The sequence below is a fragment of the Medicago sativa genome, chromosome 2 (genome assembly GCF_051527215.1).
Source record: "Medicago sativa cultivar Bolivia chromosome 2, Bolivia_mono, whole genome shotgun sequence".
NCBI lineage: Eukaryota > Viridiplantae > Streptophyta > Magnoliopsida > Fabales > Fabaceae > Medicago > Medicago sativa.
The window spans coordinates 68,106,746-68,210,000 of NC_140750.1; the positions used below are offsets into that span (position 1 = coordinate 68,106,746).

Consider the following 103,255-nt stretch of genomic DNA (forward strand, 5'->3'; position numbering starts at 1 on the left):
ACTTTTTCTTTTCTCTCTCTCTTTCATTCAGATCAAAACCGTAAAAAACCTTCAAGAACAAGATGAAGATTCATCTTCATCTTCAACCCTAACCGAACCAAAATCACCACAAAATCCTCCAAATTTCATATCAATTTTCATCAATTCAACCATAACAGATTCATTTCAGCAAGCATTTCATCGAAGCAGATTCCAAATTCGACAAATTTTAACAAAATTCGATTGAAAATTACGAAGGTTCCACAAAATTTGCAGAGGCTCTCAGAAGCATCATCATCATCGAGCAAGAATCGCACCAATTCTGCAATTCAAAGTGCGAATTCGTCACGAAGTGTGACAAACTCCAGCACCGATCACAGAGGCGCGTGTAGATCAGAGAAGAAGAGGGATCGAAGCTGGATCGAACCAGAGAAGAAGGAGAGTGAAGCTACGCGCGCGTAATACCTCAGAATCGCAGCAGAAACCAAGAACGGAGAGGGACGAACAACAACAACAACTGTTCGTAGCATCTCCAGATCGTAATTGATCCAGAGAAGGTACGAATTTCATTTCTCAAAATTTGCCTCTGCCGTGTTCCTCTCCTTTCCTCATGAATAATCGTTTTCGAAAATATGTGTAAAGGATGCAAAGAAATCCCTCCTATTCGTCTTAAATTCGAACCAGTCCTTGTTCCTCTCAAGAAAATATTTTCGAAATTCAAAGTTAGATCTAGACTTTTCCGTAACTTTTCTGTGAAAAATAGCTTCGGATTTGAGACGAGGAAGGAAAAGGATGTTAGAAAACGTAGGTTTCTTTTGAAACGGAGGAGTTTGGAACTCCGACGCGGTGGCGCCACCACCGGCCACCACGCCGGAGTGAGCCACTTCGTCGGAGAAGATGAAGCTGCTTGCAGAGCTTCTCTCTCTCCTTTCACATGTTAGAGAGAGAAAGATTGGGAGGAAGTGAGGGTTGAACCGGTTCAAACCCTTATATACTGTTAACAAACCGGTTCAACCCGCTCCATGTCCAAACCGACCCATTCCCTGCATTCTTAGGCCCAATTACCTGCCTGCACACGTTTTTGCTATGCGCCCCCCCCCATTCCTGCATGTTTTTGCAATTTTCTTGCTATATACACCCCTGTTTGTCCAAATTTGTTTACAAAAAATCCTAAAAAAAATTTCTATGTGTTCTTGATATTTTTCTTAACATTTTGGTGACATTTTTTGTGCTAAGACTTGAGAAAAGTATTTGAAGCATTTTTTTTTTCTTATTTTTGTTAGAATTAGTAATTTTCTTGCACTTTTTAGTCCAAAAAACCTTTAAAAAAAATTCCTAAAAATTCATGAGTGTTTCTTGATGATTTTGTGACCTTTTAGTGTTAATTTTACATAATAAAAATTGGTAAAAGATAATGTGGTGGTTCTCTTACTATTTTTGTGATATTTTGTGCTAAAAATGAATGAAAATTTGCTTGATTCCAATTCCACTTTCTTGATGAACATTTGTGACCTATGCCATTTGATTTGAGGAAGTTTTAGCCACTGTTTGTGTTTGATATTGCTGCATAATTGTGAATCTTGATAGATTACTTAGTTTACAAGTCACTTGTGTAAATAAATAATGCAAATATGCTTAGGTTTGCTTCCAAAATGGCAAGTTAACCATGTTGCCTTAATTCCCATTCCAAAATTTGATTCCAAACATTTAAAAATGTGTTGGAGTGTGAGAATTATAGGTCATATGGCTCTTGCATTCTATGAGCAAATTTTAGCCATGTTTTGCACTCATTTTGCCTTTATTTTGTGTTGATTTCTATGCTTTATGTTATAGTGTCTCCTTGCTTTATTTCTTTTGATATTACCATGTGTTACTAACCATTTCATTTCATGTCTCATATATTTCATAAGCATTCCCACTTCACCCCATATTCATCTTATTTCTTATACTTTAGGATTCATGCAAGAATTAGAATGTAAAGACTTAGGAGTTCTTGTAATATTTTACTTTTATGCTTTTAAATTCTTGCAAGACCATAGAATGTATCTAGGGCATGATGTAATAAGGACAATGGACTCTAATAATGTACACCGACACAAGCACCGACACATGCACACACATCACTTTAGGTATATAGCTAGAATATGCATGTTTAGATGTATGTTTAGGATTGTATGTTTAGATGAATGTTTAGGCTCTATACTTAGAAAAATCATTTTCCAAAAAAGATATGAACAAACTTCACTCAAATCATTTTCAAAATAAACCTTGGGATCAAAATCCCATTGCATTTTCTCTTTTATTTTCTTAATCAAAAATTCAATGAAAATAATCATATTTGACTTCTTTTGCAAATGACTAATTCAACCCCACTTTTTACAATCTCATGCCCTTGAGGCCTCTTTCTATTCTTCAAACTCCAATTTTCAAACTTAAAATCAACCAACAAAAACAAAAACATTTTTGGAAGAGAACTACGGTGGATTTGATCCCTTAAACGGGTACGTAGGCAAGGAACAAAATTCCTTTAATTCAACTAAAATAAAAATCCAAAAACATTCTTCTCCCTCCAATTCTTCACTTAGAAACTCTTAGGCTTAACATTTTCTTTCAAAATAGCATTTTAAAAATAAAGCGCGCGCGTAGAAATTAAAGACGGTTCCTATAGGATACTATAGTCGTTATGGGTGCCTAACACCTTCCCGTAGCGAAAACAACTCCCGGACCTCGATTCTCAAGGGTTTTGCTTACTTTTTCCCTTCCCAAGAAAAAATAAGATATCACCGGTTTAAAAGGTTCAAACGTAATCAATGTTTGACACCCGAAAACCAAGATCAAACAGCTGGCGACTTCACTGGGGAGATTCGAGAGTTACGCCTAGTCTTTATTTCCACGTTTGCGCTTGTATTTTTACTTGCTTCTTTTACTTGCTTTCCTATGTGAATAAATGTTTAATTTCTTGCAAACGTGTGGGGTGAGAATATCAAAAGTCCTGCACCCGGGCTGAGTGAACTTAGGATTTAGGAGGGATATAATCGACAATTCATTCCGGGGGTTGCCTCGTGTATTGGATTATGCGATCAATCCCACATAGCTGAGGCATTTTAGGGGTGATGTTGTCGGCGCGTGTTGTCGCGTTTAGGCACTTTACTTCTAATTGTTCTATGACGTTATGAACCGTAGATAACCAAACCCATCCATGGCCATTTTCTAGGACGTAGTGCGGAGGCTAAACCGAGTGTTGTCTCGAGTTTTAGTCGTCACGCGATACTACACTCAAGTTAGACCTTCCACGGATAATCATGGAGCGAGTGTTGTCTCGTGACACCGTGATATACGTCGGAGAGGTTGCAACTTGGGAACCTTTTTAGAACCCGGTTACTATTTCCTAAAACCCTAGATTCACCGGACACCGTGTCCACCCGTGACTCCTCGACTTTGAACCTCAACCCACCATGTTTTCTCCGAACTTGAACATAATCATGCATTCATGCATACATGCATACATGCATAAACTTTTTCCATGCATTGTTATCGAAGGGCTTAGACAAGTTGAATTTGTAAACATTATAGGAATGAAGAGGACTAATTCCTACAAGTTCAAGGAAGTGGATCTGGCTGGTTTGAGAGATTTGGCACTCAAGATTGAGGATCCGACTGGTTTCCGACGTCGTTACGGGGCTTTACTTACTATTCTCCAGACTAATGTGGATGAGAAGCTTGTGCACACTCTAGTGCAATTCTATGATCGGGACTATCGGTGCTTCACTTTTCCAGACTTTCAGCTAGTGCCTACTCTAGAGGCTTATTCTCATTTGATGGGTCTATCTATTGCTAAGGGGGTACCTTTCTCAGGACCTGAAAATCCTCCTACTCCATTGGTTATTGCTAAAGATCTCTATCTCAAGACCACCGATGTCTCCAAGAATCTTGTCACTAAGGCACGCATCCGAGGGTTCACTTCAGAATATCTTCTTGGGAAAGCCAATCTCAATACCACTTGTCAGGACACTCTTGAGGCTATTCTTGCACTTCTCATCTATGGGCTTATCCTCTTTCCGAATCTTGATGACTTCGTGGACATGAATGCTATTATGATCTTCCACTCCAAGAATCCGGTTCCTACTTTGCTAGCTGACACATACCATGCTATTCATGATCGTTCCGGCAAGGGTCGTGGATACATTCTTTGTTGTGTGCCTCTCCTCTATAGGTGGTTTATTTCGCACCTTCCGGAGTCTTTCCACGACAATCCGGAGAATTGGTCTATTTCACAGAGGATTATGGCTCTCACTCCTAATGAAGTGGTTTGGCTTACTCCAGCTTCTAGAGTTAAAGAAATTATCTTCGGTGGTGGGAAGTTTCTTAATGTACCTCTTCTTGGTACCCGGGGTGGAATCAACTATAACCCGGAGCTCGCCTTGCGACAATTTGGTTTCCCGATGAAAGAAAAGCCCATCAATCTTGCTACAGCTCCTTACTTCTTTCACTACTCCAATGCTCCCACGGGAATAAAAGAGGATTTCATAGAAGCTTGGTCCAAACTTCGAAAGAAAGAGGTGAAGCATATGGGTGTAAGGTCCGGTGTTGCTCATGAGGCCTACACACAGTGGGTGATAAACCAAGCTGTGGAGATTGGCATGCCTTACCCCTCTATGAGATATGTGTCTGCATCTGTTCCTACCATGCCTTTGCCTCTACTCCCACCTACCCAGGAGATGTATCAGGAGCATCTAGCTATGGAGAGTCGGGAGAAGCATCAGTGGAGAGCTAGATACTATGAGGCTGAGAACTTGATCATGACTTTGGATGGAAAGGATGAGCAGAAGACTCATGAGGTCTTGACACTGAAGAAAGAGTTAGCTAAGGCTAAGAGAGAGATTGAAGAGAAAGATAGGTTGCTTATGAGAGACTCTAAGAGGGCTAGGGGTGCCCGTGACTTCTATGCACGATACTGCAGCTATGAGTCTGAGTCTGAGGATGATGCTTCCACTTCCTATGCTTGAGGATTTCTTTTTCCTGTTGTTATTTCCAGATGCTTATGTTGTTTTACATTTCAAAGTCTATCCCTTGGCTTAGCATTTCAAAGGGAATCGTCTTGTAAAACTATATGTTGGTTGTTCATTTCCCGTTTATGTTCATTGTTGTTTAGTAATGTTTACAAGTTTCTAGTTTGTCTAAAACCCTTCGATAACACATAAAAAGAATCTTTTTGCATATGCATTTACACATTTCATGCATCATATGCATTCATTTGTCACAAAAAACTTCTCTCGTGCTCATTGCCTCCTGGTTTTGTCCGCCGCAGTCTGAAAAGTGGCTCGTGGTCGCAAGATTTACCAACCAGATAGAGTGCATCAAACAAGATTTCACAAGAGAAGGATCATGGCTAACTTTGAAGAAGAAAATGCTCAGCTCCGTGCCGAATTGGCTGCTATGAAAGAAGACTTGGCTAAGGCTCATGACGTTATGTCCTCTATGATGGCTGCACAAGAACAACCAGCCACATCTGTTCCAGCTGCTACTGAAGCAATTCCATCTATCCCACTGTCTACTGTGGCTACCGATGCTCGGTTTGTTATGCCCAATGGCCGTCCTTATGGCCTCTCAGCTTACTATTCTCCTAATACTGCTGCTGGTGTCTCTGGTTTTGCTGGTCAAGGACAGATTCCTGTATCCACTGCTATGCCTCAAGTAACCACTGTCGTTACCGACCCTATTGTCCACACTGTGCAACAAGTGATTGATGTCGATACTCCGCGTGGACAAGATCCCGTAATGGAAGCTATGAAAAGACAGTTAAGGGAGTTGGCTGGAGAACTCCGTGAAGTCAAGGCTAGCCGGGGAAACAACGGTGTTCCTGCTAAAGCTCGTGATCTATGCTTGGTATCCCGATTTGAGGTTCCTAAGAAATTCAAAGAGCCAGAATTTGACAAGTACAATGGAACTTCTTGTCCACACAACCATGTCATCCGGTACGTCCGAAAGATGGCTAACTACGCAGATAATGATGCACTAATGATGCACTGCTTCTAGAGTAGCTTGACAGATGATGCAGCAGATTGGTACACTAGTTTGAGCAAAGATAACATCCATACTTTTGAGGAACTCGCTGCTGCTTTTGAAAGTCATTATGAATTCAATACCCGTCTGAAGCCGAATAGGGACTCTCTTAAGGCTCTGTCTCAGAAATCAGATGAAACCTTCCGTGAATATGATCAGAGGTGGAGAGGGGCAGCTGCCCGTGTTTCTCCTCGACTAGATGAGGAAGAATTAACACAGACATTCCTGAAGACTCTGAAGAAGGAATATAAAGAAAGGATGATAGTCTCTGCTCCAAAAAACTTCTCCGACATGGTCACTTTGGGAACTCGTCTAGAGGAGGCTGTCAGAGAAGGCATCATTGTTCTTGAGAAAGGTGAATCCTCAGCCAGTGCACCAAAGAAGTACGGTAATGGCCACCATAAGAGGAAAGAATCTGAAGTAGGGATGGTATCTGGTAACCCATCTGCAGCTGCTACTCAAATGCCTTTGCCTAACCAATACATGCAATACTCTCAACATCCTTTCTTCCCACCATTCTACCAGCAATATCCTCTGCCACCGGGTCAACCACCAGTGCCCGTCAATGCCATCGCTCAGCAAGTACAACAACAGCCTCCTGCTCAACAGCAACAACAGGGTCCCCGACCCAGACCTTCTTTCCCACCAATACCTATGCGGTATGCTGAGCTGCTCCCAACTTTACTTGCTAAGGGACACTGTGTCACGAGACCAGGCAAACCTCCGCCTAATCCGTTGCCTCCCAGGTTCCGGCATGATCTTACATGTGAATTCCATCAGGTCGCTCAAGGACATGATACTGAAGGTTGCTATGCTTTGAAATATATTGTGAAAGATCTGATAGAAAAGGGACGGTTGACTTTTGAAAATAGTGTTCCTTATGTTCTTGACAATCCACTTCCAAACCATGCTGCTGTCAATATGATCGAAGCTTTTGAAAGAGTCCCCGCTCTTCAAGAGGATCCCATGTTGGATGTCCGCAATGTTGTTACTCCCTTGGTACCGTTACATGTCAAGCTCTGCCAGGCTTCTTTGTTTGATCACGATCATGCTTCCTGTTCAGAATGTCTCCAAAATCCTATGGGCTGTCGTTTGATGCAAGATGATATCCAGAGTCTGATGGATGACAAACACTTGATTGTCAGTGATGTATGTGTGATCGTGCCAGTGTTTCATGATTTTCCTACCAGAAGTGCATCCCAAACAAGGAATGTTGAACCTTTGGTGATCAGGTTACCTGGTCCTGTACCTTACGCTTCTACAAAAGCAATTCCTTACAAGTACAATGCAACCATGATTGAGAATGGAGTGGAGGTGCCTCTGGTATCCCCAGCTACAGTTGATAATGTTGCTAGTGAAATTACAACCCTGAGAAGCGGGAAAGTCCGTCCACCCTTGTTTCAAAAGAAGGTGGTCACACCTATTGCCACCATAACTCCACCAGTTGATCCTCCTATTGACAAGAACCCCGGCCCAACAGGCCAATCTATTGAAGAGTCTAATCTGGATGAAATTCTGAGACTTATTAAAAAGAGCGACTACAAGGTTGTTGACCAGCTGCTGCAAACTCCGTCCAAGATATCCATCCTGTCTCTGCTTATGAGCTCAGAAGCTCACAGGAAAGTGTTGATGAAGATACTTGAGCAAGCGTATGTTGATCATGAAGTCTCTGTGGATCAATTTGATGGGATAGTGAGTAATATTACTGCCTGCAACAACTTGGGGTTTGGTGACGATGAACTCCCCGAGGCAGGGAAACACCACAACTTGGCTCTGCATATCTCAGTACATTGTAGATCTGACATGATATCCAACGTGCTGGTAGACACTGGATCATCCCTGAATGTAATGCCTGAGTCTACACTAAGGCAATTGAGCCATCACAGAATCACATTGAGGGGAAACAGCTACTTGGTTAAAGCGTTTGATGGATCTCGCAAAGATGTTCTTGGGGAAGTAGACTTGCCAATTACCATTGGTCCGGAGACATTCCAAATCACTTTCCAAGTCATGGACATCAATTCTTCTTACAGCTGTCTCCTCGGAAGACCGTGGATTCACGACGCTGGGGCAGTTACTTCTACTTTGCATCAGAAACTCAAGTTCATAAGGAACGGTAAGGTTGTCACTGTGCATGGTGAAGAAGCATATCTGGTTAGCCAAGTGTCATCTTTCTCTTGTGTTGAAGCAGGGTCCGCTGAAGGGACATCATTTCAAGGATTGACTGTTGAAGGTGCAGAGCCCCGGAGGGCTGGTACTGCTATGGCTTCACTGAAAGACGCCCAGAAGGCTGTTCAAGAAGGACAAGCTGCTGGCTGGGGCAAAGTGATTCAGATTTTGGAAAACAAGCGTAAAGAGGGCCTTGGATTCTCCTCAACCTCTGGTGTTTCAAAAGGAACTTTCTACAGTGCTGGGTTTATCAACGCTATTACCGAAGATGCTGCTGAAAGTAGTCACGTGCCTACATTTGTTGTACCAGGAGGCACTGTGAGAAATTGGGAGGCCGTTAATGTTCCTTTAGTCATGCATGCTTCCATGTAATGTGTCTTGTTGCTCATGTTTTCTTTGTTTTCAAAATAACAATCCTTTCGTTCTGCCCAAGGCGAAAGTGATATCATTGTAAGGGCGTGTTTGTTTCGGCATTGCCGTTATCAATAAAAGTTGTCGTCTTTCTCACGACTCTTTGTTTTTTACTTTTTTTAGTGCCTTTTTCTTGGAAATAATGGTAATGCCAGAAAAAACCAAAACATCTGTATTTTCTTATTAATTTTAAAAATCTGCATGAAAAAACATTTTTCTAAAATCATCCCAATCATATTATGCAGATTGAACCATAATAAACCCGTTGAACACAGTGACCCTACGGTTCCTCCAAATTTTGAATTCCCTGTATATGAAGCTGAAGATGAGGAGGATGATGAAGAGATACCGTATGAGATCACTCGACTGCTTGAGCAAGAAAGAAGAGCCATTCAGCCTCACCAGGAAGAGATTGAGCTTATCAACTTGGTACTGCAGAAAACAAGCGAGAGATCAAGATCGGTGCTGCACTTGAGCCAGAAGTGAAAAAGAAGATCACTCAGCTTCTCCATGATTATCCAGATGTCTTTGCATGGTCTTATGAAGATATGCCGGGTCTAGATCCCAAGATTGTGGAACATCGGATACCGACAAGGCCTGAATGTCCTCCTGTCAAACAGAAATTGAGAAGGTCTCGTCCAGACATGGCTCTTAAGATCAAGGCTGAAGTGCAAAAGCAAATTGATGCGGGTTTCCTCATGACAGCTGAATATCCTGAGTGGATTGCCAACATCGTACCAGTACCAAAGAAAGATGGGAAAGTTCGAATGTGTGTTGATTACAGAGACCTGAACAAAACCAGTCCAAAAGATAACTTCCCGTTGCCTCATATTGATGTGCTTGTTGACAGTACTGCTCAATCCAAAGTGTTCTCCTTCATGGATGGTTTCTCTGGCTATAACCAGATACGGATGTCACCTGAAGATAGAGAAAAGATGTCCTTCATTACTCCGTGGGGAACGTTCTGTTATAAAGTGATGTCGTTCGGCTTGATAAATGCTGGTGCTACCTATCAAAGAGGTATGACAACTCTGTTTCATGATATGATTCACAAAGAGATTGAAGTATATGTTGATGATATGATTGTGAAGTCAAGCGATGAAGAGCAGCATGTTGTGTACTTGAAAAAGATGTTTGAAAGATTGAGAAAGTACAAGCTGCGGTTGAATCCTAACAAGTGCACATTTGGTGTAAGATCTGGAAAGTTGCTAGGCTTCATTGTCAGTCAAAGAGGCATTGAAGTTGATCCTGACAAAGTCCGAGCCATCAGAGAGATGCCGGCCCCTCAAACTGAGAAGCAAGTCAGAGGTTTCCTCGGACGTCTGAACTATATTTCAAGATTCATATCTCACATGACTACTACCTGTGGACCAATTTTTAAATTACTCAGAAAGAATCAGCCTGTTGTATGGAATGATGAATGCCAGGAAGCTTTTGATAGCATTAAAGAATACCTGTTGGAGCCACCTATCCTTGTCCCACCAGTGGAAGGAAGGCCTTTGATTATGTATCTCTCAGTGTTAGATGATTCTGTGGGTTGTGTCCTCGGTCAACAAGACGAGACTGGAAAGAAAGAGCACGCTATCTACTATCTGAGCAAGAAGTTCACCGACTGTGAGACTCGGTATACGATGCTTGAGAAGACTTGTTGTGCTTTAGCCTGGGCTGCCAAACGCCTGCGTCATTATATGGTGAATCATACAACTTGGTTGATATCCCGAATGGATCCAATCAAGTATATCTTTGAGAAGCCTGCTGTTACTGGAAAGATTGCACGTTGGCAAATGTTGTTGTCTGAATATGATATTGTGTACAAAGCTCAGAAAGCAATCAAAGGAAGCGTCCTTGCTGAGCATCTCGCTTGTCAACCTCTTGATGATTACCAGCCAATTAAGTTTGATTTCCCTGATGAAGAGATTATGTATCTGAAAGCGAAAGACTGTGAAGAACCACTGATCAATGAAGGGCCGGACCCCAATAGCAAGTGGGGATTAGTGTTTGATGGTGCTGTTAATGCTTATGGTAAAGGAATTGGAGCCATCATTGTAACTCCACAGGGGCACCACATTCCTTTCATCGCTCGAATAACTTTTGAATGCACAAACAACATAGCTGAATATGAAGCATGCATCTTGGGCATTGAAGAAGCCCTTGATCTAAGAATTAAGCACCTTGACATCTATGGAGATTCTGCACTTGTTATTAATCAGATAAAGGGTGAATGGGAGACTCATCATGAGAAGCTGATCCCATACCGTGACTATGCAAGACGTCTGTTGACGTACTTTACAAAGGTCGAGCTGCACCACATCCCTCGGGATGAAAATCAGATGGCTGATGCTCTTGCTACTTTATCTTCCATGTTTCGTGTCAATCACTGGAATGACGTGCCCGTAATCAAAGTGCAGCGTCTCGATAGACCCGCACATGTGTTTACTATTGAAAATATGCCAGATCAAGCTGATGAGGTTGTGAATGATAAAAAGCCTTGGTATTACAACATCAAGCAATTCTTGCAGAATCATGAATATCCACCTAGTGCTTCCAATAGGGATAAGAAGACTTTGAGACGATGGGCTAGCAAATTCCTTCTGGACGGAGAAATCCTATACAAGAGGAACTATGACATGGTCTTATTGAGATGTATTGACAAGCAAGAAGCTGAGAAATTGATGCATGATGTACATGATGGCACTTTTGGGACCCATGCTTCGGGCCACACTATGTCGAGAAAACTGTTAAGAGCCGGCTATTACTGGATAACCATGGAACGTGACTGCCACAAACATGCCAAAAGATGCCACAAATGTCAAATTTATGCTGATAAGATTCATTTACCTCCACATGCCCTCAATGTTATCTCTTCCCCATGGCCTTTCTCTATGTGGGGCATTGACATGATCGGAAGAATTGAACCAAAGGCTTCCAATGGACATCGTTTCATTCTAGTGGCAATTGATTATTTCACCAAGTGGGTTGAAGCTGCCTCCTATGCAAATGTGACCAAACAAGTAGTTGTCAAGTTTATCAAGAATAACATCATCTGTCGATATGGTGTTCCTAACAAGATCATCACTGACAATGGTTCCAATCTGAACTATAGTATGATGCAAGCTTTATGTGAAGAATTCAAAACTGAACATCACAACTCTTCTCCTTACAGACCTCAGATGAATGGTGCAGTTGAGGCCGCTAACAAGAACATCAAGAAGATTGTTCAGAAGATGGTCACTACTTACAAAGACTGGCATGAAATGCTACCGTTTGCCTTGCATGGTTACCGCACTACAGTGCGCAGTTCAACCGGGGCAACTCCTTTCTCTCTTGTATATGGCATGGAAGCAGTTCTCCCTCTGGAAGTGGAGATTCCCTCTCTTCGAGTAATCATGGAAGCAAAATTAACTGAGGCTGAATGGTGTCAAAGTCGTTATGATCAATTGAATTTGATTGAAGAGAAACGTATGGATGCCATGACTCATGGACAGTTGTATCAAGTGCGAATGAAGAATGCTTTTGACAAGAAAGTCCGACCTCGAGAATTCAAGGAAGGCGAACTTGTATTGAAAAGGAGGATAAGTCAGCAACCCGACCCAAGGGGCAAGTGGACACCTAACTATGAAGGTCCTTATGTTGTCAAGAAGGCTTTCTCTGGTGGTGCTTTGATTCTTACACACATGGATGGTGTTGAACTCCCAAATCCTGTTAATGCCGATATAGTCAAGAAATACTTTGTCTAGAAAGAAAAGAACAGCGTGGTAGGTCGAAAACCCGAAAGGGCGGCCTAGGCAAGAATGCGCTTCCCGGTGGATCGAAAACCCGAAAGGGCGATCCAGGCAAAAGTCAGGGGCAAAAAATGAATATGAAAAAGCTCGCTGAGATTGTACGCAACTCAGGCAGGAATGAGCGCCTCGATGAGCCGAAAACCCGAAAGGGCGGTTCATGCAAAAATGAGGTTGACAATAAAAGACAGGTAACTATATCTGGCAAATCACCATCACCCCTTTGGGCATCTGCAACTGTCAATGGTCATCTTCGTCAGAAGCTTCTGTACTTGTGAATTCAAAATTTCTATGAAATGTAGCGGTCATCGTGTTCGATGTATCACCAACCAATAAAATTACCATTTTCCAAGCTTTGTAAATCCGTGAAGTCATGCCTTTGGCTGACCCTCACTCTTCTACATCAATTTGAGCCTGTGCTATTGCTTGAAACTCTATTTTTCTTTCTACTTTCAATGTTATATACAAAATATTTTCTTTCCATTTTGATAGTGTCAATGTCTGAAACGAACATTTTTGAAAATTGAAAAATCTTTTCCTGTCTATTTTGAAAGCAAACCTGAGCAATAAGGTACATTTCAATGAAACATGCATGAATAAATGAATGTCAATGTCCATTTCAATACATGTTACAAGCAGGTTACTCCCCCAGGATGATCTGTGGTCAATGGCAAGAATGAAAAAACAGAATGAAAATGAAAAAAATTGAAAAAAATGCAAATGAAAGGCTCGCTAAGTTGAAAACCCGGAAGGGCGGCTTACGCAAAAATGAGCACCCCGCTGATTGACAACCTATGAAGGCAATTCAGGCAAAAATGGGGCAATAAAAAGAATCTTACTCCCCGGTGAATCGAAAACCCGAAAGGGCGGTTCAGGCAAAAATGGAGTTTGAAAATGAAAAAGGAAATAAAAGCATTGACCACAGATGCGAACATCCAATGTTTACCCAGCACTGACATGCCTAGCAACGGCGACCTGTATCCAAGAATCTTCCAAGGTTCCCTCCTTTACAAGTTTTATTGCCCTCAGCCATGGTTTCGATATGTCTCTCAACGACGGTCTCTCCAGAGAGGTTTTCCCCTGTGAATATGCTGCAGCACGAGCCACTACGTGCCCAATCTTCCAATGTTTTGTTTGCCTTTGTGAAACTCTTCTGTCAAACTGCAAACTAATCATGCATCTCAAGCATTCATACATGCATAGTCATGCATTTTACGTGCTCATACATTCAATAATCTTGTTATACCATGCATACATGTTGCATATCCAAATCTCAACTGTCAAGTTCAATTCAATTTCCAATTTCAATCCATTCCAATGTCAATTCCAATCCAAATTGCAACTGTCAAATTCAATTTCAATTTCAACTTCAATTCCAACTGTCAAATTCGATGCAATCTCCAATCTCAATTCCAATCCCGACTGTCAAATTCGAAGCAATCTCAATTTCAATTTAATGTCAATGCGAAGCAATCTCAATTTCAATTTCAAATCAATCTCCAATTTCAATCCAATCTCAATGTCAATGTCAATTTTTTCAATTCAATTCCAATCCAATCTCAATGTCAATTGCAACTCTCCAATTCAATGTTAATGTCTATGTCTCAATCCAATTTCAATTTCCAATATCTCTTTCAATTTCAACTCTCCAATCGAATGTCTATGTCTATGTCTCTGCTCAATCTCAATCCTCAATCTCTCTTTCAATTTCAAACTTTCAATTCAATGTCAATTCACTCTCAATTTGCTTTTGGGCCAACAAAATGGTCATGTCTACCTTCAAATCAAGTCAATGACAATTTACCCTCAATTGGTATCTTGTTAAATCAGACTTCCAATCTATATCTTGTTACTGGTCAAGTGGCTAGTTCGATCAAAAGAACAGCTTGTACCTACTTATATACCCATGCTTCCGGACAAACGACAAGTTCGATACGAAGAACAGTTTGTACCCAGCTTATGCTTTGTTATCGGTCAAACGGCAAGTTCGATCTAAAAGAACAGTTTGCACCTACCCACATGATGTGGTGATAATCCAACGGCAAGTTCGATCCAAAGAACAGTTTCTATCTACCCTTTTGTCTATATCTCCAGCCAAACAGCCAGTTCGATCCAAAGAACAGTTTGTGTCTGCCTATCTGTTTGTATTTTCAGTCAAGTGTCAAGTTCGATCCAAAGAACAGCTTGTATCTGCCTATATGTCTATGTTTCCGGTCAAGTGCCAAGTTCGATCCCAAGAGCAGCTTGTACCTATCTCTTGTTTTGTATTCCTTGGTCAAGTGACTAGTTCGATCCAAAGAACAACTTGTACCCCTTTTTCCATCCCCTGGTTTGTCCACCCTGTCAATGTCCGTCTGAATCCCCAGTGACATGACATGTTCCATGGACCCCAGTCATTTGTCTTGCATTCATAATCAAAGTATTGCATGGCATTCATGTTTTTGAAAATCTGAAAGCGTATTTTTATGTCCAAAAGCAGTGCAAATGTTAATATTTAAGTATCTTCGTCCCGTCAACTCTAAGACTTCGTCTCTTGACTCTCCGGACAAAGAAACTTAAATAGGGGCAGCTGTTATACCCTAATTTTGGACCTAAAAATACTAACTCAATTCTTCTTTTCTTGCATCTCAAGCCATTTGATATGTCTCTGATCAATTACATCTTTCTCTGCATTTTATTTCTATGTTATTTGCAAAATTCATGAAAAAGGGCATTTTAGTCATTTCCTATGTTAAAATTTCTTTCAGTCTTTTAAAAATTGGGTTGAGTCCTTTCAAGTAGTTTGAATAAGTCTTCATTTCATTCTATGTCAAAATCCATCTCAAAAATTGCATTTGAAGTCATCTTGAGTCAGTTTTGCCCCTAGGGGCATTTTAGTCTTTTCAAGTGTCAAAACTCTGTTCAAATCTTAAAAATTGCCTCTGAGTCTTTCAAGTTGGTTTAAATAAACTTTTGTTTCAATTCCCTGTTAAAAATCCATTTTAAAATTTGTATCTGAGTCACTTTTAGTCGTTTTAGCCCCAGGGGCATTTTGGTCATTTCACACGAAATTTCGGCAGAGAGAGGTTACTTTAAAGTACCTCATTTAAGCCATTGGTTCGTTTTAGTCCGTTTTGTCAATTTTAATCGTTTCACTTTACGTTATTTTCCGGTTACCAATTTTAATTCATTTTATTTTTAATTTTCATTTTAAGTCATTTTTGTTAAAAATTGCAGTTTAATCCCTTTAGTTTAGTTAATTGCATTTTAGTCCATTTTTGTCCAAGTCATAGTCCAGTGCCACGTGTCAGGTCCCAATTGGTCCAAGAGTTAGTTATACCACATGTCAAGAGTCTATTGGTCCAGTCCATACAAGTGTCAGCTATAAAGCAGGCCAACTCATAACAGATCCATTCATCACATTACAACTCAGCACTAACAACTTTTTCTTTTCTCTCTCTCTCTTTCATTCAGATCAAAACCGTAAAAAACCTTCAAGAACAAGATGAAGATTCATCTTCATCTTCAACCCTAACCGAACCAAAATCACCACAAAATCCTCCAAATTTCATATCAATTTTCATCAATTCAACCATAACAGATTCATTTCAGCAAGCATTTCATCGAAGCAGATTCCAAATTCGACAAATTTTAACAAAATTCGATTGAAAATTACGAAGGTTCCACAAAATTTGCAGAGGCTCTCAGAAGCATCATCATCATCGAGCAAGAATCGCACCAATTCTGCAATTCAAAGTGCGAATTCGTCACGAAGTGTGACAAACTCCAGCACCGATCACAGAGGCGCGTGTAGATCAGAGAAGAAGAGGGATCGAAGCTGGATCGAACCAGAGAAGAAGGAGAGTGAAGCTACGCGCGCGTAATACCTCAGAATCGCAGCAGAAACCAAGAACGGAGAGGGACGAACAACAACAACAACTGTTCGTAGCATCTCCAGATCGTAATTGATCCAGAGAAGGTACGAATTTCATTTCTCAAAATTTGCCTCTGCCGTGTTCCTCTCCTTTCCTCATGAATAATCGTTTTCGAAAATATGTGTAAAGGATGCAAAGAAATCCCTCCTATTCGTCTTAAATCCGAACCTGTCCTTGTTCCTCTCAAGAAAATATTTTCGAAATTCAAAGTTAGATCTAGACTTTTCCGTAACTTTTCTGTGAAAAATAGCTTCGGATTTGAGACGAGGAAGGAAAAGGATGTTAGAAAACGTAGGTTTCTTTTGAAACGGAGGAGTTTGGAACTCCGACGCGGTGGCGCCACCACCGGCCACCACGCCGGAGTGAGCCACTTCGTCGGAGAAGATGAAGCTGCTTGCAGAGCTTCTCTCTCTCCTTTCACATGTTAGAGAGAGAAAGATTGGGAGGAAGTGAGGGTTGAACCGGTTCAAACCCTTATATACTGTTAACAAACCGGTTCAACCCGCTCCATGTCCAAACCGACCCATTCCCTGCATTCTTAGGCCCAATTACCTGCCTGCACACGTTTTTGCTATGCGCCCCCCCCATTCCTGCATGTTTTTGCAATTTTCTTGCTATATACACCCCTGTTTGTCCAAATTTGTTTACAAAAAATCCTAAAAAAATTTTCTATGTGTTCTTGATATTTTTCTTAACATTTTGGTGACATTTTTTGTGCTAAGACTTGAGAAAAGTATTTGAAGCATTTTTTTTCTTATTTTTGTTAGAATTAGTAATTTTCTTGCACTTTTTAGTCCAAAAAACCTTTAAAAAAAAATTCCTAAAAATTCATGAGTGTTTCTTGATGATTTTGTGACCTTTTAGTGTTAATTTTACATAATAAAAATTGGTAAAAGATAATGTGGTGGTTCTCTTACTATTTTTGTGATATTTTGTGCTAAAAATGAATGAAAATTTGCTTGATTCCAATTCCACTTTCTTGATGAACATTTGTGACCTATGCCATTTGATTTGAGGGAGTTTTAGCCACTGTTTGTGTTTGATATTGCTGCATAATTGTGAATCTTGATAGATTACTTAGTTTACAAGTCACTTGTGTAAATAAATAATGCAAATATGCTTAGGTTTGCTTCCAAAATGGCAAGTTAACCATGTTGCCTTAATTCCCATTCCAAAATTTGATTCCAAACCTTTAAAAATGTGTTGGAGTGTGAGAATTATAGGTCATATGGCTCTTGCATTCTATGAGCAAATTTTAGCCATGTTTTGCACTCATTTTGCCTTTATTTTGTGTTGATTTCTATGCTTTATGTTATAGTGTCTCCTTGCTTTATTTCTTTTGATATTACCATGTGTTACTAACCATTTCATTTCATGTCTCATATATTTCATAAGCATTCCCACTTCACCCCATATTCATCTTATTTCTTATACTTTAGGATTCATGCAAGAATTAGAATGTAAAGACTTAGGAGTTCTTGTAATATTTTACTTTTATGCTTTTAAATTCTTGCAAGACCATAGAATGTATCTAGGGCATGATGTAATAAGGACAATGGACTCTAATAATGTACACCGACACAAGCACCGACACATGCACACACATCACTTTAGGTATATAGCTAGAATATGCATGTTTAGATTATGTTTAGGATTGTATGTTTAGATGAATGTTTAGGCTCTATACTTAGAAAAATCATTTTCCAAAAAAGATATGAACAAACTTCACTCAAATCATTTTCAAAATAAACCTTGGGATCAAAATCCCATTGCATTTTCTCTTTTATTTTCTTAATCAAAAATTCAATGAAAATAATCATATTTGACTTCTTTTGCAAATGACTAATTCAACCCCACTTTTTACAATCTCATGCCCTTGAGGCCTCTTTCTATTCTTCAAACTCCAATTTTCAAACTTAAAATCAACCAACAAAAACAAAAACATTTTTGGAAGAGAACTACGGTGGATTTGATCCCTTAAACGGGTACGTAGGCAAGGAACAAAATTCCTTCAATTCAACTAAAATAAAAATCCAAAAACATTCTTATCCCTCCAATTCTTCACTTAGAAACTCTTAGGCTTAACATTTTCTTTCAAAATAGCATTTTAAAAATAAAGCGCGCGCGTAGAAATTAAAGACGGTTCCTATAGGATACTATAGTCGTTATGGGTGCCTAACACCTTCCCGTAGCGAAAACAACTCCCGGACCTCGATTCTCAAGGGTTTTGCTTACTTTTTCCCTTCCCAAGAAAAAATAAGATATCACCGGTTTAAAAGGTTCAAACGTAATCAATGTTTGACACCCGAAAACCAAGATCAAACATTGAGGAGCACCTGACAGTGGCTAGATGGATGGAGGACCCACAAATGAGGGAGGAGATGCTGGAGAGAGATAGGAGGAGGAGTTGGTGTGTGAAGAGTTTTCTTTTATATCTTGTCGGTAGTGCGCTGTTCACTAACAAAACGGACAGACCCATCGACTTGGTATATGTTGATTGTATGACGAACTTGAATGCTACTGGGAATTGGTCATGGGGAGGGATGACCTTAGCTTACATGTATGATTATCTCGATGATTTTGTCCATCTGCATAACAAGACGATGGCTGGATGTATGACCCTTCTTATGGTAATAATTTAATATTTATCTTCATTTATTTATGAATTTATTTTATAATTTTTATCAACATGTTAGATTATTTTTTTCCCTAATTTCGACTACATTTATTTAGGATTTTATTTCAAAATTTTTGTGAAGTTTTTATAATTTATTTATCATTTTGTTAGATTTATTTAATATTGAATTCGAATATTTATTTTTGTGTATTTTTTTTCCCAGGGATGGATTTTGGAGCGTTTGCCAGGTCCGTACCCAAGGAAGAAAAACAAAAGCTGGAAGCCGGAGAGACCATGTGCGGGGAGTTGGCTTACTACCAGAGGGCATACAGTTGTGCACCATTACTGCTCACGGCTGGATCGCTTAGAGGTGGATGATGTGAGATGGTCTACATATGATGGTCACAATGAGATGCGCCCTTTTCAGCTTATTGTCACTTACTCAGGATGGCTGATGTGCGGGAAGGAAAGGGTGTACTGTCATTTACCTGAGCGGGTTAAGATGCAGTTTGGCTTTATACAGTACATCCCCAGACATTCGTCAGATGTCCCTGAGATGCCTAAGGAGATACTAGCTACTGTGTTAATAGACCCCAGTTTGTGGTTCTACACTGATTGGGGACAGAGGTGTCAGAGAGTGTGTGAGCATCAGCCTGGCTACATGGCTTGGTATGCCAAAGTCTCTCACCCTCAGATTATCCCACCTGATGAAGGATCTCATCCCAGGCCGGTGAACCGGGAGCAGCTTATAGAGGATGAGCATGCGAGAGAGATGTCTGACACACTAACGATCATCAAGGATGTCGTGCAGATAGCTAAGAATGTTGTGGCCATGAGCGCCGACGTGAGTAAAGAGGAGCTTGTGCAGGAGATGATCCAGATTGGTAGCACTGGTCTCCATGCCCTTATGTATAGGATTGTCAAGCAGCGTAGGGGGCATAGGCACCGTAGGCAGCAGGGTTGATTATCATTAGGTTTTTTTATGTACAGTTTGACTATGATGATGGTGATTTATTATTATTATTACATTTTCGTACCTTGTGACATTTTCGTATTTCTATGACATTTTCGTACCTTTTATATTATTTCTTGCATTATATTTTTATCATGTTAAATATTATTTTCGTACCTTTTATATTGATGAATTTGCAATTGGATGAAAAAGAGTGAAAAAATTTGTTCAAAATGGTGTGTATAAAACATGGACAAATGTGGGGAAAAATGAAAGGAGAAAGCTGCTAAAAATTGAACCAGGAACACAACAGCAGTTAACTACGCTGGCTTTAGCGGTAGTTAACTACTGCTTACCTCAGCTGTAGTTAACTGCTGCCGGTTATGTGAACGGTAGTTTACTACCGCTGGGGGTAATTCAGTACTTTACTTGTGTTTTTAGGAAGTTTTTATGTCAAAAAAAGCAATTTTCAAAGTTAGTCAACCAATAAACACATCAATTACCCTTCATCCATGTAAGAAGAAATTGGACTCATCAATCCAAAGCCAAAATTGGACTCAGGCCAATCCATATTTATAATTTTAATAAAAATCAAACCAATTTTAGTTAAAATCAAAATTTTATAAAAACTATTGTTTATAATTTATACACATTAATAAAAAGAACAAACAATCTGCATGGAGTGTCCACACTGGTCCATATAAAAAAGATAAAAACAAAAGAATTGTTACTTCTCAAGCGGAAAAGAAAAAGGAATTATGAAAGTTAGGTAAAAATGGAGATAAAGTTATATAAAAAAATAAAAAATAAAGAGAGAGAGAGAGAGAGAGAGAGAGAGAGAGAGAGGGACAAGACAAGGATAAGATAAGATTTCAAGAGAAAAAAGTACATGAAAGTTATTACATGGAAAACGTGTGAGAAAGTAAGTAATAGAACAAACTTTGGAAGTAAACAGAGACATTGCAATAGGTTCAGTCATGGATTCACCATCTTCTTTGCACATAGCAATGTTTCCATGGTTTGCAATGGGACACTTAACTCCATATCTTCATCTCTCTAACAAATTAGCCAAAAGGGGACACAAAATCTCTTTCTTCATCCCCAAGAAAACACAAACCAAGTTAGAACAATTCAACCTTTTTCCAAATTTAATCACTTTTTACCCTCTCAATGTTCCTCACATTCATGGTCTTCCATTTGGTGCTGAAACCACTTCAGATGTTTCTTTCTCTTTAGGTCCACTCATCATGACAGCTATGGATCAAACACAGCCTCAAGTTGAACTTCTTCTCACTCAACTAAACCCGGATATTGTTTTCTTTGATTTCACCTTTTGGTTACCAAAAATTGCTCATAATTTAGGAATAAAGTCTTTGCAATACTGGATTGTTAGTCCAGCAACAGTTTCATATAATGCAGCTCCATCAAGAATGAGTGAAGGTACAAACTTGACTGAATTTGATATTATGAAACCCCCAAAAGGGTTCCCTATTTCATCCTTTAATCTTTATTCTCATGAAGCAAAGCACCTTGCTTTAAAAAGAAAATTGGAATTTGGAAGTGGGATTTTTTTCTATGATAGGATCTATAATGGTTTAAGCTTAAGTGATGCAATTGGGTTCAAAGGGTGTAGAGAAATTGAAGGGCCTTATGTTGATTACATAGAACAAGAATTTGGTAAGCCTGTTCTTCTTTCGGGACCTGTTTTACCTGAACCACCTAAAACTGTTTTAGATGAAAAATGGGGTTCTTGGCTTGGAGGATTCAAGGATGGTTCATTAGTTTATTGTGCACTTGGAAGTGAATCTAAATTATCACAAAAGCAGTTTCATGAATTGTTGTTAGGGCTTGAGTTAACAGGTTATCCATTTTTGGCAATTCTTAAACCTCCTGTTGGGTTTGAAACGGTCGAAGATGCTTTCCCAGAAGGGTTTAAAGAAAGGGTTAAGGAAAAAGGTATTGTTCATAGTGGATGGATACAGCAGCAATTAATTTTGGAACATTCGTCTGTTGGTTGTTTCGTGACACATTGCGGGGCAGGTTCATTGACAGAGGGGTTGATAAATAATTGTCAGATCGTGTTGATGCCACATTTAGATGGTGATCATATCACTAATACTAAGATTATGGGTAGGGAATTGAAGGTTGGAGTTGAAGTGAAGAAGGGTGAAGAAGATGGATTGTTCACTAAGGAAAGTGTTTCTGAAGCTGTGAGAATTGTGATGGATGATGAAAATGAGATTGGCAGAGAAGTTAGGAGTAATCATGATAAACTGAGAAACCTCTTATTAAACCAAGATTTGGAGTCATTCTATGTTGATGGTTTCTGTGAAAAGCTTCGAGAATTAGTAAGGTGATTTCCTAATTAATAGAAACTGTATTCAAATGTAATTAATCATTGTATGGTTCTGATAAAAAATAATGTTGAGTCCTAACCAAAAATTTAAAGTATGTGTATTTTGATCAATCTGATTGAATTCATATAAGACATTGAACTAATCTTCCTAGTTCGAAGTCCAATCTTTTTAACTGTAGCTCATATAGGTGAAAATTACTTGGTTACATTATAGTATAGTTGACCTAAATCAATTTTGACTCCAAATATTTTCGTATAGTTTCACAAGGTAAATAGTCTGCAACTATGCGATCATTCCAATGTGTATCTATAACTTAGGTTAGGAAATTCATTTCTAGTCTGCTACTTGAGTCGCATCAGACCTTGGCAGTTAATTTGACATTTAGTGTAGTCTCTCGTATAATGAATAGAAGGGAGAACCTTGGAGCAACGGTAAAGTTGTTTTCCTGAGACTGAAAACAGTCTTGTATAAAAAACAAGGATCCCTTCCCAGACTCTGTGTATGTAGGAGTTTTAATGCACCATGGTGCCCTTTTTTTTGTCGTATAATGAATAGGTTGGGACGCTGGAGGAGTACTAAGCAGAAGGTTCAACATTTTTTCTCTTTTCTAACAAAAAAAAAAAAAATTCCCCCTAACAAAGGAGTCACTAACATTTACCTGTAAAAATATTTTGACCTACCAAATGTGCATAGTTTCCAAACCATAACAGATTTTGAAATGGGGGTGGGGGTGGGGGGTTCTCTTTAAATTTACTTATCCGACTTGAAGTGCCTCCAAAATATCAAGTCAGATGGATCCCTATAACTAATTATGGATCCTAGAAGCAAATCCAGAACTTGAAAGGCTTTAACAAGTGGGCTATATGATATAATATCATATAGAAATGGCCTAAACATTTTTCCTCTGTTTATATAAGTTGAAACTAAACTTGTATAAAACTTTGGGATCAATCTTAGTAGTATAACTGAGATTTAATCCCTAGGTTCCAAAATTAAGCTATGTTAAGCCTAAAGTATTAATATGTTATATGTGTATTTTGATCAATCTGATGGGATTCATGTAAAAATCAAGAGTATTTCTAACTTGCCTGTTTTATTAAACTGCTTATAATGAGAGTGCAAAGATTCTTTACTCTCTACAGAAATTGATAGAGCATTCTTATTCTTAAACAAACTGAATTAGCAAGATTCATTATCATTGTAACTAAAAATACTAGAGCAAATGATAAAGTTTCTGACAGAAACTATCGACACATGATGATTCTAAATTGTTGCTAAGGAGGAAGTTTCTCATTTTTGCATGATTTGCTCTCACTTCTCTTCCAATCTCATTCTCATCATCCATCACAATTTTCACAGCTTTGCACACACTTTCTTTTGTAAACAACCCATCTTCATCACCTTTCTCAACTTCCACACCAACCTTAAATTTTGAACTCATCACTCTTGCATTCATGATATGGTCGGAACCAAGACGTGGCAACAGCACCAGCTGACACGTGTTAACAAGTCCCTCGGTTATAGAAGCAGCTCCACAGTGTGTTATGAAACATCCAACAGAAGGGTGTTCAAGAATCAACTGTTGTTGAATCCAACTTCCATAAACAATCCCTTTTCCTTTAATCCTTTCATTGAACCCTTCTGGTAAAGCTTCTTCAATTGTTTCAAATCCAATAGGTGGCTTAAGTGCTGCAAGAAATGGAAAACCTGTTAATTCAAGACCAAGTAACAACTCCTGAAATTGATTTTGTTCTAATGGACCTTCACTTCCATATGCACAAAAAACCACTGAACCATGTTTGAATCCCTTAAGCCATGTTAACCATTTCTCCTCTAAAGTAGCTTTCGGTGCCTCAGGTAATAAAGGACCTGAAAGCAGAACAGGTTTTCCAAAAACAGTTTGAAGATAATCAGCATATAAGCCATCAATTTCTCTGCAACCTTTGAAAGCAACTGCATCTGAAAACTTTGTGCCTATGTCAACGCGGTCATACAATAAAACACCACTGCCAAATTCTATTTTCCTGGTCGAAGCTAAGAAGCGAAGTTCATGTGAATAAAACTTGATGGATGAATCAGGGAACCCTGCAGGTGGTTTTTTGAGATCATCTTTAGTTAAATATGTTCCTTGACTTTTTCTTGGTATATTTCCAAGGTAAGCTGATGATATTGGATTCCATATCAAGTATTGAAGACTTTTGATACCAAGTTTTTTAGTCAAGTTTGGTAGCCAATATTGAAAATCAAAGAAAACTATTTGTGGCTTTAGTTCCCTTAGAAGAAGTTCAATATCCTTCTCTGTTTGGTCCATGGCTGTAGCAATGAGAGGGAATAAAGAAGAGGGTACATCTGAAGTAGTTTCAGCATCATGAGGAAGACCATTAACATGAGGAACTGTGATAGGAAAAAAGGTAATAAGATTTGGATGAAGGTTGAGATGTTGCAACTTGTTGAGTGTATTTTTAGGTATGAAGAATGATATTTTGTGACCTCTTAATGCTAATTTGTTTGAGAAGTGAAGATATGGAGTTAAGTGTCCCATAGCAAACCAAGGAAACATTGCTATGTGCAAAGGAGAAGGAGCATCCATTGTTGATATTGAAAGTAATGAAATAAACTATGGCAGAAATATCATATACCTATACATATGATACCACATATAATACATACATAGATATAGATATATAAGTGAGAGTTAATTAGGTTCTTTCATTGGTAAAATTTGGTGTATCATGAAAATTGTGGACCTGATGCATATCCCTATGAAAAGGACAGAGAATACTACAAAATATTATGCAACCTAGTTGGTTTCACCAACTTATTCAAAAATAAATAAAATAGTTAGTTCCATTTTGTTGTCAAGGAAAGTAATCACTAAATAGTACTAAATTTATTAACGGTGAGTAGAGCTAGGTTTGTATGTGTAGAACTTACGTATACATGGAAATTTTATTGGATTGTCCTTTTCTTTTGTTTAACCAAGTGTTAAGGGAAATTACCATGAGAAAATTTTCACACAAGCAGAAACACAGCCACAAAAGAAGTAAAAATACACAAAAACAGCTCATGAATTTTTTAATTACTTATTTGCAATTTTTGCAAGTACAAAATTGGAAATTCATAAAGTTTTTGACCTAACAAAATTACGAGCTCCGTGAACTATATTTTATGTATGAAAAAAATTGAGATACTTGTCATAACGCACAACTACCTAAGTCACTGATACACCGAAAAGACTAGTACTGTTAGGCTTTGCTTGCGAGTTTGGAGGGGAAGACTTGGGAAAAAAAGGAATGAGCGAATCGAAGAAACAGCCGCAAATGAAAGCGGAGGGCTTTGGGGGTTAACTTTACATCATAATACTAAACCCTCCTCATTTGGAAGAACTAAAAAATTGAAATACTTTTCTATAAAAGAGTTTGATCAAATTTAGACCTGATGTAAGTTAAGTCGTAGATATCTGTCGTAAAGTCTAACCTATTTCAATCCTACTATTAATTGATAAACCAGCTAAAATTAAAACATTTGAGAAATATAGACAAAAATGGAGCAATTTACTATATGGTGACGATAGTTAGTAGAATATCAAATGGGTATTAATAAAACATAAAATAACTAGAAAATCTTGGGTACAAGATTTGTTTGATTAACAAATTTGATTAGTTTGACTCATTTCATTGTCTTCTATCACTACGTGGCTTTCTCACCAAAAGAATACAATGATACAATTATACAATAAAAATTAATTTTCAGAACTTTTGCATGTCAGCCAATTGGTGTAAAAAGAGGCCATTAGGTAAGTGTGGCCCCTAATTTTGAAACTTTCCTTGTCTTTTTTGGATAGAGTCAACCAACGTACCAAACCATGAATGGGGAAAAAAATGTCATCATCTATACCTACTTACATGTGTAATACTAGTAAGTTCTAAGTGGATTATGAATCGGTGACGTTGATAAGTTTTGTAAAATGTTGGGTAATTTTCTTGAAGCTCTTTGGTGAATGGGGTTTGAATCTCGACTCTTGTATATATTTTATATTTTCCTAATCAACTCAGCTAAGTTTATGAGACAATTTCTTGAAGCTCTAATATAGTTTATACTCCATCCATCTCAATATGTTTATTTTAAATTACATATCATTTATAATATTAATAAAAATTGATCTTTTTATTGTCAAAAAAAAAATCTTTTTAACAAATAATCTAGTTGATAGAATTCACATTTAAGGTGAATAAATAAATGTTCCGTGTTCAAACTTTAATCACTGCATATTACAATATATTGTTCTTGTCAAAACTAAGTTTCCGGGGACAATTCTTCATTTTCTATTATGATTTTCATTATTTGTTATTTTTTTCATTTTTCAATTATTTTAATTTCGCTTTCTCATATGATGAAGGACACTTTTTGTATATATAACATATTTTTATATTTAATTACATTTCTTAACTATATATAAGATATATAGGTCGAGCTCAGCTTTACATAACTGACACCTGATAAATAAGTCTAGATCTAAGTCTTGTCTTTTTATCATAGGCTCATTTTTAAACCTATTATTAAAAAATTAAAAAAAACCAATGAATAATGGACTAACGCAGTATTTTATACTTATAAATAAATAACTATTCTTTTTTTGACAAAATATAAATAAATAAGTATTAAAGTATATATACATATGCACTTTGGTTCGGTTTGATTTCGAAAAAGGAATCCAAAGTCCAATTTGAGTTGTTTCATTATAGAAGATCCAAAGACGCCACAATTTGGTTGCTTTGGAAGGAAAGGAATGCTAGGATATTCAACAACAAGGAGAAGAATGTAGAGGAGATAGCGGATGAGATTAAAGCGGTTTCGTGGGTGTGGACGTTGAGTAGATTAAAGATAGCTTCCTTCCTCTTTTATGAGTGGACTTGGAATCCTAGAGAGTGCCTTATAAGAAGATGACGCAGGGGTATGCTTGGGCTCCGTCAATTGTATATTCTTGCGTCATTTTTCCTTGGGCTGTGCTTTTTGCTTTTGGATGGTTTTTAAAGGGGTTTTTGTTCGTGTCTGGTGATTGATTGACAACCGATTTCCCCTTATTTGTATTTTTTTCTCCACCCGAGCTTATTAGTGCTCCTCGCACGGGCTCGTCGGTTAATAATATTATGCCGTTTCAAAAAAAAAAGACGTTTCATAATATTTAATTTTGTGCAATTTTTGGTTTACTTTTTTTATCGGTTTACGATTTTTATTTTGACCGGTTTAGATTTTTTTTCTATTTAAAAAAAAATGGGTTAATTGTTGAAATAGTGCCTCTAATATATGTGAAGTTTGGAAATAGCCCCCCAAAAAAAAAAATCTACCCCGGTAATTTAATATTTTTTTATATTTTGGTCCTCTAGAAACCCAATCACACAAGAGGCGTTAATGTGACGGAGAATCTTACCACATGACTGCTTGGTAAGTCTTGACCTGACATAGGCTCAAATTTAGGCTCTTGTTATCTGCGTTAAATTTTAATTACCATACAAAAATTAAAACATCTAAAATAGACAGACCAAAATGGAAAATTTTATTGTATCTTGACCAAATTTGGTGGATTATCAAACATGTATTTTTGTATTTTTTTACTAAAGAAAATGATATTGGATTCATTCAAATTGAAATAATACATTGATATAATATAAAGTCAAAGTCACAGAAAATAAAAAAGACGAATCTGTGAATAAAATCACAACATCCATGTTAATACTATAAATAACAAAATACTTGTGCATCCATATATCTAACGTTGATGACACCAAAGTCAATGATTAGATATGCACTAAGTTGATAAACACTGCAGTAAGGTGGAAAACAAAAAATATCACACAAAGATGGATAATCAAAGCAAACATCGTCGTGCTAAGACAAGGAAATCATAAAAATATTTAAAAAGCAATTACACATATGTGGATATCTCTTATTTAACTAAAAGAGAAAGAAAAAAAATAAGTTGGAGAGATAATTTAGGGTCAAAATTGAGCCTAATCCATCATTCATAGATCAAGTAAAAGGGGAAAAAAAAAGTGTTAACGGCTAAAGTTTGAAGAAGAGATCAAACACTATTAATCTTTATTTTTTGACGTTAAGAAAAATTCATTAACGAAAGTTTGACAATAAATCAAAAGTCAAGACTATTGAAATACAAGGTGAAGTCTCTTCGATCCATATGCAATCTAAATTATGAAGAGCATGCTTAGCTAAATAATGAGCAGTCTGGTTCGGTTCACGCCTAACATGCAAAAAAATTAAGCTTCGAAAACAAACACTGAAACTAATACAATCTCCAATAATAGAGCCGCCATATGTCGAAGATTGTTGATGAGCATTCAGCATCAAGACCACCTTAGAAGCGTCAAATTATGCTATAAGACTCCTAAAAGACATGTCGTTTGTAAATTCCAAACCCTTCCGCATAGCTAAAACTTCTGCAACCTTTGAATCTGGTAATGAAAAGACTTGTCGGCAACAACTACAAAACATTCATTATCTCTTACCACAACACCAATACCCTACTTACGCCCGCTATCGGACCTGCTGCAACAACATTAAGCTTGTAGAAACCACTAAAAGGATGTGTCCAGTGAACATCACATATTGACAAAGTTAGACCTCCACTTAGTGTCTCCAACAACACCGTACTATAACACTCTTAAATTTAAAATGGATCTTTGTGTCTTTTGAACAGTGACACCTACATTAACACCATTCCCCCTCAAAACATTTCTTATTTCGAACATACTATATTTCATAACACAGCCAAAACATAAACTATAATACCATCAATAATATTTCTCTTCAATCACTCCGAAAATGTTTACATTTCTGAAATCATGCGGACAAATGCTATTAATCAATAGACATAAAATAAACTAGAAAATCTTGCACCTACAATTAAATTGATTATGAAATTTGATCAGTAAGACTTCTTTAATCGTCTTGTATCGATCAGTATGCTGCTTTCTCACCAAAAAAAGAAAACAATTATACAATAATCTCCACGAATCAGGCAAGGCGATATAATTAATTGTCAAGAACTATTATATGCCAATTAGTGACAAAAAGTGGCCCCTCAATTTTATAATATTTATTGTCTTTCTTCAATAGAGATTAGGCCAACCTGCCTACTTAGATGAAATTATATTTTTTAAATGCATGTTTAAATTGGAAATGCTATATGTTTAGCAAAATCACAATATGGTACTAGTATAATTTTGTTGAAGCTCTAATAAATAGCTTACATAGTGATTTTGCCAAGCTCATTATTGATCAAAACATACACTACAAAATTTTCATTTTACATCAATTTTTTTGCAATATAGTTGTATAGCTTTGTCCCTAGTTCATTCCATTCTTGTATCAACCATGGGATCTCTTCCTCCTCTTCACATAGCAATGTTTCCATGGTTTGCTATGGGACACTTAACCCCATATCTTCACCTCTCCAACAAATTAGCAAAAAGAGGTCACAAAATATCATTCTTCATCCCTAAAAAAACACAAACCAAGTTACAACATCTCAACCTTAACCCAAACCTCATCACCTTTGTCCCTCTCAATGTTCCTCATATTGATGGTCTTCCCTTTGGTGCTGAAACATCTTCAGATGTACCCTTTTCTTTAGTCCCTCTTATTGCTACAGCAATGGATCAAACAGAAAAACAAATTGAACTTCTTCTTAAGGAACTAAACCCACAAATAGTTTTCTTTGATTTTCAATATTGGCTACCAAACTTGACTCAAAAACTTGGTATCAAAAGTCTTCAATATTGGATAACTAGTCCATTTTCAATATCTTATTTTTGGAATGGACCAAGACATAGCCAAGGAAAAGGATTAACTGTAGATGATCTCAAGCACCCACCTTCAGGGTACCCTGATTCATCCATCAAGCTTTATCAACATGAACTTCAATTTCTATCTTCATCGAGGAAACTTGTCTTCGGAAGTGGTGTATTTTTATACGATCGTTTGCACATAGGTACAAGTTTAGCTGATGCAATTGGTTTCAAAGGCTGCAAAGAACTTGATGAACCATATGCTGAATTTCTTGGAAATTTTTATGGAAAACCTTATCTACTTTCAGGTCCCCTATTACCTGAAACACCAAAAACAACTTTAGATGAAAAATGGGAATCATGGCTTAAGGGATTCAAGCATGGTTCCGTGGTTTTTTGTGCATATGGAAGTGAAGGTCCATTAGAAAAAAATCAGTTTCAAGAGTTGTTGCTTGGTCTTGAGTTAACAGGTTTTCCATTTCTTGCAGCACTAAAGCCACCTAATGGATTTGAATCTATTGAAGAAGCTTTACCAGAAGGGTTCAATGAAAGGATTAAAGGAAAAGGGATTGTTTATGGAAGTTGGATTCAACAACAGTTGATTCTAGAACACCCTTCTGTTGGATGTTTCATAACACACTGTGGAGCTGCTTCCATAACCGAGGCACTCGTTAACACGTGTCAGTTGGTTTTGTTGCCACGTGTAGGTGTTGATCATATTATGAATGCAAGAATGATGAGTGAAAAGATGAAGGTTGGTGTAGAAGTTGAGAAAGGTGATGAAGATGGTTTGTTTACAAAAGAAAGTGTGTGTGAAGCTGTGAAAATTGTGATGGATGATGAGAATGAAGTTGGAAGAGAAGTGAGAAAAAATCATAATGAATTAAGGAAGTTTTTATTGAGTGAGAATTTAGAGTCTTCTTGTGTTGATAATTTTTGTGAAAAGCTTCAAGGTTTGATTTAAATTTCAACAGTTTGAATATTACAAACTTGTTGCTGAATGAGTCATTGCACATAATTGTACTATTATTGTTGTGTTTTATTATAAATTGTGAGTTTGTTGTATTATGAACTTTTTTCCAACAATGTGCTCTACTAAATTTGTTGGTCATGTACTCATGTTAACATAATAGATCATATATTTTACTTGCTAGATCGATTTGTATAATTGAGATCGTTCCCCACATTGGTTCTTCAGTTGCTAAGATAATCATCACACATTGTCAAAGAAAAAAAAAAGAATATATATTATCCTCTCTGAAAGTTTTTTATTTTTTATTGAGGGGGTCATCACCGAAAGTTAGTGGCATATATTCAGGTGATTAAAAAATAAAAAATGCATGTGAGCAGGAACGATCCCTTTTAATATTTGTCCTTATTATTTATTTTATTTTTGAAGAATATTTGTCCTTATTTTATTTATCTATATTTGGTGAAAATTTGTTCTTAATATTTTATACCTACTTAATATTTATATGTCAATGGACATCTTTGACCTTTAATATCTTAAATTATTTATTGGCAAAAATTATAAAAATTGATATTTTGAAAATATTCATCAAAACAAATCAAACAACATTTTATATGTTATAATTTGTCTTTATATAATAGTAGAAAATTTTGGTCAAACTTGACCAAAAATAAGGAAAATATGGTCAAAGTATATAGCACAAAATCAAATTTAATAATTTATTTTGAGACGAAGGGAATATATCTTTATTATAGACAACTAAACACATTAGAAAATCGGATAGAATGTCAATTTTGTTGTTAGTAACTATAAAGATACAAATTAAGTAATGCACGCTAATCACAGATTGGTGCAGTCATGCAGCCGACGATGGGGAAAATCCATTATAGTGTGGGAAAATCCGGTATAGGGTGAGGGTGTGTACATGTGTGTACATGCACACCATCAACTTTAAAAAATTCCACAAATATTTATATTCATTTGCATTTTGACCACTCTGATTTTTTTATTTTCCACCTTAAGCAAAAACATTTTGCCTTTTGGTGGATTACCTATATTTGGGCTGAGGACTTTCTCTCACTAAAACTTTCTCTTTGACCTCTCACTAAAAAAGCAACCAAACCGCCTTCCCCCTTTTATCCAAATTTTTGATTTGTCAAGATGTAGGTGTTGGTGATGGTGGTGTGACAGTGGGTTTACAATCCACACCGCCTTCTTCCTATTTTTTCTGGCGGTGGTTTGTCGGAAAAATGAGTTTCTCGGTATTTCCTGTGACTTTGTTCATGGAGTTCTGTTGTTGCGTTCACTGTTTCTTCAGTCGTGGGTCTTACTGTTGGCCTTCGATGGTTTCAGTGGTGTTTCTCAAATCCGGCGCCATTATGTTCATCTGTAGGTTTGTGGATTGTTGTAGTTTCGGCCTTCCTCAGTGTTCGATCAGATCGTTGCTGCTTTGTTCTTGAACTATTGCGGTGTTGCTGAGTTTTTTGTTGTTTCGGCGGCTGTTTTGTGCTCGTGGATGTATTGTGCAACCGGTATTGTGGTGTTTTTACGTTTCTGTTTGTTCCCAGGAAGATGAAGTTGGTGGTGGTTTGTGCTGGATCCTTGTTTGTTGTTAATCTTAAATGTGGATATTCTATGTTTAAGATCTGGTTCTATTATGTTCTGTTTCATTTGTGTGGACTTGATTCGCTAGATGTCGCTTGAAAGGGATTAGTGCGTAAACACTCTGTGTTGGTGGTAGGGCCGACCATAGGCATAGGCCAGGGGTGCGACGGCCTAGGGCCCTCGCCGGTAAGGGGCCCTAAAAAAATTACGATACGAGATGTATATAGAAATATTTGGTTTTTAGGGTGTGTGTATAGCAAACTTTACTAAAAGGCCCAAACATGTTGAAAGGATGTGCTGAAGCCTGTTAATGTTTAAGGCCCTTTTGTCTCAATTTGCTATGTATACCCCCTTATATACAAATATTTCTATATACACCCTCCCTATAAATTTTTTGGGTTTTCTTAATAATGTGCCAAAAAAATTATTATCAAATAAATTTGTAATAATTTTTTGGGCCCTTTATTTCTAATAATGTGCCTCACTAATATTAAATATATTGGTCATATTTATTATCCAAGAAATTGGGATAATTTTATAACAAAACAAATTATATTTTAGTTGAAAATAAGCCTACTAGAGAAATTAATCTTAATGTTGTCTTTCAAAGGTTCCAAAACCTTAAATTATATCATTATGCTAAATCATGTGAGACGAATTTAGGATCATGTGGCCCACTCTTTTTTTTTTTTGTTCTTTTTTTGGTAGTAAAAAGCAGGGAAAAAACGAAAACAAGACATGATAAAATCACAACAATGAGCTAAAAAAAATTATGATGTATTATGTAAGGGGCTCTTTTCTCATATTATGCCTAAGGCCTGTAAATATCTAGGAACGGCCCTGGTTAGCGGTAGTAGTCATTCATCACACCTTCAGAACTGTTTCATCCACCGCGGTTGTTTTGTGCGTCGTAGGTGGACTGAATACTGTCGTTTGTTCATCCCATGATCTGGACTTCGATCAGATTGTTTTAGCCCGAAAGGGCGTTATGGCTTGCTGATGATTAGGGAGCTGTTGGACGTTGGATCGTTTCTGTGTTGGCAGACGATTCATACGCCTACCTTGATACTTTAAACACTCATTATGCGTTTTTTTGCAGTTCGGTTTCGTATCCACACGTGGGTTCGCTGGACTGTCCGTAGTTGTGTTATTTAGAGTTGTTTTCTTTACCACTTGTGTACTGATTTGACGTATCACCCGTTAGGGTTTGATTCCGTAGTTTTTTGGGTCAGGTTTTTGTCCCCCCCAGCTTGTAATTCCTTTTCGTTTTTTAATTCATTTTCTACTTTGCTTAAAAAAAATTGCCTTTAAACCCAAAATTGTATTCTGGTCAGATCTCAATCTCACCTCAGCTATCAACTAACACGACCCAAGCTTAAAGTCAAACATATATAAATATTTGAGTACAAGAAATACTTAAGTTAAGCGATAACAAAATTAATGAATCTCTCAGATACAAACACTAGAGTGAAAGCTAAAACAACATCATAAAATAATATGATCTCTTATCAGGAACATCCAACCACAGCTGAACAAGAGGAAGATTTGGAACATAATCATTCACTCAACCAACCCCTAGACAAATCCGCCATAAGATACTCTCGGTTCCAGCACATAATGGTTTCATGATCTCACTCCAAGAAGGAACATGTGTGACCATAATGTTTTCAAAAAACCACTTTCAAGACGTGAATTTTGCCATATCCACCAACTGGGCAAATACGTCTTCATTCCCAAAAAGATGTGAACATTTCGGGATCTCTATAAGAACCACACAACAATTTTCTGAATTAATAAGAAACCTAACCACTCATTTTCTCCCACCTAATTCAAACATAACTAAGAAGATCGTTAAATCTGAAGGTAAACCAAATTCCTACTCCAACCACCTAAACATATGATACCACACCTGGCCTAAAAAAGGACATCTACAAAAGGTGACAAACAAACTCTATAGGCACATTACAGAAAACACAAGAAATACCTCCAGGATCGACTATAATTCTCGTTGAAAGAAGTTGCAAAATTTCTTTCAAAGGAGACCAAAACTCTCAAACCCTTGAAATAAGTTGCAAAATTTCTTCTGACCTCTCGTCTACCACACTAGCTCGCATATGAAGGAATTTATAAGCTAATCTCACTGAATAAATGCTCGAAGAATCATTGCTCCATACCCTAAAGTCTACACCTTAAGAGAAGATCAGACTCTTTTTAAGCCTGTAGCAACTCTCCTAACATCATTAGTTCTTTTGCAAGCTTCAACGACTCAAATCCATAGTAGAATCCCAAAAACAGGCAAAATCCTATCAAAATCGCATAAAATCGCACAAAATCGCGAAATCTGTTCAAAATCGCAGGATTTTGATGTATTTTGAAGGATTTTGTTAATTTTTTTTGATAAGGGTCAATTTTTGACCAGGTTCGTCAATTGACCCAATTTGAAATCATGACCTGGTTCTATAAATACCCAAAAGGCCAAAAAATTTCATTATTTCGCTTCCCCCACACTTTCTCATTGTCTAGGTTGTTTAGCATTATTATGACTACTAAAGAATATTTGCATCTAGGCTTTGAGTCATTTGTACATATGTATTTTGTGGACTTTTAAATTTAAGTCATTTATGACTATATGCAATTTAAAACATATATTTAGCATTATTTTTGTTTTGGTAAAATCCTCGATTTTGATTGCGATTTTACGAGTCCCGATTTTGCTATCCTATATCGATTCTACAAAAGTCCTTAAGTAAAATCCTTCGAATTTGATTGCGATTTTACGAGTCCCGATTTTGCTACTCCTTTTCGACTTGAAGTAAAGTCCCGATTTTAACAACTTTGATACCTACTGGCCTTTTCACTTGCCACATCAGCTGCCTAATCATAAATTTAACGTTAAGAACTAAATTGATTAACTGAGATACACATCCAGAGACAATTTTACATTTTATCCTCAGTCAAGGACTATTGTAACAAGAGGTGCAAAATCAGGATTAAAGTGGCTATTTTCCCCAAGAAAAAAATATCAGTAATATCAATCATAAATATAGTAACGAATGTCGTGCACGTTGGTACCGAACTTTAACCAATAATCAAATGATAGCATGTTTCTAAGCCACAAATTTCAGAAATTTATCTTGCCAACAGTGATAAGTGGAACGTACCAATACCATGTGTTACATTTTATATCATTCATTGCCTTCCTTATATGGACATGCATAAAGTACTATAATCATCTAAAACTTTCAATTATATTAGTTTATATGTTTCCCTAGTTTATTCCATTGCATTCAGTATCAACCATATGGATCTTCCTCCTCCTTTGCACATAGCAATGTTTCCATGGTTTGCTATGGGACACTTAACTCCATTTCTCCGTCTCTCTAACAAATTAGCTATAAGAGGTCACAAAATATCATTCTTCATCCCTAAAAACACACTCAACAAGTTACAACATCTCAACCTTCATCCAAATCTTATTACGTTTGTTCCTATCACAGTTCCTCATGTTAATGGCCTTCCTCATGATGCTGAAACTACTTCAGATGTGCCCTTTTCTTTATTCCCTCTTATTGCTACAGCCATGGATCAAACAGAGAAGGATATTGAACTTCTTCTAAAGGAACTAAAGCCAGAAATAGTTTTCTTTGATTTTCAATATTGGCTTCCAAACCTGACTCAAAAACTTGGCATCAAAAGTCTCCAATACTTGATATGGAATCCAATGTTAACAGCTTACCTTAGAAATTTTATGAAACCACCTTCAGGGTTGCCTGATCCATGCATCAAGTTTCATTCACACGAACTTCGGTTCCTTGCTTCAGCAAGGAAACTAGAGTTTGGCAGTGGTATTTTAGTGTACGATCGAGTCGACATAGGCACAAATTTTTCAGATGCAGTTGCTTTCAAAGGTTGCAGAGAAATTGATGGACTATATGCTGATTATCTTGAAAATCTTTTTGGAAAACCTGTTTTGCTTTCAGGTCCTCTTTTACCTGAGCCACCAAAAACTACTTTAGATGAAAAATGGGAATCATGGCTTAAGGGATTCAAGCATGGTTCTGTGGTTTATTGTGCATATGGAAGTGAAGGTCCATTAGAAAAAAATCAGTTTCAAGAGTTGTTACTTGGTCTTGAATTAACAGGTTTTCCATTTCTTGCAGCACTTAAGCCACCTATTGGATTTGAGTCAATTGAAGAAGCTTTGCCAGAAGGGTTCAATGAAAGGATAAAAGGAAAAGGGATTGTTTATGGAAGCTGGATTCAACAACAATTGATTCTAGAACACCCTTCTGTTGGATGTTTCATAACACATTGTGGAGCTGCTTCCATAACTGAGGGACTTGTTAGCACGTGCCAGTTAGTGTTCTTGCCACGTGTAAGTTCTGATCATATCATTAATGCAAGAATGATGAGCAAAAAGTTTAAAGTTGGAGTGGAAATTGAGAAAGGGGATGAAGATGGGTTGTTTACAAATGAAAATGTGTGCAAAGCTGTGAAGATTGTGATGGATGAAAGGAATGAGGTTGGAAGAGAAGTGAGGAAAAATCATAATGAATTAAGGAAGTTTTTATTGTGTGAGAATTTAGAGTCCTCTTGTGTTGATAGTTTCTGTGAAAAGCTTCAAGATTTGATTCATTGAGTCACAGTTAAAGCAGCTACAAAACTGAGTTATTGCATATAATTGTATTATTATTGTTATTGTGTTTATATATGTTTTTTGTAAGTTTGTATTATGAATTTCTATTATTTAGTGATCCATATATTTAAGGTGCTAAGTGCTAACCTTCAACTGGTATCATTCCAAACCGATTCTCCCATATTGCTCCTTTCAGCCTAGAATATAATTAAAGTGTTCATTTTTTGGTCGCATATATATCTTCCTTTTTACTATATTGAATGATGTATATTCTAAAATATTTGTTAGTTAATGTAATTTTTTTGAATCACCTATAGGTCTCGTTGAACCATGATTCAATTTTTTACCTCCTGTTTGCTTTCTGTACATCATGATTTGAATCACGGTAATGTAGCCCTGATAGACTGATTCGAATCATGCATGTCATATTTTTTTTTTTTTTTTTTTTTTTTTTTTTTTTTATAAAAACAAGATTGCAGGAACCGATCTAAATGTGTGGAAAATGTGAGGAGCGCAAAAGTGGATTAAAGTTTTCGTGTTCAGAGTGATTTGAGAGCGATTTTGGATTGGAATTCACATTGTGAACACTTTGGATAATTAGAAAATTAAGGAGAGAATTTGAGCTTCTGTATTGAATTCTAGATTGAAAATCATTAGGGTGGAGAGAAAAGAGAGAAATTAGGGATTGTCCATCTTAAAAAAATTGATTTCACGAGATCTTTTTGTATCTTATTTGTATTGTATAAATTCATTGATCGTTGATAGTAGATCAAAGCGACCGAGAGAACAGGTCCATAAGGGGCCTAAAAAATTTATAGGTGGGGGGTGTATTAGCAGAGATTATTTTATAGGTGGGGTGTATATATATTAAATCTTACAAATGAGCCTAAATCCAAATCCATCTCTTGGCCAATGATATCCATTCTTGCCTTTTTCCAAAAAAAAAAAAAAAAAAACTCTGGCATGTTATGCCTCCATGTTTAATCAAGATATTGAAAAATAATATAAAAAATTTGTGAGGAAAATGTTGTGACAGAGGGATAGAGAACATAACAATTATTGTGAGAAAAATATTGAGTGTTGGTCAATTTATATTGATTGGCACATGGAATCACATGGTTCATGAATTAAATATATGGTAACCAATCCAGAAGTCCTAACTCAACTGGCAAAATGCCGAAATTGTTAGTTAAATATATGGTAACAAATCCAGAAGTCCTAACTCAACTGGCAAAATGCCGAAATTGTTAGGTAGGATGCCATGACCGGGTTCGAACCCCGGTACTTTCACTTGTGTGTGTGAGTTTATAATGACTTTGTCATTTCGTCTATCTACAAAATATATATATATGCTAACCAAAATCGTGGATTATCAAAATGGTTTCAAAAGAAATAAATTAACTAGAAAATCTTGGGTCCAGGATTTGTTTGACTAACAAATTTTGTTATAGTGCACATTTAATTGTCTTGTATAAATGTCTCCCTTTCTTTTTTGTTACATCAATATGTTCCTTCTTAACCAAAAGAAAAAATAATACACTAATCTTCAATTATCAAGGAGACAACTAGGTGTGCCCTACTTCTATAACTTCTCTTGACTTTTCATTAATAGTTCAATTTTTGAAAGAACATTATCCCTCAAATTGATAAAATTGTTTAGGGTCTTGTTAACCAGTGCCCCCGAGACACTGGTTAAGGAAGCCAAAAGAGGAAATTTTAAATAAAAAAACATACTTTTTCAGCTTTTAATGCACTAATTACACATCTCTCAATGCAAATCCTACTATATTTGACCCTTAACCAATGCCCGGGGCACTGGTTAACATTTTCCAATTGTTTATATTAAGTATTTGTATAGATGTGTCCTTGGTCCATTCCATTTAGTATCAAATTAAACCATGGATGCTCCTTCTCCTTTACACATAGCAATGTTTCCATGGTTTGCTATGGGACACTTCACCCCATATCTTCACCTCTCCAACAAGTTAGCATTAAGAGGTCACAAAATATCATTCTTCATACCTAAAAATACACTCAACAAGTTACAACATCTCAATCTTCATCCAAATCTTATTACCTTTGTCCCTATCACAGTTCCTCATGTTAATGGCCTTCCACATGATGCAGAAACATCTTCTGATGTACCCTTTTCTTTAGTCCCTCTTATTGCTACAGCCATGGACCAAACAGAGAAGGATATTGAACTTCTTCTCAAGGAAATAAGGCCACAAATAGTTTTCTTTGATTTCCAATATTGGCTTCCAAAGTTGACTAAAAACCTTGGCATCAAAAGTCTCCAATACATTATATTGACTCCAGTATCCACAGCTTATCTTGGATGTTTACAAAAACTAAGTCTAGGGAAAGATTTAACTGAAGTTGATCTCATGAAACCGCCTGCAGGTTTTCCTGATTCTTGCATCAAGTTTTATAAACACGAACTTCGATTCCTAGCTTCAACAAGGAAATTTTTATTTGGAAGTGGTGTTTTTTTATTTGATCGTTTGCACATAGGTACAACCTCTGCAGATGCAATTGGTTTCAAAGGTTGCAATGAAATTGATGGACCGTATGCTGATTATATTGAAACAGTTTTTGGAAAACCTGTTCTGCTTTCAGGTCCTGTGTTACCTGAGCCAACAAATACAACACTAGAGGAAAAATGGATTTCATGGCTTAAGGGATTCAAAAATGGTTCTGTGGTTTTTTGTGCATATGGAAGTGAAGGTCCATTAGAACAAAATCAATTTCAAGAGTTGTTGCTTGGTCTTGAGTTAACAGGTTTTCCATTTCTTGCAGCACTTAAGCCACCTATTGGATTTGAAACAATTGAAGAAGCTTTACCAGAAGGGTTCAATGAAAGGATAAAAGGAAAAGGGATTGTGTATGGAAGTTGGATTCAACAACAGTTGATTCTAGAACACCCTTCTGTTGGATGTTTCATAACACACTGTGGAGCTGCTAGTATAACCGAGGGACTTGTTAATACGTGTCAGTTGGTGTTGTTGCCGCGTGTAGGTTCTGATCATATCATGAATGCAAGAGTGATGAGTTCAAAGTTCAAGGTTGGCGTAGAAGTTGAGAAAGGTGATGAAGATGGATTGTTTACAAGAGAAAGTGTGTGCAAAGCTGTGAAGATTTTGATGGATGATGAGAATGAGGTTGGAAAAGAAGCAAGGGAAAATCATGCCAAAATGAGAAACTTTTTATTGAGCAGCAATTTAGAATCTTCATGTGTTGATAGTTTCTGTCAAAAACTTTATGATTTGCTCTAGCAATTTTAGTTACAATGATAAATGATTCTTGCTTGTTCAGTTTGTTATAAATAAGAATGATCTTATGAATTCTAATTTATCAGCACTCATATATGCCTTGTATTTTGACACATCAAAATATTAAGTGTATTGTTATGATACTAATATTTCTCCCTGTTACCAGGTTTAAGTCTTTACTTTTTCTCCAAAAATAGGACATTTATGTGTCACATCATAACCCAACAATATTCATTCATTAGTTAGGATCATGTTACAGGTTAGCAATACACTTAATTTTTTATATGAATCCAATCAGATTGATCAAAATACAGACATTTTTTAAATTGAAACCAAAACTCATACAACATACAACAATATATTATAGTTGTTGCAGTCACATATCATAGGCTTGATGGTGAATCTTCTTAATCAATGCTTTGTTCAATAATAGACTGATTCCTTTTGCTGCTTGTTAATTGATATCTCAACTAGTACATGCTAAATCTGCAATTGGTTTCTAATAATCAAACTTATTTGATCATACACCGTGGATATCCATGACTTGCCATGCAAGTATTTTCCCTATTTTGGATTGATATTTCATGAATTCAACACTAGTGGAGTTTGTTTCTTCTTTTTAATACCAAATAATGTTCTGAGTTCTTTGATGGAAGTTAATATTTAGGTAGTTAATTGATGTTCACAATAGTAATTAAAAATGTGATTTTTTCTTTTCTAGGCTCTTCATAAATAAGATTGGTTAATCTGCAATATTATGTCTTGGGTTGCTTGCATTAGTACACGTTGCTACACTAGCTTAATTGATAATTTGTCTCTAAGCCAAAAATTTCAGAAATTTTGCATGCAAACTGCTGTGTAGTGGAACCAACGAGCTGACACATTTGGTTGCATTCTGTGTCTTTCTCATGTGACACATCATGTACAGCAAAAAAATTTATTCACATATCATGTATATACTTGCATGTCTATGTCCCTATAGTTCATTCCATTCAATAGCAGCAATGGATGCTCCTTCACCTTTGCACATAGCAATGTTTCCATGGTTTGCTATGGGACACTTGACACCATATCTTCACTTCTCCAACAAGTTAGCATTAAGAGGTCACAAAATATCATTCTTCATCCCTAAAAATACACTCAACAAGTTACAACATCTCAATCTTCATCCAAATCTTATTACCTTTTTCCCTATCACAGTTCCTCATGTTAATGGCCTTCCTCATAATGCTGAAACAACTTCAGATGTACCATTTTCTTTATTCCCTCTTATTGCTACAGCCATGGATCAAACAGAGAAAGATATTGAACTTCTTCTAAAGGAAATAAAGCCACAAATAGTTTTCTTTGATTTTCAATATTGGCTATCAAACTTGACTCAAAAACTTGGCATCAAAAGTCTCCAATACATGATATTCGGTCCAATATTACCAGCTTACTTTGGAAATATACAAAGACAAAACCAAGGTAGAGATTTAACTGAAGTTGATCTCAAGAAACATCCTTCAGAGTTCCCGGATGATTCATGCATCAAGTTTCATTCTCACGAACTTCGATTCCTAACTTCAGTAAGCAAACTAGAGTTTGGCAGTGGTCTTCTACTATACGATCGCATTGGAATAGGAACAAACTTGTCAGATGCAGTTGCTTTCAAAGGTTGTAGAGAAATTGATGGGATATATGCTGAATATCTTCAAACTGTTTATGGAAAACCTGTTCTGCTTTCAGGTCCTCTTTTACCTGAGCCACCAAATACAACTTTAGAGGAAAAATGGGTTGCATGGCTTAAGGGATTCAAACATGGTTATGTGGTTTATTGTGCATATGGAAGTGAAAGTCCATTACAGCATAATCAGTTTCTAGAGTTGTTGCTTGGTCTTGAATTAACAGGTTTTCCATTTCTTGCAGCACTTAAGCCACCTATTGGATTTGAGTCGATTGAAGATGCTTTACCTGAAGGGTTTAGTGAAAGGGTTAAAGGAAAAGGGATTGTTTATGGAAGTTGGATTCAACAACAATTGATTCTAGAACACCCTTCTGTTGGATGTTTCATAACACACTGTGGAGCTGCTTCTATAACTGAGGGACTTGTTAACACGTGTCAGCTGGTATTGTTGCCACGTCTTGGTTCCGATCATATCATGAATGCAAGAGTGATGAGTACAAAGTTCAAGATTGGTGTAGAAGTTGAGAAAGGTGAAGAAGATGGGTTGTTTACAAAAGAAAGTGTGTGCAAAGCTGTGAAGATAGTTATGGATGATGAGAATGAAGATGGAAAAGAAGTAAGAGATAATCATGCCAAAATGAGAAACTTTTTATTGAGCAGCAATTTAGAATCTTCATGTCTTGATAGTTTCTGAGAGAAACTTTATGATTTGCTCTAGCATTTTCTGTTACAATTATAATGAATCTTTCTAATTCAGTTTGATTATAAATAAGAATGCTTTATCAATTGTTCATGAAATCTTAGCTTAACGGTAAGAGGTTTGACCATGTAACCTTAAAGAACGAAGTTCAAATCTCTTTGAATAACTTTGCGAGCCATCTATACATATCTCTCCATATCATTTTTAAATATCAACACACATTTTTGCTTCGTTTGCCTTATTTCTTCTACTTAAATTCCAAATATAGGAGCAATTTCAATCATCTTCAGAAATGAGTCTATTCGAGTTCGATGAAACGTTTTGCTTTTATTGATGAAAAGTGTGTGTGTGTGTGTGTATGTGTGTGTGTGTGTGTGTGTGTGTGTGTGTAACTCTCCAATGTTCAAATTTTCCTTTATATAGTGTTGTGATACTAATATCATTCCCTGATGCAACACTTGTGTATCACATCATAACCCAACAAATTCATTCTCTAGTTAGGATCATATAACAATATATCAATAACAAAAAAAATTATGAATCCAATCAGATTGATCAAAATACACATATTTTATTGAAAACATATAATCATACAACAATATATAACAGTTTGATAGAGTTTCTACTAATTAGAAAATCACCTGACTAATTCTTGAAGCTTCTCACAGAAACCATCAACACAAGATGACTCCAAATCATGGCTTAATAAGAGGTTCCTCAATTTATCATGATTATTCCTAACTTCTCTGCCAATCTCATTTTCATCATCCATAACAATTTTCACAGCTTCACAAACACTTTCCTTAGTGAACAATCCATCTTCTTCACCCTTCTTCACTTCAACTCCAACCTTCAATTCCCTACCCATAATCTTTGCATTAATGATATGATCACCATCTAAATGTGGAATCAACACCATCTGACACCTATTTGTAAGCCCTTCTGTCAACGAACCGGCCCCACAATGTGTTACAAAACAACCAACAGACGAATGTTCCAAAATCAATTGTTGTTGTATCCATCCACTATGAACAATCCCTTTTTCCTTAACCCTTTCTTTGAACCCTTCTGGAAAAGCATCTTCGACCGTCTCAAACCCAGCAGGAGGTTTAAGAATAGCCAAAAATGGATAACCTGTTATCTCAAGTCCTAATAACAATTCATGAAACTGTTCTAGTGTTAATTTCCATTCACTCCCAAGTGCACAATAAACTAATGAACCATCCTCAAATCCATTAAGCCAAGAACCCCATTTTTCATCTAAAACAGTTTTAGGTGGTTCAGGTAAAACAGGTCCTGAAAGAAGAACAGGCTTACCAAATTCTTGTTCTAAGTAATCAACATAAGGTCCTTCAATTTCTCTACACCCTTTGAACCCAATTGCATCACTTAAGCTTAAACCATTATAGATCCTATCATAGAAAAAAATCCCACTACCAAATTCCAATTTTCTTTTTAAAGCAAGGTGCTTTGCTTCATGATAATAAAGATTAAACGATGAAATAGGGTACCCTTTTGGAGGTTTCATAAGATCAAATTCAGTCAAGTTTGTACCTTCACTCATTCTTGATGGAGCTGCATTATATGAAACTGTTGCTGGACTAACAATCCAGTATTGCAAAGACTTTATTCCTAAATTATGAGCAATTTTTGGTAACCAAAAGGTGAAATCAAAGAAAACAATTTCAGGATTTAGTTGAGTGAGAAGAAGTTCAACTTGAGGCTGTGTTTGATCCATAGCTGTCATGATGAGTGGACCTAAAGAGAAAGAAACATCTGAAGTGGTTTCAGCACCAAATGGAAGACCATGAACGTGAGGAACATTGAGAGGGTAAAAAGTGATTAAATTTGGAAAAAGGTTGAATTGTTCTAACTTGGTTTGTGTTTTCTTGGGAATGAAGAAAGAGATTTTGTGTCCCCTTTTGGCTAATTTGTTAGAGAGATGAAGATATGGAGTTAAGTGTCCCATTGCAAACCATGGAAACATTGCTATGTGCAATGAAGAAGGTGGATCCATGGTTGCTATGTCTGAACTACTTAGCAATATTTTCTCTCTGCTTCTGGATCTAGCATATTATACAAAACAATAAAAAAAATAAAGCATATAATAATCAAAACTATAAAAGGAGTGGGTGTGATATAATAATCACATTCACATATTCTTTAATTATCTATTGGACAAGAGTAGTAGTAGGTGTGATAGCCTGATTAAAAAAATGGCTCGTGTATTTCACTGAAATGATTCTCGTATAAAATATTAAACAACGTGTGCGTTCTCAGATAATTGAGCCAACACGACGTGGATAGCATTATTGGCTATATATAGTGTATAATATTTTACATGTTTTCCACATCATCAAATTTTATATTTGCCATATATTAGAGTATATTACTCCTATAAAAGTTTTGAGCACCTCTAAATTATTGGGTCTTGATAACAAGCATCCACAATGGTAATTCTTTAATAGAAACTTCTTAAATAGACCCCACGTTACACATCACTTATTTATAATATTTTAATAAAAAGTACAAATTAAGGATTCTATGACTCTAGTGGGAATACACTAATAAGGATTTCAATAAAAAGTACTTAAATATGTCTCCCTAACTTTACATCATTAAACAAAAATAATTTATTTATTAAATTATAAATTATCTCATAATATTTAATTATAATCCTTAGAAGAATTAAATTATAAAATATTTATTTATTCGTATGAACTTAAATTTCTGCCACATTTGCTAATAATTTGAAAATGGAAAAATTAACATTACAAATTTTACACTCCTTCGTTAAAAAATAATTATAATAATTTGCATGAATTATATTTTATTTAAAATGATGACAAATAGATAAAATAATATTTAAAACAACTATTAATTATTTTTTTAAATCAAAACAACTATTAATTATTAAAATATCACTTCTTTTGTAAGCGGAACCACATGGTCCATATTTTATTACTTCTTTTAAACGTGGGACCCGTTAGTTGCATAGGAGAGAGAGAGTTCTTATATAGTTAGTCGTTCCTTAATGGGGACTCATTTTAACTTCCTCCAATGGGGGATCCTTAACAGGGAGTGGTCCTTGTTAAGTAAGGACCTCCCATTGGAGATGCTCTAATGGGAGGTCCTTAATTAATTGTTTTGATTTACCCCCCTAATAGGCCAAACAAAAACGAAAATTTTTTGAAAAAAAAAATAAAATTGATTTTTGTTTGGCCTATTAGGAGGGTAAATCAAAACAATTTTTTTTTATAGGGAGGTAAATCAAAAAAAAAAAATATTACAGGGGAAAACCGAAAATGACCTATATTACAAGGGGTAAAGACCTATTAACCCTTTAAATTGTTCTAAAACTACCCATAGGAAAACGAAATGCACGAAAAGCAACTATGCAGAAGTTCCGAGACCACACAACAAATGTTAAAAGATGATCAACATCGGACCAAAGGTCTCGAACAACTGTCACCACTCCTCTCTGAAAGACAAACCTTAATAAAGGTTGAAACCTGGGGGTAAGGGCATGCACGATTCGAAGTCAACAAACCTCTGAGAGAGAGAGAGAGAGAGAGAGAGAGAGAGAGTCGACAAACCTTTCTACCAAGGTCCATCTACCTATGGGGACATAGTATCATCCACGGTGGACCATTAGACCCATGGAACGAGGAAAACGAAGGACCCCGAAGGGCCACCTAAGGCTCAATCAACAACAATTTCAAACATTCAAAGCTTAATCAACATGCCCCTCTTTAAAGGTTGGACTCACGAAAGCCACTATCAAGCTATTGCGACTCTCTCATCTTATATCTTCGGGGGGAAAATTGTTCTGGCAAGGTCAAGGCCCAAACCGGGTTAGACCTGAGTCCAATCGGGAACCGGAGCCAAGAAAGTCTATATCATGGACACGCTTTAAATCCCACTGGACAACGGTCTGGAGTATATATCTGAACCATCAATATGTATCCAATGTTGAAGTACCTCTCAAATGGTTACAAGTGTTCTCTAGGGGCACATGTCTAGGTGAAGGCTTGACTGCCAAAAACACTACTTAATGCATAATATTAGGTCAAGTATCTCACTCTTTATCATATTATTTGTTGCACTCTCTTAAACTCTCACTGACTTGAGTGTTGGAGCACGAGCAGGTACATGATCCCATTTGGTGGAGACAGACTCATGGCGGACCGCAATGGATGAACAACGAGCTCATCCTCTGGCGGATCTCGAACCACCAAACCATCTTCATATGCTTTGAAGGATTAGTGGCGACTTCACTACGAATCAAACTTTATAAACAATCTTTTTAAATATTGAAAGATGGTTAACTATGCTCAGTCCCAGAGCTCACGTGAAGAACCCTTGGACCAGTCGTCATGGCGGTGATTCCTAAATTATCACTAGGATGATGATGACAGTTCCTACAGTGAGTCGCATTTTGACAAAGGATCTGGGGACCGATACCACCATGCATGATGAATTTACCACCTCTAGTGAATCATGTACATGAACCACTGACTCACAACACGAATATCAAGAGGATTTCACAAGTGATCCATCTCAACATGGGGATCCAAGAGAACCCACTGGTTACAGATCTTAATGATGGAACCCAAGGACACCCACTAGATGGCAGAGCTACACAAAGAGACAACCTCCTCAGAGACCTAATTGCAGCAGTCCAACACCAATGCTAGATGATGACGAACTAAGTAGAATGTTTGGATCGTGTTGAAGCTGGTCAGATCCAGCCACGCATTGAAGTTCCAAACGTAAACCAAGGTTTCATCCCCTCCAAACCGTTCCTCTAAAGAGCACGATCAATCGGTGCCAAAACGCAGTCTAACCTTGTTCATCCCATGCGAAGGTTGTGAGAATCGAGGGTCCAACGCAGAAAAGAAGCAGAGAAGAAGGTTGCATCAATAACTCACCAGCCAAGAACCATTAAGGAGATTGGGGTGATGATGTGTCGCCCCCTCAGAACCGACATCACGAAAAATCTGTGGAGATCACACGATGATGATCCATACGTGAAGAACACTTTTACAAGAAAAATCAATGATTATCATGTCCCAAAGGAACTCCATCGAAACACAATGGTGGTACTAGAGACCTAGATGACCACATCGAAACTCTAGATACGCTCTTAAGTTTCCGGGGTGACTGTAGCCCGATGAAGTGTAAGTTATTAATTTTAACCCTGCAAGTAGGAGCCATGCCATGATTTAAAAACTTGAAGCCTCGGTTCGTAAGATCCTTGTGTGAACTATGCCAAAAGTACATATCCCACTTCACTACCTCAAGAAAGCTACCAAAGTTCGTTGCTAGCTTGGGGGCCATACAACAGAACCCATGAGAACCTCTATGGCTCTATATAGAAAGATTCAACAAGGAGGCCGTACAAATCCATGAAGAGGACGAGAAAATGAAGATGTACCTACTGAGGTAAGGGCTAGTACTTGACACAAAATTTGAAGGGCACGCCGGCCTAGAAAAACTCATAGACTTCAACCATTTGTTGGAGAAAGCAAAGAAGTACATACAATACGAAGAAATGCAAAAGGTCGATAAGGCAATGACGACTCAAAATGAGAAACAGAATGAAAAGCCCATGGATAAAAAGACAGAGAGAAAGCGAGAAGTCTGACAAAACCTTCGGGAGATATCACCAGTGGTATATTTGGAGTACACACCCGTCAATTCCTCATGTGATCGTATTTTACAAGAATGCGTAAACACTGAGTTCATGGCTGAAGGAGTGGTGCATCCCAAGAAAATATATTTTGCTCATACTTTTGATAGAAAATATTTTTCCATTTGAAAACAAAAACTTATTTAACTATTAATTTATCAATAATGCTATTTATCGCAAAAAAAAAATTCACGAGAACTTCACGAATACGAGTAAAATGACGAATAAATCTTAATTAGCATCCTCTTTTTATCTGCAATTTTTCTTAGAGTTGTATTCAATTGTATTTGACAATTCAATTCAAGATCATTACATTTAATCAAATAAAAAAAAATCCTAAACAAAAATCTTGTGTGAAACACGTGCATGGGAATGGACATGAAATGTGTAATTCATTCCCTTTGCAAACAGTATACACCATAATTGATTATATATTCACTTTGCAAATATTACACCATAATTGATCACATAATATAAATCACACACACGTAAACATTCAATATGTTAGAAACAAGAGGATGTATATAGGGCTGTGAATTTTGTTGGACACAAATTGCATAATATGTTGGCTGATTTTAGTCTCGTGATATACCTAAAGAAATTTAATCGTGATTAATAGCAGCACTTTTTTTTTTTTTTATCAAAGCAATGAAAATAAAATGCAAACCAGGATTAAGGTCTGTTTACACCAAAAAAGAACAACAAACCTCTAAAGAATTCTAATCAGACATAGTAGCATTTATGCGTAATATTTCAGTATCAACCCTTCCTAATCCACTAATCACAAATAGCAGCACTCTTAATTTATACAAGTAAAAATTGTCTTTTCATATAGATCAGGTGACAAAACGAAGAGCGTCTCCCATGGAATGATGGTGATGAGAACGTGTTCTTCACCTCTTTCTCAAACTCTCCTTTCAGATGCAATGAGAGTTCCCAGTATATAAGTTTGTAGTTTTGTCTTGGTTTATTTCTTTTTGTTGAAATATGATGCACATTTCTAGATATTTCTAGAATACATTAGAGAAAACTAGAATAACATAAAGTTGTTACGTGTTTCTAGATTGTTTTATTAATGTCTAGGTTAAGTTAAAGCCTAGACACATCTATAATATTCTTGTGTAGACAAGGCAAATAAATGCCTAGATTATTCTAGTTTTAGAAACATCTACAAGCACCTATAAATATAGACTTATATGGGTGCAATTGTATTCAAGCCTTTGTGATGCAATGACAATAATAGTGAAGGCTTCACCATATCATATTCTCTCCTCATACAATATTCTCATCACTAATGTGTGTCCTTTTGTCCAATGCTACTAACCACTCTACCACTAGCTCCTCCACTATATTTTCCAACGGTGGCATTAGAGCTGCGTTCGGTCATTAACTGAGCGTAGCAAAATATGACCTCATGTCACCAACATGAATTCTACTATCCAACTAAACTAGAAAATCCAATTTATGACTCAAAACAAAAGGAGTACATGTTCCCACAAGGCTCTACTCAGTTTGAATTCAAAGCCAAAACTAAGGCAATAGAGGAGTTCAGGTAGCCTAACAGCCTGATCCTCTTAAGTTCAAGCCCGACTAATGTCACAGACCTATGGCGAATAAGAGTCAAGTTAAATAGAGCACAAGTCCAGAAAATGAATAAAAATGGAGACCTGCGACCTCTGATGCTCAACTTGAGTACAAGCCTAGGAAGAAAAATGTAACTACTATAGCAAGAATGAGTCCTTGGCAAGGATCTACTACATGAGTGATCGGAGACTCACAAGCAACTATGAAGAAGGAATGCTCCCTGTTAGAAATCTTTAACAACGTCGACAAGGAGATTCACATGCAACTAAGCACAAAAGTTATCCTTATTAGATGTCTTTAACAAGACCAACAAGGAAAATTACTAGAGCAACTAAGGAGCAAGAATGGTTGATGTCAAAAGTCTTCAACAAGACCGGCAAGGAGACCAATAACAAATATTAAGGCAAGAGATGACACAAATTTACTATCATAGTGGAGGTAACACCTGTCAAATTGATCAACTATGAAGAGTATCAATGCAGGAGGAGATGGTAGCACAAATCTATGTGAGCAACTAAGTACTACATTTGGAGTTTTCGAAATATGCATCAAGGAGGAGTGTTGAAATATGATGCATATTTCTAGATATTTCTAGAATACATTAGAGAAAACTGGAATAACATAAAGTTGTTACATGTTTCTAGATTGTTCTATTAATGTCTAGGTTAAGTTAAAGCTTAGAAACATCTATAATAATCTTGTGTAGATAAGGCAAACAAATGCCTAGATTATTGTAGTTCTAGAAACATCTACAAGTACCTATAAATAGACTTATATGGGTGCAATTGTATTCAAGCCTTTGAGATACAATGACAATAATAGTGAATGCTTCACTATATCATATTATCTCCTCCTAGAATGAACTAATTCCTAATGTGTGTCCTCTTATCCCATATTACTAAACACTTCACCGCTAGCTCCACAATATATATTTCCAACACTTTTTTATACAAAAAGGAAAAGTTAAATTCTATCAATCGATAATTATTTTATAAATTACCATTAATAAAATTTCCCTAAAAAAAACATTAGATATTAGTTTTTTAATTTATCTCGTGGCAGCAATAGACAAATTACAGGGACCACCTGCATGAATTATCCACCATTGCCATACAAGACTTATCACAAATGACAGAAGTCAACTCCTCTTGATCATCTCCTTAGTCAGTCCTTCTAATTCGGTTCTTTGGAACTTCATTTCTTTACTATCTGCCATTCATTCATTTTGGTGCCATAGTTGTGTGCCATTGGTGCCATTGGTGCCATCTCCACCACACACACACACATCACACACACATCCCCACACCCATCAACACACATCAACGGCCAGGATTGCATCAATGGCACCAATGGCACCCAAGCAATGTCATGGAAGTATTTTCCGTTTCCCATGGCTTCTTCTAGCAGCAACAACTCTTCTGATCACCACAGAACCTATAGATACGATGTATTTCTCAGTTTCCGAGGCACCGACACTCGTAACACTCTCACCGATCATCTCTATCATCATCTCACCAGAAAAGGCATCTTTGTTTTCAAAGATGATCAATGTCTTCAGATAGGAGAATCCATTTCAGAACAGCTTCTTCAAGCAATTCAAGATTCTAGGATTTCTATTGTTGTCTTCTCAAGAAGATATGCACCCTCATCATGGTGTTTGGATGAAATGGCTGCTATTTATGAATGCCGCAGCAAATTGAATCAAACTGTTATCCCTGTTTTCTATGATGTTGATCCGTCTTATGTTCGAAATCGGTTTAAGGATTTCGACTATGATGACTGTGAACACATTAGCAGGATATCTAAATATGACCCAGACAGAGTTAACCGATGGAACACAGCGATGACTGAATTGGCCAATGTGACTGGATTTGATGTAAGATATAAGTAAGTATTCAACCCTTTTTCTTTCTTTCACCTCTCTACATTCTTTACAATAATTATATGTTAAAACCACCAAATGCATCACTAGCTTTGTAGAGCTCTTTTAACTAGCTTCAGATTAAAAAGGAATAGCAAAATCGAAAATCCTAAAATCAAAATCGAAGGATTTTACTCAACTATTTTTGTAGAAACGATATAGGATAGAAAAATCGAAAATCGCAAAAATCGATGGATTTTACCAAAACAAAAATAATGCTAAATATATGTTATAAGTTGCATATAGTCATAAATGACTCAAAGTTTCAAGTTCACAAAATACGGATAAATGACTCAAAGCCTAGATGCCGGAAACCTGTGATTTTATGTGAATTGGTCAAAATTGACATGTATCAAAAATTCCTAGAATCCTCCAAAATTCTGTAAAAAAAACCTGCAATTTTGCAGTGATTTCAGGATTTTATGCAATTTCAATGCGATTTTACTAGCATTTTGCCTGTTTTTGGATTATGCAATGGATTTGGATCGATGAAGGTGAGTAAAGTTACAAAATCCTGAATTTTGGGATTTCGACAACAATGATTATGAAGGCAAATGTGGCCGCAATTGCAATTGTGATTCCATTACAAAGAGCTCGTAAACCATTATATTTTTATTGCAATTGCGGTTGCAGACAACGATTTAGAGCCATCATACATGTGCTCGTGCAACTGATTGATCATCATATGTAGTAATTCGTTGTGCAACGTCTACTCTCTTTTCCCCAATAAATTATACTCAATCAATTGATAATTTATCAATCCTCTTGTAGCCTAGGTGATAATAGTGGTATTCTTTTTCCTCTTTATTTCAGGCAAGAGTTTGTAGAAGTTGAAAAAATTGTTCAGGCAGTAATAAAATATTTGGGACATAGATTCTCAAGGTTTACTAATGATCTCGTTGGAATGCAACCTCGTGTAGAGGAACTAGAAAAACTTTTAAAGTTGAGCTCAGAGGATGATGGTTTTCGAGTTTTGGGAATTTGGGGGATGGGCGGAGTAGGAAAGACAACTCATGCTATCGTTTTATATGACAGGATCTCATATCAATTTACTGCTCATTCTTTCATTGACAATGTAAGCAAAATTTACAAAGATGGTGGTGATGTTGCCGTGCAAAAACAAATACTTCGTCAAGCTCTAGATGAGAAAAATCTAGACACATATGATACTTGTGAAATAGCCGGGATTATGGTAAATAGGTTTCACAGTGGCATTAAGGTCCTCCTAGTTCTTGACAATGTTGATCAATTAGAGCAATTGCAGAATTTGGCCATAAATCCCAAATTTCTTTGCAATGGAAGTAGAATAATCATAACTACAAGGGACGAGCATATTCTAAGAGTATATGTCGCAGATAAAATTCACAAAGTTCCCCTGTTGAATAAAAAGGACGCTCGTGAACTTTTATGTAAAAAAGTGTTGGTATATGACTCAAAATTGAGTCTTTGTGTTTCTGAGGAATCGTGACACGATTTAGCAAACGTGTCACGATTTTCTTATGCCGTGAGTATGTTTTGCAGGGTGGCAAAACGTGACACGATTTTGGGGAATCGTGACACGATTTTGACAGATCTGAAACACGTTTTAAGCATTCTTTGACCCATTTTGTTGAGTAAGCTTGGTGAATCTCATGGAAACCAAAGAAGAGAACTTTTAGGGTTTTAGATACTAAAGGTTGAGGGTCTTTGGGTGAGGTTCAAAGCTTCAAGATGTGAATCTTGGAGAACCAAAAGAGGGGGCTCTTGGGAAAAGGGTTGGTGCCTTTTGGGGAAGATTCATGGGGTTGGGAAACACATGAGTGAAGAGTCTTTTGTAAGCAACATGGGTGAGTCTTGTGAAACCAAAAGAGGGGGCTCTTGGGCTAAGGGTTGGTTCTCTTTTGGGGGTTAGATTCTAGTGTTGGGAAACAATTGTAAACACCTTGGGTGAGTGAAAATCATTGAGTGTCTTGTTCATTGGTGAGATTGGGAAAATGGGTAGAAATTAGGGTTGTTCTTTGTGAGCTTGTTGAAGCTAATTTCTTGTAACCCATTTGTATCTCTTTGTAAGAACTCATTGATAGTGGATTGGAGAGATCAATCTCTCCCCCAGAGTAGGTCAAGTTGGACCGAACTGGGTGAACATTTCTTGGTGTTGTTATCTTTTTCTTTACTCTCTTTATCTTGTTTATTCCTTGGTTGGATTGTGGTTTTGCTATGCACTTGGTTTATAGACTAGGTTTATATTGTTGTTGTTGCTTGTGGTTAATTTTGGTTGTTGGTTGCCATTGATACTTGCTCCACACATCAAAGTTTGTATTGGTGTGAAATTTGAGTCCGGAATTCACAACAATTGGCGCCCACCGTGGGGCAAGGGGAGAAGTTTGTCAAGTGTGCACCATGGGTACCAAAGGTTACATCTTGGAGATGTAAGCAAGCATGGTTCAATGGAAGTGTATGGAAGCATTGAAGGTTGAGGTTTTGAAGCCGGTCATCCTAGCACAATCGAAGAAGGTAAAGTGTGAAGAGAGGAGGTCATGATGGTAGTGTCATGGCGGTGATGTGTGTGTTCTCAATGGGTAAGTTTAGCCTGGAGAGGCGGTGTGAAGAATACTCGCAATCAACCTTTGAGGTGGAGTGGCAAGGTGGAAGCATAGTGTGAGTACGCATTTGGAAGTTGAGGTAGAGAAAGCTCAACTTGAGGTGGAGTTGATGACACCGGGAATGGTACGACTATGGAGGCCTTGGGTGCTATGCTCTAGTTGGGAGCATGTGAATTCTTCAAGAGGACGGAAGGCATTCCGGGGTTTGAAGAATGTTTGGCATGGCTTGTGGAATTACCGGAAAAGGCCAATGGTAATTAGAGGCAAGTGAATCTTCGGGAGGACGGATTTGATCACTCCGGGGGCCGAAGAGGTTATGGTGCAGGCTTGTGGAACTACCTAAAAATCCTAGTGTAGTTGGATGCAAGGAACTTCAAGAGAGCGGAAGGCATTCTGAGGTTTGAAGAGGTAAAGGTGAGAAAACTTGTGGAACTACAAAGTGTAGTTGGATGCAAGGAATAAGACTTGGAAGCTTGTGGAACTACCGAGGGTGGTTGGATGCAAGTGGAGGTCGGTGTGTGGATCAAGGTTCAAGCGGGTCTTTGGACTTGATTGGTTTTGTCTTGGGGAATAGTTCAAGGCAAGGTTAAGGAGCAAGATGGTTGATGGTTAAAGTGGCATCGCCATCAATTTAGAGTCAAGGTGGAGAATGTTGGTATATGACTCAAAATTGAGTCTTTGTGTTTCTGAGGAATCGTGACACGATTTAGCAAACGTGTCACGATTTTCTTATGCCGTGAGTATGTTTTGCAGGGTGGCAAAACGTGACACGATTTTGGGGAATCGTGACACGATTTTGACAGATCTGAAACACGTTTTAAGCATTCTTTGACCCATTTTGTTGAGTAAGCTTGGTGAATCTCATGGAAACCAAAGGAGAGAACTTTTAGGGTTTTAGATACTAAAGGTTGAGGGTCTTTGGGTGAGGTTCAAAGCTTCAAGATGTGAATCTTGGAGAACCAAAAGAGGGGGCTCTTGGGAAAAGGGTTGGTGCCTTTTGGGGAAGATTCATGGGGTTGGGAAACACATGAGTGAAGAGTCTTTTGTAAGCAACATGGGTGAGTCTTGTGAAACCAAAAGAGGGGGCTCTTGGGCTAAGGGTTGGTTCTCTTTTGGGGGTTAGATTCTAGTGTTGGGAAACAATTGTAAACACCTTGGGTGAGTGAAAATCATTGAGTGTCTTGTTCATTGGTGAGATTGGGAAAATGGGTAGAAATTAGGGTTGTTCTTTGTGAGCTTGTTGAAGCTAATTTCTTGTAACCCATTTGTATCTCTTTGTAAGAACTCATTGATAGTGGATTGGAGAGATCAATCTCTCCCCCAGAGTAGGTCAAGTTGGACCGAACTGGGTGAACATTTCTTGGTGTTGTTATCTTTTTCTTTACTCTCTTTATCTTGTTTATTCCTTGGTTGGATTGTGGTTTTGCTATGCACTTGGTTTATAGACTAGGTTTATATTGTTGTTGTTGCTTGTGGTTAATTTTGGTTGTTGGTTGCCATTGATACTTGCTCCACACATCAAAGTTTGTATTGGTGTGAAATTTGAGTCCGGAATTCACAACAAAAAGCCTTTCAAACAGAGGACCAAAGCAGTAGTTATGTTGAGTTGATTCCAGAGGTACTAAGATATACTCAATACCTTCCGTTAGCAATTAAAGTTCTGGGTTCTTTCTTGTGTGCCCGAGATACTGTCCAGTGGAGAGATGCTTTGGATAGATTGAGGCACTATCCAGACAATAAAATTATGGATGTGCTTCAAATGAGTGTTGATGAACTACATCATCAAGAGAAAGAAATATTTCTGCACATTGCTTGTTTCTTTAAGGGAGAGAGCGAAAACTATGTAAAGCGTATTCTAGATGCTTGTGGATTACACCCTCACATTGGAATTCAAAGACTTCTTGAGAAATCACTGATAACAATTAAAAATCAGGAAATTCATATGCATGAAATGTTACATGAATTGGGAAAGAAAATTGTCCGAAATCAATTGCATGACAATTCAGAATTGTGGACAAGATTATGGCGATACGACGATTTCTACCATGTCTTGATGACTGAAACGGTAACAAATTATGTTTCCAGTATTAGTGAGTTGAGGTTATGCTTTTTGAATGAATTTAACTTGTGTGGAGTTCTACATAACAATATCGTATTATTTTAATTGTGAGCAATACAGCTTGTCATAGCACTATCTTGGTTATCACATATTTCTGATTATATCACTACCAAAAAAAACATATTTCTGATTATATTTTGGTTATCACTTCTTTACCATTATTTCCTAAAGCATCATCTTTTTTTTTTTTTATCAAAGCATCATCAAGTATGTAGAAAACATTTATATTAGAGAAAAAAAAATGTAAAAAACAAATGTGCTGAACATAATATGTTTATTCCTCAGCTAAAGGCTGATTTAAATGGAGAGAATACTATCATACATCCTTGAATCAAGAAGAAACTTAAGAGAAAGTTATTTCGTAATAAGAATGTGTCTTTGTTGAAGTTACAAGTCCTCTACTAATTCAACGTCGTGAGTGAAAATTGAGTTGAAGAACATTTATGTCCTTTGATCAGAATTAATAGCCTTACACTACCCTTATTACCACCTTTCTTCTTCCAATTTGGAGGCTTGACATTGAGCTTCCAACATGTTTTTCATGTATGCCATGTATGTTTGCAGTGATCACACAGAATATTTGTCTGATTTCTTACCTTCGTTGAAGTTTCTAGTGGCCAAAGGTGAGCCTTCAGATTTTGAACTTTGAGGAGCCTTACCCATCATAATTCATTGTTGTGCCTCCTTTGCTTCTTATTTCTGAAAAGGTTTCATGACGAGTTGGCAGTGGTATATTCCCCAAAATTCAGCCTCTTACTTCATCAAGATCTTTATTCAGCCCAGCAAAAAACATAGACACAACCATTCTCTTGCCTCTTGTGAAACAAAACAGTATCTTCTGACCATAGGGTAAACATCTCATTATAATAAGTAGTTACATCCCTTTCGCCTTGTTTAGTAGGACATAACTTTGACTTCAAACCAAAGATCTCGGAGGAGTTTTGGATATCAGAGTATGTTTCCTTGACAACCTCCCAACTGCCTTTGCAAAACGTAAAGACATGTAAGGCTTGTCTGTTGCGGTTTTCATAGAGCTTACTAACCTGATAATAATCACAGAGTTTGAGACTTCCATTGTTTGCAAAAAAGGTTCTTCTATTGCCGGTTCTACTAGTGCCCCGTCAAAAAATCAAGCTTTCCTTTGCCTTCCAATACCAAACAAACAGTTGGGCCCATTAATTATGATTTTTTTCCCATTCATCTTAAGAGCATTGATCTTGAGGGAGTTTGATGATCTCTCTTGATCATTGAAACCTGTGTTGAAGTTGATGTCACTATCACAAAAACAACTCCGTTTCAATTGCCGCTGCCACAGCCACGCCAGTGCCGCCTCCAGCACCACCATCACTAGTATCACGACCTGCAGTGCTGTTACTGCGACATGCTCCACCGCTGTTGCTATCGCAGCCTGGCACGCTGCCACCGTCACTGTGGACTGCGCCACCTTCTGTCATAGAGGACTCTCCGTTGGGGTTGTTGTTTGTTGAGCCAGTGAGGACTTGCCCCCATCTAATGGAGACGGCCATTTAGTACCGAATCGGATCGAAGAAACAGGTTTAGAGAAAAGCTTTGCAATCCCTAGATCATGGAATCTATGTGGTGAATGTGATATGCTTATTCCTCAACTGAATGCTGATTTAAATAGAGAGAATACAATTATTATCCGTTAAGGAGAAATTCATGGAAAAAGAAACAAAAAAAAAAGGACATTCTTTTCTAAAAGGAGAGAGAATCACGAGATTCTCCAACAAAGTAGTATATTTCAACTAACATGCAAACTTGAAACATGTTTTTTTTGAATTAAAGTTAAGAAAACCAACAAACACTTTTATTTTTTCGCAATTAATTTTAACTCATTTTAACTATGTGATTTCCTTTTCCTGTTAAAAGATAGGACCTTGTTGCAACACACGCACACATTGTTTTTAGTACAGATAGTCTAAGACTCTAAGTAATTTCAATATGTTTCCAATATTATCCAGAAAACTTTTATAAATCGTTTCCAATATGTTTCCGATTTTATTTTTGACTAAAGGGGTCATAATCGAAATACCCAAAAATTGAAATTTTTCAAAAACACAATGGAAACGATTTAGCAAGACAGAGGCATAAACAGCTCTGATACCAAATGTAAACTATTTATCGATTTAAATGTAAACAACATTAACTACACGTTTAAATCAGAAAGCGGAACCAGAATAAGAGAGCACTTACCTCCAGCCATTGCTAGGTGAAAAAGAGCTTTCTGCTGTGCTTGCTGCTGCTGTAACCGGACTGTTTCGCTATTCCAAACCTTTACTCGCTTCAAACTCGATCGTGCAGTTGCTTTAGAGAGGAGCAGGTTCAGTGACTCTGAAAACAGTGAATATGTTCTGACTTTATAGTGCCTTGCCCATCACAAGGTCTACAGAACGTGTAACACAATATGAGGGAGCGTTAAACTGAATATGGGATAAGTGGGAATAAAAAGTGGACCAATTCAGCAGATTTCTTCCCCATAAAAATAGCATTCCACAACAATCAACTTTGACTCAATATTGGCACATGTGGAAAAGGAAAAACAGGGAAAAAATCTAACAGTTGCAACACACGCACACATTGTTTTTAGTACAGATAGTCTAAGACTCTAAGTAATTTCACATTTTTCTTTCCATGTTTCTGTAATATGCTTTATTCTATGTTTTTTCCAGGGAACAAACAATGTCAAATACATAGTCATAGATCAAAAAGAAAATGCATCTAAATGCAGGGCGGAAGGGTTTTCAAATATGAGGAATCTTGTACTACTCATATTGTATCAGAACAATTTTTCTGAAAATTTCAATTGTCCTTCCAACAACCTCCAGTATCTTTTGTGGCACGGATACCCTTTCGCTTCTCTGCCATCAAATTTTGAGCCGCGTTATATTGTGGAATTGAATATACCTGACAGTTGCGTTCAACAACTGTGGGAAGGCAGTAAGGTACTTTAATATTCTCTCTGATTTTGAATATAAACCAAAAAAAAAGTTTAATAGTATAAAATATAAGCAAATCTTAACTAATTCTACTATATATAATTATATCATTCTTAAAATATCATTCAAGTTTAATATTCAAATTATGTGCATTATTGTGCATCATTTTAAAATGTGAGGACTTTACATGAGATTTAATATGGTTATGGAAGCACACCATTGTAAGTTAATAAAATTGATTTTTCTTTTTACAGAACCTTCCTAATCTAAAAAGGATGGATTTGAGCAACTCTAAATATCTTACAGAGACTCCAATCTTTAAATCTACCCCAAAACTTGAGCGGCTAGATTTCACCGGATGCACAAACTTAGTGAAGGTCCATCCATCAATTGGACATCTCACAGAACTTGTTTTCTTAAGTTTGCAAAACTGCAGCAGTTTGGTCAACCTTGATTTTGGTTGTGTATCAAATTTAAGCTCTTTGAGAGTTCTACGCCTCTCTGGTTGCACAAAACTTGAAAAGACGCCAGATTTTACCGGGGCATCAAACTTGGAGTACCTTGATATGGATGAATGTACAAGTTTATTCAAAGTTCATGAATCTATCGGGACTCTTTCAAAACTTAGATTCTTGAGTTTGAGAGACTGCACAAATCTGGTTGAACTACCTAATAGTGTTAATAACATGTCATCTCTTGGAACTCTAGATTTATCCAGCTGCTTTAAACTTACAACTCTTCCCCTGCAAAGGACTTTGAGTTATTCCCATGCGGAACGGTCTTCCTATCAGCCTCCTTATCTGAGTTCTTTGATTTTTATAGATGTGAGCTTTTGCAATCTACTTCAAGTACCCGATGCAATTGGAGAGTTACGGTGGTTAGAAAGACTGAATCTGAAGGGAAACAACTTTGATTCACTTCCTTCTAGCATCAGTAAGCTTAGAAGAATGGCATATTTGAATCTGTCCCATTGCCACAAGATTCGAACATTTCCACAGCTACCGATTTTGTCAAACATGCTACCTTATTTAAAAAGAACATCAGGATCTTGTGATCACAGGTCAGGAGGATTATATATTTTTGACTGTCCCAAGATCGTGTTCTCCATAGAACAATCCTCACAATATTTTGGACGTGATAATAGTCAATGGTTACAAGGGCTGCTAAAGGTACGTACTTTGCATATGGCATCCCCTTTTATTTCATTTTTTTTTTCTGTCCGAAACTTTTTCTTCAGCATATTTGTATTTTTTTTCGTTATATATATGAGTTAGGATCCATCGACACCGGGTGTAAGTCAAAAGACTTACACCAAATCTTGATCTTATGGTTTAAAGTATATCAACAAAGGAAACAATAAGAACACATCGTATTGGATCACAATTGGATCTCATTGGAAAATTTCTTTTAACCGGCACCGCCTGTTAGATCAACAAGGAAAAACCTTTTCAATTACACAGAGATAACCGAAAACCCTAATTGCCTAATAATATAAAACACCAATAATGAAGCAGTCATTAGTTTTGCTTTTCTATAACATTCCAATTACTCAGTCCATTGTTCTTTGAGATTTAGGTTAGAAGACTATGCCAATATCATGATTTATTCCAAATGGTACCAATACTTTGGAACCATTTTTATCTGCAGCACCGTAACATACTTTAGAATTACTAGATTATTGATTTTCAATGTGGTTTAGTGGCAAAGTAAATCCACTACGACGGGCCCTTTGGTCTAACAGTGGTGCCGAATAGAAGAAATTTTCTCACGAGATCCAATTGTGAACCACTATGATGTGTTCTAATTGTTTCTTTTGTTGATATAATTTAAACCGTAAGATCAAATAAATTGAATCGTTAAGATTTGGTGTAAGTCTTTTGACTTAAACCTGGTGTCAATGGATCCTAACCTCCAGAGATGAAACAATTTAGGGTGAGGGGATGATACATCAGTCCAAGGCAAAGAAGACTTTAAAGTTCAAAGAGCGCTAACAAAGATGTTCATATTTATATCCCTTTAAGTACTAGCAGAGATTGAGTTAATGAGAGAGTAGTAGAAGAAGTACATTTGATTCGAAACACCAAGCAGAGAGGGAGAGAACCTTAAACAAGTGAGGAGTCATGTTCTTATTGGTTTTTTGTAAACAAGTGAGTAAATAAAAATGTAAGAGAAAAAAGGAGTCTGTTTCTTTTCCTCCTTTTTTATTTTTTTTACAATTTTTTTAAGTTAAATTAGGCGTCATGTTATTTTTTGTTTGTAAATTCTGGCGTGTTACTTATGTATGTACTCTTTTCCCCTTGGTACCAGGAACCTTGTCTCTTTCGACGTGCCTTTGACATTATTATTCCTTGGGATTGGAAAAATATCAATTATACACTAAGTTGTCCTATTCCAGAGTGGTTCCATCACCAATTTGATGGGGGTTCAAGAATACGAATAGTAGGGTCTAATTTGGATTTCAAGTGGCTTGGCTTTGTCTTTTGTGTTGCATTTGAGGTAAACAATTATGCTGCTGCGAATTCTGGTTCGTTGTCCTCGCCATTGCCACATCCTTTTTATCTTTCTTTTGAAGGTGAAGAGACAGAAGAACGATTTGATATGCCACTTAGTTTGGAACTGGACAAAATTGATGGATCTAAACATCTTTGGATAATTTATATCTCTAAAGACCATTGTCACTTTGTAAAAACAGGAGCACATGTCACATTTAAAGCCTGCCCAGGGTTGATCATAAAGAAATGGGGATTGCGCATGCTAGTTAATAAGAATCCTGCAAGAAATCCTAGATCTAGTATTTTTATTGACTTTGAAGAATCTGATCTTATGTTTGATTATGTGGAAGAAAGTATCAGCAGGTCTGGACCTAAAATTCAGCTTCCCTACAATTGGTTGATTACCGAGGAAGAGGAAGTTGAGAATTCTGAAGCCAAATCAAAAGAAACTGATCTTTTTAATCTGTGCCTTTAGATATGCCAACCACAGCCAAAACACCCAACATCTTCCTTGAGCCTTGAGGTAATTATCTCTCCAACGCAGTGACATATTATTATGTAATAATTCATCACCATTTGTAATTAACAATTAATTACTATAGCTATAATAATATGGATTATTAGTATAGGACATCCATCTTTTGCGTTTCAAGGTTTATCCAAGATTTTCTCTTAAATTAATATGTTGAGACATTTTTAATAATTTGATCATTGTTCAGTGTAGCCACTTCCTCCTCGAAGAAGTAAAATAGGAAATCACATTGCAGCTTGGCTAGCTTGGATCTCTCTTATTGATAAGGCTTAGTCAAAAGAGTCCTGTTTTTTAGCATTGTTTGTTAGTTGATTTAGTCAAGTTTTGTAGTCAAGTTTATTTCCTTATTTTTAGCTAGAACGTGGGCTGTAGGTTGTTACAGCACGTCTGTTTTCCTCTACTTATTTGTTTCAGTTTCACATTGAATAATAACAAGTCATTCCCAAAATTGTTACTTGCTTTCTCCTTAGTTCTTATTGCATCTAACATTCTGGTATTCAGAGCAGTGACCTGAGAGATGGGTTCAGAAGCAAACTTTGCCGCAGCCTCCATTCCAAAGTTCGACGGCGACTACGATCATTGGAGCATGGTCATGGAGAATCTCCTTCGATCCAAAGAGTATTGGGTTGCTGTCGAATCAGGCTACACAGAGCCAACGAGTAGAGATGGGATGACGGCAGTGCAAATAAAGAATCTGGAGGAGATGAAGCTGAAGGATTTGAAGGCTAAGAATTACTTGTTTCAGTCAATTGACAAGTCAATTCTGAAGACAATCACGCAGAAGGAGACATCTAAATAGTTATGGAATTCGATGAAGTTGAAGTGTCGCGGCAATGCTCGAGTGAAGAGAGCACAACTCAATCGTCTACGCCGAGACTTTGAGGTCTTAGCAATGAAGCAGGGTGAATCGATCACCGATTATTTTGGTCGAGTGATGACGGTTGCAAACGACATGAGGAATTATGGGGAAGATGTGGATGATGTCAAGATCGTTGAGAAGATTTTGAGAACCCTCACTGATAAGTGGAACTACATTGTTTGTTCCATTGAGGAATCCAAGGATATAGATCAGCTATCCGTGGATGCCTTGCAAAGTTATCTGCTCGTTCATGAGCAAAAGTTCAAAGTCAGCGGAGAAGATGAACATGCTTTGAAGGTAACTCATGAACAAAGCTATGGTGGAAGAGGACGAGGAAGAACTGCTTTCCGGGGAGGCCGGGGACGAGGCAGAGGCAGGAGTAGCCAACCGTGGAGTAAGGAAACAGTTGAATGTTACAAGTGTCATAAGCTTGGACACTACCTGTACGAGTGCCAAGCAAATTATGCTGATTTGGAGGAATCTGAAGAGATGGTGCTAATGGCGTATGTCGACACACCTGTAGGCGACCGAGATATTGTGTGGTATATTGACTCTGGGTGCAGCAATCACATGTGTGGTGATTCATCACTCTTCTCTGAGTTAGAAGAAGGCTTCAACAAGGTGGTTAGATTGGGGAATTATGCAAGCATGAACGTTGTTGGAAAAGGAAGTGTTCGATTGAATGTATAAGGAGTAAATTACCTTGTACGTGATGTATATTATGTGCCCGGTTTGAAGAATAATCTTCTCAGTGTTGGGCAGCTGCAAGAAAGGGGTTTGGCTGTACTAATGCAGTCAAATGAATGTCGGATTTATCACCACACAAAAGGCTTGGTATTCCAAACCAACATGACAGCAAATCGAATGTTTGTGTTGTTATCGAGCACTCAATCAATCAAAAAGGAAAACAAGGAAGAGTGCTTCCAAGCAACCACTGAAGACGTTGCTCACCTCTGGCACCGAAGATTCGGTCATCTCAGCCACAAAGGGTTGAAGACTTTGCAAACAAAAGACATGGTGAGAGGATTGCCAAGTTTCTCTGAGGGTGAAATTGTGTGCAGTAATTGTTTGAAAGGGAAGCAACATCGAGATGTAATCTCAAGGAGAAGCACATGGAGAGCATCAAAAAAATTGGAACTTGTTCACGCTGATATTTGCGGCCCGATTTCTCCGTTTTCAGAGGGTAACAAGAGGTATTTTATTTGCTTCATTGATGATTATAGTAGGAAGGCATGGGTGTATTTTCTTGCTTATAAGTCAGATGCATTCACTACCTTTAAGCTATTTAAAGCTCTTGTTGAAAAAGAAACTGGTTTGTCCATTAAATGTCTAAGAACGGATCGTGGAGGTGAATTCACATCAAATGAATTCAAGGAATATTGTAAAATGAATGGAATCAAGAGGCAATTAACTGCTGCATATACACCGCAACAGAACGGAGTCGCCGAGCGGAAAAATAGAACCGTGATGAATATGGTGAGGAGCTTATTGGTTGAGAAAAATGTTCCAAGAAAATTCTGGGCAGAAGCGGTAAACTGGGCATTCTATGTTCTTAACAGATCCCCAACATCATCAGTGAAGGAAACGACGCCAATGGAAGCTTGGTGTGGGGTGAAGCCTTCAGTCGGTCACTTGAGAGTCTTTGGTTGTATAGCATATGCTCATGTACCGGATGCTCGACGAACAAAGCTTGAAGATAAGAGTCATTGTTGTGTCCTTTTTGGTGTAAGTGAAGAATCAAAGGCATACCAACTTTACGATCCTACCTCCAAGAGGATTATTATCAGTCGGGATGTTGTCTTTGAAGAAGACGGGCAATGGAATTGGGAGAAGAGTTCTGAAGAAGATAACATGTTTGATTTGGAATGGGAAGATGAGACAAGTGAAGAAAGGGAGGAGTCGAGTGATGGCAATGAAGAAGAAAATGCAACTGATGGTAATGAAAATTCAGCTTCTCCCGTGACAGAACACCGAAATAGAAGACCACCAGGGTGGATGAATGATTATGTCTCCGGTGAAGGTCTTTCCGATGAAGAGGTACAAACTCAGTTAGTCTTGTTTGCTCATGCTGTTCATTATGATCCTACTTCATTTGACGAAGCAGTAAAGGAAGAGAAATGGAGGGCAGCGATGGATGCAGAAATGAAATCAATTGAAAAGAATGGAACGTGGGATCTCATGGAGTTGCCGAAAGAAGCGAGGAAAATAGGAGTCAAATGGGTGTACAAAACAAAGCTGAATGAGTTGGGAGAAGTAGAAAAATACAAGGCTCGCTTGGTCGCCAAAGGGTATGCTCAGGAATATGGAGTTGATTATGAAGAAGTGTATGCTCCTGTAGCTCGAATGGACACGGTTCGAATGATTTTGGCACTTGCTGCACAAAGAGGTTGGTGTGTGTTTCAGCTGGACGTGAAGTCGGCCTTTCTTCATGGGATGTTAGCTGAGAATGTATACGTGGAGCAGCCAAGGGGTTATGAGATAAGGAATGAGGAGCATAAGGTATATAAGCTTAACAAAGCTTTGTACGGACTTAAACAGGCACCGCGAGCATGGTTCAGCCGAATTGAATCATACTTTAGAAAGGAAGGCTTTGAGAAGGAGGACAGTGAGCAAACTTTGTTTACCAAAGTCAAACAAGGTAAATATTTGATCATTAGCTTATATGTTCATGATTTAATTTATACCGGAGATGATGAAAAAATGATGTCTGAATTCAAAGAGTCCATGATGAAGCAATTTGATATGTCAGACTTGGGTAAGATGAGGTATTTTCTTGGTATTGAGGTAGTCCAATTTAATGGCGGTATATTCATCAGTCAAACGAAGTATGTGACAGAAGTGTTGAGAAGATTTGGAATGGAGCATAGCAATCCCGTTGAAAATCCAATGGTGCCAGGATTTAAAATCTCGAAAGATGAAAATGGTGTCGAGATGGATGGTTCATTTTTCAAGCAGCTGATTGGAAGCTTGATGTACTTGACTGCTACGAGGCCAGACATAATGTATGCTGTTAGTTTATTGAGCAGGTATATGTCAAGACCTACAGAAGTTCATTATTCGGCGGCAAAGAGAATTTTACGTTACTTGCAAGGTACAGTAAAGTTTGGCATTCTTTATAAAAAGGAAGGAAATTTAGAATTGATTGGATTTACTGATAGTGATTATGCTGGATCGGAAGAGGATAGAAGAAGCACTTCAGGTTATGTTTTTATGCTAAGTGGAGCTGCAGTAGCGTGGTCTTCTCGAAAGCAACCGATAGTAACGTTGAGCACAACAGAAGCCGAATTTGTAGCAGCTGCTGGAAGTAGTTGTCAGGCAATATGGATGCAAAGGGTGCTGAAGAAGATAGGCTACAAGGGCAGTGAAGGTACTGTCATTTTTTGTGACAATAGCTCAACAATTAAGTTGTCAAGGAACCCGGTGATGCATGGCAAGAGCAAGCACATTGATGTGCGCTACCATTTCTTAAGGGAGCTTGTGAATGATGGAGTTGTACAACTTCAGTTTTGTGGTACAAGGCATCAGTTAGCAGACATCCTCACCAAACCGCTAAAATTGGAGTCGTTTCGGGAGCTGAGATGGAAGCTTGGGGTCTGTGACTTTTCAGGAGTTAACTAGCTGCAAATGCAGTCTAGTTCAAGGGAGGGAATGATAAGGCTTAGTCAAAAGAGTCCTGTTTTTTAGCATTGTTTGTTAGTTGATTTAGTCAAGTTTTGTAGTCAAGTTTATTTCCTTATTTTTAGCTAGAACGTGGGCTGTAGGTTGTTACAGCACGTCTGTTTTCCTCTACTTATTTGTTTCAGTTTCACATTGAATAATAACAAGTCATTCCCAAAACTGTTACTTGCCTCCTTAGTTCTTATTGCATCTAACACTTATCACAAGAATTGGTGATTACTGATTATAGTTTTGAAGATCTTCAATTCATATTGATATGGTAGCTTGTTTCATTTCTTATTGTTTGTGTTAGCTTGTCAAATAGTATTAATAATGAGGTTTAGGACTTTAGGTTGTCATGAACCTGATCAGGTGATTGAAGACATCAAAGTAGGTACTGTTATTCTATGTTTGTGGATGATGAATGTTGTTATCAGTTGCAACTCGGGAATTTCTTCCACTTCGTAAGTCTGGATTCATAGTCACATGTTGCACAAATTCATAGTCGAATGCTCATTATAGATGACAATTTATGCGCCACCTGTCAAAAGACTGTCAATGGAGTAGAAACATTTCAGCTATCACACATAGTACTATCTTAATAACATATCAGTTTAATTAAATGTGAAATACTCTTTTCTATATGTTTGGATCCTCGGCAGCTGAAACCTCTGCAGCCATCTCTGCAGCTCTGTTATTGACTGTAAGATCAATTCATCGGTTGATATTAAAAATAAAAAACAAATCGAATAAACCCGGAAGAAATGATGTTGAATACGCATTTTCCACATTCGGTTTTAATTCACTTGCCTTCCGTACCCGATCTCATACGCTAATTTCACCACCTATTCAATCTTCAGACTAAATGATGGTTCTATTTTACAGGTTTGGTATCTTATATGCCAATGAAAATGAACAGTTTGACTAAACAAGGTAAAATGCTTGAACAAGAAGCTCGTGGAGCGGTGCAAGTCATTTATTTCTACAGTGTTTCCACTTCATTTTTTATATTTTATGTTTTATTCGAACCGATTGATTAATCTAACGGCCAATAATAGAGCTGCAGAGATGGGTCTTGATAACTACGTTAACTGGTTTGTGCCGAATTTCAAAACTAACGTATCCCTGTGCAGCATGAGGAGGATTCTAACTTGGACATCAATTCATGTGGTTCATGAAGTTAAGAATGGATTTTTATTTAGCTAATTAGTCTGTAACTACAAACTATATTTATAAACAGATTCATAGTTATTTTCATAGTCTACTTGAAGCATATAAAGTGGTAATTAATGCTAAAATCCACCTCAAATTGATTGTACATTGACAAATCTTGTGTTGAAAATGAGATCAACTCAATGTAGGTTTCTAATTTGAAGAGAGGGATATATGCACAACTGGAAAAACTACAAAATGATTCATTGGACAAAAGCATTCCAAATCCTTATTATACCTACATAACCTTCAATGTGAAGTCCTTGTTTATTTAATCAATTTTTCATGCGTATAGGAAGTGGCGGAAATAAACAAAATAAATAACTGAATAGACTTTTTAATGGAAATCCTGATAATCATCAACTATGTGGTAAGGCCCATATCTGAGAGGTGATTTTTTTTCAAATTCACTTCCCTACTCTCGTTTTCCTCTTCCTCGGTAACATGCCAATTATAACGTAGCTGGACTTCGGGCCTCTTGCTTCTGCTACTTACATGTACATGATCCAACTGAAGATAGCCTTGTCGACGAAACTCGTCTGTTCTCAACTTGAATGGATTAGAGATATCATTCTCGAGTACCATTCGTAATCCCCATCTTTTCAGCTCCACATCTGGGTGAGCTTTAAATGTGATATGTGCTTCTGTTGTAACAAAATGGCAGTGGGGCCTAGAGATATAGATTAGCCAGAGATGCTCTGAATTTGAGCCATCAACCGTGTCCGGGTCTAACCGAAGCGGTATATCAAAAGTTTCTTCCATATGTTCACTTTCAAAAGAAAGATAAAGAGGATATGAGATATTTGAACCACAGTTTTCCACGAATACCACACAAAAGGCAAAGCCAAGCCAATTGTTATACTTATTTGTAAAGTTTGTTATCCTTAATCTTGAATTTCCTTTAAATTGATGATCAAACCACTCTGGAATAATATCCCCAGGAACAACAATGTCAAAGCCACACCGGAAATGATGAGGACTCTGCCACCAGAAGAAAAATAACACATAAATCAGAAGTAATAACACACACACACACACACACACACACACAGAGAGAGAGAGAGAGAGAGATAGGAGAGGGAAGCAATGTGAAGTGCGCACCTTAACTAATTTTATCGGCCATGAAAGTGCCAAGTCTTGAGTTTCTTCTGCGATCTTCAAGAGGGGGCAGTTAAAAATATATAGTCCTGAACCGTGATTATGAGATCCGGATAACATTGTAAAATACCTTCCCCCAGATGAAGAAGTAGCACACAATTGGAGATCAGGCAAAGATTGAAGCTTGCTGCAATGCGCTAAGTTTAAATATGCTAGACTGGAAAGGTGTCCAATTGAAGATGGAAGTGAAATAAAGTTGTTTCCTTCAAGATTTAGTCTTTCTAAATGCCTTAACTCTCCAATAGCATCAGGGACTGTACTTAGATTGCAAAAGCTTAGGTCCAAAAAAATCAAAGACTCCAGATAGTTAGAGAGGTCAGCAACTTCTGCAGACACTGAAAAGAAGTCAATACTTTCGGCTGACACTGATACGTGTCCCAAGGGTAGATTCTCTAACTTTAAGCAGCCACATAAATCTAGAGTAACAAGAGATGTCATAGAATTAATGTTCTTCGGTATATTGAGAATATTTGTGCAGTCTCTTAAACTCAAGAATTTAAGCTGTGTAAGATCCCCAATAGATTGATCAATCGTCAGTAAACTCATACATTGATCAATATCAAGATACTCAAGATTTGAGACCCCTGTAAAATCTGGTAAAGTTTCAAGTTTCGTGCATCCAGAGAGGTGTAGAACTTTGAGAGAGCATAATTTAGATGCCGTGTTACCATCAAGAACTACCCTGACCAAACTCCTGCAGCCTTCCAAACTCAGGAAAGCAAGTTTTTTCAGAAGTCCAATGGATGGATGGACATACGATAGGTTTATGCATCCGGTAAAATCTAGCCGCTCAATTATTCGGCTCCCTGAAAAATTTGGAGTCTCCACAAGACATTTGGAGTTGCTCAGATCAACCCTTTTCAAACAGCGGAGATTCTGTGAAAAGAGAATGAGCAATCAACTATTAAGCATGCTGTGTTCAAACTTGAATATCATAAAATTTTTATTTTTAAGAGTTTTTTTTTTTCTTAAAAATTATTCAACAATAGTCCATTTAGGATTATTCTTTAACTAAAAGAAGATAATGAAAAACATCATTACAATACCTTGTGACCATCCCATAGACGTTGTATGTTACTACAAGGCATATTCAATTCAACAAGACGGCAATACGGCTCAAAATTTAATGGCAAAGTAGCAAATGGGTAACGATACCACAGGAGATACCGCAAGCTGTTGGAAAGAAAATTTAGAGTTCCTGAAAAATTCTTATGATGTAATATAAGAATTGTTAGTCCTGTCATTGCCGACAATCCTTCAGCACTCAGCTGAGGATATTCGGAGATATCCTCTTTTTGATCTAGAATTATGGCTTTAACCATGTTTGTTACCTGAAAAATATTAAGAATTAACTAACATGTTACAAAAGGAAAAGAAATAAAAATGCTTGAAATTTTTTGACTTTCTTAAGTTATAAATAAATAAAACTATATACGTTCATTTGATTGAAAAAAGTTAAACTATCTAATGGGAAAAAAAGTTTTAACTTTTGAAAGATATCTTATTACCGTTTCTGTAGTCATGACATGGTAGAAGTCCGGATAAAGCCACAATCTACTCCACAATCTTGGTTCGTCGGGAAACTGTTGCCGAACAATTTTCTTCCCCAATTCTTGCAACATATCATGCATATGAATTTCCTGGTTTCTAATAGTTATGAGTGACCTCTCAACCAAACTTTGAATTCCAATGAGAGGGTGCAGCGCACAAGCATCTAGAATTCGCTTCACATAATCTTCCTTCTCCCCCTTAAAGAAACAAGCAATATGTAGAAATATTTCTTTTTCTTCAGGATGTAATCCCTCGAAACTTACCTGAAGCACATCCATAATTTTGTTGTCTGGATTATTCCTCAATCTACTCAAAGCATCTCTCCATTGGTTAGCATTTCGAGTGCATAAGAAAGAACCCACTACTCGAACTGCTAATGGAAGACCTTGAACGTAGTTTACTACCTCTGGAGTCAGTGTCGCACATCCGCTAGTGGGATCCTTAGTTTTGAAAGCTTTTCTATAAAATAATTCCCGAGCATCATTGTTATTCAACAGTGGAACCTCGTATATATCATATGATACACAAGTATTTTGAGAGACTGATAACCATGTTCCATACACTCTTAGAATATGCATATCCCTGGTTGTAATGATCATCCTACTTCCTGTGCCAAGCAATTCGGGATTTAAAGCCAATTCTTCCATTTGCTCTAATAGATCAGCATTGTCAAGAACTATAAGGAGCTTTCTTTGGCAAAATCTCTTACTTACTATTCCAGATATTTCAGAAGGGCTGTATGTTTCTAGATCTTTTTCATCTATGGTTTGCTGAAGGATTTGTTTCTGTACAGCAGTAGCACCACCATCTTCATAAATTTTGCTTACATTCTCAATAAAACAACTTGCATCAAACTGATATGAGACTCTGTCATACAAGACAGAAGCAAGAGTTGTCTTTCCGATTCCAGCCATCCCCCAAATACCTATAGCTCGAAATTCATCATCCTTTGAGTTTAATTTTAGAAGAGTTTCTAATTCTTCTACTCGAGGTTGTATTCCAATAAGGTCATCAGCGAACCCTGAGAATTTATGACCCAATGTATTTATTACCTCCTGAACAATATTTTTAATCTCTCGTAACTCTGGCCTGAAAGACGGGGAAATAAAACTCTAAATTATTACCTAAGAAAACAGGCTGAAAGTTATATTATGATGAATATAATTAGGATTAATTTATATATGCTGACATGTGTAAATAGTTTTGAACAAATCATATTTTAAGGAAATGAGTCAATAACTTCTATTGATAAATTAATAATAGAGTTATATAAAACTTTTGCTCTTTGTCATTCGAGCAAATTCTGGTTTACTCCCTAATCGTTTTTTTTTGGATCCCAACCTTGTAATTTAAAGATTTTTTCTTTTAAACCTTCTTGCCATTTAAATGAACAAAACAGAAAATGTGGCAGCGGGTAAACCAAAATTCTCTCAAATAACAAGGGGCGAAAATACCTTTAATCCTTAAATATGATGCCACGAAGGTATAAAAGAAAAGAATCTTTATAAGAACAACCTTAACACTTACTTGTTCCTAACATCCCAACCAACTAATTCCGCTAATTCGGTCATAGCTCTCATCCATCTCGCAAGCTTTCGCCGGTCATGTTTGAATTTATGCTTGAGTAAACCAAAGGCATTTTGGTACACCCCACCCTGTTTTCTTACATCAGATGGATTGATGTCGTAAAAAACAGGGAAAACAGTTCGTTTGAATTTTTTTCGGTATTTTGCAATAATAGCCATCTCTTCCAAACACCATGTTGATTGGGCATATCTTTTAGAAAAGACAACAATAGAAATCCTTGAATTTTTAATTGCTTGTAGAAGTTGTGGGGAGAGGGATTCTCCTTTCTCAAGCCTTTCATCGTCTTTGAAGGCGAAAATACCCTTTCTTGTAAGATGAGCATAAAGATGATCGACAAAACTATTGCGGGTGTCAGCACCTCTGAAACTGATAAACACATCGTATCTATAGCTTTGATCTTTATTAAAATCTATGGAAGATTTGGAAGCTTTAGCTCCTGGACTCCAATGGTTCAAATTGAAAAAAAATAAACGATCCAACAGGGCGAGAAATGGTTGTAGGAGAAAGGACATCAATGAGTGTAAAATATCTATCATAAAAAAAATAGAAAATTCAGCAACAACAAAAACAAAAAATAACAATAATTATTAGTGAAAGAATAAATCATCAATTTAAGTATCAATCTCGCGTCGAATTAGTCCTTAATATATATATATATATATATATATATATATATATATATATATATATATATAGGGAGCCCCTAATATGGACCCCAAAAACAAGGGTCCATCGGTGGACTTGTGCTAATCACCTACTACAACCGGTTACTCTTCAATTAATAGAAAATTTATATTTTCCTTACAAAATAGTTGTGTAATTACTGAATACCATTCTTATCTTGTTCGTTCCATTATATCCACTACATCAACAACGAAAACAACAATGTCTATTCATTTAATGAACAATGATCAATGGTGTGGCTGTGTGGAGGAGAATGGTCTAAAGAGCCTTAATACTGTTTATTGGACCTTCTAATGAACATAAGAGGAGATCACCGCTCAAGCTTACAAGAATTAACCATAGAAGATCAATATACTCTGCCAAGTTCAAGGTTGAAGATATTTGATTTTACACCTTTTTCGGTTTCAGTCTTGTTATACAAGCTCTGGTGGTGGTTCTTCTACCTCCAACTGTGTTGATATTCGGCCAGATCTAGAGTCCAGCAAAGATATTTTGGTTGAATAAGATAGAGAAATAATCATTGATGATTTTCTACATGGATAGATCTATTGAGGTTGAATTTGGTTTCTCTATCCTCGTTATGTTGATTATGCATATTTGCTATGGAAGAAGCCTTTACCTTTTCTTACTATTATCATTAGGAATTGTTTTAGGCCAAATTAAAAAAATTATCATTAGGAATTGTTTTAGGCCAAATTAAAAAAGAAAAACAAAATGCTTCAACATAATTAATTTGAGGTCACTCTAACAAAATTAAAATTATTAACGAAATTGAAGATATAAGTTTTTCTGCATAGATCTGTTGAGGTTGGACTCATTGATATACCCTCGTTGTATGCTTCCTGCATATTTTCTATGGAAGCTGAAAGTACACTTCTTTTATTTGAGAAATCAGTAAATAAAGTGACAGTAACCGGTTGTAGCAGGTCAATTGCACAGGTCCACTGATGGACCTTTATTTTAGGGGTCCATATTAGGGGCTCCCATATATATATATATATATATATATATATATATATATATATATATATATATATATAATAAGCAATCTCAATATATACAAGATATGTGAATTTAGTCATACTATTAAGGGTGTTAAGGACTAACATGATAGATAAATTGGAGGGAGATCTAATAGTTTCAAGACTAAATTGATGATTTATTCATTGACGACATAATGTGTAAAGCAGTATCTAAGTGAAGCATGAGCAGAAAGTGAAGCATAAATGATGATGATGAATCATATATACATACCTGAAAGTTTTGAGTTTGAATCCATCTTGTTCATTTCAAAAATTTGCTGCACAGCTACTGGATGAAAGCCAAGGTCTCACTAACTATTATGAGAAAGAAAGAAGAACTCATAATGTCCTTATGTTGAAGGAATATACTACAGATTGGAAGAAGGAAAGTCAACGAACAACGTGTGTTGCACGTAATAAGCTCAATCATTGCAAAATTATTATTCATTAAACATGAAAGTGGAAGAAACGAGGTAGCTAGGAGACGATAAAATAATGGAAAACTTATACTTGGATCGGTGCACCACTTCCTTGTAAATTTGTTATTGAAAATTTCTTCAACAAAGACAAACTTAAAATATTAGTCCACCATTGCTTAATACTCACTCGGTTCATAAATATATATTTAAAGGTTTAATATGTTTTTGTAACTGTAAATATATCAACTTTTTTTTTTTTTTTGAAGAAACTAAAATGATATATATTCACACCAAACCCAACGCCTCTTTAGCACAAGGCGTGCCACAGAGACGCAAAACGGAAACAATATCTGTTACAAAGCAATGGTTCAAAAAACAAAAACAGACATTAGTCGAAACCCAAGCATAACAACGGGTCCGACCGCCACTGGTGACAACCATACACAAAAGCGGCGTTATTAGCACGCAGCCACCAATAAGAATGAAATTTAACCTTTTCAACTAGCTCCTCAATAGGACTAATAACATTATTAAAGACTCTATTATTACGCTCTTTCCAAATGGTCCAAACACATAATAACCAAATGAGCTGAAAGAAAGAACGTCGCTTCTTGGTTCCACCTAAATAATTAGTAAAGTGAATAAAATGAGCATCAATATCTCGGTGATCGACTCCTGAGAAGCCTATCCAGGACCGCACCTGCTGCCAAATAACTCCAAAACAATCACAATGAATAAATAAATGGTTTGCAGATTCAATATGGCCACATCCTCCAACGCAGGATATGGCTGTGACAGGAAGGATGCCTCGGTCATAAAGGTTAATTTTAGTTGGCAATCTGTCTCGGAGTAATCGCCAAGCTAAAATCGACACCTTCGACGGCACTTGAGGATGCCAAACCAAATGATGACAGTCAATTATTCGCTATTTTTAGTGTCATTTTCATCACATTTTGGAGTTCACAAGCAAGATTAAGCAGCAAGAAAAGCAAGAAAAGCATGAAAAGTTGAAGATTTTGAAGAAAGTAATTTTCTGAAGAATATTGGAGTTCATAGTTATTTTGAGCATGATAAAGTGCGAAAAAGAGGAAAAATTGAAGATGCTGGAAAAACGCCAAAAACGTGTCACGATTTGCCAAAACGTGACACGATTTTACCAGACCAGAAAAACATGCTCTCGGCGTTGGGGTAAAACGTGTCACGATTGCAAAAACGTGACACGATTTCTTCAGCTGTTTGTAAAAACGTGTCACGATTTACTTAAAACGTGACACGATTTTAGGCGAATTTCTGTGCCTATTTAAGCTGAAGTTTATTCCAAAAACAAGGGTTACGAATTCTGGAGAGAGAAAGTGCGATGTGCAGACCTGGAGACTGAAGAACGGGGCGATTTCCTCCATTCTTTTCCAGTTTATGTATGTTTTAATTCTTTCATTGATTATGCTATTTGTAAACTCAATTATGAGTAGCTAAATCTCTTAGAGATTAGGTCTGAGATGATTCTTTGTAACCCTAATTGATACATGATGCTGTGAAACTCTATTTATTGTGAATGATTATTTAGTCTTTATTCAATTCAATTGTTCTTAATGCTTTTTATATCCTGATCAAATATAAACATGATTTTGTGAGAACGAATGAGTACTGACCATAGCTTTCGACTTAGACCAAATTGAATTGTTCTAATAAACATGGTTAGTCTAGGAATAGATAATCGTTTGTTAGTGATATTAGGTTAACGTGCTTAAACCTTCAAATATTATTAGACCACCTAAGGGATTAGGGGCTGTAGTGTGAGAAGAGGGTCCTAACTCAAGGGATTGATTAGGACTATTTTGTTAACTATCGTGGGATTAGAAGATCATCCATAAGAATAGGTGCAGCATAACAATTAGGGGAACATAGATGATTCGAAAGACCTGATCTCATCTCTCTATTATTTTCTAACCAAATCTTTATTTTATGTTATTTAATTTTATGCAATCAAATCTACTGCCTAGTGGCAAACCAAAAATAACTTTTACGCATCCTAAATATTTTACCTTATTGCTGAATTGAGATTAACACAGTCCTCGTGGGATCGATATTTTTACTACTTCGATAGTATTTGGTGCACTTGCCAAACCTCTATCACCAAACTCTGAGCATCATCCCGCAGCTGATGATCATGAGATGTAATAACTGCATACCCCGAACGCACCGAATAGCCACCAATAGGATCAGGATGCCACTGCCAGCTATCTGAGACAAAAGGCTGCAGAAAAATATTAGTAATAATAGCCCTACACTCCGCTAGCAACTCTTCCTCCCACACCCACAACCGGCGCCTCCACTGCCAAGCTCCACCATCCACCCCCACATCTAGAGAGAACATAGAAGCAACAGTAGCCTGCTTGTTCTCCGCTAAATGGAACAACCGACTAAAACGCCGACAAAGAGGAACATCTCCGACCCACCTATCAAGCCAAAAAGAAGTATTTTCCCCATCACCTACCTTCCTCAAAACCGACCCTGCAAACCAACCCTCTCCCTCCTCACCTAACCCATCTCTAATCTTCACCACCTCCTTCCACCAACAAGAAGCACTCCGGCCCCCATCCTCCAACCTCCCTGCCTCCTCACCATACCTAGCAACCAGCACCCTATACCAAAAACCTCCTCTATCAGTCAACATCCGCCAACACCACTTCCCTAAGAGAGCTAAATTAAACTCCTTTAACTGCCTAACCCCCAAACCTCCATCCTCCTTACGTAAACAAATAGTTTTCCAATCAATCCAATTAATTTTACTGAGAACCTCACTCCCCCCCCCCCCCCAAAAAAATTTTCGAAATAAAGATTCAATGGAAGAGATTATACCTGACGGAGCCTTGAAGAAAGAAAGAGCGTAGACAGGCATCGATCTCAAGACGGATTTCAGAAGAGTTAGGCGGCCTCCAAAAGAAAGGAAACGGCTTTTCCACGACGACAATCTAGATTTTAAAGTATGCATCACAGGGTCCCAGAACGCTAACCTACGAGGATCACCCCCAATAAAGAGGCCCAAGTACAAGAATGGCACCTTTCCCACTTTACAATTTAAAATAGTTGCTGCCTCAGCCAACCAGGAATCAGATATATTTACACCAACCAACAAGCTCTTATTAAAATTAACCTTCAACCCAGACATAGCCTCAAACAATAATAACACAGCACGAAGGGCACGGACATTCGCCCAACTCTTACAACCCAACAAAAGTGTATCATCTGCGAATTGCAAATGGGAGACCACCAAGCTATTTTGCGCCCCCACCTTGTAACCCTCAAACAAATTCGCATTTACCATCTCAGTCATCATAACATTTAGCCCTTCCGCAGCCAAAAGGAATAAAAAAGGGGATAATGGATCCCCTTGGCGAATACCCCTCTCTAGAGGAAACTCATCAGTAGGACTACCGTTAACCAAAACAGACGCCGTTGCGGTAGAAACACACTCCTTAATCCATTTCCGCCATAAAGTCGGAAAAGCCATCTTCCTCATCACATCATCCAAATAACCCCAGTCGACAGAATCATAGGCTTTTTCAAAATCAACTTTAAAGAGCAAGAGATCCTTCTTCAATTTAGAAGCTTCATCCACCACCTCATTTGCAATAAGGACGCCGTCAAGAATTTGTCTGTCTTTAACAAACGCTGTTTGAGTTTCTGATATCACTTTACCAACCACTAACCTCAGACGATTTGCAAGAACCTTGGCCAAAATCTTATACAAACAACCCACCAAGGAAATAGGTCGGAAATCAGACAACTTCTGAGGGCTATCAACCTTCGGAATAAGAGCAATAAAAGTTGAATTTATACCTTTTGCCAACTTGCCATTCCGATGGAACTCCGATAGAAAGCGCATAATATCCTCCTGAAGAAGGATCCAGAACTCTTTGATGAAGCCAAAATTCACACCATCCGGTCCAGGACTCTTGAAGCTATCACACTCCCACACTGCCGCCTTGACTTCTTCCACAGAAAAGGGTTTAACCAAACCGACCCCCTCCATATGAGATAACATTTTGAAATTCATACTTCCCACCCCTGGGCGACTAACAAGATGCTTCTTAAAATGATTGCTGAAATGAGAAAAAACTGCATGCCGGATTGGGTGAACACCTTCAACAACAACCTCATTCTCCACAAAAGAAACAATAGAATTCCGTCGACGGCGATTGGATAACACCGTGTGAAAAAACTTAGAATTAGAGTCACCCTCTTTAAGCCAGAGTAAACGCGACTGCTGCCAACAAATACTAGTATTCACTCGGGACAAAGAATGAATCTCGTGGGAAATATTGCGAAGCTCCTCCACTTCCTCAAAAGACAACACACCGTCCGCCCCCTTATCATCCAACGACGACTGTCTAGCTTTGATAGTATCCATCTTTGCCGATATATTGTGAGAGTGAGCCAAATGCCACTCCTTCAGAGCCAATTTAATAAGCTTGAATTTCTCCTTAAGAACAAAACCGCCCCATCCCTCAACTGAGAGAGCGCGCCATCTATCAGAAACAAATTGATGATAACTCGGCATGTCTTGCCAACACTTTAGCATACGAGTCGGGCGCGGACCCCAATTTTCCTCATCCACGGACAATTGAATAGGACAATGATCAGAAACTCCACGCAAAAGAGCAATCTGCAAGCAATTAGGCCAAGTATTGCACCATTCTTCAGAGAGCAAGAAACGGTCAATTCTGCTCATCGACAAACCATCACCCTTGAACCAAGTATAACGGCGGCCACATAAAGGTAAATCAAATAACAAATTGTCATCGATAAAATTATTGAAAAGCACAACATCCGGTGACGCACCCTCAGCTCGAATAGGACGTCTTTCCTCTACCCCGCGAGTGGCATTAAAATCACCACACACACAGACAATTTTACCTTGCAAGAGAGACAACCTTACAGACATAGACTCCCACAATTCCTGCTTACCATGAGCGTCACACGGAGCATAAACATTAAACAAGTAGAACTCATTACCCGACGAGATGATCCGACCATGAATAACAAGAACATGTTCCAGGCTAGTAGTAGACCACACTTCTACCTCCGAACTATCCCACAACGTCAACAAACCCCCCGAGGCACCAACAGAAGGACGATAAGAGAAGTCATGATTGGAGCTTCCCCACAACGACAAACACAACGAAGCATCACACACTGACAACTTAGTTTCTTGCAAGCATAAGATAAACGGAAGCTTCTCACGCAACTCAATTATGAGTAGCTAAATCTCTTAGAGATTAGGTCGGAGATGAACCTATGTAACCCTAATTGATATTATGTGCTGTGAAACTCTATTGTTTATTAATGAATTTCTAGTCTTTATTCAATTCAATTGTTCTTAATGCTTTTTATATCCTGATCAAATATAAACATGATTTTGTGAGATCGAATGACTACTGACCATAGCTTTCGACTTAGACCTAATTGAATTGTTCTAATAAACATGGTTAGTCTAGGAATCCTTTTCAAATTTTTGTTAGACTTTTAGTCTCAAATGTTTTTCATCACTACTATTGATCCCTACTTTTTTAGTCAACTCATGTCTAGCCTTCATATTTTTTAATGAAATTTCCTAGAAATGTGTAGAATATTTTAACAATCTCTCCAAAAAAAAATCTAACAAAACATGAATTAAATATGGATTTTTAACAAACGGTTTCTTTCTATTTTCAGCTGCATTCAGCAATAGCAAGAATCCTTCATTTTGCAAGCTTTAGTTTGAAGATTAAATGAGATCATGGAATGCATGGCTCATATAAAAGGTCTTGTGATAATTACTTCAATTGGTTTGGGCAGAATTTCAAAATTAATCCAACTTGAGGTGGGTGATAACATGGAACATCATTTCATGTGATTGATTCATAATGGTTCGTGAAATTAGCAGCAAGTTGACGACAAACTATATTTAAAAACAAGTTCGTAGTTAATTTCATAGTCTACTATGAACCATTTTAAGGCTATAATCAACCAAAAAATGATTATATATATATTGTTCTTACTTTCCGGTCAAAATTAATGTAGAGGTAACATAAATATTGACCAATTTTGTGTTGAAAATGAGATCAACTCAATGTAGGGGTCTAATTGGATAGATGAATAAATGCACAACTGGCAACACTACGATACGATTAATTACACAAAAGCAATCAAAATCCTTGTGAAATCTACTTAATCCAAGCCTTCAACAACACTTTTAATCCACCAAAAGGTAGCTACAGTGTGAGAGACGAAGGTGCACGTAAAGAGAAGAAGAGGGGACACCACAATATCTCCTTCTCGACCTTTACAAACTGAACTAATCTTTAATGATTAATCGGGTATTTTCTTCAAAATATGATGAAATGTAATTTATTTCTCTTATCGAGAAGACATAATGAAACTTTACTAGTTTCTTTGAATAAGCACAAGATGTATTTGAGTTCAGTAAGAGTGATATAATACAACAATATGGTGTACAAATCAAAGAAAGGGCATTCGAAAAATACAAAAGAACCCAGAAGCAAAAAGGCTAATGGACCGACAATACAAGGAAACTAGCCAACAAAGAAAACAAAAGCAGCAATCAGTTGCAGCTATAGAAATAGCAAAGAAACATTTGGCAACAAGCTTAGAATGACCAAAGAGAACCCTATTCCAATGTAGAAGCAACAATAAATGAATCAAAGTGATCTCTATTCTGTGACAATAAAACATAATTCCAGAAATTGATTATTTCCTCCCAAGTACCCCGGAACCTCTTATTGTAATATTAAACTCGAGCAGCCTCTCAAATTGCTTCACCAACAACTTATTTGAAGGAAAAATAAGTATAATTGGGATAATGAAAAAATAAGTATTGATAAAATCATCTAGTTTGTTACACTTTTTAAATGATTTTTTTAATGACACCAACAACAATCTCTATTATAAAAAATGTTGTTGTTTAAGGGTATAATTGGGATAATGAAAAAATAAGTATTGATACAATCATCTAGTTTGTTACACTTTTTAAATGATAAAGGAAAAAACTGGACATTTGTGTTTGTTGCACTTCTATTTTAATATTTAAATATTTAAATTTATTCTTATCTATTTATTACATGTGTTTGTATTGAAAATCAAGGGCATTTTTGGAAAAAAAATCCAACCCAAAAGTGCTGGAAGGGGTAGTTTTTTATATATAGTATAGATTAATTTATTTTAATAGTTTTCTTCCTTTTTAAAACTATTTGTTGATGGCCTTTTTGATAGTTGAGTCAAAGTATTTTTTTCCTCATGATTTATTATTGAAAATCCTTTAAAAGACTTTTTTTTCTTTGGAAGTGTGATATATTTTTGGAATTAGTTTGTTCATCGTCTTTACATAAAAGTCTTTCTCTCAAATTTAGTTTTGCATTTAGTTTCTTTTGAAATACTTGCATACATTGATTTGGATATTTGGTCATCTTACATTTTCATAAAACCTATTTTAGTTAGGTTTGTTTGTTATATGACTCATGATGACATTTTTTTTAGGAATTATGATTAACATTTATAATAAGTTACGTTGATTTATGTTTTGAGGAACTTAGTTTGGTAAAGCTTACCATTTTTTAAGGCATACATATGTCTCACTAAGCCATATATACATGTATTATATTCTATGAGAGTAGTGAAATTTTGAGCAATTATTTGTGTGTCTAACTTTGAGTTATTCTTAAGCTAGAATATTGATGATGTCTCACCTCTAAAAAAACTTCATACCTCTCTTATTCTATTTCATAAATAACTTAATTTAGTTTGAATTACGCAAATTCCCTTTTTTTTCTTCTCAAACTTAGATAAATTGAGGTTTTCTTGAATCTCAAAAGCTATGTTTATTCATGTGTGAAAGTTGCATTGTACTTATACTCTATAGGTTATGGAATTTGAGCAATTGTTTGTTAGAATTAAATTATCAATTCGGTCTTTGAAATTGCCATATTCAATCAATTCAATTAAAAAATAGTTGGTCAATTTCCTCCTAATTTTTTATCATAACGTTAATGATTCAATATTTGTTTTGATAGGAAAAAAATCGTGCATATTTTAATACTTAGTTGAGAATAAAGCCAAATTCATGATATGGTAGATAAATAATTTTTTATTTTTGGAGTAAACTAAATATCATAAAATAATGGTTTAATTATAGTTTTGGTCTCTTTATTTTCACTCACAAAATTTGTCTTCAATTAAAAAATAGTTGGTCAATTTCCTCCTAATTTTTTATCATAACGTTAATGATTCAATATTTGTTTTGATAGGAAAAAAATCGTGCATATTTTAATACTTAGTTGAGAATAAAGCCAAATTCATGATATGGTAGATAAATAATTTTTTATTTTTGGAGTAAACTAAATATCATAAAATAATGGTTTAATTATAGTTTTGGTCTCTTTATTTTCACTCACAAAATTTGTCCACTGTATTAAAATTCAACATTATTGTTCTCATATTAATATAATAGACTTGAGTTATTATAGCAGTAGTATTTTCCAACAATATTATATTTTTCTTAACAAAGTATAATGGACTTGAGCATTTATAAAATTAAAAGAAAAAAGAAAATGAAACAATATGTTAATTTGATTCTTTGCTATTATTTTTTATTGTAATATTACTAAAAGAGCATTCATTTAAATTAGTGTCTTAGGTTGAACACGTATCTATGATTATTTTTTTTAAGGAATGTATCTATGATCTTTAAATCATATTAATATGGTGAGAACTACGTTATCAACCAATCAAAATGTAATATGCATAGACAACATTAAATGTCAAATAAATGAATCAATTTTTTCTAAAAATAAAAAAGTTAATCTTAGGGTGTGTTTGTTTCAAGTTATATTTGTAGATTCCCAGGAATAAAATCATAAAAATACATATGCCTATGTTTGTTACAAGTTTACTAAATTTTATTCCCGGGTATAAAGTATTCCTGGGAATAGAAAAGTTTTCCCAAGGAAAAGGGTGGGAATAAAGTTCCCATGAAGATGGGAATAAAATTATCTCTAATTACCTATTATAATCCCTATTTTTAAGGTTCCTTGGAATATTATAATGTTAACCAAACATCTTTTTTCTAAATACCTTGGAATAAATTTCCCATCTTTATATTCCAAGGAATGTTATTCCTAGGATTAAATTTGATAAACTTGAAACAAACACACCCTTAATCATAAGGTAACTTTTAATACTTTTAATTTTTATTTAGAGTAAATTACCCTCTCCTCCCCTCCCCTCTTATGTTAAAATATAAACTTCCCTCCCTTTAAAAATAAAATCTACACTCCTCTCCCTATAAGATGCTTGAATTACAACCATCTCCCTTAATAATTAAATATATACTACACTTTAATATTGTATAAAACTAATTTTTAAATAACCATATTTTACTGTATTTAGTAATTATTGTAATTTTATTTTTTGGTTGTTTCATATTTTATAATAGGGTTTAAAACTATATGTTAATGTAATTGTGAATAAAAAATAGCGAAAAATATGTATTCAAATTTTGATTATGTTAAAATAGACCCGCAATACTTTTTTTTTTTTTTTTTAAGTGTGTTAGATTTTTTTTTTTTTGCTAGATTATTAAAAAAAATATTGAGGAAGTAAAGTGTAGATTTTAACATAAGAAGAGAGAGAAATGTAATTCAAGCTTCTCTTAAGGGAGATTATAACAAATAAAATTTTTACATCAAATTTCTTTCATCTGGATGTCCTTAAATTCATCACTTACATTCATAAAATTTCTTCCATTCCACAACCCCGAACGTGAGAACAAAAACATCTCTTTCATTCAAATTTCTTCTTTATTCTTCCCTATTGTTCAATTCTTGTTTCTTTTTCGTTTTCTTCCCATTTTGATTGTTCAATTTTGTCGTTCCAAACTGCTGCAGTTTCAAATTATAGTGAGAATTGTCGTTGTTTCTAGAACCGCGTCAGGTATCATGACTTTTTTTTTATTTAAGCAGCCAACCTAATAAAATCTGCTAACACGCATAGACTTGCCTCACTATCAGCCAAAGCCTTTAAGTCCAAACAAAAGAACAAAAGCCTCATGACATAACCATTTCAGCAGCAACCGAAAAAAATGCTAGCAAACTCCCAAAACATCACAACGGCAACACCTACTAGCAATCCTTAAAGTATAACGGATGACTTACTCAATTGTTATAATTAACTACCTCACAACCAAGAAAAATCAAATCAAAAAGAAAAATCAACTTACCATACCTGACGTGGTTCTGGAAATAACGGTAATTCTCACGATATTTGGAATCAAACGAACGACGACGATTCTCACGAAAATTGAAAAATGCGGCAGTTTAGAACGACAAAATTGAACAATCAAAATGGAAAGAAGAAATTTTATGAATGTAACCGATAAATTTAAGGACATTCAGATGAAATAAATTTGATGTGTTTTAATTGTTCTAAGCCAGTCTTGTAGTGTAAATTAATTAAGATTGAACAACTAAATATATTTAAGGCAAGATTACATTACGGGTCCTTTATCTTTTTTTTTTTTGTAACAATTTGGTCATTTATCTTTATTTTTTCCCGTTTAGGTCATTTATCTCTCTTAAAAGCACATATACATCTTTTTTCTCATTTTTTATTAAAAAATACATAATTTTATTTTTAAAAATATATTTTTATTAAAAATGAAAAAAAATCCAGAAATATGATGAAGATGTTCATCATCTTCATCTTCTTCCTTTGAATCTTCATCATCTTCTTTAAATAAAAAAAATTCTACTAAAATATATCTCCAAATATCGTGAATTAATGTTATATTCACCTCAAATCTTCTTTTAAACACAAAAATCAAAACCTTAATTTCACAAAAATGTTGCAAGGCGGATGGTGGAGGCTTAGTCACTGGCGGAAGGGTTAAACTTTACAAAAGTTAAGATTGTTCTGGAAACAACAAAATTGATGTGCAAAGCTGCTCTCAATTTTGGGGTTATTTTTATGCCGGGTTTGAATATTGAGTTAGAAAATAATAATAATATACGGTGTGACAATTTATATAACTTTTTTTTTTGTGATGAAACTAAATCTCTTTTCTATAGGGTTTTGATTTTTGTGTTTAAAAGAAGATTTGAGGTGAACATAACATTAATTCATGATATTTGGAGATATATTTGTGTAGAATTTTTTCTGATTCAATGAAGATGATGAAGATTCAAAGAAAGAAGATGGAGATGATGAACATCTTCATCATATTTCTGGATTTTTTTTTTCATTTTTAATAAAAATATATTTTAAAAAATAAAATTATGTATTTTTTTAATAAAAAATGAGAAAAAGGATGTATATGTGCTTTTATGAGAGATAAAAGACCTAAACGGAAAAAAAATAAAGATAAAGGATCAAAATGTTACAAATAAATAAGATAAATGACCTATAATGTAATCTTGTCTATAATTAAATAAAAATTAAAAGTATTAAAAGTTACCTAAAATTGATTTTTTTTTATAGAAAAAATTTACTCATTTATTTGACATTTAATATTTCCAATGTATATTACATTTTGATTGGTTGATATCATGAGAGGGTAAATACCCTCTAAACAAGAGAAGGTAATCTAGAAAAAACCTATTAATATTGAAATGTATGTATCTTTGAAATTTTGACAGCTTGGATGTTTTATTAAGCTAGAACCGTGATGATGTGCAACTCTTAGGAAAAAAATTCCACTCTTATTCCATCTAATAATCACTAATATTAATGTAATTAAGCATAGGTTACAAAAAAGTATCACCCTTTATTATTTCATAATGTCTATATATGATTAAATAAAAAAATAAACGAACAAATATATGAATTAAGCAAAATGACAAGAAGGTAAACCAAACCGCTGGCTAAAATAATTTGTACCAATAAATGTCAGAATAAAATTTTAGAAATGAAGGTTTGATAGGAAAGTTCAAAATAAACTAATTTATCACCATAAGGATTATCTTTCCAATGATTATAGGAGACCTTAAATAAGAAATATGAACGTAAAAGTATACAGTTAAGTCATGTTGCACAATTTCAAAGAACATGGTCAAAAGATGAAAAAGACAAAACCACCAAAGATTAATCATATTCTAACTTGAACTTATTGTAACCTTTCTTATGAGTAATATTGACATCAAGCATGAATGACTCTAATATGATTGCATTATTAAGATAAACGATAACATAAAAGAATTTTCTTATATGATTGCATTATTAAGATAAACTATGATATATGTCTTTCAACTTATTAAATATTATAGGGTCCACCAACAACTATATTATTTGTCCTTAAAATATTTACACAAATCTACGATATAAATCAATACAAATTCTCATATGTTTTAAGGAATACTCCTATTTTAGTATAAATTGATATAAAAATAAAAGTATCACTACATTTAAGAATATTATAAATCAATAAAATATATGTGATTATACTTATCACAATTTTTTTCTCAAATACAAATTGTAATCCAACCTGTGCAACACACGGGTTAAATATCTAGTTTAAACCTTAGTTCAACTCAGTTGAGCTACTCAATTCACTCTATTACAAACTTAATATCAATTTTAGCCCCCACAAATATATATATATATATATATATATATATATAAAGAATTTTATCAAAATTGTGCATTTTCAATGATCATTTCAGAATATCATGTTGGAACAAAATGTGTTTAACAATGAACCTTAAAGAGTTTTGATGATAACAAGGTATTAAAAATTGTAAATTGGACTAGCTAATATTTGTTCAAGTGTACAGGACCATAATTAAAAAGTTACATCATTTATTGGTTCTGAATGAGCAAATAAAGAGCAAAAGGAATCAACAAAATTGAAGCTTAATGCTCCTGAAGGCAACTCGCTCCTGAAGAGAAAAAGCGCTCCTGAAGTAAAGCCGCTCCTGAAGTTAGTAAAGTGCTTCTGAAGAATAGTGCTCCTGAAGGCAAGAGGTCCAGAAGCCACATCATCAGAAGCTGCGTTATCAGAAGTTGTATCATCAGAAGCTGCATCATCAGAAGCTGCCTTATCAGAAGTCATTTCACCAGAAGCTGAAGATCAACTGGATTTGCAAAGATTCAAGGATTGAAGAATCATCACTGCAAAAGCTGTCTATTGGATTCGAAAACACAACAAAAGATTAGTGGAATTTTGCAACGGTCATTTCAAAGGTGTTTGAAGGCATGTGCTTGCAATTTTGGACAAAAGCGTTGACATTGTACTTTTGTACGAACTGTACAACCACCTTCTCCACTACTCTGTTTTGTGTCCACGCTACAAGACAAGAAAACAGCTCCAGAATACGGCTTCGCCTGCATAGATGTTCATTTGGATAAGGAATGGATTTCAAATTGGTTCTTCATAGGACAACAACCAAATCAGACAAAAGATCATTGGTGAAAGATCAAGCTTCAACAACGACGCTTTGATGTGCTGGCAATTTCACAACGTCTCTTTCACACCTCTATATAAAGGAGTGAAGACTTAGAGATTTGGTAATGCTGAACGAAAGACTCACAACATTATTACAAGTGTCAAATCTCTGCTGAAATTGTTCTGCATTCACTTAGAATTTTTGTGTCTCAAAGTTGCATTTTAGAAATTCTTAAGTTATTGAGTCTGTATCTGATTTGTATTGTGAGCACCTCTGATTGTATATCAAGTGTTCAACCTTAAACAATTTTCTGTGTAATTTTGTTTAGTTAGAAGTCTCTTGCAGTTGTGCTTGAGCAGGGAAGTCTCTTGATTGTGTTCTTGAGCATAGGAAGACTCTTGCAAAGTGTGCTTGAGCAAAGGAAGTCTCTTGCAGGTGTGCTCGAGCAATTGTAATCAGATATTACTCTTAGTGAAATCTCCTTGGAAGTGCAAGGGGGACTGGACTACTTCCGGATTGTGGAAGGAACCAGTATAATTGTTTTGTGTCGTTCTTCTTCTCTCTCTCTGTTTTATTCCGCTGCATTTAGATTCTGATTACCACTTCAGAAGCTGTCCCACTTAGCTTCTGACCAGTGTGTTCAGTTTTTAGGAGAAACGAAGAATTTTCCAAAACACAATTCAACTCCCCCTTCTTGTGTTTTTCTCACCTTCATATCAGTAATGTGAATGACTAGATCTTTTTGAAGGAATGAATAACTAGATTGAAACTATCTTACAATTTTAAGGAGAAAACCTTCGATTTCAAAATACTCCCTCTGATCAATATTATAAAAAAAATCTTTTTTTTTTATTCATTGAATAGCTGATGTATATTATATAGAACATATGCATAAGCTATTCAATAAATAGTGAATTTTTACTTATAATAGGAACCAAAGAGAGTATATTTTTATTGTGAATAACTAGAGTATTTTTTTATGGTAAAAAACTTAATGGTTGCATTTTTGGGGAAATTTGTTAGCATTAGGAACCAAACTCTTGAACCTCGTTTTCAATACTCCTCTAGCGTTCCAATTCATTCCACTAATTAACTCCTAATTCTATGATCAAAGCCCCAAATCAGTTTCTAACCTATTAATACATATCTAGATCAAAATTTTAGACCATAGGTAACAAATGAAATTATGATATAGAAGTACCAAACACAAGTTATGCAGAAAACCAAATTAGAGAGTCCTAGGGTCTTCATCAATTCAAGGAGCACTTTAGAAATGAACTTCCTCATTTGATAAACTTATAGAATTTCGAAATTAAACTACTTAAATTCCTTCCATTGACCAAAACTCATTCTTATCCAAATTGAAAGTCATACATACATTTCTGTCAACAATACAAAAACAAAGCACATGTCCCTCTATGACCTTTGTTCAGAAAACTCTACGTAGATAGCACAACACAAGTATATATAGATAATCCACTTACATGTAGACAAACTTGGTAACCACGTACTTAAAGTACCTTAACAAGTTATTTCTAGCTCGAATTTCTGATACTACATACTATATTGAAGCCATCCAGTTAGCAGCACCATGAAAATGTATTATACATTACATAGTCCACAATGATATACACATAGATCTTCAATTTCACATCAAAGTTACACCACCACCCTTAAATGCTTTCAAGTCAATGAAATGTTAAAGAAAAAAAAATTACAAATGCATGTAACAACCTTTCATGTGTTCAGTTTATATAGGAAAAATAATGTATAAAATATGAAACAATGAACACAAGTACAGCATGTATCTGAGTTCAGTGAGAGTGACACAATACAAGAAAATGTTCTGCAATGAAAAGGCAACATAAAAAAACAGCAAAAGAACCCAAAAACGAAAAGGCTGCTCTGCTCACCAACTGTACAAGGAAACTAGCCAACAATGAAAACAAAAGCAGCGACCAATTGCAGCTATAGAATTACGCCAAGAAACATTTGACAACGAGCTTATAATGGCCAATTCCAAAGTAGTAGAAGCATCAATAAAAGAATCAAAGTGATCTCAATTTTGTGACAATAAAAACATGATTCCAGAAATAGATTATTCCCTCTTAGTCCCCACTGCACCTCTGATTGTACGAATGAACTTGAGCAGCCTCTCAAATTGCTTCACCAACAACATCTAATTTGAAGAAAACTTATAGCATGGTCTCATTCTGAATCAGCCCAACTTGATACTGTGAACACAGACTTATGAAGTTGAGAAAAGTCATTAATTGCAACTGATTAAAACATCCATCCTCCACAAACATATAATAACAGTACCTATCATGTCTTCATTCACCTGGTCAGGTTCATGACGAACCTTAACCTCATTGTTAGTACTATTAGACAAGCTAAAACAAACAACAAGAAATAAAACAGGCTACGATGTCAATCCGAATCAAAGACTTTCAAATCAGCGATCACCAACCCTTGTGTTAACTTTGATTTCCAAGTTAGCAATGCTGCAACGTGATATCCTACATTACTTCTTCACGAAGGGAGTGGCAACACTGAACAATAATGAAAAAGGCCTAAATATATTAATTAAAGAGAAATTCTTGGATAAACTTGGTAAACAAAAGTTAGATATTCAATACTAGTAATTCATATCAGATTATAGAAATAAATGATTAATTAACAGTTGTGATGAGTTAATACTTAACAATGTGTCACTGCCTAGGTGAGATAATTACCTCAAATCTCAAGGAAGATGTTGGGTGTTTTGGCATATTTAAAGGCCTAGATTAGAAAGATCAATTTCTTTTGACTTGGCTTCCGAATTCTCAACTTCCTCTTCCTCAGTAATCAACCAATTGTAGGGAAGCTGAATTTTAGGTCCAGACCTGCTGATACTTTCTTCCACATAATCAAACATAAGACGGTGCACTTCAGATTCTTCAAATTCATTATTGAAGAACATAATGCTATCACTATAGCGAGATAATTTTTCTGCACCCGCTTTCTTGATTAGCATGCGCAGTCCCCATTTCTTTATCATCAAACCTGGGCAGGCTTTAAAGGTGATATGTGCTCCTGTTTTAACAAAATGACAATGCTCTCGAGATATATAAATTATCCAAAGATGTTTTGATCCATCAATTTTTTCTAGTTCCAAACTAAGAGGCATATCAAAGCGTTCTTCCGTGTGTTCACTTTCAAAAGAAAGATAAAAAGGATGTGGCAGTGCCAAGGACAATAATCCATGTGATGAACATGAGTTTGCAAGATGGTTGTCTACTTCAAATGCTACACAAAAGGAAAAGCCAATCCAGTTGTCATCCACATTAGACTGTACTATCCTTATTATTGAATGCCCACCAAATTGGTGATAGAACCAATCTGGAATAGGATGAAATTGAATGAATGGATCATCATTATATTTACGTTGGCAAGGGACAATAAAGTCAAAACCGCACCGAAAGCATCGGGGATCCTGGCAACAGTAAAATACCATAGGTAAATCAGATCAGGAGAGTTTTAACCAGGAAAAAGTGCCAAGTGGCTTGCGGTTTCAAGCACACAAGTTTAATTATGTTGCATTGTAGATCTTTTTGATTGCACAAGATATATCACAGAAAAAACATTCAAATATCAAAGCTAGAGAAAAATTGTCCAAGTCTAACCTACAAACATAAAGAGAGAGGGATGTTATGCAAAATACTGACCTCAAGAAGTCTTTGCAACCATTGACAAATATACTTGCTAAAATAGTCTTCGGTATTGGATAGGAAGAGCTTCACTTTGGGGCAGTCAAAAACATATAATCCTGACCTATGATCACGAGATCCTGATACAAATTTAAAATAACTTCCCACTAGAGACAAATCTTTTAGTGAAGGTATATGTGGAAAAGTACGAAGCTTACGGCAATGAGCCAAGTTCAAATATGAAAGTCTTCCAAGATTAAGGAAAGTAGGAGGTAGTACATCAAACTTGTTTCCTTGTAGACTTAATCTTTCTAAACAACTTAGCTCTCCAATAGCATCAGGTACTTTACGAAGATTGCAAAAGCTTACATCAAGAAAAATTAAAGATTCCATATGAGAAGAACTGAGATTCTGTCCGAGGGGAAGAGTTTTAAGTTTCAAGCAGCCGCGTAAATCTAGAGTAACAAGAGAAGTCATGGTATTAATGCTATTGGGTATTGCAGCAAGAATTATGCAATCTCTTAAACTCAAGAATTTAAGCTTTTTGATAACCCCAATGGACTCATGGACTGTGGATAAATTTGTACATCCATCCATGTCAAGGTACTCAAGATTTGATGCCCCAGTAAAATCTGGCGTCTTTTCAAGTTTTGTGCAACCAGAGAGACGTAGAACTCTCAAACAATATAAATTTGATACACTACCCAAATCAAGGTTGACCAAATTTCTGCAGTTTTGCAAACTTAAGAAAACAAGTTGTGTAAGATGTCCAATTGATGGATGGACCTGTGTTAAGTTTGTGCATCCTGTAAAATCTAGCCTCTCAAGTTTCGGGGTCCAAAAAAACTTTGGAGTCTCTATAAGATATTTGGAGTTGCTCAAATCAATCCTTTTCAAATTAGGGAGATCCTGTAAAGTGAAATAGCAACCATCAGTAAAGATATCATGCTAAAATTTGAATTTTATTAATTTGTTGTGGTTTACTTTCAAAATTAAGTGCAAACTTGGTCTCTTGGTAGGCCAAATAGCAACATGTAATCCAGATCTAGCACAAAGGCTAAGTACAGGAGTCTAGCTCTTGCAACCATTGAGCTTCTATGGGCTCAATCCCTTCTCATCAAGCTAGATGTCCTCTTCTTAACCCCTAAGATGCTTTGTGGCAACATGAGTACAATAGCCCTTGATCGCAATCCTGTTCTCCACGCCCGCACAGAACACATAGAATTGAACCTATTTTTTGTCAGATAAAAGGTCTTACAAAAGCGAGCAGATATGTTCCTGGTCAGCTACAGTATGCAGACATCATGACCAAAGACTTACAACCCTCAAGGTTTGAAGAGTTGAGATCCAAGATAACCGTGGCTGATGCCTATCAATTCTCACACTCAGTCAAGCTTGTGGGGCAGGATTAAAGGAACAATTCAGCTAGAGCTCATATAGTACTTAGCACACTCCATAGTGTCTCTTGTTGTAATGGTTCACAACATAACCTAACCTCCTATAATAACTCACTGATACGTGTCATTACAGTTAGACTATGACTGACAAGTGTCAGTCGCCTCTAGGAATTAAGCACAGTTTATAAATAGACTGGTATTCATTGTGTAAACATAGGATTTATCAAAAAAATAGAAAAAACATAGCTCAAAGAGCTTCTCTGCACCAAGTGCAATTTCTAATATTTTATGCCTTGATTTTATATGTAAGTTGAATGATTAGTAAAGTGACAAGTTCAATGCATGACATTTATGCTCCAACTTGGGAGGAAGTATTGATTAGTCTTAATTAGAGTTATTTTCCCTATTTAATATCATTGATATCGTTTCCTATTTTTGATATATTTTTTCTTTTGTGTGTTGTATTTGGTTTTTTGTGTAATGCAAGTTATTTAATTCTAAATTATTCAATTACTAGTATGCCATTATTTCTTTAAAACAATTTACAAATGGAAAAGAACTATTAAAGTACCTTGCGACCTTCCCACAATCGTTGAATGCTACTATCAGGCATATTCAATTCTACAAGATAATATGGCTCAAAACTTGATGGCAAAGAAGTAAAAGGGTATCCATGCCACAAAAGAAATCGCAGGTTGTTGGAAAGAAAATTGAGATTTCCTGAAAAATTGTTAGGCTGCAATATGAGAAGTCCAAGGTTCCTCATATTTGACAATCCTTCAACCATGCATTTGGAGAAATTTTCCTTTTGATCCAGAACTATAGCTTTGACATTATTTGTTCCCTGGGAAAACAATAGAATAAGCATAAGCTAGCATAATATATAGGAAAAAAATCAAATTGCTTAAACTAACTATGTTAGAAACAATAAACTACCCATATATCCTATATTAGAATATCAAAACTTTTAATGGAAATAAGAAGAAAATCGTGGAGTCAAACTGTGTTTAAATTTACTCATCTCGCTTGACTACCACCTTGGAATTGTAACATTATGTTTTAATTCATATCATTAACAACTTCTTGAACAATAAACGAAGGCATAAGATCAAAGACTTGATGACTAGACATTGATGTAGCCATCCTTGTTAACTGATGGGCCACTATATTAACTTACCTTAGAAAACCTTCTTTTTTTTTTTTTTTGTCGAATCCTCATAGAAAACCTAACCAACGAGTTTGGACGAAGGGAGTTGCTAACCATGAATTGTAACATAATGTTTACAGAATAACCTGTAACATATCCAGAATGAATTCCACTATGGACAAATAGCATAGACTAAAACTAAACTAATGATAGATAAAAAGAAAGGAAAAGAAACTAACTAATGATGAACAAAAACAAACTTTTCCAATGCTGAAGGATATAAACCAACAATATTTGTTTGATATGATTTAAAGCTGAAATTGGTGTATCTTTAATGAGAAAAACAGTCACTTAAACCTAAAAAATACCTAAAAATAGAAAGAGAACATAGCATCATGAAATAATCAATGATTATTATCAACTCCCCACGATAACCCCACACAAAAAGCATAAATTGCACCCTCTAATGTTGGAAACATAATTTGTTACCGTTTCTGTCATCAAGACTTGATAGAAATCATGGTATTGCCATAATCTACTCCACGATCCCGGATCATCGGGAAATTGGTGCCGAACTATTTTCTTTCCCAATTTTTGTAACATATCATGCATATGAATCTCCTGGTTATTAATGGTAATGAGTGATTTCTCCAGGATTCTCTGAATTCCAATGTGAGGGTGTAATCCACAAGCATCTAGAATTCGCTTTACATAAACTTCCCTCTCCCCTTTAAAGAAACAAGCAATGTGCAGAAATATTTCCTTCTCCTCATGTTGTAGTCCATCAACGCTCATCTGAAGCACATCCATAATTTTACTATCAGGGTTCTTCTTCAATCTATCCAAAGCATCTCTCCACTGAGTAGCATCACGGGTACACAAGAAAGATCCAACTACTCTAATTGCTAATGGAAGATGTTGAGTATATTTTAGTACTTCTTGAATCAACTCAGCACAATTGCTGCTTTGTTCTTCACCTTGGAAGGCTTTTCTACGAAAAAGTTCATAGGCATCATTACTATTCAACAATGGAACTTTGTATATTGAGAAATTATTTATTTTTGGAAAATTTTCTATATCTGCCCCATATACTCTTAGAATATGCTCGTCCCTTGTGGTTATGATAATTCTACTACCTCGACAAAGCAATTTAGGATTTATAGCCAATTCCTGCAATTGCTCTAATTGATCAACGTTGTCAAGAACTAGAAGGACCTTAATGCCACTATGAAGCCTATTTATCATAAACCCAGCTATTTCAGAAGTATCATATGAATCTAGATTTCTTTCATCTAGAGCTTGATGAAGAATTTGTTTTTGCACAGCAACAATGCCACCATCTGTATAAATTTTGCTTGTGTTATTAATAAAACAACAGGCATCAAACTGATAAGAGACTCTGTCATACAAAACAGTAGCATGAGTTGTCTTTCCTACTCCGCCCATCCCCCAAATTCCCAGAACTCGAAAGTCATCATCATCTGCGCTCAATTTTAGAAGCTTCTCTAATTCTTCTACGTGAGGTTGCAATCCAACAAGATCATTGGCAAACCCTGAGAATTTATGATCCAATGTTTTTATTACTGCTCGAACAATTTTTTCAATCTCTGTAAACTCTGGCCTGAAAGTGGAAAAACAAGAACACTAAACTAAATTATGGGATAAATTAATTTATTGTCTGTAACATGTTGGGTTTTAAGAAAAATTGAAGTTGGACAATGAAAGTTAGTATGATGACCAACTATGAAGCACTAACACACACCGATAATGACTACCGGGTTTAAAATAACGGTCTTGCTAACGAGTTCCCCCAGGGCACTCTTTAAGAATTCTAAAATAAGGAATTATTCCTTAAGAAAGTCAAATATTTTAATTTTCAATGCATTGATTACACAAATTTTCATAAAAACTTAAGGTGAACCCTGAGGGCACTGATTAACATTTCCCTTTAAATAAGGTAAAACTTCGATCTAGACTGTGATATAACGGTTTTTAATGTTACCGAAATCACAATGAACAATGATTGAAGTCCCATATGCCACATTTGATCGCAATTCTATGAAATACCAAAGATCACAATGCAACTTAAACATGTTATCGCGACAATAACCATTATATTAACAATAATTGTTATCAAGACCAATATTTAAAATCCTACTGAACACCAGTAATAATTTGGGAAGTGATAATCTAGGAAAATGGAAGTGATCGAATATGACCCTGTTTGGATAAACATCTTAATTGGAGCATATTATAGCATAAATACTTTATCATGATAAGCGCTTATGTATAAGTTCCTTAAAAAAAAAACGCTTACGTAAAGTGTTAGTGCCACATGCATGGATGATTAGTTTAGTAGCTGGAGGAGCACAAGCATGAATATGATATGACCACAAAAAAAGTTAACAGAACATCACATATTATCATCGTAAAGAATGAATAAAAAAGCTAAGAGAATAGTGTTTTATTTTTACTTACTTATCTCTAACATCAAATCCAACCAAGTTGCTCAATTCCGTCATAGCTTCCTGCCATTGATTAACCTTGTCTGGGTCATATTTTAACTTCTTGGTCTGTGAATTGTAATCATCCTCAAAAACTCCGACATGCTTTCGAACATGAGACGGATCGACGTCGTAGAAAACAGGGATAACAGTTTGTTTCAATTGTTTGCGACATTCCGCAATAGCAGCCATTTCATCCAAACACCATGATGAGGCTGCATATGTTCTTGAGAAGACAACTATGGAAACCCTTGAATCTCGAATTGCTTGTAGAATCTGCGGCGAAATGGATTCTCCTTTGTGGAGAGTCTGATCGTCCTTGAAGACGAAAATACCTTTTTTGATGAGATGATGATATAGATGATCAATGAAAGTGTTTCTTGTGTCGGGGCCTCGGAAACTAAGAAACACATCGTATTTACATATTTGTCTTGACGGGGAGTTGCTGCTTGTAGAAGCCATGGGTTCCATAGCAGAACGGTACCGTGAGATAACTCACACCTCTCCAGAGAGATGAATAATAATCTTATCTTGTGCAAAACTCTTCCTTCAAAGCGATGATAAAGAAATGAATTTTCAAAGAACCAAATTGGAAGGAGTGACTAAGAAGATTCATGCAAAATAATTGAAACTATAAATACATTCAGGTTTGGTGAATAACTGAAAGGACTTAGTTTGTGCTTGTTGCTCATTAAAAGTTTCTTTGCTTTTAGAGATTCTTTGCTTTTAAACCTCCGACTAAATTTAAAGATTCCATGCTTTTAGAAGTTCGTGAAGTTTAACCATACAAAATAGATGATACGGCAAGGTAGACGAAAATTTCCTCAAATTACAGGAGCGAAAGTAACTTAAGTTTTGAAATTTGATGTCATGGAAGTCTAAAAGAGAAGAATCTTCAAATTACAGGGTTGACATCTAAAAAATATACATTACATGTGTAAGCCGAAATTCGCTCAAATTACAAGTGGTAAAGACTATATAACCCAAAAATCATTATTTATGAAATAATGTGTAAATTAATGGATTTTGATGGTGGAAGCAGTATATTATGTGAGTGGAACATGGGAAAAAAAGTGAGACCTAGGTTATTCAATTGAAAAACGATGATGAATCATATTATAAGTAATTAATAAGGGAGCAAAAGAAAAAGTTCATAGTATGGAATTTGTTAGTTAATATTACCTGAAGTATTAAACTTCAATCACTTCAAATATTTGCTGCTGCATAAGCCAGTGGATGAAAGCAAAGGTCTTCTGAGATGATCTATGAATGAATGAATTGCTTTATGAAAAAGAAAGGGAGACAAATTAATATTGTAGACCATAGGTAACAAATGAAATTATCCAAACACAAGTTATGCAGAAAACCAAATTAGAGAGTCCTAAGGTCTTCATCAATTCAAGTAGCACTTTAGAAAAGAACTTCCTTATTTGATAAAAATCTATGTCTTGGGCTTTGAAAGAAAAGTTCTTGGGAGTGTTAAATGAAGGTAAAGTAAGAGGTTAGACTAATAAGTGATCTTATATTGTTTAAGAAATCTTTAATATGAAATTTTGTCTTAGAAATACACATCAAACATTTATTTTTCTAGTTAAATGAAATGTCAAACTGAAAATCGAATGAGCTGAGGTTCGAACCTCCATCAAGACATACGGCCTAATAACTTTGGTATTTTTTCAGTTGAGTTAGAATTTATAGACCTACATTCAAACATTTATCTAAGTAATAAAATGCATAAGTACATATTTTGATTCATTAAACAATACTTTGCGGCAATTATAATAAGGAATCAAATATAATAAAAATATCTTGCAATATGTATAATCAATTTTTCTTCCAGTATAAATTTTTTTTTTTTTTTGTATCAAAAGAGCACTAGTTAACCCATAAATTAATGAGGAGTGTTATTTGACAACCATTTGATTGACAACTTATATGACAACCATAATTTACAAAGAAAAAGTAGGTATTTGCTGGAAAATCAAAGCAATAGGGAGATAAAGTAAAGAATAATGTGAGTATTCTTAGAAATCGTGGTTGGGTCTAACACAACCCCACAAAACCGACTTGTGAGGTGAGAATTGCCCCACTTATAAACACATTCTCAGGCAATCTCCTATCCGATTTGGGACTCTTAACACACCCCCTCACGATCAACACTACTGGGCTTGGTTCGTTGACATAAATGGTGGGTGACCCGATAGCGGAAACCTGATAGCAGGTGGCCCAATGGATCTTAGAGAGGCTTTGTTACCAACTTAGAAATCGTGGTTGAGCCTAACAAAACCCCACAAAATCGGCTTGTGAGTGAAGATTACCCCCACTTATAAACACATTGTCAGACCATCTATCCGATGTGGGACTCTTAACAAGTATGAAAGAGAAGGTTGACACAAAATTTATCATAAAATGGAATTCAAATATCATTTCTCTAAATTAATATACGGATACCGTAAGAAGGAAACAACGACGCATGTTCCACATACTAAAAGTTAACACTTAATCATTGTAAATATAATATTTATAGTAGAAAATAAAAGGCTTAATACATCCCCAGGTCCCTTAACTTATTTTTTCTTCTCACTTCAGTCCCTTAACTATTAAATGTGTCAATTTGGTCCTTAAAAAACGAAAAATTCATCGATTTGGTCCAATTTTATTAATTTTAAATCCGTAAAAAAGAAGACCGTTGGATCAAGGAAGTTCATCATATCTTACCGTGTACCACCAACACCTAAGTATCTGAAATTTAATTTTTAAAAATAATATAAATACGTTTATATTAATTTAGAAATAAAAAAATCTAAAAAATTTTAAAATTAATTTTCAAAAATAAAAAAATTCTAAAAAATTTGAATAAATTGGAAAATTAATTTTCAAAAATAAAAAAAATCTAAAAAATTGGAAAATTAATTTTCAAAAATAAAAAAAATTCTAAAAATATGAAAAACATTTATGGTTAATGTATTAAAAACATCAAATCCTTCTACATGTTTGCCGTTCCTCCTCCTTCTTATTCTTCTTCTTCTCAGATCTCTCCTTTTCCTTCCTCCTCTTCTTCTTCTTTGATGTTCCATTCAATCATTCATCAATTCATTTTCTTCAAATTGAATTTCTGGAAAACAAAATTCTGGAAAACGGCATGGTCGAAATTCAGATCGAAATCCACCCAAATCCCTCTCGTTTTATTATCTGGATCCGCCTTGTGATCTTCAGTTGCCGCTGCAATCAAGTATGCCTATATCATATTCGATTTCTGATCTCTTTTCATATCAAGTCGAAGTGGTCGTTGTCGTGCGCTTGTGTTGTTCATATTTCTTTAATTTTCTGGTTTTTTTGTTGTTTTTGTTCGTTGACAAACAATTCCATAAAGCTTTTGTGATGTGTTGAATCAATTTGGGATAAATTTCGATTGCCTTGAATCAATTCTTGCTTGTTTTTCTTCTTCTGTTTGTGTTGAATCAATTTGAGAAAAATTGGTTTGAGTAAAAAACTGGATTTATTGCTTTAGATTGCGGAGGTGGTTATGGTGGTAGAGGTGGTGGTGGTGGTTATGGCAGTGGTTATGAACCTGTCGAATCTTTTCGGTTTGATTTTGGGTTTTTTTAAAGTTTGATTCTTTCTATTTTGAGGGGTTTATGTTACTAGGTTTGCATATGAGAATCTGGGTATGGTTGGAGGAAGAAGCTTGATATTGGAAGGAATTATGTTACTGGATCTTGGGATTTTTGTTGTTGTGTAGTGAGATATGGATTTGATGAATTTTTGGTAAAGGAGGAACTTGGTGTTGAAGATGATGATTGAAGAATGATGAATTTTAATCATCAGAATTTTAATCATGAAAAATTTTAATTTTTTATTTCGAAAATCTATTAAAATAAATTATCATAATTTTAAAAATGATTTAAAATAAATTATCATAATTTTTTTCAAATTTTTTAGAATTTTTTTTTTATTTTTGAAAATTAATTTTCCAATTTTTTAGAATTTTTTTATTTTTGAAAATTAATTTTAAAATTTTTTAGATTTTTTTATTTCTAAATTAATATAAATTGATTTATATTATTTTTAAAAATTAAATTTCAGATACTTAGGTGTTGGTGGCACACGGTAAGATATGATGAACTTCCTTGATCCAACGGTCTTCTTTTTTACAAATTTAAAATTAATAAAATTGGACCAAATCGATGAATTTTTGTGTTTTTAAGGACCAAATTGACACATTTAATAGTTAAGGGATTGAAGTGAGAAGAAAAAATAAGTTAAGGGACCTGGGGATATATTAAGCCAAAATAAAACGTGCCTAGCAACTTTCTCTTAAAAGTTAATAGTTAATCATTATTTTTTTTTGAAGACCACTTAATCATCATCATCATTTTCTCACTTTCACTTTCACTTTCTCATTCACATCTTGCTTCCTTTCCATCATATCTGCTTTTCTTTTCCTCATTTTTCTTCTTTCTTTCCACTTGATCTTATCTCCTCCATTGACACCATTAGGTATTAAAGTTTGGGTGGACCAAATCAATTAGGTATCATAGTGAACTTAACTACAGTGCAAAGAAATATATTGAGCCGAAGGAGAAACACTTCAAAAATGCCAAGAAATTTCTTTAAAAAAATGCTAAGAAATTGATAACGATACTAAATAAAAATAATTATATAAATTTCTCAATAAAAATAATTATATAAAAAATCACATAACATGGTTGAAAAATGCTAAAACATTTTTTTTGGTTACAAATGCTAAAACAAATTATCCACAAATGGTATAAACAAGTAGCATCTATTAGATACACGATAAAAGAGAATAATTTTGATATGCTGTCTGTGTAAAAGTAAAACACTTATTTTGTGACTTTTAAGTAAGATATGTTTAACGTAAAACACTTTTATAATTCAACTTTTATATATGATTGATTATTGATGTAAAAGAGATTTACACTATCGATTGATATGAATTATGTTTGGGATAAAAATGGGTCTATTATACTAAAAAGATTTATTATAATAAAAAGATTGATATGATTTATGTTTATGTTTAACGTAAATGGGTTTTATTATACTAATGCATATTCTTCTTTTTTTACGTGCTAAATTAAGCATTTAATAAAAAGATTTCACATGCTTAAGTTACTATCATGGCATCCCTTGGCCTATGTAGTGGCTCAGTGACAAATATTCGCATCTCAGGGCTAGTTTGGCTTCCCCTTATGCCCACCACACCAGTCTAGACCAAAAGTTTATTTTGAAATACTCGCTCTGTTTTTTTGGTTAGATGAGAGAAGAAAAAAAAAAACAAAAGAAAAACAAAGCAAAGAAAAAAAAAACTATATCTTGATAAAGGACACTCCTATAGCATGACCTAGTAAGGTTAAGGATAGACATGGTAATGGTTGATGCATCATCACAAGAGATTTGAAGGACTATCACCTAGTTTTGCAATATACTCAATGTAGTGTCTAATTCGAAGAGAGGAACTAGCTCATTATCAAGGTGTTGGTATCACAAAAGATATTAATGAGCCAGCAGTTCCTCTCTTCCAATTAGACGCCTACATTATTGAGTTGATATCACAAGGATATTATGTAGCCAGTTCCTCTCTATACATTAATTTTTACCGGAAAGTATACCTACTATATAACAAAAGAAAATTTCAAATTTTCGTTTTCAATCATAATGGCTTCTCGCGCGTCCTACTTTATTTCATATCAATGAATCCGAATGTGTAAAAACACGGTATAAACACCCTACAACATTTTGGATTTCATAATTTGAACCAAGTGAAAAAAGAAACTCTCATAAAATTTTCCTACACGGCTACACCCCATAAATACAAAGGTTATTGTAAAATGACATTTTAAATACAAAGATTTTCATCAATTGTTAAACAAAGAACAGTTGAGTACAAATAAATACAAAGATTTTCATCAATTGTTAAACAAAGAACAGTTGAGTACAAAGTTTCTTAAAGTTCTCTTTTTTTTTTTTATCTAGAAGACTATTCAGTCCAAAAGTTCAATAATATATATATATATATATATATATATATATATATATATGAGTCAGGATCCGTTGACACCAGGTGTCAATGGATTCGTTGGCACCAAATTTTATCAGTTGATTTCTTTTGATCTAAAGGCTAATGTTTGTTCACCTAAA

The 103,255-nt window shown here is 35.9% G+C and overlaps 7 protein-coding genes and 5 pseudogenes across 12 annotated transcripts; 7 read left to right on the forward strand and 5 right to left on the reverse strand.

Moving 5' to 3' along the window:
• Positions 1-20,791: 20,791 nt before the first annotated feature.
• On the forward strand, positions 20,792-22,398 carry LOC146950029 (cyanidin 3-O-galactoside 2''-O-xylosyltransferase FGGT1 pseudogene; annotated as a pseudogene). The gene has a single exon (XR_015027416.1). The product of XR_015027416.1 is annotated as a cyanidin 3-O-galactoside 2''-O-xylosyltransferase FGGT1 pseudogene (transcript).
• Positions 22,399-23,315: 917 nt separating this feature from the next.
• LOC146950030 (UDP-glycosyltransferase 79B30-like) lies at positions 23,316-25,122 on the reverse strand. Its single transcript, XM_085745997.1, has one exon. It carries the CDS (start codon positions 24,829-24,831, stop codon positions 23,455-23,457), a length of 1,377 nt encoding a protein of 458 aa, XP_085602123.1. The 5' UTR covers positions 24,832-25,122; the 3' UTR covers positions 23,316-23,454.
• A 4,338-nt stretch (positions 25,123-29,460) lies between these two features.
• Positions 29,461-31,199, forward strand: LOC146950031 (cyanidin 3-O-galactoside 2''-O-xylosyltransferase FGGT1 pseudogene; annotated as a pseudogene). The gene has a single exon (XR_015027419.1). The product of XR_015027419.1 is annotated as a cyanidin 3-O-galactoside 2''-O-xylosyltransferase FGGT1 pseudogene (transcript).
• Positions 31,200-35,695: 4,496 nt separating this feature from the next.
• On the forward strand, positions 35,696-37,410 carry LOC146950032 (cyanidin 3-O-galactoside 2''-O-xylosyltransferase FGGT1-like). The gene has a single exon (XM_085745998.1). The coding sequence runs from the start codon at positions 35,923-35,925 to the stop codon at positions 37,258-37,260; it is 1,338 nt and encodes a 445-aa protein (XP_085602124.1). The 5' UTR covers positions 35,696-35,922; the 3' UTR covers positions 37,261-37,410.
• A 1,715-nt stretch (positions 37,411-39,125) lies between these two features.
• LOC146950033 (cyanidin 3-O-galactoside 2''-O-xylosyltransferase FGGT1-like) lies at positions 39,126-40,676 on the forward strand. Its single transcript, XM_085745996.1, has one exon. The coding sequence runs from the start codon at positions 39,156-39,158 to the stop codon at positions 40,530-40,532; it is 1,377 nt and encodes a 458-aa protein (XP_085602122.1). The 5' UTR covers positions 39,126-39,155; the 3' UTR covers positions 40,533-40,676.
• Positions 40,677-41,498: 822 nt separating this feature from the next.
• On the forward strand, positions 41,499-42,964 carry LOC146950034 (cyanidin 3-O-galactoside 2''-O-xylosyltransferase FGGT1-like; annotated as a pseudogene).
• A 482-nt stretch (positions 42,965-43,446) lies between these two features.
• LOC146950035 (cyanidin 3-O-galactoside 2''-O-xylosyltransferase FGGT1 pseudogene) lies at positions 43,447-45,120 on the reverse strand (annotated as a pseudogene). The gene has a single exon (XR_015027418.1). The product of XR_015027418.1 is annotated as a cyanidin 3-O-galactoside 2''-O-xylosyltransferase FGGT1 pseudogene (transcript).
• Positions 45,121-49,595: 4,475 nt separating this feature from the next.
• Positions 49,596-63,226, forward strand: LOC146950036 (TMV resistance protein N-like). The gene is made up of 8 exons (XM_085746001.1): positions 49,596-52,058; positions 52,906-53,509; position 53,614; positions 56,243-56,739; positions 59,484-59,756; positions 60,005-60,919; positions 62,058-62,765; positions 62,962-63,226. Exons 1-7 carry the CDS (start codon positions 51,535-51,537, stop codon positions 62,715-62,717), a joined length of 3,474 nt encoding a protein of 1,157 aa, XP_085602127.1. The 5' UTR covers positions 49,596-51,534; the 3' UTR covers positions 62,718-62,765; positions 62,962-63,226.
• On the reverse strand, positions 56,836-59,476 carry LOC146950037 (uncharacterized; annotated as a pseudogene).
• Positions 63,227-63,585: 359 nt separating the features above from the next.
• Positions 63,586-64,323, forward strand: LOC146950038 (uncharacterized). The gene has a single exon (XM_085745999.1). The coding sequence runs from the start codon at positions 63,586-63,588 to the stop codon at positions 64,321-64,323; it is 738 nt and encodes a 245-aa protein (XP_085602125.1).
• Positions 64,324-68,677: 4,354 nt separating this feature from the next.
• On the reverse strand, positions 68,678-75,097 carry LOC146950039 (disease resistance protein Roq1-like). The gene is made up of 6 exons (XM_085745995.1): positions 74,737-75,097; positions 72,739-73,327; positions 71,169-72,300; positions 70,707-70,991; positions 69,604-70,536; positions 68,678-69,483 (listed from the first exon to the last, which is right to left on the reverse strand). Exons 1-6 carry the CDS (start codon positions 74,768-74,770, stop codon positions 68,866-68,868), a joined length of 3,591 nt encoding a protein of 1,196 aa, XP_085602121.1. The 5' UTR covers positions 74,771-75,097; the 3' UTR covers positions 68,678-68,865.
• Positions 75,098-89,936: 14,839 nt separating this feature from the next.
• LOC146950040 (TMV resistance protein N-like) lies at positions 89,937-98,589 on the reverse strand. 3 transcript variants are annotated; one of them, XM_085746004.1, is made up of 7 exons: positions 98,276-98,589; positions 97,068-97,636; positions 95,079-96,210; positions 94,014-94,286; positions 92,064-92,954; positions 91,092-91,831; positions 89,937-90,908 (listed from the first exon to the last, which is right to left on the reverse strand). In XM_085746004.1, the coding sequence occupies exons 2-6, from the start codon at positions 97,562-97,564 to the stop codon at positions 91,130-91,132; spliced, it is 3,495 nt and encodes a 1,164-aa protein (XP_085602130.1). In that variant the 5' UTR covers positions 97,565-97,636; positions 98,276-98,589; the 3' UTR covers positions 89,937-90,908; positions 91,092-91,129. The 3 variants fall into 3 exon arrangements, with proteins under 3 accessions (XP_085602130.1, XP_085602128.1, XP_085602129.1); XM_085746002.1 differs by having other exon boundaries at positions 97,068-97,640; XM_085746003.1 differs by having other exon boundaries at positions 89,937-90,929; positions 97,068-97,640.
• Positions 98,590-103,255: the final 4,666 nt, after the last annotated feature.

What these genes read in the sequence shown, in the direction of transcription:
- LOC146950030 (XM_085745997.1), bottom strand. Translation starts at nt 24,831, where the DNA reads ATGGATGCTCCTTCTCCTTTGCACATAGCAATGTTTCCTTGGTTTGCT.
- LOC146950032 (XM_085745998.1), top strand. Translation starts at nt 35,923, where the DNA reads ATGGATCTTCCTCCTCCTTTGCACATAGCAATGTTTCCATGGTTTGCT.
- LOC146950033 (XM_085745996.1), top strand. Translation starts at nt 39,156, where the DNA reads ATGGATGCTCCTTCTCCTTTACACATAGCAATGTTTCCATGGTTTGCT.
- LOC146950036 (XM_085746001.1), top strand. Translation starts at nt 51,535, where the DNA reads ATGTCATGGAAGTATTTTCCGTTTCCCATGGCTTCTTCTAGCAGCAAC. An exon ending in GGATTTGATGTAAGATATAA is followed by an intron (nt 52,059 to 52,905) that starts GTAAGTATTCAA and finishes TCTTTATTTCAG; the next exon opens with GCAAGAGTTTGTAGAAGTTG. An exon ending in AACTGTGGGAAGGCAGTAAG is followed by an intron (nt 59,757 to 60,004) that starts GTACTTTAATAT and finishes TTCTTTTTACAG; the next exon opens with AACCTTCCTAATCTAAAAAG.
- LOC146950038 (XM_085745999.1), top strand. Translation starts at nt 63,586, where the DNA reads ATGAAGTTGAAGTGTCGCGGCAATGCTCGAGTGAAGAGAGCACAACTC.
- LOC146950039 (XM_085745995.1), bottom strand. Translation starts at nt 74,770, where the DNA reads ATGAACAAGATGGATTCAAACTCAAAACTTTCAG. An exon ending in GGTTGGGATGTTAGGAACAA is followed by an intron (nt 72,301 to 72,738) that starts GTAAGTGTTAAG and finishes CCCGTCTTTCAG; the next exon opens with GCCAGAGTTACGAGAGATTA. An exon ending in GGCCGATAAAATTAGTTAAG is followed by an intron (nt 69,484 to 69,603) that starts GTGCGCACTTCA and finishes TTCTGGTGGCAG; the next exon opens with AGTCCTCATCATTTCCGGTG.
- LOC146950040 (XM_085746004.1), bottom strand. Translation starts at nt 97,564, where the DNA reads ATGGAACCCATGGCTTCTACAAGCAGCAACTCCCCGTCAAGACAAATA. An exon ending in GGATTTGATGTTAGAGATAA is followed by an intron (nt 96,211 to 97,067) that starts GTAAGTAAAAAT and finishes TTCCACTTTCAG; the next exon opens with GCCAGAGTTTACAGAGATTG. An exon ending in AAGTCTTGATGACAGAAACG is followed by an intron (nt 94,287 to 95,078) that starts GTAACAAATTAT and finishes TTGTTTTCCCAG; the next exon opens with GGAACAAATAATGTCAAAGC.